Below are 135,119 nucleotides of genomic sequence, written 5' to 3' on the forward strand. Positions count from 1 at the left end.
TGTCTGGGTTTTTTAAATTACAAAATGAATGCATGATGCCTGTAACCATCTCAAATAAAGAGTTATGCACGGAATTAGAATGAGAAAGTCTGTCTCACACCTCCCCTGACACCACCTGCTAGGGCTGGAGGCGGGAAAGGTGCTCCCATTGACTCCGGCAGCCAGGATCACTCAGGGGACTGGGACGCGGAGAGAGCTCGGGGATAGGGCGTAGGAGTCACCAGGTCCCGCCACCCCCCGGGCACCCGTCCAAGCCTCAGCACCCTTGCTGTGCTGGGCCTGAGTCGGCCTTCTGGCGGCCTGGAGCTGGGGAGCATGGCTCCCCCAGGATGGTCAGGGATCTTTGGGAGCAGGAGGACAAAAGCCCAGGATAGCTCACCGGGGCTTCATCCTTGTGGGCCACTACAGACAGAGCCCACAGCTGAGAGGCGCAGAGAGGAGCAAGCCAGTGCCACCCAGACTGCAACCCTGACCCCACTCCACGCACCGTCCTCCCCCAGTGGCCAAACACCCCCAAACTCACAGATGCCACATCATAGGCACCACCATGGAAATGAGGCCTGTTTCCAGGAAACCCCTCTACCCCCACCCCATCCCCCAACCCCAACCCCAACCTCACCCCCACTCCTCTTGTCCCCCCCCCCCCCCACCACCCATCCCTACACTCTCGGTGGCTCTCAGTGGCGGCCACATCAAGAACAAACCCATTGGGTCTCCAGGATACCCCGCAACAGGTGGAATTCTGAGAGGTGGGTAGGGTGGGCATTCAGGGGCTGAACTTGGATGAGTGAAGGCCCAGGGGCAGGGAGATAGAGGCAGCCATGTGTGGGACAAGGATGTCATGGTGATTCAAAGAGGCTTTGGGGCCAACATGCAGTAACAGGGCCAGGGTCACCTCCCACCTGAACAACAACACAGAATATCCAGAGCCACAGCGTTAGAGACCTGGGACGTTGGCAGTATCATTAGAGACCTGGGACGTTGGCAGCAGAGCTCCACAGTCCCCGAGAGGACGAGCCCTCCGGCTGCTGCAGCTTCTTCCTGGTGCAGTTCTGGGTTGACAGGACCGAACTGGGAGTCTGGGGAAGCCAAGGCTCCTGGTAGAGAGGGAGAGGAGGGAGCTGCACTGACATGGAGCCTCTGGGATCTGCTCTGCACACCCTGGGCGGAAGCGGCCCAGGCCAGGGAAAGGCCCAGCTAAAGGAGTCAGAAGGAGCAACCCTGCATTCCCACAGGACCGGGAGAGGACCTGTTTCCCAGCCCGCCTGGAAAACCTCAAAATCCATGGCACTGTCAGGGGAGAACTCAGAAGGGAGACACTGGGCAGTCTCAGTGGAGGAATAATTAGGATGAACAAACCTGAAACACAAAAAACCCCAAAATTAAAGTATTGCGAGTAACACATCACCCCATAACCAATGTCAAAAACCAGGACTAACCAAATTGTGAATTAAAATTCACAACTTACGGCATTAAATCAAAGATTACTAGGCATGAACAGAAATATAAAAATGTGACCCCCAAATCAATTGATTGAAACTGGCCCCAAACTGATGTAGATTTAGAGTTAATAGACAAGGATATTTAAAATGTTATCAGAGGCTGGGCGCAGTGGCTCATGCCTGTAATCCCAGCACTTTGGGAGGCCAAGGTGGGCAGATCACTTGAGGTCACAAGTTCGAGACCAACCTGCCCAACATCGCAAAACCCCATCTCTACTAAAAATACAAAAAACTTAGCCAGGTGTGGTGGCGGGCAGCTGTAGTCCCACCTACTCAGGAGGCTGAGGCAGGAGAATTGCTTGAACCTGGGGGCGGAGGTTGAAGTGAGCCAAGATTGCACCACCACACTCCAGCCTGGGCAACAAAGTGAGACTCCATCTCAAAACAACAACAAAAAAAGTTATCAGAGCTGTGTTTAATTTTTGCAAAAGGTTAAGTAGAGACATGGGAAATGTAGAAAAGAACCAAATATAAAGTATAACTTCCAGAGATGAAAATTGGCCGGGCACGGTGGCTCACGCCTATAATCCCAGCACTTTGGGAGGCCGAGACAGGCGGATCACGAGGTCAGGAGATCGAGACCATCCTGGCTAACCTGGTGAAACCCCGTCTCTACTAAAAAATAAAAAAAACCTAGCCGGGCGAGGTGGCGGGCGCCTGTAGTCCCAGCTACTCGGGAGGCTGAGGCAGGAGAATGGCGTGAACCCGGGAGGCGGAGCTTGCAGTGAGCTGAGATCCGGCCACTGCACTCCAGCCTGGGCGACAGAGCGAGACTCCGTCTCAAAAAAAAAAAAAAGTATAACTTCCAGAGATGAAAATCAAGGTACCTGAGACATGAACATACTGCATAGGATCGATGGCAGACGGACGCTGGGGAAGAAAAGAGGAGGGAAGTTGCAGCAATAGAAACTGTCCACAATGAAATGTGGGGACAAAAGAATTTTTAAGCAATTAAAAGAGTATCAGTGATGAGTGAGACAACATAAAGTGGGCAAATATATATGTAATTGCTGTGGCCAAATGAGGAGAAACAGAAAAAATATTTGAAAAAGTAAAGTATGTTCCAAAACACTGCAAATTTTATGAAAACAACAAGCCCACAAAGCCAAGTTCATCACCCCACACACAAGACACAGATGACGAAAACCACACGGAGTCACATCATCATTAAATTGTTCAAAATCAGCAAAAAGGGAAATCTGGCAGTGTCAGGAAAGGTAATCAATAAAGCAGCCAGAAAAAAAAAAAAAAAAAAAGACACATTAGACAGAGGAGAATAAAGGACAAGAGCAGGTTCACCCTCAGAAACAACGTGAAGAGCGAGGGTTTTGGAGCAACAGCCTTAAAAGTCAATCTAGAATTCTATACCCAGCACAACTATCCTTCGCAAACGAAGACAAGCCTTCCAGCCTGGGCTCAATGCAAAGAGATGAAAAGACCATCACACCCATGCTTACAATGCAGGAAACACAGGAAAGCCTGGAAATGAGCACCTTCTGGAACCTATCAGAAACCTCAGGTCTCGGCCAACCACTCATTCCAAATCTGTGGAGATACAGGGACCAGGCTCTGGATGTGAGACACAGAACCTTTGGAACCTTTGGTTCCAGCCTTTGGTTGCCTGGAACACACTGCTGGATGCCAGATAAGCCAGGAAGAAGATCCAGCTAAATGTCAGCACATTCTAAAGTCTGCGTGAGGCTGGTCTGATCCTGAGAACCTCCACGAAGACACAGGGGTGGAGGGTCCCCCTTTTGCAGAGTCCACCAGGGGCTCACAGGAAAGGTCGTGGAAAATCATGAGCAATCTTTCCTCTGGTGCTAGCGGGCGAGGAGGATGGCAGCCACCGCCAGACAGCACCATCTCCTCACCCTCCTGTGAAACGCACTATTCACTTGCAGAGGGAAGAGTGCAGAAACCGTCGCCCCAGGACACTGCGGGAAGACACTGTGGTTGAGTGAGAGGAAGTGAGAAGGGAGAAGCCCTGGTCCTGGGGAACAGGAAGGAAAATGCTTGGCCCAGCTCCGTGGCTGGGAAGGAACCAGTGCACTCGTGAAAACCACACGCCTGAGACCCGAGGACACAGTGCCTGCCTAAGATGGAGCCAGAAGCATTCTCCACCCTTTCATGCAAGGCTAACAAGGGCTCTATAAAAATAAAACTGGAAGAGCTGAAGGAGAAGCATTCTCCCTGGGTATGAAACCAAGAAAAGACACAAAGCCAAGGAAAAGTCATTGAGAAAATACCTGGCAGGTGGCCTATCCCCTAAACACAGAAGGTAACCGTAGCAACAACCTCAAACCAAGTCCAAGTCCTGACCTGAGTCATAAAACCTCCACACCAAAGACCTAGAGAAGGAAGGGCAGGTCATCACTGAGCATAAAGCCGCTCATGGCAATATCTACTGCCCTCCACAAAATGCCTGCCTTCCAGTAAAAAATTATAAGACATGTGAAAAGCAAGAACAGACTCCAAAGATGCAAAATAATCATCTAAACCAGAATTGTGCATGACACTGATGTCGGGACTATCAGGCAGGGACATAACAACCTTGAGTAGTATGTTAAGGGCTCTAACGGAAAACGTAGACAATGTACAAGATGAGATGAGTAATTTCCGCAGGGAGATGGAAACTATAAGAAAGAACCAGATGGAAAGACGTCAAACCAAAACCCCAGCTACAGAAATGAAAAATACTTTTGATGGGGCAGTAGACGCAATGCAGTGGAGGAAAGGGTCAGTGAACGTGAAGATAGATCAACACCCAATAACCAACACACGCACATGCACACACACACATGTGCATGCCTGCACACATGCACAAGCACACAGAAGCATATGCACGTACACGCCCACACGCACATGCACACAGAAGTGCACACACATGCACGCCCACATACACACACACACAGAAGCGCACACACATGCACGCCCACACACAGAAGCACCTGTACGTGAACGCACATGCATGCACATGCACGTGCACGTACACACACACACCCATGCACACATGCACACAATAGGTGCACACACATGCACACACACAGGTGCACACACATGCACACACACGCACATGCACATGCATGTACTGCTGACACACACACACACATGAACACATATGCTAATCCAAACACACATATGTACAAGCGCATACACCCCCAACACATGTGCATGAACACACATGCCCCCCACACACACATACGTGCATGCATGCACGTATACACACACAAATACACATGCACACACACACGCACATACACACAGAGGTGAGGGAAAGGCAGAGCATCCAAGATCACAAGGAAAAGAGAAAGTGGGGAAGAGCTGTTTGGAGAACAATGGCTGTATCATTTTCAAAATTAATGACAAACACTAGGCCACAGATCTAAGAAACTTAACACTAAGGAGGGCAAATACCAAAAGTAACTGCACCTAGGCATATCAAATTCAAACTTTTGAAAACTAAAGGCAAAGGCAGCCCTGGCGTGGTGGCTCACACCTGTAATCCCAGCCACTTTGGGAGGCCAAGGAGGGTGGATCACTTGAAGTCAGGAGTTCGAGACCAGCCTGCCCAACATGGCAAAACCCCACCTACTAAAAATACAAAAATTAGCCTGATATGGTGGCTCACACCTGTAGTCCCAGCTACTCAGGAGGCTGAGGCACGAGAATTGCTTGAACCTGGGAGGCAGAGGCTGCAGGGAGCCGAGATTGCCCCACTGCACTCCAGCCTGGGCGACAGAGCCAGACTCCATCTCAAAAAAAGAAAAAAGGAAGCTAAAGGCAAAGTAGAACTCCTGGAAGCATCCAGTGGCCTGGGAGTGTGGGGGTGGTGGGAACACAATATCTATAGAGGAACAGGATATAAGAATCACAGCTGACTTCTTGTCATAAATCACTCAAGGAAGAAGCCAATGGAGTATTATCTTTAATTACTGAGAAACAGCACAAACCTGTCAACCCAGAATTCAATCGCCAGCAAAACTATCCACCAAATATGAAGGATGCAGTCTTTCTCTGGCAAACAAAACCCAAGGGAATGCACGGCCCTCAGATCTACTCGACAGGAAATGCCGGAGGAAGTTCTTCAGGAAGAAGGAGCGTGGTGTCCACCGGGAACTTGGGTCTACACAAAGCAATAAAGAAAGTTGGAAATTGAATAAAATAATTTAAAATAAAGTTTACTTTTTCTTATTTTTATTTGCTCTAAAATATAATTAACTGTCCAAAGCAAAATGTACAAAGCAAAAAACAGAAGCAACGTATTTTGTGTCTATAGCACATATAAATGTAAAATATGCAATAATTCCCAATATTGCAAAGGATGTGAAGTAGGACCTGGGACTGCTCAATTACTCCAAGAAAGATTAAAAAAAAAAAAAAGGGAGGAAAGAAACCGAGCCAAATGGAACAAATACAAAGTAGCTAGCAAGATGGTAGATAGATTTTAATCCAACCGTATCAATAATCACTACAAATCTGAGTGATCTAAAAGCACCAGTTAAAAATAAAGAGATTGTCAGATTGGATTTTAGAAAACAATATCTAACTACAGTGTGTGAAAAAAATCACTTTCAGCATAAAGACAAAGATGGTAAAAAGCCGAAAGATGGAAAAAGATGTATTATCTAAACACTAAGCCGCAGAAACCTGGAGGAAACTCTGTTCACATCAGAATAAGTAGCTTCAGAACAAAGGATATTATCAGGGATAAAGAGGAACATTTACCTCATGATAAAAAGGTCAGTTCTCCAAGAAGACATAACCATCCTAAATGTGTAGTCAGCTCATAACAGAGTCTCAAAATGCATGAAGTAAACACTGAGAGAATTAAAAGGAGAAACTGGGAAATCCACAGTTTTAACTGGAGATGTCAGCACTCCCCCAGCAGTAATTGACGGAACAGTCAGGTAGAAAATCAGTAACATCTTGGCCAACATAGTGAAACTCCATCTCTACTAAATACAAAAAATTAACCAGGCGAGGTGGCAGGCGTCTGTAGTCCCAGCTACTCAGGAGGCTGAGGCAGGGGAATCGCTTGAACCCAGGAGGCGGAGGTTGCAGTGAGCTGAGATCGCACCATTGCACTCCAGCCTGGAGACAGAGAGAGACTCAAAAAAAAAAAAAAAAAAGAAAGAAAGAAAAGAAAAGAAAGAAAATCAGTCACAATACAGATGACCTGAACAACCTCAACCAATTGGAACTAACTGACGTGTGTAAAACAAAGTAACACACAGAGACCCAGAGGCACCTTCCTCTCAGGTACACATGAGACTCGCCAAGACAGCCTGTATTCTGGTCATAAAACAAACTCTCAAATTTAAAAGAATAGAAATCACACAAAGTATGGTCTTAGTACGTAAAGAAATTAAACTAGAATTAAATAACAGAATATGTGTGAAGTCTCACAAATATTTGGAAATTGAATGGCACACTCTAAAATAATCTATGAAAGAGGAAGTATCAAGAAAAATTTGAAAATGTTTTGAACTTAAATGAAAATGTAAAGAATAACATCAAAATTTGTGGTAGGTAGGTAAAGCAGTGCTTACAGGAAAATTTATAGTATTAAATTATTAGAAAAAGAAGAAATATTTCATATAAGTAACCCAAACTTCCACCTAAAGAAACTAAAGATGCAGAGAAAATTAAACCTAAAGTAAGTAGAAGGAAGGAAATAATAAAGATTACAGCAAAAATCAATGAAATTGAAAGCAAAGTCAACCAAACCAAAATCTGGTACTTTGAAAAAATAAAATTGATAAACAGACTGAACAATAAAAAAAAGAAAGAAGGAGGCTGAACATGGTGGCTCACATCTGTAATCCCAGCACTGTGGGAGGCGAACATGGGGGATCACTTGAGTCCACGAGTTCAAGACCAGCCTGACCAACATGGTGAAACCTCATCTCTACTAAAAATACAAAAATTAGCTGGGCTTGGTGACGGGTGCCTGTGATCCCAGCTACTCAGGAGGCTGAGGCAGGAGAATCGCCTGAACCAGGGAGGTAAAGGTTGCAGTGAGCCGAGATCGCACCATTGCACTCCAGCCTGGGCAACAGAGCAAGACTGTTGTAAAAAGAAGATGCAAATTATATCAGAAACAAAAGAGGAGGACATCACTCTCAATACCACTCACACATTAAAGGAACAATAAAAAAAAATACTAGGAACAACTCTATACCCAGGTTCAACAACTGAAGTGGACCAGTTCCTTGAATGACACAAACTACCAAAACTCTTTCAAGAAGAAATAGATAACCGAGATAGTCTTATGCCTGTTAAAGAAACTGAATTTGTAGCTAAAAGCCTTTCCAAACAGAAAATTTTAGGCTCCTATGGTTCCACTGGTAAATTCTAACATGTAAGGACCAAGTAACGTCAGTTACACGATCAGTTTCAGGAAAGAGAAGTCACTGTGTATCTGTTGCTGAATAACAAATTGCCCTAAAACATAGTGGCTTAAAAAATAATGAAAACCATTTATCATCTCATAGTTTCTGCAGCTCAGGAGTCAGACGGCACGCAGCCGATCTCCACTCCCAACGTGCAGGGCCTCTGCCATAAACCTCGAAGGCTCGTTCACTCACATGTCGGGGGCTGGTACAGACTGTCGGCAGAGGCCTGAGCTGGAACTGCTGACCAAGACACACACGTGGCCATGTGGCCTCTGGGCTTCCTCACAGTGTGATGTCTGGATTCCAGGGGTTGGCATCCTGAGAAAGAGCCAAGCAGAAGCAGCCCTCGGATCCTTGCCTAGCCCTGGAGTCAGGCGGTGTCACTCCTGTACCTTCTAACCTGGGCCCCCAGGCCCAAGAGGAGGAAATGGAGACCCCACCTCCCAGTGGAGGGAAGGCAAGGTCCCTCCACTGGGGAAGCACATGGGATACACCCGTGCAGCTGCTGCTGGAGAAGTGAGTTTGCCATACCCGGTTCTTCTATGTGAACATCTGCCTGCATCTCACCTTCTAATTCCTGGGTGCCGTTTGTCCATTTTCACTGCAACAGGGGCCCCCACAGTACATGCAGACCAGGTTTCCTCAGAGTCCTGGCAGGGCCTGTCTGAGGGGAAGGCCCAGGTTGGTCCCTGGGTAGACAGGCAGCCCTCCGAGCAGCGCCCACATCCCCACGGAGGCCACAGCACCCAGCCTGCCACTTAGAGAGACCCCTCAGGTTCCCTCTGGCCTGTTCTGCACCATGGAGGGCGGGGGTCTCACAAGCACAGAAGGAAGAACACAGGTGTTGCCCACAGACCCCCATCTCCTGGCTATGTCTTGAGGGCTGAGCAGGGGCTAGGGGGCACTGGGACCTGTGGCCCCTCCCAAACCCCTACATGGGTTCCTCCATGCTCCTGTCACTCTGCCCTCCTCAGATTCAGTGCCCCTCGGGGCAGCCCGGGCAAAGCCCGCAGTCCCTGAGAAGGCATAGGGTTGCGGAAGCATCCCCCTCCAGCCACGCTGGCCTGTGCTGGATCCCGGGACCTCACCCGTTCACCTGTGGCAGGAAGTGACCCCGTCTTGGGTAGTGACTATCTGGGGCTGGTGCTGTGTGGCCATAAAAAGAATTTACCACAACAGTTGTAGGTAAAGAAAGGCAGATTTATTAGAGAAGGTAGGAAAAGTACATAGCACGGAAGCAACGGGCAGGTCAGCAAGAGAGGAGCTGCTGCCAAGAGATGAGGGTTTGCTGGGCGTTTTCTAGGACGGTGCCTGTGCTGTGTGCTGGAGAGGGCGCCGGGCAGTGCTGATGACGCCAAGGCTGCAGTCAGCTGACACCCATTCTCCTATCAGCCAAGGGTCTGACGATCGCCGGGCACAGGAAGACTGGGAGTTTCCTGCTGGAGGGCTGTGTGTTCTGGACAATGGAAAAGGGCAGACTTAAAGCTTCTTTGCCTCTTCTTTTTGCCTTCCCTCAGTCCTGCCAGCCCGACTCCTTTTCCCTCATTAGGATTCCACACCCCTACACCCCGACATGTCAGGGTACAGCTGGGCTGACCAGCTCCACCTGCTCTGCTGGGCCCTCACTGAGCCTCAGACTTCTCACGTGTGACACAGGCAAGGTGAACATGGTAGACACGCATTAGGCAGGCGCCTGGGCCTAGAGGAGGAAGGAGCAGGGCCGGTGCGGGATGCAGGCTGGGCCTGGCTCCTGGGGCAATGCTTGCTGTGGGTGGGGAGTGCCAGGGCTGGGCTGTGGCCCCCCAGGCTCTCTGTGTACGGCCCCCCGGGGCTGTCTGTGCATGGCCCTCCAGTAGGCCTGTGGGACTTGCAGTCTCTCAGCAAATCTCCCGTCAAGAGCCGGTGGCTGCAGGTTTAACACTCCGTCGTCCCGTGGAGTTAGTGAGCACCCATTCTGCACCTGCTGTGTACGTGGCTGGATCCAGGAGGCACTGCTGGCCCTCAGAGATGACGGAAGGGTGGATGGATGCATGGTGGCAGGCCCCCAGCTGCAGGGAGCATGCAGCACAGGCTGATTGGATATCAAGTGAATAGCCTGTCCTGTGCTGTGCTGGGGTGCAAAGGAATGAGCCATGTCAGCCACGACCCAAGCGGAGCTGACCAGGGCTACGTCCATGAAATGATGGAGGGGCCAGGTGTGGTCAGAACTCACCAGGGAAGAGTGACCCTCCAAGAGGGCCACTCAGGGAAGCTTCATAGACGAAGCAGAGCTTGGGCGAGGCCTTGTGGTTGGGGGAGGGCCAGGAAGGGCAGCTGCATCCTTCCAAGACAAGGGTGCTGGAGGTCTCGGTGGGGGCAGAGGTGGGAGCACTGCACGAGCTGTACAGCGGCAAGGCTGCGCCTAGGTGGTCTCGCGTCCCAGAGCCTGCCTGTGGCGAGGCGGGCAATGAGGCAGGTGGCCCATCCGGCCACTGCCTGAGCAACCAGGAGGATTTGGTCTCCGACCAGCGGCAGGGAGGAAGTTAACATAAATCTGTTCCAATGCAAATGTCAAACCAACCCTGCACAGGAAAACTTAGCAACTCTGAATGTCAAGGAGGGAGCCCCAGCTCTAGCTGGCAGCGCGGCATGGCTGAGCTGTTTCCTCCAGCTCCTGGGCTGTGGGAGGAGGCTGCTGGCACGGGGCCGCTGCCTGGCACAGAGGGGCTGCCGGAACCTTTGAGAACTGAGGCACACCAGGGAGACGATCTGGGGACTCATCGCTGGAGGGAAGGAGCCCCAGCAAGCACAGCCCAGTCCAGGGACTCCTGTCCGCACACGGGAGCCAGTGCGCCAAGGGGCCTCCCCTCGAGACCAGGGCTGCTGACAACAGAGCCAGGATGCAGAGCAGAAGGCAAATCCTGCAGCAGCAGGATGGCATCTGAGCCAAGGCTGAGGAAGCAGCACCGGGATTCACTGTCAGGCCGGGAAAAAGCGGAGTCGCTGGTGGGTCTCAGTCCCCCGGACACCACCTGGCTGTGTTATGAGAGATCTCCTGTTTGGATAGGGGAGGGTCTGGGGCCACCACCTGGGTGTGATGCCCGGAGGACCTGAGTCCAGGCGGGGGCTCCACCCTGAGGGGTGCGTGGGTGACGGGCTCCCAAGACATGACCAGGCTGGGTGTGAAGACAAGGCCACATGAGGCCGGAGGACAGTGCAGGGCAAACCGAGGCCAAGTGACTACCCATCGTGAGGCTGCAGGGACCGACCCGGCACGCAGAGAGGCACAAGGTGACATCTGAGGCAGGGAGCACATCCAAGACCACGCAGGACGGCATTTCGGAGAGACCGGGCGCCATGTGCTCCCCACCCTCGGAGCTACCCCCAGACCCTGCTCCTCCCTCAGTCCCCCTTCAGCAGGTACAACCTCACTTCTCTTTCCCTTCCCCCACTTCCAGCAGGTGCGGCCTCACCTCTCTTTCCCTGCCCCCCCAGCAGGTGCAACCTCACCTCTCTTTCCCTGCCCCCCAGCAGGTGCGGCCTCACCTCTCTTTCCCTACCCCCCCAGCAGGTGCAACCTCACCTCTCTTTCCCTACACCCCTAGCAGGTGCGGCCTCACCTCTCTTTCCCTGCCCCCCCCAGCAGGTGCGGCCTCACCTCTCTTTCCCTACCCTCCCCCAGCAGGTGCGGCCTCGCCTCTCTTTCCTGACCCCACAGCAGGCAGCAGGTGCTCCTGCCCATGTGAGAGGTTGGTGCAGCTCCATCTCTCTGCCGGCTGACGGCAGACCCCGGGGTCCCCGCCCAGAGTCCCTCCAGGCAGAAGACGACACCCGGCACAATCCTTGTCTCCTGAGATGAACTTGAGCTGAACTATTTTGCTTTTACATTTAAGAAGAAATGAAGTGTTTTGCATTTTATTAAAGCAGATACGGCTGCAATCGGGCTCCTAAGGACTCAGCCAAGCTCAGATGCTGGGACTTTCCGGTGGTCACCGTCAGCGAATCCCCAAGCCCGCGGACATGGCCCCGGCTGGAGGGAAGTGGGGGGGGCGGATGGAAACGGAACCAACACCCTCAGGACGCAGCTCGAGGCAGGGCATGGTGGTGGTGGTGTAGGGGGCACTGGTTCAGGGCAACTGGGGGGCTCCAAGGAGGAGGCAGGGCTGGAGGTGGACTGGGAGGGACCAGGAAGTTCAGGAAGATTCTAGAAGAGAGTAGAGAGGAGGGAAGTTGGGTGTGGGGATGGCACAGAGGGCCGCCTTCAGAGGGTCCAGTGCTGCTAGAGAGCTGCGGACTTGTGCACCATGCAGACTTCAGGGCAGGGAGCACCACAGTTGGGGGATCCGCAGGCAGCGGCCAGGAGGGAGGAGGTGGCTGGGGCTGCAGGAGGAGGTGCGGGCTTGGCAGGGTGGAGGTGGAGGGGCTGCAGGAGGAGGCACAGGCCTGGCCTGGTGGAGGCGGAGGAGCTGCAGGAGGAGGTGCAGGCCCAGTGGAGGCGGAGGGGCTGCAGGAGGAGGCACGGGACAGGCCAGGTGGAGGGGTTGTAGGAGGTCCTGGACAGACAAGCTCACAGGAGCAAGTGTGAAAGTCCAGCTCTGTACACACAGAAGCAGCTTCCAGTCGGAATCCTTAAGCCAGCAGCTTGTGGGTTGGTCTGAGAAGATCCATGTGCTTATGTCTGGTGTGTGGCTTGGGGGCTCCCTCCCTCCTTCGGGGAGTGACCCAGGTGCTCCGCCTCAGTAAGCCTCTGTTCTGCTCTTGCGAGCTCCTGCGTCTCTCAGTGGCGTGGACGTTTGGGGTTGGCGGTTGGGGCGGGAGGTGCTGGAAGGTGCTGGAAGGTGAGAGGTGCCTGTTATCTGCCCCTCAGGGACACCCAGTGACCTGGTGGTTCTGAGTCCTGCCAGGAGCGGGGACCACAGGCGGCCGACTCCGGGTTCTGCCCACAGAATGGCTATTTCCCTGGGCCCCCTTGTTCTACTCTTTGGGCCTCAGTTTCCAATTCCTCAAACCAGCAGGTGGATGCTGTGGGCCTTTCCTACAGCACCCCAGAGCCAGGGGAGGAGGCGAGGAGGGTGTGGACCAGGCAAGGGGTTGTGTGGGGTCCGTTCCCGGGTGTGGAAGGTGATGGACGGGGCAGGGAGTCAGGAACAGGAACTGATTGGGATGGGGCTGGAGCGGGGCTATACTGGCACGTCCACACTGGACACAGGATGAGGCCATCTGGGAAGTGCCCAGAGGCGATGCCGAGACCTCTAGGCCATGGAGGATGAGGGAGCCCTGGAATCCCCGGCCCAGCCCACATCTGCTCAGATCCACTGCCCTGAGCCCCGCCCCAGCGCACAGACGTCAGTCTGCTCAAAACTGACGAAGTTCTTGTAGCTGCTAAGCCCGGTTTCAGGCCCCAAGGAGATCGCCATGGGCTTGTCGAGGCCCCTCTGCTGGCCGAGACCCAGCCCAGGAGGAAGAGGGCTCTACCCTTGTTTGTTTAAATTGTAAAACACACAGCATAAAAGTTACCATCATCACCATTTAAAGCATGCAGTTCAGCGGTTTAAGTATAGCACATTCCCACTGTTGTGTGACCTTTGCCACCGTCCATCTCCAGGACTTTCATCTTCCCAAACTGAAACTCTGCCCCCATTAAACACTCACTCCCATTTCTCCTTCCCAGCCCCTGGCACTCACTTCCTACCCGTCATCTCTGAATCCGGCTACTCTAATACCTCCTACAGGGAGAACCATCCTACCCTCCACCTCTGAATCTGGCTACTCTAATACCTCCTATGGGTAGAACTGTCCCACCATCCATCTCTGAATCCGGCTACTCTAATACCTCCTACGGGTAGAACCGTCCCACCATCCATCTCTGAATCCGGCTACTCTAATACCTCCTACGGGTAGAACCGTCCCACCATCCATCTCTGAATCTGGCTACTCTAATACCTCCTACAGGGAAGTATTAGAACCGTCCTACCATCCGTCTGAATCCGGCTACTCTAATACCTCTTACGGGTAGAACCATCCTACCATCCGTCTCTCTGAATCTGGTACTCTAATACCTCCTGCAGGTAGAACCATTCTACCCCACCCTCCGCCTCTGAATCTGGGTACTCTAATACCTCCTGCAGGTAGAACCATTCTACCCTCCACCTCTGAATCTGGCTACTCTAATACCTCCTGCAGATATAACTGTCCTACCCTCCGTCTCTAAATCTGGTTACTCTAATGCACCTCCTGGGAATCATCCTACCCTCTGTTTCTGGATCCGGCTGCTCCTGGAAGCCTCCTACAGGAGAACTGTCCCACCCTCTGTTTCTGAGATCCGGCTACTCTAATACCTCCCTCTGGGTAGAACAGATCCCACCATCCATCCCTGAATCAGCTACTCCTGAAACCTCCTGCAGATTAGAGCCATCCCACCATCCAGGTCTCTGGATCCGACTGCTCTGCTTCCTGCAGGTAGAACTGTCACACCATCAGGTCTCTGAATCTGGCTACTCTAATACCTCCTACAGGTAGAATCATCCCACCATCCGTCTCTGAATCCAGCTACTCTAATACTTCCTGCAGGTAGAACCATCCTACCCTCCCTCTCTGAATCCAGCTACTCTAATACCTCCTATGGGTAGAACCATCCACTGATCTGTCTCCTGGATCCATTCTCTAACACTTCCTACCCAGGTAGAACGATCCCACCACTCTGTCTCTGAATCCAGCTACTCATGCCTGCCTCCTGCAGGTAGGAGCAGAGTCCCACCATCTGTCTCTGAATCCATTTCTCTACTTGCAACCTTCTATAGGTAGGAGCAGTCCACCATCCAGATCTCTGAGATCGAGATGCAGCTAATGCCTCCCTCTGGGTAGGAACAGATCCCACCATCCGTCTCTGACTCCATTTCTCTAATACCTCCTACAGGAGAACAGGTCCTACCACTCTGTTTCTGAATCCGGCTGCTCTACTTTTTAGCTTCTATGGGTAGAACCATCCACCATCCGTCTCTGAATCCCGAGATGCGCTAATACCTCCTACGGGTAGAATCGTCCCACCATCCATCTCTGAATCCAGCTACTCTAATACCTCCTACAGGTAGGAGCAGTCCCTGCCCTCCGTCTCTGGATCCAGCTGCTCTAATACCTCCCCTACAGGTAGAGTTTGTCCCACCATCTGTCCCTGAATCTGGCTACTCTAATACCTCCTGCGGGTAGAACTGTCCTACCCTCCATCTCTGAATTCCTGGGGTGCTCTGGAAAACTTCTCCTGACCATCCTGGCTAGCTTCGGGGCCCACTCCTGACGGAGGAGCAGAGGGCGGCTGGTGTGGGCCCCTCAGAACTGGAGCTGTGGGAGGACCCGGAGCTCGCCATGAACACCCACCGTCCCATGGTGACCTGGTTTTGGCTCTGGGTCTGAGTGGGCTTCCCAGGGCATGTTAACCCGGACTGGGAGGGCACACTGGCTTCCGGGAGGTTCCGACGCCTAGGAGGAGACCATGGCTGGAGCTGGGGGCCCGCTGCCGGACAGGGTGGGGGCAGGATGAGTGCTGGAGGGAGGGTGCTCTGGGTGCAGGGCTGAGTCCTAATTAACAAACACACCTGGGCACGGGACGGCTATAGAAAGAAAGGCAGGAACAAGCACGGTGAGCACGTGCAGACGCAGGAGCCCAGCGCTGCTGCCTGTGTGTTCTCTGCCGTGGCTGTGCCATTTCACCTCCCCCCCAGCACGGGCGCCCCTGAGTCTTGGGCAGGCGTTTCCGTTCCCCCGTCCCTCTCCGGAGCAGCAGGCAGCGGCCTGTTGAGTTCTGTGATTCCTGCGCTGGGTCTGGGCTTCAGGCTCCTGCTGGACTCAGTCTGTGGGAGGTCTTGGGGCACGTGCCTGTTTGGTGAATGAAGGAATGAATGAGTGAATGCGTGAATGGGAGAATTCGTGCCGTCACTTGCTGCAATGCCTCTGGGCCTGTTTTCGGGCCTGCCATAATCGGGGGCAGAGCCAATTCGCAGAATTTAGGTCACAATTCTGATTCCGCCTGTCCTTGGGACTCCAGGTGCTGGCTGACCCTGCACAGCAGGGGCTCTGGTGTCCAGGTGGCTGCTGTGGCCCAGCACAGGGCAGGCGAGGAGCAGGCCGGGGGACTGGACAGCCCAAGGCCGCCAGGCCAGGGTGGAGTCCAGGCTGCAGGGACTGAAGCCACAGAGCAGCCTCTCCTGCTCCAGCCCTGCAGGAGCCCCCACCCAGGAGCCAGGAGCCAGGCCTGGGGAGCCTGGGATCTGTGTGCCTGTCCAGCTTTGCCCGCCTTGCCGACGGATGGGCACACACAGAGGGATGGGGACTAACGCACACGCCTCTGCCATGCGTCCAGAGCTGTGGCTGTGGCCTCCCTGTGGGGAAGAGCCAGGTCATCTCAACTTAGCTGTGGGTTTAGCCGAGCAGTTCCCGCCCAGGGTGCAGGTCAGGTGGGCCTTTCAGGGCCTCTGCTGCCAGGTGGAGTGGGTGCCCATGGGGAGGAGTGGGTGCCCATGGGGAGGAGTGGGTGCCCATGGGGTCCTCCTCTGGGTGAGCCCTGCAACCAGGTAGGCATCCTAGGCTTGGTCACCAGCTGGAGGGGGCCGTGGGGTCCGTCCCTGGAGGGGGCCATGGGATCCGTCCCTGGAGGGGGTGTGGGGTCTGTCCCTGCAGGGGGTCGTGGGGTCCATCCCTGGAGGGGCCGTGGGGTCCGTCCCGAGAGGGGAGCGTGAGGTCCGTCCCTAGTGAGGCCCCTGCAGGCCCAGCTCACGGTGGGGCTCCGCACTCACTCTCTGGCTGGCCCTGGACAGGGGACTCCTGAGCTCCCCTGGAGACCCCTTGTTCAGGTGGTCCTCCCACCCTGTTTCCCATCACCATGTTGACCATGGCCCCCTGTAGCCCCTCCCAGACCCTCACACGTGCCCCTGTCCCCGTGTCCTCTTCAGACTGGAGCACTCGGGGGCTCCTGCAAATGTGCCCCCTTTGTGAGAGAACCCGCAGGTGTGGAGAAGCACCCAGCAGCCCCCAAGGAACTCAGTGTCACAGCAGGAAGGCGGCAGCGTGGGCGGGTGGACACCTGCGCCCTGTGTGGGGGCATAAATCACCCTACAAGGCGCTCGTCACCAGGTGGGATGTCGGCCTCGCCACAGAGCTCCCCAGCTGAGGGCTTCAGCGAGCGTGCGGGGGCAGAAGAGCTTGTCCAGAGGCCAGAGATGGGCAGAGGAAGATGTGGGCAGGGAGTAGGGGCAGGGAGACAGACAAGCAGACGGGGGGCCAGGCCAACAACAGGAGGTACCCAAGTGGACACGTGGTGGCCGGCGATCCTGCCTGGGCGAGCTGATGGACCGCAGGTGCTCCAGGAGCAGGCCCAGGCCCCAGCATCTGTCTGGGTGGCTGCAGGCCTCAGATGGGAGGGAGAGCTCGGCACCCCCAGAGAGAGCCCAGGGACCACAGTGGCCCCTCCTCTGGCCAGAGCCCTAGGACCCGGCTGCCCCTGCTCCTCACCCACTGTGGCCCCCAGCCCCACTGTTCCACAACACCCCAGCTCTTTCGTGCCCTGAGGAGAGGGACCATCCGTCCGCACACCCGGTCCACAGCACCGCACCCGACCCAGCCCCAGCATCGACCAGAAGTCCCCGGCCCTCAGACCGGCCACCCAGAGACAGTGGGAGTGAGGAGGCCACACACTGTCCAGGTTGAATCACTGCGTTTTACTGAGTGCACAGGTCCACCTGGCGTCCGAACTCGTCCCCGTGGCAGCAGGGATCCCCAGAACCGTCCACCGCCCTCCTGGCTGCAGGACCCCACACCCGACGTCCCCCACAAACCCGCACTGGCGCATTCTTGTGGCTCTGGCATCAACCTGTCCGTGTAAGTTAATATCTCGGCTAATCTGTTAGAAAACTAGAGTTCATTCCCTGGGCGTCTATCCCTAGAAAACGGACGGTGCACAAAGTTGAGATTGAAGTGTGCGGGGTAACACATCCACCAAAAAAAAGGCCTGGTCACTATGGCACAAGGACACATACAAAATGGTCAGAAGTGTACGTCGGTACTGAAGGCATTATGAAATATTCTTTGGAGCATGAACAAAAGTGCAGACAGCCAGAGGCAACGGCGCAAATGGGGAAGCTGCAGCCACCGGCACGGCCAGAGGATGGCAGACTGCAATGGCGTGGGGCGCGGGCGTGGCAGGCGCACGAGGGCTGAGTGGATCCCAGGCAGAGGGATGGCGTCCAGCGGGACCGCCTGCTCTGGGCGCCCCAGTGCGAGACTCCTCCGTGAGACCCCTCCTGCCCTGCACTTGTCTCTGGAGCCCATCCCTTGGGCCCCTCGCCCACCCCACCTGGAGGCAGGGTCCAGGGCGTCCGTACCTGGCAGAGCCAGGGGGCACGGGGTGACCTCAGGGAGTTCCTGTCCACATGCATTAAGGCAACGACTTTGTAAAACCCAGGCAGAGTTGGCGTGTGGCGTATGGCGATGTGCATGCGCCTGCCTGGCAGCCCTGGGGACCGGCCCCTCCTTGCTGGCGCCTGGCCAAGAGTCAGATGCTGAGGACCTCTCAGGACGGGGCCACTGGCCAGAGCCAGTCTCCTCGGCCAGCCAGGGGCACCACAGCAAGTGTCCAAGCCCAGAGCACACTCAATCCCACCCCACAAATGCCTTTTAAAACTTTGAAGAGGCCCCTCCCTCCCAAGCGGCCCTTTCCGGTCTCTCCTCCACCGTTTCCCACAACCTCCTCAGTGACATCACCTCCTCCCAGATCTGCCATCAGCCCCCACCCTTACAAGACAGCAAAGTTCAGCAAACTGGGACCCCCATTCGCTCATGCTCCCGGGCTCACGGAAAGCTTCTGGGTGTGCAGCTTCTCCAGGTCTCCCGGAGGGACAGGAACCTGGGTATTCCCTCCACCCTGGAGTCCACCATCCCACATCCTTCAGGAAGCTGCCCTGGCTGTCTGTCCTGCTCCTTAGCGCTTTGCTGGGGCCGAGGTGGAGCCTGCCCCACTGGGTGGGAACACAGGACGGCTGGCCCAGCACAGCCACACAGGCTCCCCTGGTGGTCATTCCATCCTGCAGCCCCCAAAGGCCCTGACCAGGCCTCTCTACCCCACCCTCATGCCCTGAACATACATACATGTGGCCTGGGAGTTTTGCATGGGTGTGGGGGTTGGGGGAGGCACTGGACAGGGTCAGAGGATACTGGGGGCACCCGTGCACTGAGCGCCCACCCCTCAGAGCTCAGCCCCCTGCCGGGCACCCTCCACGGCAGGTCCAAGCCTGGTGAGCCATCCCTCTCACACCACGTTTGCTATAAGGGTTTGTGTCACTGGGGCTGTGCAGTGTCCACCTGTGATCTCGCCAGTGCCCCGGCCTCCGCTCCTACGGCACTCACAGCTCGGGGCGGTGGGGACAACAACGGTGTTTCTGCGAAGCTCTCACGGCTCCTTCGGCTTCTAGGAAGCCACTAGAAATAGCTCAGGGCCCAGTTCTTTCTAGAAAGAAGGGGGTGTCCTTTACGGGGGTCCCTGACTGTGGGGGAGCGAGCCCAGCTGGGGTCTTCCTCCCCTTCTCTCTAGCAGCAGGTCTCTCCGGCAGCAGGGTCTGGAATCTAGAAACACTGAGACCTCCAGCCCTGAGGGGGTAAATGTTAAAACGCACGCCCCGGCTGTGCCTCTCCTCCGGGCGGGACTTGGGGTGATCAGACCCACAGCTCAGAAGGTGCCCCTGGAGAAGCCCTCACAGTGCCTGGGGCGATTCCAGCCTCCAAGTGGGGGCTTGAGACAAGGTTCCCCAAAAGTTAGGGGCATCGCTGAGGGGCAGTGTGTCCTCCAGTGGGGGATGTCGGGCACCTGCCCTGCTCAGACATCTGTGTGTGGGAGGCGCGGGAGGCGCGGGAGGCGTGGGAGGCGCGGGAGGCGCCCTCCCCCAGCATGTCCCAGCCGCGGTCACAGCTGGAAGATTCACGGACTGCAATTTTACGCAGAGGAAGAAGGAGAAGCTGGGCCAGGAAACCACAATGGGCAGCAGCGCCTGCCTGGGCCAGGGCCTGGGATTCGAGGCTGGGCCACCCATCCCAGGAGGGCCCAGCACCTCCAGGGCAGACCAAACACAGGACCCAGATGAACACACATACGGACGCCGGGACACCTTGGCGTCTGACAGAGCCCCTCCTCTGGATGGCTGCCAGGCTGTGGGCGGGGGCAGCACAAGACCCTGACTGGGCTCTGCCTGGCACTCTGCCACTGTGGACCAGGAACCCAGACAGTGAGATACCCCACTGCAGGGCTTGACATTCCAGCATCACCACGACCCCTAAAGCCACAATTACTCCCTGTAGCCCCTCCCTAGGCAGCTTAAACCCAGCAGGGTCAAAGAGAAAGACCAGAGACAGACGGGCTCCAATGCTGGAGGTGGGAGAAGTGTGCACGCATGCGTGTGTGTGTGCATGTGTCCATGTGGTCTGTGCACTTGTGTGTGCACGTGGTCTGTGTGTGTGCATGTGGCCATGTGGTCTGTGCACTTGTGTGTGCACGTGGTCTGTGCACTTGTGTGTGCATGTGTCAGTGCTGTGTGTGGTCTGTGTACTTGTGCATATGTGTGTACTGTGTGTGACCTATACATGTGTGTGCATGTAAGAGTGCATGTGTATACCTGTATGCAGGAATGTGTATGCACATATGTGTACAGTGCATGGTCTATACACATGTGGTCTGTGCACATGTGTGCACATGTGTGTGCATGTGTGCAAGCGTGCACGTGTATGCCTGTATGCGGGCGTGTGTGAGCACGTGTGTGTGCCAGTGGGCATGTAGGGATGTGCGCTCTAACAAACATCGTGGGAGCTCTTTGCCATGAGGCGGCACCAGTCCTTGGCCACGCTCATTCACGCAGACACCCGAGGCGGCGCCGCACCACCTCCAGCCTCCTTCCCGCTGCACTTCTCTGAGGTGAGGTCCCGGGGCAGGGGGTGGCTGCACTGCTTAGGCTGGAGTCTGGGGGGGCCCAAGAGAGACCCTCTACCCCCTTGTCTCCCAAAACAGGGCCCCCCAACCATCCCAGGACGTGTACCTTCCCTCTTCCCAGGGACCAGAGACTTCCCAGGTTACACACCACAGGCTCCTTGCTGGACATGAGTCTGGCCTCAGTCCCTCCTGCTGGGCGGCCAGCTTCTGGTAGGGAAGGGATTGGCCTGTCTTCCCCATCCTGCAGAACCCCAACCTGTGCCTCCTGCAGAACCCCAACCTGTGCCCAGGTGCTCATGCCTCAGAGGCCCTGAGGGGAGGAAAGAGCAGGCGGGGCCACACCTGGCAGGGGACACACAGCACAGCCTCCCTCCACTGTCAGGTCTCTCTTCTCCGGGATCTGAAGTCCGGGTGGCTGAGCCGGAACTGGGGACGTGGGGAGCGGTGGCTGGGGCTGGTGCTGCGCTGGGCGGGATGCACTCATACCCCTGCCTGTGGGCCCCGCTAGGGATTCCCTGTCCCATGATGGGAAGGCGAAGGGATGTGGTCCCCGGGCTCGAGCCAGCCCAAGGGAGACAGCAAGGGCACTGCCCGTGAGACGCTGCCCAGGAAACACGCCAGAAGGGATGCTTCTTGCCACCGCAGGGCCCGAGGCCACACACGCTGCCTTTGGGAACAAAGCAGACAGGCAGTGGGAGCCTGGACAGTGGCTTCTGAGGCCTTCCAATGGGCACCTTTTTGGGACAGGCTCCGGCACAGGGAGGGGTAAGGAGACGGCCCAGCGGAGGCACCCCAATGACGATGTGGCCTGGGAGTGCCCTGGCTGGGCTGGGGGTAGGCACAGAGGCCAGGGTAGCAGCTCCCCACAACGTACGCCAGACATGGCTCCCCAAACACCCTGAGCGCCAGGACCCCCACCAGCCAGGGGCGTACGACCCTCACATGCTGCCTTCAAAGTTCTCTCCCTCAGGACGTGTTCTCCTGCTGACCTCAGGGCCTCAGGACCTCCCAGCCAAGCCAAGTGAACTTAAAACGAAGGTGGACGAGAAACGGGCCCAGGGCTCCCGAAGGTGGAGGAGAAACGGGTCCAGGGCTCCCGAAGGTGAAGGAGAAACGGGCCCAGGGCTCCCGAAGGTGGAGGAGAAACGGGCCCAGGGCTCCCAAAGGTGGAGGAGAAACGGGCCCAGGGCTCCCCTGTCCTTGCTCTCTGGGAGTATTTGTGCCCATGACCTCAGCCCTGCTCCTTCCCAGGGAGGCCACTCTCCAGGAGCCCAGGCCCGCCTGCGATGCCATCACCCCAATGCCAGATGCTCCCGGGCTCTGGTGCTTAAGTCTGGAGCTAGGGACTCGCTCCCCCATCACAACCGCCCGCCCCAAGGGCCACGGTGCCCGCAAAAGGACAGGTGTGGGATGGTGCATCCCTGAGGCCCAAGACCCCAAGAGGCCCAGTTAAGGAATCGGTCAGTGGAGAAGGGGCCGTCAGCTCCAGGGGCGCAGGAGAGCAGGGAGGGCGCTCAGCTGGGCTGAGGTGGGGGCGGCTTCCTCCGGAAAGGCGGGGAGGGTGGCCCTGTGCTGGCGTGAAGGCTTTCCTGGCCCACCGCATCACGGCCCAGCCCTGCCCCAAGTCTGTCAGGGCATTGGTGGACAAAGGTGAGGCGGATCCCTGGCTAAGAACTGTGAGGCCTGCTCACCAGGCAGGTGTCCCAGTGCCAGCACCCAACCAGGGCAGTCAGGAGAGAGGGGAAGACTTGGGGTCCTGCCCCCTAGGTCTCCGAGGCTGGGGTGCTGCTGGCTCTCACGCACCCACGGAAAGGCCAGGGCGAGGCAGCTGGAGCCCCCAAGGACCCCCTTTCTGAAGACGCTTCAGAGCTGGATCCCTGGTCCCACCGTGAGCCGGGCCTTCCCCCTAGAGGCCAAGACCAGTGGGTTGGACGTCCACTCTGGGCTCCAATTTGGTTCCAGGCCCCACCTGCTCCTCAGCTGCCAGTGAGGGTCTCCCCCTCAGGGCTGGTTCCCACCAAAAGATCCCTCAGATCCCAGAAGGTACGGGAGAAGATGCCAATCAATAGCTCTGTAATTGGGCACCCCTGAGGTGGGGCACGGGAAAGTCTGCCGGGCAGGCCAGGTGTGAGGGCAGAGGCCACGTGCAGCGGCCGGCCACACCCACCCACAGCTGCCCAGAAATCCCACCAGGCCCCAAGGCCCACAGGTCCTCATGGAACAGGCCTGCCCCTTGTGCCTCCCCTGGGCTTGGCTCCCTGAGACCATCCCCCGCCCGTCGCCATGCCAGCCACACCCCGTCATCACTCCCGCCCCTCCTCACACCAGGCCGATGTCTGCCACAGCCCTGAGCAGAGTGGACAGGCCGGCCTTACTGCTGCACGCTGCTCCTGGAGCCACAGGGCCCTGCCCGGCCCTCCAGCCCCTGTCGGAAAATAACTTTTGTAAAAGGTCACTGCCAGGAGGCCCGTCCTTCAGCCCACATGGGCCCCTCCAGGGCCCACCCTTCCCGCCACACTCAGTTACTGTAACAAAAGGGCCCCAGAGGGTTCCTGCCTCAAAACCTCGGAGGCACCGTGCTGAGGAGGGCCGCGGACGGGTCCACTGGCCCAGCGCCGCCTCACTTCCTGGGCCCGGCCCAGCCCACGTCACCAAAGGGGCCTTCGCCGGTGGCCGAGCGTGGCGGGGGCCCGCAGGGGGTACAGAGGTCGGAGTCAGTGTCTGACTCTCCCTCCGCGATGTAGGGCCTGACTTTGGCACAAGGCGCCACGGCCGCGTAGCAGCTGTTGAGAGCATCCAGGTTCTCCTTGGACTGGGAGATGCTGAAGCCGCTGAAGGAACGCTCCAGCTCCTCGTGGTCCACGGACGGGATGGAGATGGACGTGTCGCTGTCCCGCAGAGTCCCCTCGGGGGGCCTGCAGCCCGGGGCGTCCTCCTGCCGCAGGAACTCTGTGCTGGCGCGGTTGCCCCCGCCGTAGGCGGACAGTGACCGCTCGTGGGCAGGCGGCGGCGGGATGCGCACCAGGGAGCCAGGGTCCCCCACGGGGGAGGTGCCGTGGCCCTGGCGCGGGTGGCTCTGTGGCTGCCAGGAGGTGGAGGGCGGACACTGGACAGGGGGCGCAGCCGGGGGCGCCGAGAAGTTCTTCTGGCCCGTGGAGCTGCTGGAGCGCACAATCTTGACGATGCAGCCGTGCCTGTCGACGTGCTCCCGGCTGTCTTCTGGGCTATGGTACGGAGGTGCCGGCTCCGGCTCTTTGGCCCCAAAGTAGGCCTCAGTCTCTGTCGGGGGGATGCCCATCCGCTGCATGTAGATGTTCACCAGGAAGTCCAGCTTCTTCTCCATGGACAAGACCTGCAAAAGGGGCTGCTGGGCTGGGCTGCGAGGGCCCGTGCCAGGAGACGGGGGGACCTGGGCTGCTTCCAGGAAACGGGGGGACCCAGGCTGGTCCCAGGAAACAGGAGGGACCCAGGCTAGTCCCAGGAAGTGGGGGGGACCCAGGCTGGTCCTAGGAGATGGGGGGACCTGGGCCACTCCCAGGAAGTCAGTCGACTTGGGCTGGTCCCAGGAGGTGGGGGGACCCGGGCTGCTCGCTGGAGAGGTGCAGGGAGGGGGGACCCCTGCTGCCTGGAAGCTGGAGGAGCAGGAAGAGGAGGCCCCTGAGCAGCTCCTCCTCCTTCCCAGACCCCTGGGGGCTCAGCCTCCAGCTCCACGGTTGGGGCATGTGTTCAGAGCCAGGCCCTCCTGCTGCCCACTGTGGAACCCCCTTCAGGGAAAGCCCCACAGGGCAGGACCTGGCAGTTCCTCACTTACTGCTCAGGCCCAGTTCTCAGACGCAGACCCCAAAACAGGGGTCCTCTGCGGTGGTTTCTGAGAATGCACCCCCAGAAGACAGTGGCTGGGGTGTCAGGCAAGGAGGACAGAGAGGAGGAAGGCCAGGCAGGTACAACTTCTGGCACATTCCACAGGGGATGTGGAAGCAGCAGATTCTTGGGCACCCCAGGCCGGGGGCGGGGGGCTCACGGTGAGGTGTGAGGGGTCTGCACAGAGCAGCTGTCAGTGGTGACAGGGGCATGTGCCCCCTAGACTTGAGGAGCCCCCCTCCATGGCACCCAGCCCTTGAAGCCCACACTGCCACAGGCTGACAGCAAGGGCCCCAGGACAGCAGGCACCACAGCCCTCCAGACCCACACCCCTCCCGCCCAGCCTCTCGCACCTGCTTCTCCACCTTCCCAAGCCGTCCCATCATGCTGGGGTCCTCAGGCAGCTCCGCCTCGGTCGGGCCCTTGGTGCGGTCCTTGTCTGTGATCGCTGGGCCCCGCCCCACAATCTGGTCCACTCTACCAGGAACAGAGACCGCAAAGCATGAGTTCGGGTGGGTGCAGCAGGGCCCCTGCCCTCTCCTCCTGGGCCAGGCTGCAGGCCCAGCCCAGAGCCGACCAGGGGGCAGCGGGTGCCAGGACAGATGGACGGGGTACACCCCATTCTCAGCCCGTCTTCTGGCACGCGAGGTTCTGCTCCTGCCCGCTCTGCCCCCGAGGGGCCTGGCACATTAGCGAGGAGTAAAGGAAGCTCCCACCAGGACCAAGTCGCCTGGCTCCTCTCCGTGGGCTCCTGGCTCCCTCTAGCCAGCCCCACCTGCTCACCCTCTTCCCTGCTCAAGGCCTATTGACCCCACAGCCCACGGAGGGTCTCCGACTGCAGGGCCTGGAGCCCACTCCGGAGGATGCCCCTCCCCCTACCCATGCCCACCCTGGAGCTTTACTCCTATGTAATGTGCCACTGAGGCCGTCGGCCCCACCAGGTCTGATGGGGACAGAGTTAAATGTCTGCGGCGGGGATAACAGAAGCAGAAAAGGCGTTGAGAGCTGCAGCTCCATGCACCAGGACAAGGAGGGAGGGCACAGAGCAGCACAGGAACCAACGCACAAACCAGAGGAGGGGAGACAAAGCTGCGAGGGTGTGTGCACGTGTGTGTGCACGTGTGTACCCAGGCGTGTGCATACTGCACGTGTGTGTGCACATGTGTACCAAGGCATGTGCATACTGCACGTATGTACCCAGGCGTGTGCATACTGCACATGTGTGTGCACGTGTGTACCCAGGTGTGTGCATACTGCACGTGTGTGCACGTGTGTACCCAGGCGTGTGCATACTGCACGTGTGTGCACACGTATGTACCCAGGTGTGTGCATACTGCACATGTGTGTGCACGTATGTACCCAGGTGTGTGCCTACTGCACGTGTGTGTGCATGGGTGTACCCAGGCATGTGCATACTGCACGTGTGTGTCCTCAGTTGTGTGTATGTGCCCTCTTGCATTGCACAAGTTTGTGTGTCCACACGTATGCATGTGTTCATGTGTGCAAGACTGTGCACATTTGCGTGTGAGCCTATGTGTCTGCAGGATGCAGAATTCAGCTGAGCTGATCTCCAATGAGGCCATAGGTCACTCATGACAATAAAAAGGGAGGGAGACTCCTTTGCCCTCAGGGACAGGGGCTTCTGACCAGTCTGGTAGCCACAGAGCCATGGCCGCTGCTGGGCTGGCGGGGGCCACCACTGTGGGTGTGCGCTGAGGCCTGCAGCTACATGGGAACTCACTTGGAAACGAAGACCCTGCAGTAAGTCTATAAAAGTCCAGCTGGACAAGGGCAGCTCGAGACAGGGTGTGGCTGAGCAGGACCCACCCAGGCGAGGGCACAAGCTCCCGAGTCTCCTCTGGACTGGGGCCTGGTACATGAAGAGCGCCCCACACCAGCCCGACGGGGCCAAGTCCTCACTTCCTGCCACTGGGCTGCCCTACCTGCCTCTGATGGGGGTGGGGGAGGGTGGGCCGGGGGTGTTTTCTTCTTTCTGTTGCAAGAAACAGAGGGGGTTTCAGGCTCGCGTCGGCCACAGTGCAGCTCCTCATGCTCTGCGGGGCTTCATGCTGGACTCATGCAATAGGGCCAGGAGGGCGGGAGGGGACAGGGGGAGGGGCAGCGGGAGGGGACCCTCTGGCTCCGAGCAGACGCCAGTGGCGATGGAGGAGATGGGGGTCCCTGGTGTTCGGGGCGTCCACACAGTCCAGGCAGATGCTCAGCACCTTCACCCCTGCCACATGACGGGCCGCCCGCCTGCTCAGTCCCAATAGGAGCCCTGGCCACGGGCTCAGCCTGGAGCTGCTGCTGGGGGCTCCTCTGAGGACCCTGTGCCCCTCCTGCCCTGGACCCCAGACTGGGGGAGACTTGATCCTTGAGTGCTCAGTGCCCCGTGAGGTGGGGCAAGTGCTCCAACTGTCCCCCGGCCCCCTCTCTGTGTGAACCTACGTCTCCTGAGGACAGAGGACCTTCCGAGTTCACAGCTATGGACGCCCAACTGCTGTCCCCTGTGGCAAGGCACAGGAGGACGGAGGACCAGCCCCAGGGCACAGCACCCTTGGGCCTGGGGGGCACCGCAGAGCAGGGAACCCTGCAAACACTGTCTGGGGCTGCCTTGGGTTGGGCAGTAACAGACGACGCCCTGCCTGCTCCCAGAAACTCCGTTCTCATGCGAGGAGCACGGGGTTGACGTGTCCAGTGCACAGAACCTCAGCCTCACAGGCAGAAACCCCACCACAGACGGAGGAGGGGTCAGACTCGCCCCGGACGCTGCCCCCAACAGCCTAGGCCTGGGCTTCATTTGCCCAGACACTGGCATCGGCTGTGCCCAGAAACCTTCTGCCCTGAGCTGTCAGGGAGGGCCAGGGGTCTATGCTCAGCCTCCAGGCCTCTGCCCGGGGCGCTCTGCCCTCCCTCAGCCTATCAGACTTGCCAGAAGATGGGGAACCACCGTCATCTGAATGGTCCCTGGGAGGCAGGAAGGCCTTGGAAAGTCTGAATTAATCACTACAGAATCGGCTTCTGCCAGCTCATGTGGGCCGCGCCTCTTCTGCCCATCGGCTGGGGCTCTCGCCAGCTCTTTTATCAAAAACACCAATTAGGATGCTGGCGGCTTGAAAGCCAGCACCGGAGCTGCTCAGGACACGTCTGTGCCAGGCACCTGGCAGGCCTTTGCTCACATTTCTTCCCAGTGGCTTAAGGGGTAGATGCTGTAACCATCTGTATCTTCCACGAGAGGGAAGAGCCACAGACACGCAGCTCCACCTGCTCAGAGCCACACGGGGCCGTGCACACGGCCAAGCCCACCCCCGCAGTGGGCAGGTGCTGAGGGGCAGGTCAGTGCCTGGGGAGGCTGGAGGGCCCTCTGCCAGGAGGGGCCTGTCCAGGGGGCGGGAGCAGGGCAAGGGGGACATCCCTGAAGGTCTGATGGCATCTGATCCTGGAGGTGCTGCCCGGGGGCCCTCCAACTCCAGAGGGAAGTCTCACAGGGCGTCCAGAGCCCCCGGCTTCCCCAGGGCACTTGTCGAGAGGAGCAGTGGGGCCCCTGGCAGTCCTGACATGGGCACAGCCTGCCTGGGGCCCTGGAGGAGGAAGGGCCTTCTCCCTCATGTTGCCTTTTCAGGCACAGAGAAAACCCGAGCATCCCCTCTGGCCCGGGGAAAGGGTGGTACAAGGTGCTGCCGTCATGTGGCCTGGAGCGAAGGGGCCGGCCATTCCACAGACACGTCGGAGAGGTGCTGGCATCCTAACCTAGGTGAGTACTGGGGTGACTCTCTCGGAGGGGCCGTGGGTCCTTTGGTGGGGTACTTCTTGTGCCGGGGAGTTGAAGGGGGTGGGGGGCCCACAATCATATCTATCCTGGCAGAGTAAACAAGAAAAGAGACACCAGCAAAATGCATCGTAAAGCCACATGAAAGAAGGAGCTGGCCAGGAACTGGCGGAAACGGAAGGAACACCCAACAGAAGCAACAGTGAGGCTTCGTCAAAACAGGTGCTTTCCCACAGAGGGTGCGGACGCCACCTCGCTGGACCTTGGATTTGCCAAGTCCTTCCCGTGTTTCAAGCAAAGCGTTTGACTCGGGAGCGGTGGCGGGAGGCCCCACTGCGGAGACCCGGGTGCTGCGCCCCGGAGCGTGCAGTGCAGGGGAGATGCCTGCAGTGGGAGCCGGTACCAGACAGGCCGCTGCGGGGCAACGTGAAACGCATTGTCAGGAGCCGGCCGAGGACTCCTGGGGTCCTTGGGCTGTTTGGTTTGGTTTGTTTGTCTTTCCAGAGAGAAAGGGAAGGGAAGGAAAGGGAAAATTTAGGACGAGATCCTGGTGAACAAAAACAGCTGAAGTGAGAGAGATGTGGAGACAAAGCACAAAAGTCGACAGGAGGGCGTTCCGCACGCGCACGCACACGCACACGAGGCCAGCGCTGGCCGCTGCTCCAGAGACGACTCTGGAAAAGAGGCCTCGCGGCTGGAGCCCAGCGGGGCGCAGGGGATGGCTCAGCAGCCCCTGCACAGCAGCAGTGGGCTAAGGCCTGGAGGTGCCCCTTCCCTGGCCCCCTGAAACAGGACTGGGCAGGAGCCCCAGGGTGGGGTTCTCGACTGCCTCAGAGGAGAGCTTCACTCCGCTGGAAGGCCCGGAGTTGGGCTGTGACCCCGGGCTGTCCCTGACCATCCCAGCCTCCTCCCTGTAACAGGGGCCCAGCCTCGCTTCCAGGGCTGGGAAACTGCTACAGCCTTGGTTGGGGGGCCTGGGAGAGGGAGGGGACCCTGATAGGCAGGAGCATGTCCCCTACTGCAGGAGAGACTCCCAACAGCCGTGTGTCCCCCTTACAGGCAACATAAACACCCACTTGTGTGTATATGCCTGTTTGTATGTGCCTGAGGCTGCACACGTGTGGACTTAGGGGACACCTACACCAAGAAGGGCAGGTAGAAGAAGAAAAGGTGCCAAATAGCATTACTGCTGCCTGGCGGGGCCCACGGGAACCCTGCAGCTTCATGTCTCAACAGAATTACTCCATCCCCAACACACATGCACACACATGCGCACATGTGTACACACATGTATGCACTCCCCACACACGTGCATACATGGCAGAGTAGAGCCACATGTGCACACCACACACATACACCTGTGCAGAAGCACACGTGTACATGCGTGACTTATACACACACACATGCACACGCACGTTTTCAGGGACCCACACACGCAGGTGCACACACTTTTCCACTGCAGTGTGGATGGGGGAAAGACGGGGGAAACAACAGAAATATTAAAACCGACTTTGTGAGGACACAACAGAAGCTGACAGAGGCCGACATGGGTGGGGGAGGAGGCCCCCCCGCACACCCCCTGCACTCCCACCGTGGGCCACAGTGGGCTTTGTCCCAGAAGCCCACCCCGCTCTCGTCCCCTGCTGGACAGGCAGGCGAGGCTCTTGCCTGGACTGCAGGCTCTTAATTCGGGACAGCATGTCCAGGTGGCCGGCTGAGTACTGCTCAATGACGTCCATCACGTCGTAGGGCCGCAGGCTCTCCTTGAACTTCCGCTTGGACACCAGGAACCGCATGACACTGCAGGGGGTGGGTGGGGCCGTGAGCCCTGGGCCAGAGACCCCAGCCACATGCAGCAGGCTGGCCCTGTGTCTGCCTGCCTGTCGCCCTCCCAGCACCTCTGAGACCGCGGCCCCTGAAGATGGCTGGACTTGCCCGTCTTGTCTGCCTCCCACCAGCTCCACACACAGAAGGGCCTGTTCGTGGCCCTGCTATGCCCGTGACAGGTGGGGCTTGCAGGCCTGGCCATGCCCCCCTGGACTCCGTGCCACAGCAGGCACAAAGTGGCTGAGCTGCTTCCTAAGCCAGGTGGCACCAGGCCTCAGGCCTCTTGCTGAACCAGCGTCCCACCCGAAGCCCACCCGAGTCCCAGAGTGGACTCCAGGACATTCAGCCAGGTTGCCGTGTCTTGGCCCTTTCTTTTCCTGGTAGACCCTGTCTCTGGGCGGCTCTGTCCAGCCCCATGAGCACCTGCAGGAGGCAGGACCACTGAGCGGGAGGTCCCTCCTCACTCCCCCAGGCTCCCGGCTGGGCAGGGGCCTCACCACACGGCTCTGATGCTGACTTTGAGGCCCGGGGTCAGGTCCTCAGTCACAAACTCGCAGGGGCAGCTCTTGTCATCCACAATGTCCTCTCCAGGGAGGCTTGCTTCTGGGGGGAAGGAGACAGGCCGTGAGGGGTCGAGGGGGCCGGGAGACCCATTCCCGGGGTCCTGCAGGGCACACCAGCTGGACAGAGCGCCAGGGAGCCCTTTGAGGCTCCCTGGGGTGCTTTTCTGGAAACCCTCCCCTCTGCATCCGGGTGACCTTCCCCGGCAGCCTGTGGCCACAGGGAGTGGTCGACGTGGGGCATCAAAGGACACCCTGGCCAACGGATGAACAGAACATGGTGCATCCACACACAGATGTTAACAGCGGAAGGTGCGGGCCTGACACCTGAGGCTCAGTGAAGGAAGCCAGACCCAACGGCCGCGTGCAGGAGCCGCGGACACGCACGGCCCAAGAGCGGTGGGCGCTGGGGCTGAGGCAGGGAATGGGGTGACCACTGATGGGGCCACCGTTTCCTTCCGTGGTGATGAGAATGTTCTGGAACTAGGCTGAGGTGGTGGCGACCACGCCACCATGAGTGTGCCAAATGCCACTGAATTCCTACACTTTTAAATCGTTAATTTTAGGTTGCATGAGTGTAACTCAATTTTAGAAAGGATGGGGGTTCCCACTCCAAGAGCAAGCACAAGAGGCTGTGATGCCACCGGGTGTCCCAGTGGCTCGGGCACCACCTCCATCCCTGGAGAGGGTGGCGCGGCCAGACCCACCTTCGGAGTTCTGCCGTGACGCGGCGCCCTTGATGCGGAAAGCCTGGCGCGCCCGGCTGCGGTCCCCGAAGCTCCAGCTCTTGGGCACCTTGCTGGGGCTGTCCTCGAGGCTCTGGTCGGCGCTGGGTGACCGCCGCACAGTCTGGGCCTGTGGGGACCCCTTCCCCTTGGCAGCTACGCCTCGGGGGCTGGAGAAGACACGATCTTTCAAACTGACCTTCTGGCTGCTCCCATGGGAACCGATAGACAGACAGACAGATAGACAGAAAAACAGCGAGAGAAGTCACTCTGGAAAGAACACAGACCGTGTCTGCTCACGGCCAACGCCGCCCACGCGCTGCAGGGAGACACAGGTCTGAAGAACAGCCAGCCACACAGGTGGCTTAGAGCAGATGCCACGGGGACCGAGCACCGGGCGGGAGGAGGGAGGGAGGGGAGGCTGGGTGGGCGGCAAGCTCCCCCGGCTGGCCCAGGCATGGCCAGAGCTCGGCTGTGTCGGGGGAGTTGATGTCTGTGGACTCTTAAATCACTTTCCGCTACCACCATGAGGTGCCAGTGCCTTCTTCACGCTGTCCCGCCAGCCCCTCACCCAGTGACACGCAGGGCAATGGGCGTCCCAAACACCAGGGCTGCGGCTCTCCTTTGGGCACCTCTGTCTGCCCTGGCCCCACCCGTGGTTTCCCCGTGGCCTTTTCACACCCGTAACTGCTCCCAGGAAGCAGCCTCCCTCCTGCCCGCCCGCTGCCTGTCCCTCTCCTTCTGCCCCAGAGTCAAGGGGCCGGGGGACAACAGGACGTTGGGGGCCGAGTCTGCGGCGGACCCTTCCGCCACACTCCAGCCTTTCCACCCAACCCGGGGGACTGCCTGGTGGGACGGGCTTCGGGAGGGCTCAGGCCTCCCCTGTCGGGCTTCCCTCCCACCAGGTGCGTCATCAGAGAACTGCTCCTTCAGGCTTCTGGAAGGAAGGAATGGATAACGGGGCTCCTCCGCCAGCCGGGCCTCAAGCAACAAGCCTCACTGTCCAAGTCCTGCCCCAGGGCAGGGGGAGGCAGCCTCGGAAGCTGCAGTGCTGTGGCCCACCCCCTCGGCCTGCGAGTTGTGAAGCAGGATTTGCAGCTGTGTCTGGCTGGATCTCCAGCTCCATATTCTCAGGGGTCCTTGGGCCTGCCTTGCTCCTGAGTTTTTTGGTGACCGTGGCGACAGGTTTGCTTGCACCCAAGTTCTTCAGCTCCAGCGTCCTCTGGGCGACAGTGAGGGGAGGGGAGGGGTCACTGTGATTGGGATGCACCCGGCAGATGCGGCCTCCTGAGGTCTGGAAAGCATCAGAGTCCTCTGACTCCCTTGAGGACAGTGGGGCTCTCGTGAACTGGGGACCCACTCGTGCCCAGCCATGCTTAGCAGCCACGGAACTTCTCAGGGCGGTTCTGGGCAGGGCCCAGAGTACCGTTGCGGGGGCCTGAGACGAGCCCTCGGGTGGGGAGGCCCAGCAGATCCCTGACACACTTCAGAGAGGAAGCCCAGTGCCTCAAGGGCTCACTGATCCCACGGCAGCTCCACAGCCAACAGCGAGGGACTGAGGTCCCGGTCAGCAGCCACCATCAGCCCCAACCCCGGACCCACAGCCAGAAAGACACGCCACCACACGGCACAGAGATAACCAGCCACAGACACGAGACCCACCGCGCCCATCTGCCCGGCCTGGACACGCGGGTGGCTTGGCTGCTCCTCCCCACCCCATCCCCCGGGCAGCAGGTGACCGCCCAGACCATCTGTGCCCACTCGGGTCTCTGAGAGAAAGAAAGAAGCCCCCGGGTGTGGTGCCCGCTTGGGGAAGCAGAGACGGAAGCCCCCGGGTGTGGTGCCCGCTCAGGGAAGCAGAGAAGGAGTGGCTGAGACCCCCCGAGGTGGCGCGTGCTTGGGGGCATCAGGAGCCAATGGTACAGGCTCGCTCAGGACCCCATCCCTGAGTCCACAGCCCTGCACTGCCTGAGGCCAACACGCTGTGCCCATAGGGGCCAGGGGTGCTCAGAGTCCTGGTGCCATGGGGGCCTCTGTCCCGACGGCCTCTGGTCCCTGTCCCAACAACAAAAGCACAGGTGGCCGGGGAGCACCGGACCGGGGCCGGGGAGCACCTGGGCACGGGTTCCGTGGGACTCCGGGGAGCACCTGGGTTCCGTGGGACTCTGGTCTGGAATGTTTTCTCTTCCTCCACTGAATGAGCCATTCCAGAGGTAGGAACAGGCCCTCCTGGCCCCGCTCAGGCCTTAGGACAAGTGGGAGTCACTGGAAGACTCAATTCCTCTCTCCACCTCTCCACCCCAGGCAGGTCCAGTCGCCAAAGAGAGAGAGAAGCAGCCACCTCCTTTCTCATGGCAGCTGGCAAAGCACCGGGTGGAGGGCAGAGCCAGTCGGCCCAACTGCAGCTTCAGGGCTGCCCCTGGCTGGTCTCTGGGCAGAGCCCAGTGCTGAGGGCTTGCAGTGGGAAAGGCACAGCTTGAGGAATTGGCATCAGATTCCTTCCTGCGGCTTCGGAGACGAACGGGTCAAACACCCAGGCCGCCACACAGACGTGCCGGCCAGGAAGGGTCAGGCCCCGTAGTCCGCAGGGAGTTGCAGGAAGGGAGTGGCGTGGATTCCACAGGCCCCAGGAGAGAAGACCCGGCCCCAATGACGTCTGCTTCCCATTTTCCAGTGGGGAACTCCCCCTCCCCGACACCACGAGGAGCCGCAGTCCCACAAGCGGCAGGCATGCCCTGCTGGACCCGATGCCAGCACAGTCCCAAGGGCCACCGGGACGCAGCCCACGTGCACTGCCGCAAGACGAAGCCGGCGGGAAGGAGCCTGCCCTGGCCTCCGCACGGCCCTGCCGTCCCGGGTCTCGGGCTCCGCTCCCACCTCAGATCTGTGAGGGAGGCTCTGCCAGGGAGAGGAGGCTGGTGGGGCCTGGACATGTCTTTCCCTCCCCTGGACCTCCACCATGACCCAAACTCTGCACCCTCCAAGCACAGCCGGTGAGGCTGCATGCTGCAGACACCCGACCCGGCCAGCCTGCTCAGCTGCCAGGAGCGCACATGGCCTCACGGGAACCTCCCTCAGCGCACAAGCCAGGAACAAGCACACGCGAAAAGCTGCCGACGCCCGCCTGGGAGGAGCCCTCGGCCAGAGCTGCCCTCTGCGTGTGAGGGGCGTCCGTGGCACCTACGCTTGGCGCTTACGGGGCTGGGGCAGGCTCAAGAAGCACCTGGGAGAGAGTGCCACCCCCACCCTGCCTGCCACCCCTTCTCCCCGTGGGGAAATTCAGATGTGCGGTGCCTGCAGGAAACAGGGGGCTGAGGAGCATCCAGAGCCCCGCCCAGCTGGTGTCCGGACCAATGATGCCCAGGGAGTGTGAGGATGAAGGGGCTTCCCGTGGGGGCTGCTTGCAGCAGGACAGGACCTGCCACGGGTCGTCTCTGGCCTGGGCTCCCACCCCCACTTCCAAACCCTCTGGTCCCCAAGCAGCCTGACCTCAGCCCCTGCCCTGAGGGACCAGCATGCGGCCAGAAGCACCCTGGATGGAAGCTCTGGACAGGCAGGACATCTGCTAGAACCCCAGCAGGCCGTGCCCCGGGCAGCCCACATGCCCGTCTCCCTCTCTGGGGCTGCCAACAGTCTGCCCGCAAGCACCGACTCCAAAGCACACAAGCAGCAGAGCAAAGTCGCAGGGAGAGGGTGGCCGGGGGAGGTGGGGGCTGCGGGTCCCCCGTGGAGCAGGGTCTGGAGCATGCACGGATACAGGTAGGCAGCATGCAGCCCCACCAACCCTCCGAGGCCAGCACCACGGGCGGCATGCACGCGCCAAGGAGGCCCCACATGAGCACGACACAGCCGCCTCCACCTTGCTGGGCTGTGCCGGCCAGGAGGGAGGGGCCCCCAGTGCAGGCCTGCACACACCCCACAGCAGACAGGGGACGCAGGGACAGGGGAGGTGCGGGTCACAGTGCAGGCCAGGAGCCCACGGTGCAAAGGGGGCGGCTCCTCCCCCGTCCTGTTTCCACCTGCCCTAAACCAGGCCTGTTGTTGGGAGAGGGAGCCGCGGGCCTCTGGCTTTCTGGGGCTTCTGATGCATCAGGACCCTGAGGAGCCCGGCACACGCAGACGGAGCTGCCTCCCGCGGGCGAGGCAGCCAGGAAGGCTCAGTCGTCCTCAGGTGTGCAGCAGAGGTGCTAGAGTGACAGCCCCAGGGGAACGCTCCCTGAAGAGCAGTCGGGGACCCCAGGAGGCACGGACGCCTTGCTGGGTTCAGAGCCCCTGGCTGGCCCCTCCAGCTGCGTGCAGGACATCGCCAGGCGTGGGGAGCAAGAAGAACCACCTTCGCCCAGCTCCGCCCTGCAGGCAGCTGTCGGCTGGAATAGAAGGAGCTGAGCCCGCACCGCGAGGGTGGTGGGTCAGAATTGGGGTTGGGGCGCCAGCCTCCCCCTGGCTCCTCCAGAACCTCTAGTAAGCAGGGAGGGGCAGAGGAGCCGTGCAGCAGCGGTCAGTCCGTGCGGCGCGTTCCGCGGTACCTAGAGCGTCCGGGGCAGCATCCACACAGGGGCCCTCTGCACGGGCTGCCTTTACTGGAAATGAGGAGAGCACAGTTAGTCCTGGGCGCTGGCAACAGCACACGGCCGGGAGCAGGGAAACTGAGGCACCGCCACCACCCAGGGTGTTGTGTGCAGTCCCCAGCAGCAGAGCTTGCGCCCAAGCAAGGTCAGCGAGGAAGGTGCACCATCGTCTCCACCATCTGGAGAAGAAAACACTTCCCTACTTCTGAAGGAAAAAAAAATCCCTGGTTTTTGTGGGTTTTTTTCCTCCAAAAATACCTTTTCCTTCCAAAGCCACAGTTTGGGTTCATGTCTTAAAAGATGTATTATTTTTTGCAGTATTCATGCCAACAAAACAATAATACATGTGGCCTCAGACGCCGCAGAAGCCCCGCTCGGGATAGACGTGATCCCAGGAAAGGGTGTGGGTGGAAGCACATTTTTTTTTTTTTTTTTTCTTTTTTTTGAGACGGAGTCTGGCTCTGTCGCCCAGGCTGGAGTGCAGTGGCCGGATCTCAGCTCACTGCGAGCTCCGCTTCCTGGGTTCACGCCATTCTCCTGCCTCAGCCTCCCGAGTAGCTGGGACTACAGGCGCCCGCCACCTCGCCCGGCTAGTTTTTTGTATTTTTAGTAGAGACGGGGTTTCACCGTGTTAGCCAGGATGGTCTCGATCTCCTGACCTCGTGATCCGCCCATCTCAGCCTCCCAAAGTGCTGGGATTACAGGCTTGAGCCACCGCGCCGGGCCGGAAGCACGTTTTAGGGAGAAAAACGTGCAGCTGTCCTGCTTCGCAAACCAATCAGCGACGTTTGGCCACGCCAGCCAGGCCCCCAGCTGGAGGTGGGTCTCGGGTTACCCAGGAGGTGTGGCTGCCGCTGCAGGCGTGGCTACCCGGGGGTTCGAGGGCTCCCCTGAGGATAGTCACGTCGGGGCTCAGTGGATCCCCTCAGTGCAAAGCCCTTCACCGGGGCAGCCCCCGCTGGGCATTCCTTAGAAAAGGCTCAGAAAACTTGGCACGCTTTCCCAAGAATCTCCCCAAAAGCCCTGGCGATTTATCTCTGCATCACAGTATGCAAATGATTAAGCAGAAAATGAAAGCAAATCACCAAGAACGACAAGAACCTTCCTTTTCCCCGCTCCAGCCACCCCCACCCGCTTCGCCGCTGCTTCCTGAGACAGCACTTCTCAAACTAGGCGCCCCAGGAACCCCAGCGTGACGACGGCTTCCACTCAGAACACACAGGCTCTGGGAAGAAAGTGTCCCGCCTCCTGCCTTCTTGCACACGCGTGTCTAGACACCAACGTCCCTGCATAAACCCGCTGGCAGCTCTCCACGCGGCGTCACGGACACGGCTAGCTCCAGTCATGGCAGCACTCGGCCACCCGGGTAGCTGAGGGCTCTGGACCCTTCCGCGAGCCCCACCGGCCTGCAAGACCCCAAGGACGGGTGACCAACTTCCACCCCAGCCCCCGTGCCGGTCCCGCTCTTTAGGTCACAAGCAGCTTTGGGGTCCCCAGGCACTAAGGGATATAGCAAAAGGCCGACTCTGTTTGCTGGTTAACCACGAACGCGAGGGCGGGACGGGGCCCGAGGTTCTGACTGCTCACAGAGTCTCTCCACCGTGGCCACCGCAGCCACGATGACACCCAAGCCTTCCTGGCAGGCAAAGACCTTAGACTCCCACCAGCACCACCAGGGTGCCCAGGCCCAAGCACAGAGCCCCTGCCTGGAGGGCCCCAGGAGACCTTCGCCACCCCGGGGAAGGAGCATGAAGGAGGCAGAGTCCCGCTTCCCCAAACCTCCCAAGGTCTCCTGTTTTGACCCCATCACGATCGCCTTGACCAAGAGGCCCTTCCCAGGCTGCCCCTGCCGCCCAATTCTGCGATGGAATCGTCCTGTCGCCACACTGAAGCCCTGGCTGTCGCCACCAGGCACCTGAGACTCAAGAGTGAATCTCTAATCGTGCCCATTTTAATGCACGTTATTTTAACAGCCACCCGTGGCTGGCAGCTCCTGTATGGGGCAACGTGGTCTGAGAGCCAGGGAGAGCTGGTGGGGAGGTGCTGCAGCCACAGCCCCCCAAGACCCCCAAATTTTTGTGGGGGGCCCGTGCAGCTGCACCTCACCCTGGGGTCTGCAGCTGGCACTGGGCTTCCTTCCTGCCCCATCAGCCACAGGGAGCTCCACACTGTGTGAGAAGGCGCCGTGACCCGAGGCCGGACAGGCAGGCGAGCCCGAGACCCACAGATGCTGACCAAGACCCGACAGGACAGACAGGCACCAAAAACACGCGGACACTTGTGCTTGAGAAGAGGAGGAGGAGCCCACAGGCACGAGGGAGCCCACACAGGCACGAGGGAGCCCACACAGGCACGAGGGGGCCCACACAGGCATGAGGGAGCCCACACAGGCACAAGGGGGCAGCTGCTGTTGGGGGCTCCTCTAAGCACGGGGGCAGGAGGCAGTGAGATGCAGGATGCGACAAGACAGCACAAGTCAGAGCCGCCGTGGCCACAGAGACCCCCCCAGGACCCCCCGGGGCAGCACAGCCTGAGCCCCCCACCTGGCCACAGAGACCCCCCTGGGACCCCTGCCCCGGGCAGCCCAAGCCCCAGCCTGCCTGGCTCCCCACCCGACCCCAACGCAGATGCCTTCTCTGACTCCAGCACAGCCCCAGTGGTCCCTACGGGAACCGAGCCCCCGCCAGCCGGGTCGCTTGCCACCACGTGCCTGTGTTCCGAGCTAGGATGGGGGTGAGGGTCTCAGCAGTGAGTGAGGGTCCCTGTGTCCACACCATCCACCTGCCAAGACCAGCTGACACCAGCGGGGTCCTGCCATGTGGGGTGCGGGCTCCACCTCCAAAGGGCAGGCAGAGGCACGGGTCCCACTGGACTCACAGAGCCCAGGTCGGGCAGCAGAGGGGCACCAGGAGCCGAGCTCTCCCTCAGGCTTCACAGAGCAGGCCCCTCACCCAGCAGCCCAGGGACGTGGCAGGTAATGATTGCGGAACAACTTCCTAAGCACAGCCCTGCACTGGACAGGCTGCGGCGGCCCCAGGCCAGGGAACAGAGACGCCACCCCATTACCTGGCAGGTGAGCACCCCAGGACAGGCAGGGAGGGCCTTCAAGGGCAGAGACCGCTCCTCCCTCCCACTGCACCCCAGCACCTTCTGGAAGCCCCAGACCCAGCAGCCCCACGTCCCTCACCACAGGCGTCCCAGGAGGAGGGCCAGGGCGGGTGGGCGCTCGCCCATGGGGGAGGGCATGGGAGGCACAGGCAGGCAAGGACCCCCGGACACATGGGGAAGAGACGGGGGAGGGGTGGGGAGCCACAGAGCTTACCGGAGAGCCCGGAGGCTCCCGCGTGTCCTCACCTGGAGTTCGCTTTCAGGGCCAGCACCTCATCCCCAAAGAGGGCAGACGAGAGAGGGACCCAAGAAGGGCAGTAACAGGGATTAAAGCGCTTGGGGGCAGCGGGTGTCCAGATGGGTGGGGTGGAGGGCGGGAGGGAGAGAGAGAAAGAGAGAGGCTGAGACGAGAACGTGGAGCGGCCGGGCGGGGGGTGTCGAGCACGAGGGCCCTGAGGCACGGGGCATTTCCGGCGTCGCTCTCAGCAAGGGCATGGGGCCCGGCTGCGCGGAAGCCTCTTGTCCACCTGGGACAGCACCGAGGTTCCGCCCAAATCACAGGCGAGGGTGCCCATTGTGGGGGGCACAGTGTCCATCCCCACAACCACTCCCAGCCTCAGGGCCAACAGCAGGGGCGGGGGAGGCAGTGACAGGAGAACGACGCGGCCCCGGCAGTGGCAGCAGTGGGGGGGCACCAGCAGAGGCCGTGCTGCCCGTCCAACTCTTTCTGGGCCCTCGTCCGTTTTCTTAGCCTCTGAGAGGACGAATGGGCCCCTAGTTGTTCTCTTGGTTGGTTTGGGCCGGAAGCATTGCCCGGTTTTCCAGCTCAAGGCACTGACCGTGACCCCCCTTCTGTGGGATGTGAGGTGGCTGGAAAAACAGAACTCAGCCCCACTCCATCTCCCCACACCCAAGCCCCCCAGTGTCTCGCCAGCTGTCACCCTGTCCAGGACTCAGCCCCACTCCATCTCCCCACACCCAAGCCCCCCAGTGTCTCACCAGCTGTCACCCTGTCCAGGACTCAGCCCCACTCCATCTCCCCACACCCAAGCCCCCAGTGTCTCGCCAGCTGTCACCCTGTCCAGGAGGGCACGGGCGCGAAGCAGCCAGGCATCCATCTCAGACTCCCGGTCCGAGGGGCCAGATTTACTCTGCAACATGTGGATGGGGCCAAGAGAAACCTGGGACCTCCTCAGGGTGACGCATGGGGGGCTGGGGCTCGGCAGACATAGAATTAACTTGTGAAATGATCTTGATTTTCTCTGTCTCCATCCTTCACCCCTTACACGAGTCCTGTCTCCAATCTGCCTGACCCGCAGAACCTCAGGGGCCCGGGAGAGGGAACCAGGCTGAGCACCTGCACCCTTGGCCCACCTTGACCTTGGCAAACAGGGAGAGGAGGCTGGCCAGAATCTCCACCCAGGGGCGTGAGGCAGAGAGGATGTCCCACCCTCCCCGGAGGACAGGGAGCCCCTGGTCTGTGCCATGTGCTCCAGATACTCCCGATCCAGAACAGCGGGAGGGAAGGCCAGAGGCCCACTCGGAGCTTCCACCCCGGCCGGCCCGACTCAGGCCAGCTGTGAGCTCAGGCTGTGTGCCTGCAGCTGGAGGGAGTGCGCTAACAGAAACCCCTGCCTCCGAGAGCCCTGGGGCCAGACTTGTGGGCGGGGTGGGGGATCCCCCCGAGAAGCCACCCAGCTGCCCGGATCCACAGTGCTGCAAAGTAAAACCGAATCACTGGGGAGGGGTGAGCAGGAAAAGTGATTTAAGGGCCCACATCACCGCCAGGCGGGGGTCTGGACACAGTCACACGGTCACACACGGAAGCACACACAAGGCCCTCATGTCTCCACAACAGGTTGTGCCAACGTGTGGGAGAGAGACCAGACGGTTGTGTACACGGCAGACACCAGGGCAGCGGCGAGGGGCACTGACCTTGGAGACGGCTCCGGTGGGGGCTCCTTCCTTCAAACAGAAGCAATAGAGAGTTAGTGGCCGCCCGCTCAGCACCCTTGAGGGTCCCCTAACCAGCCCAGCCCCCCACAGTCCCATGGGCCAGGGGCTGCAGGGGAGGGGGCTCTCAGAGAAGGATGGGCAGGGGTGGAGCTGGCTCACCCACCCCAGAGAGCCCACGGCCCCAGGAACGGGCACCCCAGGGCCCATGGCAGCAGCTCTGAGAGGAAAGAGGGACTCCGCCGGAGGCTTCTGCTCTTCTGACCTGGGGGTCACTACCCCCCCACATTCACGGACACTCATTTTAACCAGAACCACACCAATATTAATAAAGTTCCAAAAAGGACATGTTTGCTGAAGAAAGCTCCGCAAGGGAGTTCAGTTTACAATCAATTTTCGAGACAGACTGAGCTGCTCCGACTCTTTTTCCCACGCTTATCCCAATGGAATGATTCTCTTCCGCACGACTCTCCAGGGGTGGCTCCATTGCGCCACAGTCAGTGAGCCCAGGGTTTGTGCCACCAACCAACTGTCCCAGCCTCGCCCTGCAGGCAAAGCTGTCTGGGCCTTCCGGCGTCTCACTTGGGGCTGTTTCTGCTGGTAAAGGCATTGCAGATTGAGTAGAGATCGGTGGATTGTGATTCGGCTCATCCATGGGGAGGCCCCAGCAATCTCGTCCGAACACCTGGGCTGGTGCCCCGGCTGGTACGCCGTGTTACAAGCAGGTTCTTTGGTGTACTTCCAAATACTTCATGTGGCAGGGACCGTGTTGCCGTGCTCTCGGGGAGGGTCCCTCATCGCCTCCTGCAGCTCCCGGTGGCCCAGGTGTCCTTGGCTTGTGGCTGCACCACTCCATCTCTGCCTCTGTCTCTCCATGGCACTCTCCATGTCTCTGTGTCTTCCCCTCCTCTACCTCTGTAAGGACAGCTGTCACCGGGATAGGGCCCATTGGGATGATCCAGGGTGATCTCATCTCAAGATCCCAAACTCAGTTATAGCTGCAAGGACCCTCTTCCCAGATAAGGTCACATTTGCACATTCTGGGACATTTTGGAGACCAGCATTCAACCCACTGCATTCCCCCAACCCCCCAAAATTCATGGCCGTCTTATGTCCAGAATACACTCACCCCTCCCAAGATCCCCCAAAGTCTCCACCCTCTGCAGCACGGAATCTGTGTCCAAAACCTCATCGAACTCCCATTTGTTGGCCGGGCGTGGTGGCTCACGCCTGCAATCCCAGCACTTTGGGAGGCCGAGACAGGCAGATCACCTGAGGTCAGGAGTTCGAGACCAGCCTGATCAATATGGTGAAACCCTGTCTCTACTAAAAATACAAAACTTAGCTGGGTGTGGTGGTGGGCGTCTGTAATCCCAGGGACTCGGGAGGTTGAGGGAGGAGAATCACTTGAACCCAGGAGGCAGAAGTTGCAGTGAGCCGTGATCGTGCCATTGCACTCCAGCCTGAGTGACACAGGGAGACTCCGTCTCGGAGAAAAAAAAAACAGAAAAAGAAATCCCATCCATTCAAAAAGTCCCAAATCCCATCATCTAAAGTCATGGCAATCACTTAAATCAGGTGTGTGTGAGACTGTGGGTGTGCACCAACCTGGGGCTAAAGTCCTCCATGCACGCACCTGTGAATCTACAAAACAAGTCATCTGCTTAAAACATCAACGGCAGAGGCCGGGCGCGGTGGCTCACGCCTGTAATCCCAGCACTTTGGGAGGCCGAGATGGGCGGATCACGAGGTGGGGAGATTGAGACCATCCTGGCTAACACGGTGAAACCCCGTCTCTACTAAAAAATACAAAAAACTAGCCGGGCGAGGTGGCGGCGCCTGTAGTCCCAGCTACTTGGGAGGCTGAGGCAGGAGAATGGCGTGAGCCCAGGAGGCAGAGCTTGCAGTGAGCTGAGATCCGGCCACTGCACTCCAGCCTGGGCGATAGAGCGAGACTCTGTCTCAAAAAAAAAAAAAAAACCACATCAACGGCAGGACCGCCCTTCCCACTCAGAAAGGGAGAATGACAGGAGGGGCCGCCGGCCACCACAGTGGGCAAACTGCACGTGGCACAGCTCTGGGGACGCTCCTTGGGGGCTCTCGGCCCCGCCGGCCTCTGCGGGAGCCTTGGCGTCGCTCTCCGTTTCCTGAAGGGCAGCTTGTGTTCACAGCTGAGGACGCCACCGGCCTGTTTCCTGCCTGCAGACTCCTGGAAGTTCGATGCCTTCTTACCTTCGTCTGACGCTGTCTCCGCCCATCTAGTTTATGCTGGTATGAAACTCCCCAAAACCTCCAGGGCCTCCTGAATATGTCACAGGGCGCGATGCCGTTAGACAAGAGGCCGCCCTGCACGTCCTTCCCGGATAGCTCCATCTTCACGCCTCTGTGGAGACGCTGGAGGCTGCGGCCGCACACCTGGCACCTTATGAGGCTGTCTGGCCACACCTGTGGGCTTCTCGCCAAAGCAGGCTTTGCCAACAGTGAATCTCCTAATTTAAGACCCTTTGCGGCCGGGCGCGGTGGCTCAAGCCTGTAATCCCAGCACTTTGGGAGGCCGAAGACGCATGGATCACGGAGGTCAGGAGATCGAGACGGTCCTGGCTAAACACGTAACCCCTTCTAATGGGTAAAAATACAAAAACTAGCCGGGCGGGCGGCGGGCGCCTGTGGTCCCAGCTACCGGGAGGGGCTGAGGCAGGAGAATGGCGGGAACCCGGGAGGCGGAGCTTGCAGTGAGCTGAGACCCGCCACCGCACCAGCCTGGGCTTACAGAGCCAGACTCAGTCTCAAAAAAAAAAAAGACCTTGCAAGCTGGACAGGCTGAGCACCTCCCAAACCCTCCCGCTCTGGTTTCTTACAGCAGTTCTGCCCTGAATGCTTTCTTCTTCTTTTTTTTCTTTTTTATAGTCTTTTGGCGGATCGGCCAGGTGCCATTCCAAATCTCCCTCTTTCCTCTCTCACTTTACTATGAGCAGCAGAAATAAATTAGGCTGCACCTTCCACACTTTGCTTGGAAATCTTCTTGGCTCAATATCCCAGTTCATCACTTAAAAATTCTGCCTCTGCCCGACAGCAGTGCACAGCCTGGCGGATTCTCTGCCACCAACAACACAAGGACAGCCTTCCCTCCAGCTTCCAATAGCTGCATCCCCACTTCCTCCTGAGCCCCACCATCTCTTCAGGACACCTCAGTTTCTTCCAGCCTGCACCTCAAAATATGTCCAAAATCTCATCTAAATCCCATCAGTTCAAAAAGTCCCAAATTTCATCATCTAAAGTCATCAGAGGCCGGGCACGGTGGCTCCCGCCTTTAATCCCAGCACTTTGGGAGGCCGAGACAGGCAGAGCCCTTGAGGTCAGGAACTTGAGACCGGCCTGGCCAACCAACATGGTGAAACCCCATCTCTACCAAAAATAACAAAAATTAGCCGGGCGTGGTAGCAGGTATCTGTAATCCCAGCTACTCAGGAGGCTGAGGCAGGAGAATCGCTTGAACCTGGGAGGCAGAGGTTGCAGTGAGCCGAGATCGCACCACCGCACTCCAGCCTGGGTGACAGAGTGAGACTCCATCTCAAACAAAAATAATAAATAAAATAATAAAGTCATCAGAATCATTTAAATCAGGTGTGTGTGACTCTGGGTGTGAAGCATGCTGGGGCTGAAGTCCTCCACGCGTGGACCTGTGATTCCAGGAAACAAGCCCCCGCATCACACAGTTCTGAAGTCGCGCCCACACTTGTAGGTGTTTAGCACAGCAGCACGCGGCTCCCGGGATTAAAGTCTGGATTCACGTGCTACAGCTCCTGTAACTAAGTGCCGCTGGAGTGTACAACAGACTTTTGTTCTTTCACCGTCCCAGAGGCCAGAGTCCAAAACCAAGCGGTAGGCGGGCAGGTGGGCAGGCGGGCGGGGCGGGCGGACGGGCGGGGCGGGCGGGGCAGGCGGACGGTCGGGGCGGGCGGGGCAGGCGGACGGTCGGGGCGGGCGGGGCCTGCTCCCTCCGGCAGCTCCAGGGAACGCTCCTTTCTGCCTCTTCCAGCTTCTGTGGCTCCAGGCAGCCCTCGGCTGGTGGCCACATCGCTTCAGTCCCTCTCCATGCTAGTTGGCTGTCTCCTCCATGTGTTTCCCCATCTCCCTCTCCTTGTAAGAACACTCATCGCTGGACTCGGCCCGCCCGGAAAATCCAGGATGATCTGAGATCGTCCTGACAGGTTCCAGGACAGAAAGGTGTCTCCAGGAGGCAGAGACCAGCATCCAACCCACCAGAAGCTCCTGCCCCACCAAGGGCTTTCCGACACGGAACTGCTTGGGCACGGCCCTGGGCCTGGGCAGGCCTGGCAGGTGAATGCGTGGTCCACGTCTCCCGCTCAGCAGGCCCTTCTGCAACCTACCTCGGCGCCCGGCACTCTGACAGCCGTGGGCTTTGGGCCGGAAGGAGAGGCAGCAGGTGCCGCCGGTGCCTGAGTCACCACCAGGCACACGGGAGGATGCAGGGCCAGGGGTCCGCAGGGCCGGGACACTTTGTGTCATACGACCCACACACCTGGGTCCCACGTCAACCTTCGCCCCTCCCTCTCTGCCCGTCCCCCAGACCAGCTGCCCGCCTGGGGATGGGAGTCCAGACCAGGTCAGCAGACACGGAAAGAGAAAGCACCACCATCACCAAGTCCAGCATCCCTGTGCATCCCAGCTCCCTGGGGTCCCCGGGGCACTGTCCAGGGCGAGTCTTCTGTGGGCAGCCGGGGCCCCCAGAGGACTGAAACGCCCACCCGCCCCACCGGGAGCTCCCTGGCTGACCTGAAAGCAAGTCCAGATTTACTCTTGAGGTTCCTCAGCAGCTCCAGCTGATTCAACGGGGGGATGAGTCTGGGGGAGAGGAGGAGAGGGGAGTGAGCGTCTCACCCGCCCGAGTCCTGGGACACCTCCCTCAGCTTGCACAGCTCCACCGGCCGACGCCTGCGGTGCCAGACACCCGGCAGCGTGTGATGTGGTCAGGCTTTCAGGCAGCTGCCCACTGGGTCCTGGGCTCAGGCCCACCTCTCCTGGGCAGTCCCAGGAGCCACCTTCGTTCTCTGGCTGTGCCTGGGGCCTTGTCAACCAGCAGGGACAGCAGAGAGGAGGGAGGAGGGAACAGGCCACCCATGCAGCCCCAACCCTGCAGCCTGGAGCAGGTGGAGGAGGGCGCGCAGGTCGGGGGAGGCCCTACTCCCTGCCCCCCTTCTAATCCCTGAACATCCCAGAAGGACAGCACCCGAATATATTTAGGGCCCCGGCCTCTCTCTACACAGTCACTTTCTCTGCCAAAGCTGGAGGAGTTGGGAGGTGGGGACACAGAAAAGGATTTTGCTTGGCAAAGGGAACCTCATTCTGGAGTCTATAGGATGAGCCCAGGCTCATCAGGCCCAGATGCCCAGCTCTGCTCCGAGCCCCCTTCCCAGTCCTGGTCATACCCACCCCCATCTTCCTGCCCTGCCGCCCACAGCCACCAGCAGGACCAGGTCCGGGTCCCCTGAAGCCCCCCAGGTGGGCGTGCAGGCGCCTCCCCATGTCTGGGTGGGACGTCCCCCTCTTCACCCCCCCACCACTCCCCCCCACCTCACTCCGCCTGCTCCTCACCGCCCGTGCCCTCAGAGTATTCCAGCTAGCTTCAGCAAGAGATGCCCTCCTCGGGAGCCTCTGCCCCACCCGGCTCCCTGACCCACCCCTCCGCCTCCTCAGCCTCTGCTCCTAGGCCCCACCATCCCGTCCACGGCCTCTTTGTTCCCTCTGCAGCCCCAGAGGTGCCCCCCAAAATGCTGGCAGGAGTGGGGCTCCTGTGAGCCCCCTCCCTCCAGAGGGCAGTCCGCTGTCCAGGTCAGAGCAGGAACCCAGGCGACTGGTGAGCTGGTGTTGTGGGCACAGCAGAGCCCAGGTTGGCTGGAGTCTGTCCGGGGGCCACAGGTGGCTCCCCACCTCTCCTTGGCGCGACCCACACGCACACAGGCCCAGATGAGAGACACACACGTCAGCCCTCAGAGCCACACAGGAGGCCATGCCTCGAACACACAAAGCAGCAGCGCCAGGGCAGACAGGTGGGCAGCATGGCCAGGGCAGGACAGGGCTGTGGAACGAGGGCGCAACAAGGGGAGGGGGCGGCCCTGGGAGAGAGCAGAGGCTGGGGAGGGGGCAACCGGCTTCAGCGCCAGCCACCTGGCCCCAGGGGCGTCAGGGCCTCTGCAGACATTGGAGATGTCTTATGGCTGAGCATGTTGGGGGCAGAGGTGCCGGGGACCCACCACTGCCCAGCATCGCACCCACTTCCCTTCTGGGAATGGAGGGTCAACATTCTAACAGTTCCCAGGAAGGGTGGCCAGGTCTGTCCTCCAGGATGGGTGACTGGCCCCTGGAGGAGTCATCAAGGGCTTCTGTGCAGGAAGCCCTCCCAGTTTATGTGGGGAGCGGCTGGCCCCAGGCTCTGCAGGGCTGTGCCGTCACAGAGCACAAGCTTGCCCACCCGACAGGGAGAGGCCCTTCGTGCTGTATGGGGGTGAGGCTTCCCATAGCGGCTCACTGCCCTCCAGTCTGAACAAACAGCCCTGTTTCCCGCTCTCAGCAGTGGGGAACGCACAGGGGTGGGACGGCCCAGAGCCTTGGGGTTCCCCTGTGACACCAGGGCAAGACTCAGGAGAAACTTGAGTCCAGGGCAGAAGACCCTGAAGCAGACCCCTGAGGTGAGCTGCCCGCAGAGGCCACCCTGTGAGCCACGGTGGGACAAGGACCATGGCCGGCCTGGGGGTCCTGGCCTGGGAGCACCTTTGGCCCCAGACGGGTGCCCAGTGCCAGGGTGGGGGAAGCCCCCCATCCACCATTCCTGCTCTGCTCACAGATGGGGCCCGTGGGGTGGGGATGGAGGCACGAGGGGAGCCAGGCCGGAAGCAGGACAGGACAAGACCACAGGGGACACAGGCGGGCCGGCAACAGGAAGCAGCGGCTGGGGGCAGGGACATGGTGAGAAGGGTGGATGGGCCTGGGGAGGGCAGGGTTGACACATGGGCTCCAGGGAGGGCAGGGTTGGCATGTGGGCTCCAGGCAGGGGAGGGCCCAGGGTGATCGGGCCGCCCAGCATGGGGCCACGCAGGGCAGGGGTGCAGGGATGCTTGGTGGGCGGGGACAGTGGTCACTCTACAGACTGGGTGGGCTGTGGGGCTCCGGGGGCTTGCCTGGTCACAGTTCCAGACACAGAATGAGTACCACACACACACACAGGGCTTCTGTCCATGCATTTCCTACCTGGAGGCCCCGTAGGTTTGAGTTTGCGAACTTTCAAGTGTTTCCACACACACAAAGGGAAAAGAACGGAAAATTTCAAAAAGAACGGGATAAGAAAAAGAAAATGAAACAAATAGTCGAGGAAAGTAGGGGAAACAATAGAACAAAGAAAATTAGCACAAGGGCTGCTTCTGTCCCCGCCCTGGGCTGAGAGAGGCCGCTTTGCAGAAACAGGGGCATGGCCAACATTCCCAGGAAAGACGGGCAGGGCCAGGCTCCTAAGGTCGGGCTTCCAGGAGGTGCAGGGGGGATGGTGCTGAGGGAGGGGTCGGGGCAGACCCTGGAGGGCAACTGCAAACATCAAAGACTACGGGGGCTCTGGCATCTCCCCAGTGAAGCACCTGAAAGGCAGGTAGCGAGCTGAGGGATGGCCCACTTGGGGTCTACTCACCCCTTGCCAACTCAGGATCCTCAAGAGAAAGTCCTGGAGGCCCCACTTTGACCTAGAGTCCCATCCATCTTCCACCCCTCAGGGGCTCTGCTCTCAGGCTCACCCACAGAAGCACCACCCTCCAGAAGACCCCACCCACAGGAAGCTCCACTCTCAGGAAAGGCTCCACCCACAGAATGCCACCCTTAAAGAGTCCACCCCACAGGCTCCACCCCTCAGGAGTCCCACCCCAGGGAGGCTCCACCCACAGGAGGCATGCACCCTCAGGAGGCCCACCCCACAGGGATGACTCCACCCCTCAGGAGGCCCCACCCACGGGGAGGGCTCAGGCTCAGGAGGCTCCACACACAGGGAGGGCTCCACCCTCCAGGAGGCCCACCCACCAGGAGAGCCCCACCTGGGGATGAAGCTCACCCTCAGGAGGCCCCACCCACAGGGAAGGCCCCACCCACAGGGAAGGAAGGCTCCACCCTCAGGGAAGGCTCTACCCACAGGAGGGAGCACACGGGGAGGCCACCCTCAGGAGGGCTCACACTTGCAGGGAGGCCCACCTCCAGGAGGGCTCACCTCACAGGAGGCCCCACCCACGGGAGGCCCTGCCCTCAGGAAGGCTCCACCCCACAGGGAAGTCTCCACCTCCCAGGGAAGGAGGCTCCGCCTCTGGGAGGCCCACCCCACCAGGAGAGGCCCCACCCTCCAGGAAGGGGCTCACCTCTGGGAGGAATGCCACTCTGGGAGGCCCCACCCCTCAGGGAAGGGAAGCCTCCATCCTCTGCAAGGCCCACCCCAGGGAAGGGAGGTACCTCTAGGGAGGCCCACCCTCAGGGAAGGAAGGCTCCACCCTGTGAAGGCCCCACCCCCAAGGAAGGAAGGCTCCACCCTCAGGGAAGGCCCCACCCTCAGGGAAGGCTCCACCCACAGGGAAGGCCCCACCCTCAGGGAAGGCTCCACCCTCTGGGAAGGCTCCACCCACAGGGAAGCCTCCACCCACAGGGAAGGCCCCAGGGAACAGAAACCCCCTAGGAGCAGGTGAGGAGGGCGCCTGAGCTGGGAAGTCCCCAGGCTCAGTTCCCCACGTCAGAGCAGAGGGCAGGCAGGCGGGCGGGCAGGGTGGTGCCCACATAGACGGACTGGAGGGGTCAGGCCCACATGGACCAGGAGAAAGCCCCTCGGAACCCCTCATCTCAGACCTTAATTTAAGCAAGAGCTAGGCACCGAAAATCCCAACTGGCTGCCACCTGCCCTTTTGTAAAACAAAAACAACACGGGAAAGCTGCCCTCCGACCACACAGGCTCACAGGACCTGCTGGCACTGCCTCAGCTGGCACTTTTTAGGCCCCCTTCTCTGCTGCCCGAGGGGCTCCAAGGTTGTCTGTGTGCTCTGTCCTGTTGGGGGACACCTGGGACCCCCAGGATAATTTGAGTCTCCTGGTCCGAAAGCCTCACTGTGAGCCGGGGTTACTTTCCTGCCCCCCACGCAGGAGCCCTAGGTCCTTGCTGGGGGACGGGGTCACAGTGCTGGTTCCACTCATGAAGCCTGGGCACCTCGAGCTGCTGGTCCAGAGCAGCCCGGGGAGAGCTGTCAAGCTCCCTGGGGAGCGTCCTTGCAACGCACACAACACAGCATGACCCATGGCCAGGACGATAAAGCAACGGGGGAGGAAATGAAAGTGAAAAGAAAGCCGCAGCTCTAACACAAAGGGCAGAATCAACGCCTCGAAATAAACCACACACAGAACTCCTTTGTGAAAAATACATACATTTTAAAGAAAAAAAACAATCAAAATAATGAACAACAAAAAGTGGGGTTTTAAGAACAAATGGAAAACAAAAAACGAAACAGATGCGTGGTGGCAGGTGCCCGGCGGCGGTACCTGTACATGGGCACGGTGACCGTGCGCTCGTAGTACTGCCACGTGGAGTGCAGGTCTGTGCGCGAGAGGTTGGTGGCGTAGAATCTCCAGGCCGACTGCGGAGGGAGAGACGAGGCGGTTGTCAAGGGGCAAGTGGTGAGGGGTGCGCCCAGGAGGGCCAGGCATGGAGGGAATGGGGCAGAGAGGACCTGGGACTCCCATGCTGTCAGCCCGGCACTCAGGACTCTGGGCCAGCAGGCCGGGCCCCAGTGCTGCATCAGCCCCACAGCCTGTTTACCCCCTGCCGGACAGACAGGCAAGACCGCGTGTCAGACGGTGGCACCTGAAGGAGGGGAGCGGTCAGGGCTTGACTCAGGGCCCTCAGATAGTTCACAGGGAGGCTGCGTTCTTTCCTTTCCATGACTCTCGCCTGGCCCCTGGCGGTTATCACCTGTCCTGGGTGTTAACCTTCCTGCCCTCCCTGTTGGGCCCTGGGCAACCTGAGGCGCTGGGGGTATGGGTAGGGCCAGGGACCCCAACCTCCATCCTCCCAGGGCGGGGACTCAGCCTGGCTCGGAGCATGAGCCTGTGGGTTAGACTGAACCTTGCCTGGCTGGATTTCCATTCTCTATGCCTTTGTTTCGTTTTGTGGTGCTGAAATAGATACATCCTAAAGTTCACCATTTTAGCCATTTTAAAGTGTGCGCTTCAGTGGCACCTGCACACGCAGTGCTGCGTGACCACTGCCCCTATCTAACTCCACACTTCTTCGTCGCCCCCAAAGAAACCCCCTACTACCCCCCACGTCCAGCAGGCACTCCTGGTTCCCTGGTCCCCCAGGCCCTGGCCACCGCCAGGGTGTACGGGGCTCCACGGACTTCCCCGCCCTGGGCGTTTCCTGCCAAGGACATCGCAAGCTGCACGGCCTTCCCTGTCCGGCTCCCTCCGCTGAGCGTGACGTCCCCGAGGCCCATCCTCGTCGTAGCAAGGGGCAGCGCCCGCTCCTCCTCATGGGAGGATCATATGGATAAATCATATTCCGTTCATCCATTAATAGACATTTCAGCTGTGTCCACTTTTTGGTTCCTATGAGTGGTGCTGCTGTGACATTTGTGTGCACGTGTTGGTTGAAGGTCTGTAGAACGGCCGGGCTACGGGGTAACCCCACGTTTCCGAACTTTCTGAGAAATGACAAACTGCTTTCCCGGGTGGCCGCATCGTTCCATTCCTACCAGCAGGGGGCCCAGTTTCCACACATCCTACACTTGGTTTCCCATTGGTTAACACGTCAGCCACCCTGGCCAGGCGCCGCGGCTCGCTGCACCTTGGAGGCTGAGGCAGGTGGATCGTCTGAGCCCAGGCGTTCAAGATCAGCCTGGGAAACATGGCAAAACGCTGCCTCTCCTTTAAAAAAAAAAAAAAATTAGCCAGGTATGGCGGCGCACCCCACAAGGAATTCCTTGTCAGGACTGCAGCAATCCAGACGAGATGCTGTAGGAGGAACGCTGGCCCAGCAGCGGCATCTCCACCAGTGAACGGACGCCAACTCTGGTTTTCAGCCTCCAGAGCCAGTGAACTCTGTTTCCAAGCAGCTTATGTGAACTCCTCAGCCCGGGAGAGCTTCCCTGCCCCTCCCCCTCCGGCACACGGGCAGCTCGCCACCCTGGTTCATCTCTGGATGAGAGCGCCCCACCCTCCGGCCATCCTGGTTCATCTCTGGATGAGAGCTCCCCACCCTCCGGCCACCCTGGTTCATCTCTGGATGAGAGCGCCCCACCCTCCGGCCACCCTGGTTCATCTCTGGTTATAATCCTTTCTTCTAATTCCCAAGCACATTGGACACGTTTGGAGGTATTTTTTCTGTTTTTTGTTTTGTTGTTTTTTTGGTCGACAGAATCTACCCCAGGTGAAGATGCTGTGAACAGTGTTGAAATGACAAGAAGGGTTCAGAACGTTAAACAAACTTAGTTGGTAAAGCAGTGGCAGTGTCTGGGAGGACTGACTGCGAGGCTGAAAGCAGTTCCACTGTGGGTAAAATGCTATCCAACAGCATCGCATGCCACAGAGAAATCTTTCGTGAAAGGAAGAGTGAATCGATGCGGCAAACCTCTTTCTTGCCTTATTTTAAGTAATCGCCACAACCACCCCAGCCTTCAGCAGCCCCACCTCATCAGCAGTGGCCACCGGCATCGAGGTGAGACCCTCTGCCGGCACAAAGATTACAACTCGCGGAAGGCTCAGGTGATTGTTAGTATATTTTAGCAACTAAGTATTTGTAAGTGAAGGTACGTGCAGTGTTTTACTGGTTTTTAGACATAATGCTACTGCACACTTAGGCTACAGCATGGTGTAAACATAACTTTTTTTTTGAGACGGAGTCTCACGCTGTTGCCCAGGCTGGAGTGCAATGGCGCGATCTTGGCTCACTGCAACCTCCATCTCCCGGGTTCAAGCGATTCTGCTGCCTCAGCCTCCTCAGTAGCTGGGATTACAGGCATGAGCCACCATGCCTGGCTAATTATTTTGTATTTTTAGTAGAGATGGGGTTTCACCATGTTGGCCAGGCTGGTCTCGAACTCCTGACCTCAAGAGATCTGCCCACCTCGGCCTCCCAAAGTGCTGGGATTACAGGTGGGAGCCACGGTGCCCAGCCTGTAAACATAACTTCCACATGCACTGGGAAACCACGAAATTCGTGTGACTCACTTTATTGCCCTATCTCTATTGCAGTGGTCTGGAACCATGGCTGCAGGACCTCTGAGGTGTGCCTGTGGAGAGGCCCAACGGGGCTCTGGAAACGTGCACCAGCTGCATTAAGAGTGACCTTCGAGGGGAGCAGGGCGCACGGGACCCTGGGTGCTCAGGTGCTGCCTTTTCTGGCACTGTTTTAACCTTTTCACCACATGTATGTGGTCACTTTTTAAACCATCAACAGTGGAGTGAGATTTGCGGGCATTTTTGTTCTTCTTTATAATCTTTTGCATGAAAATAAATGGCTGTTTGTAGTTTTTATAGTGGAAGATAAATACACACCTTAAGGTGGGCTGGGCCCAGAATTTCTCCAAGACCACGAGAGGCACATCCCCTGCTGTTGCCACCGACACTCCATGGCTTGTGGCCATGTCTCCAGTCTCTGCCTCTGGTCACATTGCTTTCCCCTCCTCTGTGTCAAATCTCCTTCTTATAAGGATGCATGTCATTGCATTTAGGGCCCACCGGGTGTAACCCAAGCTTATCTCCATCTCAAGATCTGCTGTCTGAGACAGGAGAGAGCCTATAGCCACATCCAGCTGGCAGGGACCTGGTCAGTTCTGAGGGTCCAGTGGATGGAAGACTTTGGGGAGGAACTGTAAGAATGGCTGGTCCCAAGGGGGTCCTGCTGTCTGTCCATATTTTCTTTTTTTTTTATTTTTTATTTTTTTGAGATGGAGTCTCACTCTGTTGCCAGTTGGAGTACTGTGGCGTGATCTCTGCTCACTGCAACCTCTGCCTCCCTGGTTCAAGCGATTCTCCTGCTTCAGCCTCCTGAGTAGCTGGGACTACAGGTGCACGCCACCACACCCGGCTAATTTTTGTATTTTTAGGAGAGACGGGGTTCACCATGTTGGCCAGGATGGTCTTGATTTCCTGACCTTGTGATCTTACCACCTCAGCCTCCCAAAGTGCTGGGATTACAGGCGTGAGCCACTGTGCCCAGCCATTGTCTGTCCATATTTTCAAGGTGGCTCAGGAATTACTTGTGGATGCCAGAGTGGTCACTGCACCCTACCTACCCCCAAATGGTGGGACGGGGCTGGGTGGGGTACGGGCAGGCACCATCAGGGCCTACAGCCAGCATCAGTGGTCAGATGGGGTCAGGCACTGACTCACTGCAGCATGTGGGCTCTGGGAGCCTCAGCCCTGCAGCTTCCGAATGGGTGCACTCGCCTCCCAGGGTGCGGTGGAGAGGACCTGATGGCTGGGCCCCAGCGCCCACACAACGCAAGGGCCACCCCAGCAGCATCTTCACACAAACCACCCTGTGCAGCCTCAGGGGTCGGAGCCATTTCTCAACACACACACTCGCATCCTGGCTCCTTCCACATATTCCCGCAGAGGGTGAGGGCTGTGGCCCCATCCGCAGATAAGGCGATGCCAAGACCCTGGCGGCTTCTACTCCTGGACAAGGTGGGACCAGGACGAGGGCTGCGCTGGTCCCCAGGGGACTCACCTGGATCAAGCCTGCAGCCGGGTTCCGCCTCTTCTCAAAGTGCTTCTGCCGGTGCTGCTCCTGAACCTTCAGGGCAAAGCCAGACCCCAAGATGCCCTGCAATTTGTCAGGGTCAGGCCACATCCCAGGGACCCCCACACCCCAATTCATCAGGGTCAGACCACGCCCCAGGAACCCATGTCTCCCACCTTCATCAGGGTCAGACCCGTCTCCACTGATCCATACCTCCCCCACCTTCATCAGGGTCAGACTGCATCCAGGGACCCGCGTCCCCACAATCCATCAGCACCAAGAGGAAAGAACCCACTGGCTTGCAGGAGACATGGCGGGGCCCACACTGAACTCAGGGTGGCTTCTCCTTCCCTTCCACCCGGAAGAGTCTGCACACCCATCTTGAAGGGCACACAGTGAAGGAACCACCACGGCCAGCCTCTCGCCATGCACCAGCTGCCCTGCCCTGCCCTGGGGCAACAAAGGTTGGCAGGGCCCCTCCACCTTCCTCTGAACTGGGTGGGCCTCACTGCCTGGAGACCCACGAGGGAGCTGTGTCACCAGCCGCCCTGCCCCTGGTCACAAGGACGTCCTGCTGGGCCCCACTCAGACTAAGAGGGGCCACCAGTGACTAACAGAGCCCCTGAAGCTACAGCCACAGCCCTGGGCATGCTCCTGCTAGGGCTGGGGAACCCCCCACTCCAGTCCTCGGGGAACAAGGCCTCTGACCCTGAGCTGCCAACTCCAGCTCCTGGGGGCTGTGGACCTGCTGGGAGCCGCTCCTGCCCCAGGTCCCACCCAGGGAACTGTGCCCAGGGGCCTGTGGTCACCTGGGGAGCCTACAAGACCTCGTCCCCCTCCAAGGCAGGCAGGGCAGCTGGACTTACTGCAGGAAGCGCGAAGAAGGAGACACCGATGAGGGTGAAGGTTGCCGCCAGGAGCCTGCCGTTCCAGGTCTGCGGGTACTTGTCCCCGTAGCCAATGGTGGTCAGCGTGATCTGTGGGACCGCAGGCTCCGGTCACATGAAGGGCCTGCTCACACCCCTGAGGGCAGGCTAGATGCCTCCAGGCGGCTCAGGGCTTGGGCTGGGACAGATGTGGTACCACTCCCATGTCACCACCCACACAGGGGCCCAGTGAGGCCAGGGTTGGGGTCCGCCGCCCTTCATCCCCAGAGCCCTCTCTCCTCTTCCCCTACAGGCCAGAAGCAGGGTCCAGCCAAAGGCTGTGTCCCCATGTCACGTCGAGAACTAGAGGCCCAGTGACGTGACTCCCACGAGGCTCGGCTAGGACGGCAGCCCCCGCCCATCCCCGCCGGGTGGAGAGCGCAGCTGGGGAGGAGGGAGTGCCGAGAGGGACCCAGAGGAACAGGCGGGGCGTGCAGGGGGCTCGCTGAGCCTGACCTGAGCTGAGGCCAGAGGAGGGGGTGGGCGGGAGGAGGCCATGATGAGAGGCGGGGGAGTGGTCCCCACTGGGCCATGGGGGGGTGGCTGCTCCTGGAACAGGGACCCCAGGGGTTGTGTTTAGAGTTTCTCTAGGGGTGGTGGGCAAGGGGGCGGTCGGGCCAGGTTGGGCCTCCCCAGGGGTCCCAGAGAGCCCAGGAGCCCCCAGCTCGGAGCCTGGGTGAGGGAAAGCAAAGGAGGGACACGTCTCCAAGCAGCTCTGACAAGAGACGCCCGTGCCGGGGCCGAGGAAGGCGGGGCAGGTGCCCTGCACTCAGTGCTGGACATGTGGGGGCCGCAGCCCACCCCCCCTTGCCAGAACCACATGCACCACAAGCCAGGGGGCTCAGGACAACCGCACAGAGGCCGCTCTGGCTTGGACGAGAAGGTGGGCCCGGGACAGGCCCTGGGAGGGCAGGGTCTTAGACAAACAGAGGGAGGGGTGGAGGCCTGAGCACAGACAGCGGGGCCGGGAAGGGGAGACCTCTCCCCAGGACCCGCAGCCCCACCCCGGGGAGTTTACCCCAGGCTCTGAGGACGCCGCTGTGTGGTCTGAGGACAGGGTGGGCCGGCTGGGCCGCGCCCGCTCCACACTGAAGGAAGCCGCGGCCTGGCGCGAAGCAGCACCAGCACTTGGGGGCCTCGGCTGCCGCCACCATGCGGAGTGCACAGAAGGCTCTGGGAAGGAGGCTGCCACATGGAGTGGGCGGGAGGTTGGGCGAGGCCTGGACCCAGAAACCTCTCCTGGGGAGACCAAGCCAGGACCTCAGCCCTCTACACAATTTCTTTACCAAAGGAGGCATTTTTTTTTTTTTTGGTTTGTTTTTTGTTTTTTATTTTGAGACAGAGTCTCGCTCTGTCCCCCAGGCTGGAGTGCAGTGGCGAGATCTCGGCTCACTGCAAGCTCCGCCTCCCGGGTTCATGCCATTCTCCTGCCTCAGCCTCCCAACTAGCTGGGACTACAGGCGCCCACCACCACGCCTGGCTAATTTTTTGTATTTTTAGTAGAGATGGGGTTTCACCGTGTTAGCCAGGATGGTCTTAATCTCCTGACCTCGTGATCCGCCCGCCTTGACCTCCCAAAGTGCTGGGATTACAGGCGTGAGCCACCGCGCCCGGCCAAGAGGCATGTTTTGGAAGACATGAAACAGTGACTATTGACATTCAACCACATGACAGCAAGGGCTGAGGGGGAAGGCAGAAAACCAAGAGGGAGAGGATGGGGACTGAGACGGAGATAGAGACAGAGAGATGGAGACAGAGAGATAGAGAGATAGAGGCAGAGAGACAGAGGCAGACATAGAGACAGACAGAGAGATATGGGCCTGGCACGGTGGCTCACACCTGTAATCCCAGCACTTTGGGAGGCCAAGGCCGGTGGATCGCTTGAGCCCAGGAGTTCAAGACCAGCCTGGCCAACATGGTGAAACCCTGTCTCTACTAAAAATACAAAAATTAGCCAGGTGTGGTGGTGCACACCTGTAATCCCAGCTACTCAGGAGGGTGAGGCAGGAGAATCACTTGAGCCCGGGAGGTTGAGTCTGCAGTGAGCTTTGACTGCACCACTGCACTCCAGCCTGGAAGATAGAGCAAGATCCTGCCTCAAAAAAAAAAAAAAGAGAGAGAGAGAGAGAGATGGCAGAGAGATGGGCGGGGCAGCGAGACATGGACCCTAGCTAGAATGTTGTGGGGGACAGGGGAGTCGAAAGAAGCCAGAGAATCCCAGAGCAGCTTCCAAGCCCGGGTCCCACTGAGGGCCAGGTCTGTGAAAGGGGGCCAGGCCCTCCACCCTCCCCAGGGGGGTCACATGGATGGGACACTGTCACACACAGCTCTCCGAAAATTTCTGCCCCTGAAATGTTCCCAGCTGCCATCCGACCTGCTCCTTCAAAGTAGGCGCCAACTCAAGGGAAAGGAAGCTGGAGGCCTGGCAGATGGGGCCTGGCCTGCCGGGGAGGTGAGGGCGGGATTCCCCCCACACTGGTGAGGACCCCCAAAGGCTGCAAGAAAGGGAAATTGGGGGTAGATCTCATCCTATCCCAGTAGGAAGCACACAGTTAGTGTGTTTGAATCAGAAATACCAGCATCTCTATTTGCTGTTTAAGACTAATCAGGTAAACCCCAAAGAAAAACACAGAAGCAGCCGCAGCCGCGGCAGAGGGACCCAGCGGGGAGGGCACCGTGACCACAGAGCAGGGCTGTATTCTCACCATAAGGCTTAGGAACTGTCTGACATTTAAAAATATACACAAGCATTACTCAGAAAAAACACCCAAATAAAAACCCCAATTCAATCGTAAAGATAAGAAGACTTGCCCACAAAAGACCTGGGGGATGGGCTTGTCCCCGCTGAAAGCCCGAGGGCCAGGCAGTCACAGCTCAGGATGCCCTGGGCCTCACGCTGACCCTACGGTGGGGCCTGAACCACACGATGGCTCAGTGAGTCCAGGTCGTCTGCCTGGTCCACAGCCTGGGCCCCGGGGCACGCTCAGCTCTCAACCCCCACCCAAGCCCTGCCTGGGAAGACAGTGCCTGGGTCTCATGAAATTAATAACTTCAGATCAGCTGCATCCAGCTTAGGCACCAGGTGGAGCTGCCCACACCTTTCCCGCAGGGCTGAGCCCACTCAGCCAGCGTGTGCAGGGCTGGGCCTGGGGTCTGGTCTCAGCCTCCCAGGAGACCACAGACCCCGCCCCTGCGCACCACCAGCCTCAGGGTGTCTGTGGCCCCAGGTGAGGAGGAGCCCGGGGCCCAGATCTGTTCAGACCTGATCAGAGTGGGGCCTGCGGAGCCACCTGGTCTCCAAAAACACAGGGCCTCGGAGATCCCACGTCCACCCCACTCCAGGGGGTCCTTCAGAAGGCTTCCAGGAACCCTCTCGACAGGGGTGACTTGCTCCGAGAGAAGCCTGGCCACAGCACAGGGACAGGTGGCCAAGAAAGTGGGCTGGGGTCCCGGCAGCAGGGAGGCCAGGGAGGGGGTGACCAGTAGAGGGGCCACAGACCCACAGGCTCCAGACCACCCTGGACAGACAGGCTGGAGGCTGAGCTGGGGCCAGAGGATCGGCTGCCCTTCAAATTCTCTCCTCTCTCACCCTGAGGGGCAGGGCCAGGGGTGGGGGCCAGGAACAGGAAGGCCCAGGACAGTGGCAGCCAGCCATGGGCACAGAGGGCAAAGCCTCCAACTTACCCACCCCCACAGCCACCAGGTCACGGGGTTGGTCCCTGGACCAGGGTTGCCCAGGACAGATCTCCTAGAGACGCCTCTTCTCCCCCTTCCCCCAACGATCAGGACACAGAGCAGGTGTAGGATCACTCAGGAGGAAGGATGATGCCCACCGCAGCTGAGCTCAGGCTCCCTGGGGCCCAGCCCTCCCCACCTGCTTCCCCGCCAGCGTGGCAACCGCCACCCCGCCTCAACCACGAGCCATCATGACCACGGGCGGCCAGCAGGTGGCCCCAAAGAGATGTATGGAGCCGGCTCAGCCAGCGACAGTCTGGTCCCAGCACAGTGACAAGGGCACGTCCTCAGTTGGTGGGCAGGTGGGACAGCAGGGAAAGGGAAAGCCACAAGGACCACAACTCACCAGGCCCCACCAGAGTGCATCTGCGTAGGTGTCAAAGTGGTCGTTCTCCCCCTTCTCTGCCAAGTACACCAGGAACGAGGCCAGGATGAGACAAAGGAAGCCGATGTACCAGGCAGTGACCAGCTCCTGAGAGGTAGAAGGTACCACCATCATCAACACCATCACATCACCATCACTACCACCATCACCACCACACCACCACATCACCATCACCACCACCATCACCATCACCCCACCACCACCACCACATCACCACACCACCATCACCACCACCACCTTCAGACCAGACACCACCATCACCACCCCTCACCCAATTGATCACATCACCACCTCACCACTATTTTATTTTACATGATATTTATGACATTCATTTATTTATTTATTATATTAATATTTTACATGACATTTAATGCATTTATTTATTGCTTATTTAGACATTTATTTATTTATGACAGGACATATTTAATATTTTATTACTATTTGATACATTTAGAGACATGCATACATACACACACATTTCTGACATGACATTTATTATTTATTTACTTATTTGGTTTATTTACTTATTGATGATGATGATGGACATGATGATGATGATGAGATACATGACATGACATATTTATTTATTGATGCATGATGACATGACATTATTTATTACATATGCATGACATGCATTTATTATTTATTTATTTATTTACGCATGACATTTAATGCATTTAATACACATTATTACATTTTACGATATTTTATTTATTTACGACATTTACGACATGACAGATGACATTTATTAATACATTTATTTATTATTTACGACATTGCGATGATGATGATTATGAGGATATTATTTTATTTTAAGGATATTTACATGATGACATGATATTTATGATGCATTTATTATTACGATGATATTACGGTTTACGCATTTTATTACGATATTGATGGATGACATTATGGATATTTATATTTTTCATATGGGGATATTTATTATTTATTTATTTATTTTTATTATTACCACATATATGATGAGATGATGGGATGGATATTATTATTTTATTTATTTATTTATATATTTTTATTTTATTTATTTACTTTTTCTATGGATTACGATATTTATTTATTATTTATTACGATGACGACAGCATCCACCACCGCCACCACCATCACCCCACCGTCACCACCACCACCCGCCACCACTACTCCACCACCGCCATCACCACCACCACCATCACCATCACCATCACCACCACCATCACCACCATCACCACCGGCCAACACTCACTACCACCACCGCCATTCACCACTTATCTAATTTAATTTAATTAATATTCCTCCCACTCATAATTTTAATGCACGATTTACTACCTTATCAATGACCTCATCTTTATCACCTTACCTACCCACCATCTACTCACCACCACCATCCCCACCTGCCTCCAGGAGCACTGCAGCCTCGCCAGCCATCCCACTTTGGGCTCTGTCTCCAGGGATATGGGGGCTGGACCCTTCTGAGGCCAGTAGAGGCTCCACGCCAGGGTTGGTGGCAGGGCTGGCACAGGGGAACCTGCAGGGGCCACTGGCTTCACCATCTTAGCTACAGCAGCCCCTTCCCCTGTGCCTCTTGGTCTGGGCAACAGCGGCTCGCATGGCCGGCCCACCACTTCCTCCAGGGTCAGCAGCGTCTATTCTGGCGGCCAGCAGGGCTGGAGAATCTTGGGGCTGTTGAGACCCTCCCCCAGTCTCCCTGAGCCTCCAGGCACAGATGTGAAAAAGGTGACCACTGCAGTCAGCATTCAACCCCCACAGAATCCAGGGAAGGAAGGGGGCCACTGGGGGCTGACGCCTGCCTGTTCTGCAGCCAAAACCACCACCCTGGCAGGGCTCAAGAGGGAAGAAAATGGGGAGGGGCCGTTTGAGCAAATGAGCCCACCCATGAGCAGGGTGGACAGACAGACAGCACGGTCTGGCAGGATGGGGTCTCGGTCACTGGGGGGCCTGGGGTCCCTGGAACTCAGCATGTGTGCCTACAGCCACCCCGTGGGTTCCCCGGCCAGCAGCCGCCACAAGCCGCAGCTTAAACAACCACCAGGCAGGTGACTAGCGCGATGTATTGATCCAGGCACTAAAAACCCAGGAAAGAAGACGCCCAGCCACAGAGCCAAGGGTTCGCGGCAGGAAGGTGGGGGTGGCAGGGGCCGAAACGGCCTGGCCTGGCCTTTCGAAAAAGCAGCTTTCTGGAGACAGACGACAAAGATGGACCAAGCCATGGGAAGAAGCACTGAGAAGAAAGGGGAGGGAGGCTCGTTCACACCTGATGGGCTCCAGCCAGAGCCACCACTGACCTCCATCTCTCCAGCCAGGGCTCCCAGAGCAAACCCCAGGCAGTGGTGGGGCCCAGTCTGGGCCAAGACCCTTGCTGGCTGGGGGCGCCCACCGCCAGCCTCGGCGCCATGACTCACCTTGCTGTGGGCATAGACCACAGAGCCCAGTAGCTTCCAGGTGCCTCCCCGCCGGTCCATGCGGATCATCCGTAGAATCTGCAGGAAGCGCAGGCTCCGCAGCGCAGATGTGGCAAAGACATTGCCCTGGGAGCCGGCGGCCAGCACCGCAATGGAGGCGATGAGCACCATGATATCTACAAAGCGGGCATAGACTGGTGAGCTGGTGGGCCGCCCCCTGCACCCACGTGGAGAAACCCCCACCCCAGGTTCCAGGAGGCTGTGCAGAGGGGCGGGAAGGTGTATGCCCAGTGCCTGGTGTGGGCTCTGTCGGGACCCAGGAAGGACATGACTATCGTCCACCTGCCTGCAGGGCCCGGGACGGGCAGCCCGGCACAACATCCCTCTTCCTGACGTTTAGGCCGCGTTAACCACAGGCTCTGACTCCAAGTCAGCAGGTGAGAAGAAACTTCCAGAAGAAGCCAGTCCTGCCCAGCCTCTCTGGCCCACGTAGACCTAGCCCCAGCTCCCCCCAGTGCTGAGTCTGTCCCTGGGTCCCTGGCCCCGATTCCAGCAATGCCGCCCCCACCAGGCCTCACCAATCACACAGAACGGCTTCCGGGCAAACTTGAGCCGCCCCCTCCAGCCACGGTACCGGCAGCAGCAGCCTGCGGCCCAGATCCGCACGAAGTACTCCACACCAAACACCACGATAGTCACGATTTCCTGCAGGGGAGGAAAGCTGAGGCCACCTCGAGACCCGGGGGAGGCCCTGGGGGCCCAGCCTGGGTCACTCTGTCAGGGCAGCCTTGGCCCAGGGACCAAGCCGCAGGACAGGAGGCCCCCAAAGGAAACTGCAAGCTTGGACTGACCCACACAGGGCCCCCATCCCTCTCTAGCCTCTGGGCAGCAAGGTTTAGGCCCTCTGGAGACCGTGCATCCGGGAACACAGCTGAGCACGAACACCATGGGGCCACCCTCCCCACCTCCCTGTCTGCGCTGGGGGCTCTATCTGGGCTAGGGGACCCTGTCTGAACGGGGGGGCCTGTCTGAGCTGGGGGGCCCTGTCTGAGCTGGGGCACCCTGTCTGAATGGGGGGGCCCTGTCTGAGCTGGGGGCCCTGTCTGAGCTGGGGGGCCCTGTCTGAGCTGGGAGGCCCTGTCTGCACTGGGGGGCCCTGTCTGAGCTGGGGGCCCTGAGCTGGGGGCCCATCTGAGCTGGGGCCCCTGTCTGAGCTGGGGGTCTGTCTGAGCTGTGTGGCCCTGTCTGAGCTGGGGCCCTGTCTGAGCTGGGGCCCTGTCCACGCTAGGGGGCCCTGTCTGAGCTGGGGGGCCTGTCTGAGCTGTGTGGGCCCTGTCTGAGCTGGGGGGCCTGTCTGAGCTGGGGGGCCTGTCTGAACTGGGGGGCCCTGTCTGAGCCAGTGGGGGGCCTGCCCTGTCTGAGCTGAGGGAAGGCCCCAGGTAACTACAAAGGGGGTCACAGCCTCCACCCAGACCTTGGGCAACCCCAGGACAGAGGAGCAGGGCGGGCAGTAGAGGGGGGTGCATTCGGATGGGGATCAGTCTCCTCGAGGGCCCCCTACCCCGTTACCAACAGCGACACAGGAACTGCACTCCCGTTGCCATGGTGCCCACCCTGCCCTGGCACAGGGTTGCTGCAAGCGTCACAGCCCCCACCCGACGCCCACGTCTGCCGTCTGCTGGGGACACCCCACAGCTCTGGTTCCAGAGATAGATAACGTGGGGAGGGAAAGGGAGGGAAGGAGGGAGAGTGGACCTGCCCAGGGTGGGGTGATGGAGGCGGGGCTGTCAGCCACTGTGAGGTCACCACGAGGGGTGAGGTGAGGGCTAAGTTACAGCCAGGGTGGGGCTGGGGCACAGCCGGGGCTGTGGGGCTGGGGGCAGTTGGGAGCTGACAGAGCACAAAGACATGGCCGGAGCTGGGGCTGCGGGGGCTGGGACGGGGCTGGAGGGAGCAGGGCAAGGGAGAGGCATCGCGTGGTGGGGGTGGGGGAGGCCTTCACAGGATGCCAGGGTTGGGGGCATCAGAGGCCCTGTAGTAACAGGAATGAGGGACAGATGCCCAGGCAGCTCTGGCTCCTTCCTGGGCCCCTCCAGCCCCCACCCTCGCGCGGGGCTCACCAGGATGTAGAGGGCCCCCTCTGAGCTCTTCTCATACTCCTTGATGGTGGAGAACACAGACAGCACGAGGCAGGAGAACACCAGGAGGAACCTGGGGGCAGGGAGCGCGTGCTCAGCCAGGCCACAGCAGGGCACCAGCATGGCTGCGTCTCCAGAACACAGGACCCCACTTCCCACCCGCCCCACCAGAGTCCACTCGGGCCAGAGGGCACCCCCACAGCCACCTCCCGGGACCCCAAACTCCACAGTGGCACCGTGCGCAGCTGCCCCCTCCAGGATGCACCCCCTCTCCACTCTGGCCCTGCCCCCTCTGTCGGGTTTCAGCCTGGTAGCCTCATCCTTCGGCAACGTCTCCAAAACTCTCAGAGTCAAATAGGAACAGCAAGGCCCACCGGCTGCAAACACAGGAACAAGCAAAACCCCTGGGGCAGAAGGCACCGGATCAACCTTCCCTGCTCCTCGCTCTCAGCCACCTCCTCCAGACCCCAGCGCAGACGGCTTCTCTGCCAGTTAAATCCGGAGCCAAGCAACAAGAGCTCCTGGGATCACCACCTTTCCAGCCTCGTCCTGGCTGCCAGGAGGCTCAGTGTCTCCTTCCTTCTGGGTTGCAGGCGCCTCCTCCCACCAGTGACTTCCACCGTGATTGCTCTTCCCATCCACGTCCCACGCGATTACCTCACTCACTGATCCTTCTTCAACTTCCCCTCAGATGCTCAAGTTCACGCCCCACCAAAATTCCCCCAAATGCATGTTTTTTGTTTGTTTTGTTTTGTTTTGAGATAGAGTTTCACTTGTCACGCAGGCTGGAGTGAAATGGCGCGATCTCGGCTCACTGCGAGCTCCGCCTCCCAGGTTCAAGCGATTCTCCTGTCTCAGCCTCCAGGGGAGCTGGGATTACAGGCATGTGCCACCAAACCAGGCTAATTTTTGTATTTTTTAGCGGAGATGGGGTTTCATCATATTGGCCGGGCTGGTCTCGAACGCCTGGGCTCAAGTAATCCTCCCGCCTCGGCCCCCCAAAGGGCTGGGATTACAGGCGTGAGCCACCATGCTTGGCCCAAATGCATGAGTGAGCCACCATGCTTGGCCCAAATGCATGACTTCTCCTCAGCCCTGCATCCTCCTCTGATACAAGCGGTTCTGCTACGCTTGTTCCCTTGCCCACCCCAGAAAGCTGCAGACGGGAAGAGCCCGCCACCCCCCAAGACCCTGCCGCGGGAACCCGGCTTGTGGCCACCCACGTAGAAGAGACACAGCAGATCTCCCAGCTCTTCCTGGGAGCAAAGCTGTGCCACCCAGAGCCTCAAGCTGCGCTGTGGCAGGAAAGCCAGCTCCGGCGTGCTGAAGTCACTGGACACACACCAGAGAGAAACCCACTTCGCGGGAAGCAAACGCTTTGTCCCGTTTACATTTTTCGCAGGTGTTCTGGGATGTGAAGGGGACGTGTCCAACATCCAGGTCCTTGGTCACAGCCATAAAGGAGGCCGCGCGTGGGACACGCCCTCATTCCAGACAGTGGGAGAGACGCCTTCACCTCGACCGTGTTGCTGCCTCTCGTTCCAACCGTGCTCAGAATCAGGAGCGGCGGGGACAGAGCCACAGAGCAGCCGCTTCCCCATGTCCGCGCCCTGTGCTGTCTTCACACGCGCCATCACCTTGCACACCCGGCGGCACCGCACGGCTGCCATGGAGCCTGTGGGGCCCTCCTGTGTCTCAAACCCGAGCCCTTCCCCGGCGCCCACATCCAGGTGGGAGAGACCCCACACTCAGGATCTTCTTCCCTCTGTCCTCGAAGCAGTGCTGCAGTCCAGCCTGGGTTCTGGGGCACTGTCCCGGCTCCCCTCTCCCCATTCCCACCGAGGAAATAGTCCTTGGATGCCTGGACCTGCAGGGCTGAGACGCTGGGCCGGGGTGCTGGGCGGGGGCACCGGGCCGAGACGCTGGGCCGAGACGCTGGGCCGGGGTACTGGGCCGGGGTGCTGGGCGGGGGCACTGGGCCGGGGCGCTGGGCACAGGCATGGGCATCCTGGGGATCCCTCCAGCCTGGACATGCCCCCCCCACGTGCTGGGCCGAGACGCTGGGCCGAGATGCTGGGCACAGGCACAGGCATCCTGAGGGGACATCTCTCCAGTCCAGACATGCCCCCTTGTCACTGGAGCTTCAGGGCATCACAGCACCTCTCGAGACCCACCCCTCCTGTCTCAGCCTCACAGTTTCCTTTCCAGTCTGGGGGTGTGGGGGTGCTCATGGGATCGAGGCTGGCCAACCATGGCCAGCAAGTGGTGGCCCCAGAATCTCTGCTGGAACTACCAGGAATGAGGCACCCCCTTCCCACGAAGGTTGTCAACAAGGAGGAGGCAGGCCTGGGGCACTGGCAGGAGGATGGGTGGGCACAGGAAAACCTGCTTGAAGATGAGGTCACAATAAGGAAGGCAGCACTGAGGGATGGGGAAGAGACCTGAAGACACATAGTGTGAGCACCTGGATCCAGCTGTGCCTGAAGCCCCTTGGACTTCCAGGTTTGTAAGCCCATTACTTACAACACTCTAGACTTGTTTTCTGCCCCTTGCAAACAAAAGACCCTGACCTTTCGGGCTGTGATCAGCTGACAGACATGGGTGTGTCCCTGCTCTGAGCCCACACCTGACTCCACCATGCTGTGGTCACAGCTACTCCGACCCACAGCTCCTCCCTGGGCAGACAAGCCTCGTGGCTGTGACACAAGCTGCCACGGATCAAAAAGGAAAAAACAAGTCCTCGGTGTGCGGAGCTATTTAGGGAGCACAGGTCAGCGTTGGTCACAGAGACTGGAGGGTTTGGGGAGCACAGATCAGCGCTGGCCACAGTGCCTGGAGGGTTTGGAGGGTTTGGGGAGCACAGGTCAGTGTTGGCCGCAGTGCCTGGAGGGTTTGGAGGGTTTGGGGAGCACAGGTCAGTGTTGGCCGCAGTGCCTGGAGGGTTTGAAGGGTTTGGGGAGCACAGGTCAGTGCTGGCCACAGTGCCTGGAGGGTTTGGAGGGTTTGGGGAGCACAGGTCAGTGTTGGCCGCAGTGCCTGGAGGGTTTGGAGGGTTTGGGAAGTGGAGGTCAGCATTGGCCGTGGTGCCTGGTGGGAAGAGGACCCCACTCCGCTCACAGCTTCACTGTCCTGTAGGAGAGCCCCGGGGGAGCACCGCGGAGAGGGGAGGGACTCCCCAAAGGCGGAGCTCCACGGCCCAGGAGAAGAGGGAAGAGCCCCAGCGTCTGAGCTCCCGGGAGAAGAGGCAAGAGGGAAGCCCCAGCGTCTGTGGCCCGCAGGGAGACTGCTCAGACTTTTGGCCGCAGAGGCAGAAGGACAGGACCAGGCCATCCAGGCACAAACCCGGGGCCCCCATCACCCCAGGCTCAGGCTCTGAGCCCCCAAACCAGGACCGGCCCATTAGGTGGTGGCAGTAATTGGAGTACATAATTGGGCCCAAATCTGACACATAGCGCTCAGACCAGACCCTCTCCTGCACCATCAGTACCACCACCAGCACCCACACCCAGCTCCCAGCTCCCAGCCCTGCACTGCCTGTGCCCCCGGGACCCGCCTGCCCGTCCCACTGCAGGAGCTCTCTGCCCTCTGCCCCCTACAGGACCCGCACCCCCCTCACCCACCTCACCACCCCCCACCCGCCTTACCACCCTTCCCTCACCCAAAGGGACGAATTGCCCCAAACCCTCCTCCCACTGCTCCGGAGGGACCTAGACAAAACCCTGACTGCCCTTCCAGAGATCACAGGCCCAGCACACACGCCGGACGAGCACAGCCCCTTCCAGAGGTCACAGGCCCAGCACACACGCCGGACGAGCACAGCTGCAGAGGTCACAGGCCCAGCACACATGCCGGATGAGCACGGCCGCAGAGGCCCAGCAGAGGTCACAGGCCCAGCACACACGCCGGACGAGCGCAGCCGCAGAGGTCACAGGCCCAGCACACACACCGGACGAGCGCGGCCCCTTCCAGATGTCACAGGCCCAGCACACACGCCAGACGAGCACGGCCGCAGAGGTCACAGGCCCAGCACACACGCCGGACAAGCGTGGCCACAGAGGCCCAGCAGAGGTCACAGGCCCAACACACACGCCGGACGAGCACGGCCCCTTCCAGAGGTCACAGGCCCAGCACACATGCCGGACGAGCGCGGCCGCAGAGGTCACAGGCCCAGCACACATGCCGGATGAGCACGGCCGCAGAGGCCCAGCAAGACCACCACATATGGGGTCAGGGCTGGATCTCCCTCGCCAGGTGGCTTCAGGCTTCCAGGAATAAGGCAGCACTGATGCCGGCCCCCGCTCCCGGGACCTGGGGCTACCAGAGGTGTGGGAGGCCATGGATGCCCCAGGCAAGGGCCAGGACTCCCTGAGGCAGCACTGGGCGCTGCAGTCACCCCTGGGGGCAGAGACTGAGAAGACGGCTGGGGAGGTGGGGGAAGCCAGGGGATCCCTAGCCCAGAGGTCACACAGGGTCATGGTGGGGTCAGGTGGGGTCAAGGTTGAACAAGAGTGGCAGGTGCCGGCCGGGCGCGGTGGCTCAAGCCTGTAATCCCAGCACTTTGGGAGGCTGAGACGGGCGGATCGCGAGGTCAGGAGATTGAGACCATCCTGGCTAACCCGGTGAAACCCCGTCTCTACTAAAAAATACGAAAAACTAGCTGGGCGAGGTGGCGGGCGCCTGTAGTCCCAGCTACTCGGGAGGCTGAGGCAGGAGAATGGTGTGAACCCGGGAGGCGGAGCTTGCAGTGAGCTGAGATCCGGCCACTGCACTCCAGCCTGGGCGACAGAGCGAGACTCCGTCTCAAAAAAAAAAAGAGTGGCAGGTGCCCAGGTGAGAGCTGGCAGAGCAGCGTCTGTGGAGCCAGGGCTGCGGGGACTCGGAAGCAGGGTAGGGCAGGCCTGTGCACAGAGCCCTTGGCATAACTAACTCCATCTTAGAAAAAGACTCCATTTTGTCTCACAGGGCACTCTACCGAGAAGGAAAAGATATTCTGTTTAAGAACCAAAAAGCAAAAAAACAAGAAAAACTGGCTGGGCATGGCGGCTCACGTCTGTAATCCCAGCACCTTGGGAGGAGGCCGAGGTGGGCAGATCACTTGAGGTCAGGAGTTCAAGACCAGCCTGGCCAATATGGTGAAATTCCATCTCTACTAAAAATACAAAAATTAGCCAGGCGTGGTGGCACGTGCCTGTAATCCCAGCTACTCGGGAGGCAGAAGAATCGCTTGAACCCAGGAGGTGGAGGCTGCAGTGAGCCAAGACCACGCCACTGCACTCCAGCCTAGGTGATAGAGCAAGACTCTGTCTCAAAAAAAAAAAAGAAACAAATAAAAAAACAGAGTCCAAGTCCAACCAGATAAGGACACACACAAGCCCGTCCGCCGTGCTCAGTTCCCCCTGGAGGCCTCTGTCTTCACCGCCATCTCACAGCTGCCTGCAGCAGCCCAGGCCAGGCCTCTGGGCTGGTATTAACCTCTGTCCTGTGTCTTTTTCCTCATGATGTTAAACCTGACTTTGGGTGGAACGTGGAACCTGACCGGACGAGCACACAGCAGTGTACGGCCTGCAGCACTGGCCGGCGTGGAGTGGCCGTGACCGCAGTGTGACCCAGAAGCTCTAGGGAGAACCTGCCTGCTTGGGAACTCCACGTAGCTCGTGGCGTCTGTGATTGAAACAGCATCAGTGAAAGTCTGACCTTGTGGAAAGACACAAACCTGAGTGGACCTCGTGTCAAGCCCGTCCTGTGTGCAAAGTGCCTCCAGGACCCGGGGCCTTGGGCAAGCTCCATTCAGCCAAGAGCAAGAGGGTGACCGAGCCACTCCAGGTTCAATTCACGGCGGACACCCCCATGGCTTCCCTCTGCCCGGACCCAGTCATCTCAGCCATGAACACCCCCTGGATGTGGGGAGGCCGGCATGGCCCCCTGTAGTCCCCCTCCAGCTCGCTGGAGACCCCCACGTCCAGGCAGCCTGAGTCCTCCAGCCTGGGCAGGCACAGTCCCCGTAGCTCTGCCTTCCGACTTGCCAGCAGCGGCCTCTGCTGCACCGCCGGAAACGTTGTCCAGGGCAGGGAAGGCGGGGCACAGGGTGGTGCTCCCGAGACCTGCCCCGGGAAGGACCACGGCCGTGTTTCAGAAGCACCCAGGACCATGCGGTCTGAAGCAGAGGTGGAGGCTTCGGGCACAGGCAGCCTGGCCGAGGTCAGCCCCACCACCTGCCCATCCCAGCACCACAGCCAGCCAAGGCAGGGCACTGCTGAGCCACCGGCAGCACTGGTAGAAACCGTGCCTTTGAAGGCTCTGGCCACCGAGCACCCACACCAGAGATGGAGGCGCAGGGGCCAAAGCCACATTTTAAAGCATCTCATGTGAAAACTGTCAGCATCTCTAGCGTGAGCCCCAGTTCAGATTCCACCCACACCCTCGCCGAGGATGTCCCAGCCCCGTGCCATTGAGAAGCAATAATCCAGTGCCCGCCTCTGAGCCAAGGGCTTCGTAAAGTGCAGCTGCAGCTTCACTGCGACCCTTAAAAAGCCAGTGATGGTCAGTGCCCACAGCCCCCACACGGCCGCCAGCGTCTACAGCACTCGGACCAGGCCAGGCGGGGCCAGCGGCTGCCTGCCCTCTGCCTTCCCCCGATCGCCAGCCTCCCCTCCCCCCCGTCCCCCTTGCGACCATGTATCGAGGGGACACCGGTGGCTGTCCACAGATGTCGAGAGGCGAGTCGCGGTCTGCTCGGGGTCCTCTCGCGGACTTTTGAGGGTGGGCGTGAGGAGCCGACCCTCCGTGTCTCCGGAAAAATGGCATCGGCGTCCTGCAAGGATGACAAGGGGCTGTATCGCCGAAACCGTCCGCTGACGTCCATCTCGCAGAGATCCCACAGGCGGCAAGAGGCTGTATCTCCACGGGCTCAGCGTCCGCTGGCAAATCCCATCGCGGTCCACAGATGGCAAAGGCGCATGTCTCTGGAGCTCACTATCTACTCCACGTCCTGCCGGATCCACAGGCGCGGGGCTATGTCTCGAGTAGCATCCGCTGACTATCCGTCAGGATCCGCCAGATGGAAGGGCTGCCAGGCTCGCGTCCATGACCGTCCATCCTGCGGGATCCCACGGGCAGCAGGCTGTGTCTCAGGCTCAGCGTCCGTGACATCCATCCTCTGGGATCCACAGATGACGGGGGCTTGTGCTCCGGGCTCAGTGTCCGGCTGATGTCAGCCAGTCTCTGGGATCACAGACTGAAGCAGGGGCTGTCTCTGGAGCAAATTAATGGCTGAGTAATGGCCTCTGGGGGATTCACAGACGACAGAGGGCTGTCTCTGGGCTGGGTATCACTGTGTCCATGCATGTGGGGATCAGGTAGTAGCAGAGAGGCTGTCTCCGAGGCTCAGCATCCACCGGCTATCTATCCTGCAGGATCCAGATGGCTTAGCAGGCACTGTCTCTGGGCTCACTGCCTTGGGGATCCACAGGCAGAACATATAGGTAGTCGCTGGCATTGCATCCTCTGAGATCCACAGGCTGACAGGGCTGTGTCTCGGGCTCAGCGTCCGCTGACCGTCCATCCTGCGGGATCCACAGATGACAGGCACTGTGTCTCTGGGCACACTGTCTGCTCACCGTCCTGTGGGATCCACAGACGACAGGGGCTGTGTCTCCAGGCTCAGCATCCGCTGACTGTCCGTCCTGCGGGATCCACAGATGAGAGGGGCTGTGTCTCCGGGCTCAGCGTCCGCTGACCGTCCGTCCTGCGGGATCCACAGACGACAGGGGCTATGAATGCAGTTTGTCCCCAACGCCTTATTCCTCAGGTGAAAACTTTCTAAAGAGAAACGTCTAGAAAGAGAAGACCCATTGGTCATGCTAAGGCTGCTCTAGAAAAGCAGGATACATGCTTCATTCTTTTGATTTTCTCGGTGTAAGTTTTCAAAATCGGATCAGCTCCTTGAGGTCTTCCAGAGGAGGTAGATTGGGTGCGGTATTTGCTTTTTTTCTGAGGACCGTGATGAAGCCATGGCTCCAGCTGCCCGAATCAGCCCGTCCACCTTTGCCCAGCGGGAGCGTGGCCGCCAGAGCAGCTCGTTTCATCTGCGGATGCCCAGGGTCCTTTCCACCCCCGTCGGCTCTGCCCACACCGGCCTCTCTGCGATGTCTCCCCAGGTCCCTCCAGGCAGGAGGAGGGAAGGTCATTCCATCATGGACAGAAAGGCTAGAGGGCCCCACAGGCCATGTACCCACCAAGCTCTCCCAGAAACAGCCGACTGGGCAGAACCCGGTGCATGCGGGGACTGACTTTGAGGAACGGGCTCCTGAGCGTGTAGCGGGGGCTGCTGAGTCAGCGGGGCTGGCCAGAAGCACCAGCAAGAGCTGAAGCCGCCATCTGAGTCCGAATTCCACAGGGCAGCAGGCGGGAAACGGCACGACTTCCACGTTGCCGTCTTGAGAAAAATCTCTTTTCTTCTGAAAACCTCAGTTTCTGCTCTCAAGGCCTCAGCTGCTGGGACGAGGCTCACCCCCATGGCGGAGTCACTAGCTTCACTTGAAGTCCACTGAGCTAAGTGTTCCCACCAGAAAACACCTGCACAGCAGCATCGAGGCAGGTGCGTGGCCACCAGCCGGGCACTGAGTGGATGCATAAAGTGGGCATCACGGGCTGGGAGAGGACACGGGCCTCAGCTAGGGGCCTGCAGCAGGAATGGGCTGACTCAGCAGTGCAGGCCCAGAACGCCCTGACTGGTGTCCAGACAGTGGTGGGCAGAGCCAGGTCTCTCACCGGAAGCTCAGCTCCAGGGCAGGTCCAGGCCACACACCCGCCCAGGACCCCACCAGCCGGCCTGCAGCCACAGAGAGAGGCCCCACTGGGACCCACCTCGTGGGAACTGGGAGCCTCCACACAGGCCAGCGAGAACGCCTCAGCCCAGGACGACAGGCCAGCCGGAGCTCCAGCTGCAGGGGCAGAGGCGGTGGGGGGCAGGGGCTTCCAGGAAGCAGAGTCCCTGCAGGCTGAGGGGAGGGTCCAGGGCCGCATGAGAAGCTCGAAGTGCAGCACCGCGTGTGGAGGCCGGGCGGGTCCAAGAGCCAGCGCCCGTCCCTCGCTGCACCCCTCCCTGCCACTCCCAAGACCACACCCACAGCCTGGTCCTGCCCTGCCCAGGGGCCGCCCCGCAGCGAACATCCGCACAGCAGCACCAGGAAGGCCCTGTGTCAGGCACCCCAGGAGACACCAGCTGCCCCCACAGGCTGGTCCTGCCCTATCCAGCTGCCATCCCACAGTGGACACGGGCACAGCAGCACCAGGAAGGCTCTGTGTCGGGCACCCCAGGAGACACCGACTGCCCCCACAGGCCCACAGCTTCCAGCTCGAAGGCACTGGCCGCGAGGCACCGTCACCAGGGGGCCTCGGCCCCGCCCACGTGTGCGACCCAGAGGCCTCCGCCCGGACCCCGAAGCTCCCAGCTCCAGGCAGGGGACGCGGGCAGCGGTGCCGAGGCCCAGGCAGACAAACCACACGCAAGGGATGTCCCATTTCCAAGCCGCGATTAATTTCCCGTGCTCGTTGGCCAAGTTCTTCAATTAACTGAGCCCTGGGAAAAGTGTGCAGACGTCTCGTGCGTCTCGTGCGCCTTCTGTGGGCGACTGTCTGCCTAACGGGGTTTTCTCTGGACTCTCAGCGGGTGGGAGCAGGGGAGGATGGGGGGTCCCTGGCTTCCCAGTCAGGAGCCCAGAGGCTTGGGAGGCGGGAGGGGCACAGCGGGGACACAGAGGGCATCACACACCACAGGAGGGGCTCAGGGACCCAGTTCAGCCCAGCAGAGCCACGCACATAATCCGGTGGGCTTCCCGAAGGAGGCACGTACGGGGGTTACAGGGCAGAGGCGTTGGCCACAAGGGGAGAAGGGAAGGGCATTCCCAGCAGAGGGCATGGGGAGGGGTGGGGAGGCCTGGAGAGAGAAGGGCAGGCGTATCCACGTCCCACGAGGATGAGGCTGCCCGGACTTGAGAACAGGGTGGGGTAGGGGCAAGGACAGCCCCACAGACTCGAATTCTGAGTCCTTGGTGCCACATCCAGGCAGGCAGCTCCTCGGGCTGCAAGGAACCTTCCCGTAAATTAAAAAAGAAGGAGGTCCAGATCCCGGGTGTTCGGGACCCGCTTCCTAAGGTGGCTCCGACCAGGCACCTCGGAGCATTCCAGAAACGCTGCAGACGAATGCACCCGGATGCGGATGCGGCCGAGATCTGCGGCTCCTCCCAGCAGGCATGAACCGGGAGGAATAAAGCCAGAACTCAGGGAGAAGATGAATCTCGCAGCCAGCCCCTCAGAAGGCTCCGGCTCCTTCCAGCTCAGCTTCCGCCCGTCTGCCCCCGCCTCGCCGGCCCGCAGACCCCGCACGGAGGAAGCCGCTGCCCCTCCCGCCGCAGCCCCACTGAAAAGTGCAGGCAACAGTTCCGAGTTCTGTTTTTTAAGTTTTTGGAACAGATGGCACAGATGGCGCCGCCGGGGGCGGCCAGTGCAAGGGGGGCAGAGAGACGGACACATGAAAAGAGCCGCGGAGGAGGGAGGAGGCGGCATGGGGTGCGTCTGGGCCCGTCTGGGGGACACAAAGATCTCGCTGCCTCGGCCATGGCTCCAGGCTCCGGGACAGACCAGGGAAGAAACCTCCAAACTGATCGCTCCCGAATGTGCTGGCCAGACATCTGGTCGGCTGAACTGTGAGGAAGACACAGGGGCCTCCAGGCCTCCGTCCACACACCGCGGTGTCCCCAAAACATCCACACTCATGCCCATCTTAGAGAACAGGAAACTGAAGCTCACCGAGGCGGGTGAGGGCCTCTGTCTCCGAACCAGGGGAGAGGGCGGCAGGAGACCCCGATGGCATCCCCCAGGCCTCAGGAGAGGTGGCTCCCGGGAACGCTGGGACATACTCCCTGCCCATGTGGCCTCGGGGTCCGGGCACGGCAAGCGTCCAGATGTGGGACACTCCCTGAGGGCCAGCCACCAGGGGCCTCCCAGGGCAGGGCCATCACCCCCTCAGAGCAAGGCCCACAGCGTGGGTACAGCCCCTCCCATGCTCAGCCGGGGAATACAGCCCACCACAGGGCACTCAGCTGGGGTCTCGCTGGCTCGGCAAGGGCTACCCACCCCCTCCTGCCCAGGCAGTGGCCAAATCTGCAGGGAAAGAAAAAAGAGGTTTCTTACGGGAGGACGGGGGAGGATGAGGGGAGGACGGCAGGAGGACGACGGGAGGACAGTGGGAGGACCGAGCAGCTTCTCTGAAGCCCAGAATTACAACACAAAGGGTTTCTAGGCTAATTATGATAATGGGTTCAACTTCAGGAGCTTCCCTGGCAGCCGTTGCCAAGGAGACGAGGCAAGTAGCTGGTCCCCAGCCCCAGATTCGGGGAAAGAGTCAGGGTGGGGGCGGGGAGGACCCACAGAGCCCTGGCACCCACCACTGAGCAGAGGGCGTCAGCTGGGGCTCACCACATGTCCCTGATGCACAGCCCAGCCCCGTGCCCATCAGACAGCCCCAAATCACGAGAGGCCGTGACAGGGATCAGGCACCCCAAATCCAGCCACAGCCTGAGCGTGGAGCAGGGGGGTCCCCTCTTGGGAACGGGGATCCAAGAGCAAACAGGAGAAGCTGGGCAGGGAGGGGCCCGTGGGAGGGGCCAAAGGATCACCAGGCCACAAAGGGTGCCCAGTTAAGGCCAGACCACAGTCCTGGGGCCCCCACCGCTGGTACCCACAGGCCATGAGATGCAAAAGCTCCTCTGCTCACAGGGGCCCCCACCTCCGGAGACTCCTCTGCTTCCGGGTCCCCCCACCTCCGGAGACTCCTCTGCTTCCGGGTCTCCCCCGCCTCCGGAGACTCCTCTGCTCACGGGACCCCCCACCTCCGGAGACTCCTCTGCTTCTGGGTCCCCCCCCCTCCGGGACTCCCCTGCTTTCCGGGCCCCCCCCACCTCCGGAGACTCCTCTGCTTCCGGGTCTCCCCCGCCTTCCTTCCCCAGTCTGGTTGAAGGGGATATTTCTTTTCTGGGAAAGCATGACACAGATGCCACCACCCCGCTCCTCACTCACTTCACACACTCGGGGAAGAGGACTCAGCGCGGGAGGGGTCAGGGCCCCCCGAGGCCAGTCCCACAGCCAGCCCCCTCGCTCTGTGACCCTGGACCCTCCGGTCAGGACCCTGCCCCAGCAGCTGACTCCGCGGTGGCTGGGGCTGTTCATCTCATCTTGCGTATTCAGTTAAATGAAAACAGAACACGTGGACGGGCGGGCAGGAGGGAAGGCGCTGCCGCCTCGCTGCCACCCTCAGCCCCTCCCTCAGACAGAGCTGGGGTTGGGTCAGGAGGGGCCCCTGACATCAAGACCCCACTCCCAGCCCCACAGGCTAAGCTTCTCAGCACACCCACGACCTGCCAGGAGGGAAGCAGCCCTACAGTAAGGAAGACGCTCAGGTGCCCATTTCACAGACGGGAAAACAGAGGCTCTAAGGAGACTCTCAGAGGCCCATGTGCGGACTGGCTGGAGCAGGCTGGCTGCACAGCCCCCACCATGCACCCCTCTCCCACTGCAGGGGGTCCTGGGGCATCCCATGCGGCCTCCTTCAGAAATTCCCTGTCCAGAATAGGGCTGGGAGCCCAGCAGGGCCCCCGGGGCGAGTAGGAAGCCGGCGTGAGGCCGGAGCAGGCACCAGGTCCAGGACTGCTCGAGCCTCCCCGGGGGCCCCGCTCGTCTCGTCCATTAGGCGGCCGCTGCGCTGCAACCTGGAATCTAATTTCACCGCCTAATGAACTGCTCTGTTTCCAGGACGTACAACACCTCCCACCTCGGAAGTGACGGGCGCGGGGCTGCTGACAGAGTCCAGGCGTGAACCAGGCGTGAACCAAGCGTGATGGATGGCCACAGACCGCCAGGGCTGGAGGGGACACAGGCCACACTCCTGCAGAGCTGTACATGGAGACCTCTCGCCTCATGCTGGGCACCGCGTGGCTTGCACCTGCCAGGCCGGGGTCCACCCTCATTCGGAGCTTCTGGCAGCACCCACCTGAGCCAAGGCCATGGGGCAGGGATGGGAGGTGGTCCAGGTGGGACCGAGCCTCCCAAACACTGAGTGCTCAACTGGACCCTGACAGGCCACAGGTCAGGAAGTCTCGGGCCCTCAGAAGGCCCAGCTGCTGGACTGGTGCTCACGGCCTCCAAACGGCCTGGGCCTGCCTGTGCCCACCTGGCACCTACAGCCCTCCTTCCAACACCCCGGGCAGAAGGCACTCTCAGGGGGGCTCTCGATGCCCCCACTCACCATGGCCCCGGGATAGCCACTTCCCTCAGCCAGCTGTGGCTCCCTCGGGAACAGGAGCGGAGGAGCTGGAGGCGGGGTCCTGCCCACGTCCCGCAGCAGACGTCCAAGGCTTACAGGGACCCCCAGCCCCCCAAAGAGCACCACCCCCAGCCCCCAGCACTGCTGCAGCAACCACAGGTCCTTCCAGGGCCTTCGCCCCGGCCCAGAAAGAGGGGGCATCCACCATGCACCCCAGGGGCTCTCGGAGCTGCAGCTGTGGGCGGACTCCCAGGCCCTGGCAGGAAACCCGCTGGCTCAGCACGCAGTGAAATCAGCTCCCCGGGCACTGCCTCGTGACTTAGCAGCACCTGCTCACGGTCCCTGGAGACAGAAGCTCCACAGGGCTCATTTGTTCTCCATTAGTCACCTGTCCCACCCAGACCACAGATGCTGGACAGAGACCCGGTAGGTGCACCAAGAGGCTGGCCAAAGTGCCCAGCCCAGCCCCACGCAGAGGTCCTGGCCCTCCCTCCTGGACCCTGCAACGCCCGTCCCCCGACCTCCCTGGGCTTGCAGCCCCTGGCCTGGGGTCCCCGGACTGTGCTCTGCCTCCCAGCATGCCCCGGCCACCCACTCTGCACTGCCCCATTCCAACCCACGGAGCCCGCAGAGAAGCGTCCCTGTACCAGCCACTTCGATTCCAGAAGCAGGCAGAGAAGCTGGGTGGGAATGGCGGCCAGCATAGGCGAGCCCCAAGCCCTGAGGACAGACCCCGCCCTGGCCTGGCCCTCGAGGCCTCTGCCGTCCCTCATGGTGGACCCCATGCAACCCATCCACCCTGCTCCCGTCCTGCCCTCAGCAAGCGCCCTCCCTGCCTCAGGGCCTTTGCACGTGCGCTTCCTACTGCCTGGAATCCTCTCCTCCCCACAGGTCCCCGGGCCGCCCCTCATCCCCCAGGCTTCAATCTCAGGTCACTTTGTCTGAGGTCCCCGGGCCAAATCTCAGGCCACTTTCTCTGACAGGCTGCCTGACCCTCCCTTCCCTGGGCAGCCCCAACTCTCTCTGGTGTATTCTCTCCAGGGCCCTAAGCCCAACCAAGCACTGTCCCCCCAGGGCGGGGTCTGCTCGCCCTCCCAGAGGCAGCACCCCCACATCCTCTGCTCACAGTGGCCCCAAGTGCCCAGCCCAGAACCTGCACAGAGGGTCACCCCCATCCAGGCAGGCCCCCGAGACAGCCACGCCTAACCCCCTCCGAAGCAGGCCAATGCCCTCAGCTGGTTCACAGCCTACAGCTCCAGCGCCTGGCCTCCCACAAACTTCCTAGTGAGTGCTCTCTCTTGTCCTCCACTTGCACACCTCTGGTGACGGAGGGCTCACCCCACAGAAGGAACCTTGTTCTAACACAAGCCCCTCCTGGGCTAGCCTGGGTCCTCCCTCTCCCCTCACCAGCCTTCCTGGCCAGGGTGGCCTCATCACCTAATCACATTCAGGCAGACCTGGAGCCTGCAGGATGGCCTTGGATGGGACACATGTGGATTCCCCAAGCCTCAAGTGGACACGTCCCCAGGACAGCTGTGGTGTCAACATCCATGCAGGGACACCGCACAACACAGGGACTCTGTTGTTACCCGTGACCACAGGCGGCTGGACAGGCACTGCGGTGGCCCCAGGTCAGAGACAGGCTGACCACCTGGCATGTGAGACTCATCTTGCCCTGAGAAGTGCAGACAGTATGCCGCTAACACTGCAGAGGGACGGGGACGCCTGAATCTTATTCTGTTCAGAAACGCACAGGTGGGCACAAACAACCGGAAAGAAATCAGAAAAAGCAAATGTCCTTCCCTGTTTTCCACACTTTCCCAATCTCCTGCAGTGAATGTGCTTATTTTGTAATCAGAAGAAAATAAGCCACGATCAAATGTTTCTTTAAGAAACGAGGGTGGCCGGGCGCAGTGGCTCACGCCTGTAATCTCAGCACTTTGGGAGGCTGAGGTGGGCGGATCACGAGGTCAGGAGATCGAGACCATCCTGGCTAACATGGTGAAACCCTGTCTCTACTAAAAGTACAAAAAATTAACTGGTCGTGGTGGTGGGCGCCTGTAGTCCCAGCTACTCAAGAGGCTGAGGCAGGAGAATGGCGTCAACCTGGGAGGCAGAGCTTGCAGTGAGCCGAGATCGCACCACTGCACTCCAGCCTGGGGGACAGAGTGAGACTCCGTCTCAAAAAAAAAAAAGAAAAGAAACAAGGGCGGCAGGGGCCGCCAGACCCCCTTGCCCTGACAGACGCAGCCCTGTCCACCCGCCGCTCAGGCCAAGGCCCCCCTACTTTCTTCACGTGATCTTAACTCAGCTCTTGGCTAATTAAACAGCACCCATGGGAAGGGACGGTCTCGGATAAGCTGGCTCAGTGTTAATTGTAAAGCGGAGAAGCTGGCCGTGTACCTTGCCCCAGCAGCCACCCCCGATCATTCCTTGGGCAGGCACCTCCCAAACACCAGCCCCTTTCCCAAAGCTGCTCAGAGGCGAGCCAAGCCCCTGACTCTATGGCCTGGGCAGATGCCAACCAAGAATGAGTCACACAAAGGGACCCTCTGGCCCACGAGGAGACACAACTGCAGCTCCTGGTCAGGACCACGGCCAGCACCCGGGGGCCGGCCTCCTCCACCATCCCCAAGAGTGGCCCCAGCGCCTAGCCAGGTAGGAGGGCAGAGATATCACCTACCCCAGGGAGCAGGGAGGGGGTGGCGCCTACCCCAGGCAGTAGGGAAGAGCCGGCACCTACCCCAGGGAACACAGAGGAGGGGGCACCTACCCCAGGTAGCAGGGAGGAGGCAGCACCTACCCCAGTCAGTAGGGAGGAGGCAGCACCTACCCCAGGGAACAGGGCATCTGCCCCCCCACATCAACCACCTGAGCAGCAGGCAGCCAGGAGTGGGGCCCCAGAGCCTCCTTTCCCTGTGCACACCTTCTGTCTCCAGCCTGGACGGGTTTCCACAAAAATGTAACTTTTCAATGACAGGAAAAGTGAGCGTTAAACTTCTCTGCATATCTGGTCCTTTGGGATGAGAACATTTTTACAGCCACCAGGCAGCTTCTAGGAATTCTTCCTGCAGACCTGCACCTTGTGTGAAGATGTGCACGGAGCCCCACACGGCACCGTTTGCAGTGGCAAAGTCCTTGCACCTGCTTCAAGGTCCATCAGTGCGAACTGGTCAGAGAAGTCGTGAGCACCCGACGGACCTAGAGGGGGACAAGCAGGGAGAGGGGGCCACACGCACAAGGCAGGACATGGAGTGACTCCACACGTGTGAAAAGAAATGAGTGAACACACACAGACACACATGTGCCGTACCGCGGCCCGCATGCAGAGAACAGGTCCAGGAGAGGGGCCATGGCTGACCCAGTGAGGAGACAGGGCAGCACAGAGGGGGCAAATCATTCGGGCTGGACGTCATTTTATATATTCCAGGGTTTCCGTGGGTGTCTCTTCTGAGTGTGTGTGTGTGTCATGTGAATTTGACCTATTCTGGAAGAACGGGTAAGAAGAGGGTCATCTCCCAGCTACTCAGGAGGTCAAGGCAAGAGGGTCGCTCAAGCCAGGAGCTCCGGGCTGCAGTGAGCTACAATCACACCACTGCACTCAGCCTGGGCCACAGAGCGAGACCCCTACTCTTAAAATAAAGAACAGAATACAGACATCAGGCCCTGCCTGGCCCTATCTGGTCTACAAAGGGGACTCCAGTCTGCCTCCTGCTCTGTCCTGGGGTGACGCTACCCAATATCCCTGCTTCCCTGACCGCCCTCCTCCGGGAGAAGGAAGCCCAGTCGGCCAAGAGCCTCCACGACAGACAAACTTTAAAGTCCCACACACGTGCCCTCTGCACCCTGAGTCCCAGTGTAGAGCCCTACACCGCACACAGGGGCAGAGACCCATTAACCAGGCGCCCGCGGCCTCCCGCCCACAGCCCTCGGGGCAGGCATCCCAGCCTCTCACCCCTGCCCGAGGCTTCTCCCCACCTCCTCCCAGGACAGGGAGTCAGGGAGAAACTGGCCTTTTGCTCCCACTCACCCTTCCCACGTGTTTTCCAAGAGTAAACAGAAAAGCAGAAGCTCAAAAGTTCTCAGGTTTCCAGCTTAGGCCAAGGGTAAGTGCTCCGTGGGGAGGACCTGGAGGACGAGACGGGGGCAGGCAGAGGCAGCAGCCGCCTCCACGCCACAGATACGGAGGAAGAATCCAGAAGGAGGCTCCCTGCAGGCCGGGCAGCCTGGAGCCCAGCCCCGCCACACCCCCCGGAGCCGCCCGTCCGCCCCCACTGAGATGATTCAGAGATGGGAGACTCCGAGGTCCAACCGACTCCGGCCGGACTCCCTGCAGCCGCCACTGCTCTCCTGAGCGTCCACAAAGCCACTCCCAGGAATCCAAAAAAATTAAAGACTTAATTGTATTCAAGCTGGGCAGGCAGCAGAGCCTAAGGACAGTTCCCGAGCATGTCTGGAAAACATCCTCATCCTCAAAGCAAGGCGGCCACTGGCTGAAAACTGCCACTTCCTCTTCGAGAGGCCACCCAGCAGCCCCTGTCTGGGGCCAGCACAAGTAGCTGGCACTGGGCTGGGAGCTCTGGGCAGCTGGTGGCCAGGGAGAAGCCTTCTCGGAGGCCGGCCTCTCCACCGAGCTGACATCTCCTGCAAGTGCCCCGAGGCCTCGGGCAGGTACCTTAGCCTCACCCACCCCAGCCCCTCACCTGGCACAGGGTCTGTGGTTTACATGACAGAAGGGACAGGAAGCTCTGTGGAGAGCTCACATCGCCCCATCCTCCACCACACATCATCCTGGGGACCCACGTGCAACACCCCCACGCACGGCAGCCTGCACCCCAGAGCTATGAGCCCCTTTCAAGACTGAAGCCCCCACCGGGGCCGCCGAACCCCACAGGGAGCACAGCACAGGCCCACTGCTAACAGGAAGAAGCACCTGTACTCTGGCTCCCCGATGCTGGAACGGGGCCCTGGCCCTGCACCCCACACACCAGCTCCCCTCTCCACAGGAAAGGGCTCCCAGAATCCAGCCACTCGGTGTGTGGGGGCAGGAGCCCTGCTGACTTAGAAACAAGTGGCACATGGATCAGCATTCACACTTGCCAGCCAATCACCCACAGCCCCGTGCAGACTCTCCCCAGTGGGACTGAGGGGGCTCTCCTGCCCTTCGCAGGGGTGTCTCCCCCACGCGCCCCCAGTCCCATCCTCTCCACGGCTCCAGATGCTCACAACCCAATGGGACACTCAATGGGACAACTCTGAGCGGGCTACAGAGAAAGAAAAGCCACACAAGCTCACCAAGGGCACTCCACTTCAGAAGTGCCTCCCTCTCCTGGAAATGTCGACCCCGAAGCTCTCACTGGGAAACCTCTGGCCTGGCCCCCGGGAAGCAACAGGCATGGGTTTGGGGCTGAGGCCGTCCCAGCAGCTCTGTGGCCTGCCAGACCTCAGAGCACTCCCGTCAGGGGCGACAAGAGCCAGAGAGCCCTTCAGCCCCATGTCCTCCTGGATGAATTAAAAGCACGACCCATCCCAGCTTCAGACAACAAAAAGTCTAACCCTCCATTTCCCAGACTCCAGACCAACCCATTTGCTAAGCAGCGTCCTGAGTCACTCCCTCCTCCAGCTCTGTGGGTACGGCTTTCTCAGGCTGCAGGGAAACAGGCTTCTCAGGGCCCACCCGCCTTGCGCTGGCCGCCTGCAGCACGCCGCCCTCACCCATAGCCATCAAGGACAGAGCCTTGTCCTGCAGGGCCCGCCGCTCTATCACCTGCTGCGGAGGCCAGCGGTCGGCAGGGCCCTGCCACTCAGAGCCCACCAGGGAGGCAGGAACCAGAACCCACTCCGAAATCAACAGAGAAAGCTCGGCAAACAGGCCGGTGAGCGTAGGAGTCGCACGCAGGGGCCAGCAGGAGCCATTTCCAGAGAGTTCCTCAGGGATAAGCTCAGATCTGCAGACCCCTCCTCCTTCGACCTTGGACCTATTAGCCAGGTCGAAGAGGTGCTGCCCACCCTATGCAGGACGCACTTCCTCCTCTGAGCATGTCCATGGCCTCCCCTCAACAAAGGTGCCGTTTTGAGACTCCCAGAGCTGTCAGCCAACGGTTGTCGGAAGGCAGAGCTGAGCTCCAGCCCTGAACAGGGCATCCCCATTCCGGACACAGCTGTTTCGGCTCGCCGCTCCGTGCTAAAGGCGGCGGCATTGCCGGGCCCGTGTCGGCGCTGAGGCATCCCGGCGGGTTCTCTGGTGCGGTCTGCATGGACACTCGACGCTTACACTGCAGCTCTTTCACGGCTTCCGGGGTTCACTGGAAAAACCTACCCACAGTGGTTTTTCAAGCCAAAGATCATTCCTGTCCTCCAAGCCTCAACCCTCAGGATGCTGGGAACATGCCGGAAGCCACAAACAGGAAGACAAACCCCCAAACACCCGGCACACACAGGGCAGGCAGCCTTCGTTCCGGGGAAACAGCCGGCCAGCCCCACACGACAAACAGGCAAGCTTCCGACGCTCGAGCCTGGGCCTCGCGCTCCAACCCACAACCTCGCCCTCAACAGCGGCGCAGGCCTCTCTGTCACGGCCCAGCCGCTGACCAGTGGGGCTGAGAATCGGCTGGAGGGGTGGATGGCAGAGCGACGCCGTCCCCGCTCCCGGCCTCCACGCTTCGACTGGGGTGAGGCCTTCCATTCTGCTGAAGGTGCCTCACGGTCACGGCGATGACGGCTACGAGCTCGGTGAACGTCGCAGGCATCAGGCGTCGTGGGGAGTGACTCACGCGTCGAATCCCGGCGGCAACCACGACAGACGCAGAACGGTTATCCCCACCATGCAGGCAAGGAAACTTGGGTCTAGGATCCCAACGCTGGCCAGTCTCAGCACAGGACCCAGCCAGAGCCCCAGCCCTGCCCTCCCCGAGTCTCACACCCCACAGGTCATGCAGGGCCTTCGGAACCGTCTTCACAGGTCACAGCTGCACAGGAGCACGTCTCACATGGGCGGAGGCCCAGAGGGGAGCGGGGCTGCACAGTGGACAGCACACACACCAGCAGTTTCCCATCTCAGAGCTGCCCGGCATGCACACTGGAAAACAGTTAAGGTGACCCCCGGCGAGGTAACGCACTTGGCTCTGTCTGCGATAATGAGATGTCGGACACAAGGCCAACGTCTCTCCCGAGGGACATCGTGGGCATCACCCCACCATCCTTGCCCCCCCATCCTCCCAAAACGGGCACACTGCTCTCGCCTGAGCCTTTAACAGGACACGGCCTGGCCGCTGGCCCCAGCCTCCCGTCCAACCTCAAGTGGACACTCGGAGGGCCCAGGGCACAGGCTGCCCCTCCCCAGCCTCTAGGCAAGGCAGCTCGGCCATCCCATATCCCTTCTCGCCAGATTCAAGGACCCCACAGGTCCCCCTTGGTCCTCCAGACCTGCCCATTTTCCTAGAAGGGAACTCACTCTGCAAAGCAGATTCATCTCCCCACACTGGAAGCAGCTTCAGGCGGAGGCCAGCCCAGCTCCTCTACCGCTGCGAATGTCACTCCAGCGCTTGGGCCAGCCTGGCTCTTCTGTGACTTCGGAACGTCATTCCTATGGGGCCGAGGCTGGCCCAGCCCCGGTGCGGCTATGGAGGCTACGGAATGTCACTCCTACAGGCAGAGGCTGGCCCCGTGCTCTTGCGAGCAGCTACAGGACGGACTTGCTGAGTGTGCACACGGGGGCACAGACGTGTCAGGAGCACAGGGACTGGCGGAGATCCACAGACTCATTCGTTTATCAGCTAAAACAAACTGGGAAAACCACTATGTTAAGCCACTCTCCACCACTGGACTCAGCCTGTGCCCTGAGAAGTGACCACAGCTCTGAACACTCCAGGATTTAAGCGTTTCCAAAACTGGAGACAGGACTCCCACGTGGTCAGCATCCTGGGGGTCGAGAATCCTTAGCGCCCAGCAGTGCCCACATCCAGGGCACTGGCGCCTCTGGAGCGACCGCGTCTCTGCAGAGATTGGCTGGCAGCGATTTCTAATAAAACGGATTTCCTCTGCTCTAACTGTGGAAGGATCAGGAGGAGCGTTCCTGCTTACCCGTTAGCTCCCATCCTCTCGCAGACACAGAATGTGCACAGAGACTGACTCCACCTCCACTGTGTAACGAGGCAGCGTCGTGTACAACATCTTACCACTCCAGAGTAATCTCACTTTAAATTATTTGGTGAGGGACAGAATCCTGCGAGGAGGCCCAAGACCTCCCGAGGGGCCCAGGAACCAGAGAAGTCCAGGTTTCCCCGGAAACCACAACTCTCCAAGGCTTTTTCACCTTTTGGGAAATTTCCATAAGATTTCCTACCCAGGAGGCTGTTGGAAGAAGCAGAATGTGGCCGTTCAAACACTCAAGTCTCTTTCTTGGCACACAATGCTCCGTCAGCAGAGACCGGACCCTGGTCCTGCCAGGGCCCCGCTCTGTGCTGGGTAAAGCCCAGGCCTGCACTCACCCCTCAAAGCAGCCTGACCAAGAAGAGAGTGCCGGGCGCCTGCTCACCCCAGCCAGCCCTTCGAGGGCTCACACCAGCCTCTGAGCTGAATGCGGGGGTGGGAGAGGGGCCCGGGCAGCCTGTGCTCAGCACCATCCGAGTTATCCAGGACTGTGAGGGGACACGCCTGGGTCCCGGCACAAGGGGACTTGAACATAGGCCCTCCAGCCCCGGGCCCCTCTCTGCAGTGAAATGGGAGACAGCACCTGGTCAAGCAGCCCAGGGCCATAGGCCCCTGCAACCCTGGACCCCATCTGAGGCCTGGCCCAAAAGCCAAGATGGCACAGCGAGCCCCACGGACAGGCCCTCCCTGGTGCCAGAGTTCCCATCTGGCCTATTTTAAACACAGCTTCACCCTGGCCATTCAGCGTGGCTGGGCTGCTGGTAAGCTCAAGCAATCTGCACCCCCAGCTCTCATCTCAGGCTGGGACCCCTCCTTTCAGTGAAGCAGGACGACTCTGGAGCTCACTCAACCGTCCTCTGCCTCAGTTTCCCCATCCACAGGGACGGGGCTGTGTGACCCTCTAGTAGGCTGTAACTGAGGCCCACACCCAGTGAGAACAGAGTGGACACGCCCAGTGACCCACGTGGGGATCCTGGACGAGGAGATTCAAGTCCGTGGTGCAGCAGTGCCTGGCTCCATCCTGTGCACAGATGGGCAGCAGGAGAGAGGCTGAAGCTGGGGATTCAGGCTCCGAAGGGCACCTCTATGGTGCTCTGGCCCACAGTCCCCTACGGCAGCCCCAGGCACATCATCTGCTGAGTTTGGGCCACTTCTGCAGCTCACACTCCCTTTGGGAGGGTCTGGGAGAGGTGGGCCGGCACGCCGCCCCCATCAGGCAGAGAGCAGGTCTGACTCAGGGAGGCCCTGTCTCCGGAACCTCTGGGAACGCACCAGGCAGCGCGAGAGCGGAGGCCGCAGCTCCACACAGAGGAGCAACGGTGGAGAAAGCCCCTCTCTAACCCGGTGCTGACGTCTCCACCTCCCCAGAGCTGGGGCAGCGGGGGCCTGGCCTGATGCCTACGAAGCCCTGGGGCCATAGGGCAGCAGCCCTCTCTACCCCAGACAGCGGCCACCCCGGGTCCAGCAGGGATGCCCAGAGAGGTTCTCACAACTTGACCTCTCTGAAGCCAGACGCTGGGGGCAACAGGCAAAAGGGAGGTGGGCCTGGGGACCTGTGTCCAGCCACAGCTGGGTGCGGCAGCACAGGGAGCCCTGGCCTTCCCCCTACTCCCGGTTGCCCCAGGCCCAACTCAGCTCCATCTCTGTTTAGCTGATGAACAAACAGACCAAATGATGCCTAATGCACAACCCGGCCAGTCCATGCCGGGCCAGGCAGGGGACACGGGGCCATCGGGCCTCCCAAGCCGGGGTGGAGGCTGTACCCCAAGGATGGGCTGGGCCATGGGGACAGCAGAGAACTCCACGCCAGAGGTCTGGGGGCCAGGCGGTGAGTTGCACCCCTTTCACAGAGGGCACTGGGCCGGCCTGGTAGAGTGGGATGCCCCCCAGCAGCGGGGCTCACAAAGCCCCTGAGTGAGAAGCAGCTGTGCCGATGTCACTCACAGAAAACTGAGGTTTGCAGAGGTTCTGAGACCAGTCCCCAGTGTCCAACCCGGGGCAGGATCAGAGACCCTGCTCTCCAGCCCTGACCCTCAGAAAAAATCCCCCTGCCAAAGGGGCTGCCTCCCTGAGGCCAAGCCACCCCTGCCCACAGCAAAGGAGCTGAGGAGAGGCCTAGTGCAGGCTGGAGGGCGGGGCTGTTCCGACGTTGAGGGGTCGCCTGAAGCCCCCACAAGCTGCTGCCCTGTAGAGACTCAGGGTCGTCAGGAGGAGACGGTGCAGACCCCACATGTGCAAGCGCTCCCCATGCTTCACCCCAGTTCTGGACTGCCACTCTCAGGAGGCAGAGACAGGAAGGAGGAACAGAGGGGCTGACCCACACAGGCCCAGGCAGGGGGCGGCCAGCGGAGAGCTGTGGACCCAACGGGAAACCTCAGGAATAGCCAGGCTGGGCCCTTGGATCATGGGCTCAAAGCAGAGCAAACCCCGGGCAGCACCGTGGGTCAAACGCAGAGTGGGGCTCCGGCCACTGAGGCCATTGGGGCAGGAGGGCTGTGGGGTGGGTTCCGTCCTGTCCTCGTCCCAGGAGTCACCTTGGGCTGAGACCTGGCTGACCAGTACCGGCCCTCCAAGAGCCCCCTTGGTTCCCAGCCAGGTGGGGGCCATAAGGAGAGGCCGTTCCTGAGGACATAGAGGCTCATCCGAGGATTCGGGCATGGACCCTGGACTGGAAAGGCCAGACTCACCTCCTGGGGGCGGCAGGACCTCCAGGACCCAGGAGGTCGGAGAAGCCTCTGCTTGGGGGGTCCCAGGCTGCGTGCCCAGGGGCCCTCCACGGAGACACCCTCCCTGCCACCGGCCTGGCATTTCCCTCTGGGATCTTCTCCCTACCCCAGAACCCTCCCACATCACAGCCCACGGAGGGTCTGCTGAGGGCACACTCAAGGCCACACACACGCTGGGGCACACACCCCTCTCGGCCCAGGTGGGCGCCCGGCCAGCTTGTGGCGAGTCTGCCCCTCAGTCCCATCCCAAAATGCCTCTCACACAAAATGGCCGGTCCCGGAGCTCGGCGGGTCCCTTGTTCGGCTGGGATGGGAGAGCTGTGCACACCCGCCGCACAGGCCGCAGGCGCAGCGGGCCGCGCACATTCCACCCGCGAACACCCAGGTGCACCCGGACCCAGGCTTCGGCCGCCCCCGCCAGCCCTGCCCCAGGACGCAGCCGTGCCCTGAGCCTCGCCCGGGGAGAGGGGACAGCCCCTTCCAGGCCCAGGGCTGGGGGTCCCGGGTCCGCCGCAGCCCCTTCCCCGGGCCTCGCTCTGCCAAGGAGGGGTCCTGAGCCCGGGATGTGCACGGGGGCGGCCGGCGGCGGCAGAGACGGGTCAGCGCCGCGCTGAGCGCCGGAACCGAGGGGGGTTCGCGGGTCCAGGGAGGGGCGTCGGCGCCGAGGCGGCAGGACAGACAGCTGCGCTCCGCCCGGCTGGGGTGGGGGTCATGGGAGGGCCCCTCCCGCATCTCAGGAACCCAAAAGCTCGCCCCAGGCAGAGGGAGAGCGGCTCGGGAGGATGGCGAAGGACGGGCCAAACCCTCCCCCGCCGCCCCCGCTTGGTCGGGCGGCCCCAGCCCCGCGGGTCCCCGAGAGTCCCGGAGAGTCCAGACCCAGCGCTGCCGCCCTCCCTCCCCGGCCGGCCCTTTGTTCGGCGCAGCGGCCGCGGGGAGGGGCCCGCCGGGCTGAGGAGGGGGCTGGGGCGGCCGCACGTCTCCGTCCTGCGGGCCCGGAGCCCCCACCCGGCCCCGGCCCCGATCCCGGAATCCTTCCTGCCCGCGCGCTGCACAGTCGCTCTCCGGTCTCGGCCCCGGACCCAGACCCAGGCGCGGGGAGCCAAACCCGCCGCAGCCAGCCCGGCCGGGGTCGCCACGGGGGTCGCCACGGGGGTCGCCACGGGGGCGCCGCCGGCCACTCACACGTAGGCGTGGTAGATGAACGCCCAGCCGCGCGGCCGCTCCAGCACGTTGTAGAGGAAATTCTGCAGCTTGCGGTAGAAGGCGTTGCGCTTGGGGGGCTTCCCGGCGCCCGCGCCGCCCGCGCGAGGTTTGCTGAGGATGCTGCCGCGCTTGGGGGCCTCGGAGCCGGCGATCAGCAGCGCCCCGTCCCGGGTGGAGTCGGGCGCGCCGGGGTCCAGCCCCACGAAGCCCACCTTCAGCTTCTTCTCCCCGCTCGGGCCGGGGTACACGCCGCCGTTGCGCGACTTCTGCACCATGGTGCCGGGCGGAGGCGCCCCGGGTCGGGCGCAGGCTCAGCGGGGGCGGTGCGCGGGGGGCGGCGCGGGCCCCAGCCCAGGCCCCCGGGCCGGGAGCCGCATGGCCGAGGCGGCGGTTCCGCGCTCCTGACGGGCTTGGGCCGCGCGCGGAGACGCTGCGGCCACCTCGCTCCGCGCGCACCTCGGCGCCTGGCCCGCGGCCGCGCCGGCTCCGCCCGCCGCCTCGCCCCGCCCGGCGTTAACCCCCGCGACGCCAGTCGGAGGAAGGGAGGGTAGGAGAGGAGAGGGGAGGAGGGAGAGGGGAAGGAAGGGGAGGAGAGGGGAGGGAGAGGGGAGGAGAGGGAGGGAGAGGGAGGAGAGGGAAGGGAGGAGAGGGAGGGGAGGGGAGGGAGACAGGAGGAGACAGGAGGGGAGGAGAGGGAGAGGGAGGGGGAGCTGAAGGAGAGGGGAAGGGGGGGAGGGAGGGGAGGGGAGACAGGACGGGAGTGGAGGGAGACAGGAGGGGGGAGGGAAGAGGTGGGGGAGTGGAGGGGAGGGGGGAGGGAGGGTGGGGGGAGACAGGGAGTGGAGGCGGGAGGAGGGGCCAAGGTCTGTGGACTCTGGCTGAGCCAAGCCTGAAGAATGAATGGTGGTGGAATGGAGGGGTTCTGTCAAAAGAGTGGAATGGAGTGGAATTGGAATGAAGGTGGACACTGGAATGGAAGACTTGAAGGGACTTGCTCTTTGGTGTCAGGGTTGCCAGGCAGTAGGACCCCCTAGATCCCAGGGTGTGTGCAGGGAAGGTCTGTGGAGGCTGGAGGTGCCCTGCAAGGAAAACAGCCCAGGGGAAAGGGGGTGGCCACAGTGGCCCGCAGGCAAGAAGAGGAGAAAGGGCCATCTGAGTTGGGACAGGAGAGTCACTCCTAGAGGGCCTTGAACCCCCCACGGGGCCTAGACTTCGCTCTGCAGACTCCAGAAGGGGCCTGTGGCAGGGGCAGGGATTGGAGGGTGGCCCCAGGGCAGCAGAGAGGCCAGCGGGAAGCCCAGTGCCACCCCTCAGGACAAAGGAGGCAGATCTGTGCCTCCTGGACACAAATGGTACAGTGTTTCCTTGGGGGCAGGTGGGCAGAGGTGGTCTCCCCACTGCTGGGGGCCATGCGTCCTGGGAGGGGTCCCTCTGGAGCTGCTACTGGGAGACCAAGGGACCCCTGAGGCTCAGTGCTGCCCACCCCCCGAGGTGCCCCGCCACCGGGCCCTCCTCTGCACACCCAGGAGGGGTGTGATCTTTGAGTGCGTCTCTGACTACATCCAGCCTATTCGCGCGTTTGCCTGGCACCATGGATTCTACCTAGAGAAGGCCTCTGCTGAATCGCTGGTGCTGTCCTCACAGGGGACCTGCTCATAAAACAGCCCTAACCCTGGCGCAGGGTCAGCCCGTGGGTTGTGTTTGCCCTTTGGTTTCCAGAGCTAGTGGCCACGGGGCCTTTTTGTTGTTTTGTGTTTCGGCTGTAAACAGAAGGGTCGGTGCAGGCAGAATGCTAACCTGTACATTATCCAGGATGTTGGGGATAGACGGCAACTTACACAAGCCAGTGCACATTCGGGGGCACGCTCCGGACCCCCGCCTCCCTGCCTCTGTGCCCACACATTGGCTGTGATAACCAGCATGAAGTGGGCTTGCCCCAGGCGGCTGCGGTTTCTCTCCGTTGTTAAGGGAGGAGGCACCAGCCTGATGTGTTCAGGGGAGAGAGAGGACTTCAGTGCGCAGAAGGAAGAGGGCACCACGGCATCTCCCCTCACACGCTGGCTGGCGCCGCTGGTCTTTCCCACTCACCAGAAGACCCGAGGGAGCAGCCGTAGCTCAAAATGTAAACCCGGCAGGGCTGGGGCCCCCCATCCTGTTGGGGGAAGCCTCAGACTATCCGGTGTCCCTCGGCAGTGCCCGGGCTGTGCACAGCCCCTCCTGGGGAAGCAGTCATCTCAGGTTTTATGTCAGAGCCACGTGGGACCCAAGGTTAGGGCTGATCCATAGAGGATGAAGGAAAAGTGATCCCCAGTTCCCGTTGTAGCAGATGCACCAGAGCTGAGATGGGAGCAAGGATTAAGGTGCTCTGGTGTTCCAGGACATTGGGAGAGACAAACCTGTTCATCTTATTTTTCAGGAAAAAAAGGGGAACACCCTGCTGAAGTCTTGGGGAGCCATCAGTTGGCTTCACAGCCTCCTGGGGGTGGCTGAGAGTGTGGCCCCTGTGGGGATGCCAGGCTGGAGGGGCCAGCTCTGGATGCAGGTGGAGCTTTGCACCCTGCAGCTCGTGGTTCTCCTGTCTACAAATGGCGTTGGCTCCAGCAGCTTTGCCACACCTTGGAAGGTTCTGGAAAGCGAATCCTGCATCAAGGCTTGAAAATCTTTGCTTCCTCCTTTGTTTAGGATGTCCTTTCAAAGAGCTAGCTCATTAATCATTTATGTTTTTAATTTTGTGTCTTGCACACCCACGGGCTACATTGTCAGCAATCTGGTTACCCGCATGCCTACCCCCTGTCCCCTCCTCTGCGCCCAGGCAAAGCGGGTCGTGAAAATGCCCAGTTGGGGTAAATTTCATCCAAGCATGAGGAATTCCATTTATTTAAAAATAGATGGGAAAAGCATTCAGGCTCAAGCAATCTTTGCCAAGACTGCATCGACAGGACTCCAGAGAGGATGAGCAGAATTCAGACGTACGTGGCGCCCAGCTCCAGCGGGGGAGACAGTCGGTCCTCACCCAGGCGGCCAGGGTGGCAGCGGATTCCACACGGGCGCTGTCCCTTCAGCACCTCCAGCACCGTCCTCTCGCCGGAACCTGCAAGCCCAGCCCGTTCTCTGATCTCCTCCAGGGAGGTAACCTCGAGGCCTCCCCCAGCCTCCCACGTCACTGGGCTGCACCAAACGACCAGAGAACATGAAGGCTGCACTGCCAGGACTGGCTGCTCCTGCCGATCGAGGCCAGTTCATCTGTCCCCAGAGTCCTCTTTTGGTCTCCCCCACCGGCAGAAAGCGAACCACAGGGACTGTGGCCGCCTGCTGCCCGGGTCCCCTGGGGCTTCTCCCACTGTCCTCCCTGAAGCCTGGCGCAGAGAGGGGCCCAGAGTCGATGGTTGTTAGAGGACAAACTGAAGCACGTCTGGGTCACTGCCAGGGAGAACCCATAGGGTAACCTTGCCTATACAGTACAGGTCACAGAGCAGCCCTCCAGAGCCCACCTCTGCTCCCCCTCAGGTGCAGGTGCAGTCCTGCTGGGTCATGACTCCAGTCTCACAGGCTCGGCACTGGAATGGTGGGACCAAAAGTGAAAAACCGAGGCCAGGCCAGGCGGCTTATGCCTGTAAGTCCAGAGCTTTGGGAGGCTGAGGTGGGCAGACTGCTTGAGTCCAAGAGTTCGAGACCAGCCTGGGCAACACAGAAACCCTGTCTCTACAAAACTGCGAAAATCATCTGGGCTGGGTGGCCTGCCTGTGATCCTAGCTGCCCAGGAGGCTGAGGTGGGAGGACCGCTTTAATCCAGGAGGTCCCGGCTGCAGTGATGGCATGATGGCACCACTGCACTCCAGCTTCGGTAAGAGAGACCCTGTCTCAAAAAATAAATAAATAAATGAAACTTAGCTGGGCTTGCTGATGTTGTCTCAGCTACTCAGGAGGCTGAGGCAGGAGGCTCACTCGAGCCCAGGAGTTGGAGGCTACACTGAGCTCTCACGACACCACTGCACTCCAGCCTGGGCAACAGAGCAAGACCCTGAAAAAAAAAAAAAAAAAAAAGGAAAGAAAGGAGGGGAGGGGATGGATGGGAAGGGAGGGGTTAATTAATTAAAAACAAAAATGAGGGCTGGGCGTGGTGGCTCACGCCTGTAATCCCAGCACTTTGGGAGTCTGAGGTGGGTCGATCACCGGAGGTCAGGAGTTCGAGACCAGCCTGGCCTACATGGTGAAACCCTGTCTCTACTAAAAACACAAAAATCAGTCAGGTATGGTGGCAGACACTTGTAATCCCAGCTACTCGAAGGGTGAGGCAGAGGAATCACTCAAACCTGGGAGGCAGAGGCTGAAGTGAGTTGAAATCATGTCACTGCACTCCAGCCTGGGAAACAAGAGCAAGACTCCGTCTCAAAAAAAAAAAAAAAACCAAAACAGGCCAGGTACAGTGGCTCACGCCTGTAATCCCAGAACTTTGGGAGGCCGAGGTGGGTGGATCACCTGAGGTTGAGAGTTAGGGACCAGCCTGACCAACATGGAGAAACCCCGTCTCTACTAAAAATTCAAAATTAGCCAGGTGTGGTGGCGCATGCCTGTAATCCCAGCTACCTGGGAGGCTGAGGTAGGAGAATCACTCGAACCCGGGAGGTGGAGGTTGCAGCGAGTCAAGATTGCGTCACTGCACTCCATCCTGGGCAACAGTGCGAGACTGTCTTAAAAACAAAAAAACAAACGAAAACCCCCGGAAACCAAGCACAGTGAGTTGAGAGGCATATGGGCTTCCTCTGGCTGCCTCCTGTGCGGGGCCGTCAGAAGCGGGGTCCGGGAGGCGGGGGCTGCCTCAGTGAGTTTGTGCAGGACGGCTACATGGTGCTGGTGGCCCTGGCAGGTTGTGGCCCCTGCTAGAACAGCCCAGATTTTATGCCCTTTTGACGCTGTGCTGTCCTGGGTGGGATCTATGCCAGGGTGCTCAGCTTCACCTGCATTCCGAGGGCCTCGGCACCAGTGACAACGGCCCCCTGGCTTAAAGCAGGGCCTCCCAGGCCACCACCCTGTGCCTCCCGGTGGAAACGGAGGGAGCTGCTTCCCCGTCTCTGCGCCTTCAGAAAAACAGACGACCCCACAGAGGCCTGGAGGAAAGCTCTGCCGGCCAAGAAACAAGATTTAATTTGGGAAAATGAGGAAATGAGGAGACAGGTTCTCAGTCATCTCACCTGGGCCAGACCCGCTGCGGCTTTAATCCTGTAATTTGGGCGACAGGAAGTGCCTCCCCAGACAGAGGCCCAGCCCCTCCAAAGGAATTTTCCATTATGAGGAGGAAGGGCTGTATTTATCCAGCTTGCAGGGGAGCAGGGGAGTGGGGAAAAGATTTAGATATGAAAGTATTGACTTTTTTTAACATCTTACACTAAAGTCGATAAAAATTTAATTTATACTTTTTTCTAAAGGACCAGGGCTCTCAACAAGCTTCCCTAGCCCCTGGCAAGCCAGCTAATTGCATGAGGGAGTTGCTTGTACTTCCCGGCCACCAATAATACCGTCAATTGAGGAGCCCGTGGTCACCTGTGACGGCAGGAACAGGCTGGGGAGTGACGGTGGCTCTGGAGGCATCCAGAAAGGGCAGAAATCAACCTGTAGCTCCGGGACCTCAGGGAGCTCGACATCCCCAAACCCCGTATATTGTCATCTCCGGTCCACAGGTGTCACAAGTGGCCTCCCACGCGCCCCCTCCTACACCTTCAGCCACATGGAGAAGCTGTGACAGTCGTCCCCGTGCTGTGGCAGATCCATCGTGAGGAACGCAGGCCCCGCGCTCACTCGTGGGAGAGACCCAGGCCCCACCGTGGATCTACACACCCAGACTCCCTGGCACCTCGACAGTACCCACACACTTTCCTCCTCGAGGCCTCCTCGCTGAGACCTGGCCCTGCCACATGCTCCAGGACCACCGGCCCCTCTGCCCCCGTCCTCCCTGCCTGGGCACACGGCCACCCCCACTTCCCTGAGCACTTGCGTGTGCTGTCCCCTCTACCCACCAGGATGGCAGACACTGCGTCTTCTCAGGGAGGCCCTGACACGGGGACCCCTTCTCACCTTCTCTGGAGCTGGTCCTCATCCCGACAGGAAACTGCTTTGCCTGGGACCGCTGCCCTACTGCACACTGAGTGCGGGGCAGGGGGGCGGGCACAGACACTCGGCCCAAGGAAGGTGCGTGTCAACCTGTCAGATGACAGATGGCCACTTTGACCTGGGGCTGGACGTCGCTGGAGCCTCCAGCCAGATGTGGCCTCAGTCACTGGCCTGGGGCTTGTGTGGTTCAGGGCTGCCGGAGAGACCCCAAGAGGACATGGGTAGCTGGAGCTCAGGGCCGGCGGAGCGGCCAGACGTCCTGCCCATGCAGGCTGCTGGCATCTGTGCCCTGACTGCCCGCCCACCGACGGCCCAGGCTCACCAGGGCCTTGCTTGGCCAGTTGTCCAGTAGGCTTTGGGCAGGGCCGCCCAGCCTTGGCAAGGCCCATGGGCTGTCACAGCCCTCCCCACCCCGCATCCGGAACAAAGTCACTTAACGCCACACCAGGTGGATGGTTCAGAAAGGCTGGGTTCTCCAAGCAGCACACCAGGGGCTGCACAAAGCTGGAGTCTGGCCAGTCCTGAGGCTCTGCAGGCGGCCTGCTGCCCCACCTCACCAGCAAACACGAGGGCACCGCCCGCGGCACCCAGCAGGCTCTGCCTCAGCCCCTGTAGAGGGTGGCGCTGGTGTGGGCTGCAGGGCATGGCCTGCAGGCAGCCACCGTGGGCCTGCCCGAGCTGAGTGGCTTTCAGCAGGCCAGGCAACCACTCAGGGCTGCGTGGACTGGATGTGCCCCCAGAATCCACATGCTGAAACCCTCCCTCCAGTGCGATGGTGTTAGGAGAGGTGGCCTTTGGGGGCGGCTGGGTCAGGTGGGTGGAGCCCTCGGAACAGGACCAGCACCCTCAGGGGTAGAGACACGAGCGCTGGGTCCTCTTCTCTGCTTCGTGCCACGTGGGGACATGGGAAGGCGTCGTCAGCAAGCCAGGAAGCTGGCGCTCACAGGAACCAAGTCTGCCCGCACCTGGATCTTGACCTCTGGCTTCCAGAACTGTGAGAAATAAATTTCTGTTGTTTAAGCCCCCGAGCCGTAGGTACTTTGTTGTAGTTGCCCAAGTGAGATAGAACCTCATGCTCCTCAGACAAGTGGAGAGGATCGGCCCCCACCTCACGGGAGGGTAGGGATGGGGACAGGGAGAGCCTCATTCTGAGGGCGTCAGGAGGAGGGCAGGAAGGTGCCCAGGTGAGTCCAGTTCCTGGCTCGGACACGCCCCTCTTCCCTGGTCTCGCGCAGGAAGGTGCCCAGGTGAGTCCAATTCTGGCTCGGACACGGCCCTCTTCCCTGGTCTCACGCAGGAAGGTGCCCAGGTGAGTCCAATTCTGGCTCGGACACGCCCCTCTTCCCTGGTCTCACGCAGGAAGGTGCCCAGGTGAGTCCAATTCTGGCTCGGACACGCCCCTCTTCCCTGTTTTCTCAGATCCTCCCACTGGTTGAGTTGAAGAGAGCATGATGTGTCCATCCCTGCGGCTCGGACGAGCTGGCCCCATCCTGGAGACCAGGCTTTTGCTTAATCACACTTCCTGGCATCCCACCTACAGAGATGAAATCCATTCAGGTCAATTGTTCTCACCCAGGGCTTTTGTTCCCAAGGGAGCCTCTAGTGCGTCTGGAGACAGTTCTGGTCGTCACAGTGGAGGGGCAGATGCTACTGGTATCCAGTGGGTGGAGGCTGGGGGGGGGGCACCAAGCACCCTGCAGGGCACAGGGCAGCCCCCACAAAGCACAGCATCATCCAGCCCAAATGCCAGTTGTGCTGACATTAAGAAAACATGGTGTAAGGCCAGTCGCGGTGGCTCACACCTATAATCCCAGCACTTTGGGAGGCTGAGGTGGGTGAATCACAAGGTCAGGAGTTTGAGACCAGCCTGGCCAACATGATGAAACCCCATCTCTACTAAAAATACAAAAAATTAGCTGGGCATGGTGGTGGGTGCCTGTAACCCCAGGTACTCAGGAGGCTGAGGCAGAAGAATCACTTGAACCCAGGAGGCAGAGGTTGCAGTGAGCAAAGATCGCGCCACTGCACTGCAGCCCACGCAACAGTGCGAGACTCCGTCTCAAAAAAGAAAAAAGAAAAAGAAAACATGGTGTAAGTTAACAATGTCCTTTCTTAAAATGCAAATAGGCCGGGTGCGGCAGCTCTCGCCTGTAATCCCAGCACTTTGGGAGGTCGGGGTGGGTGGATCATCTGAGGTCCGGAGTTGGAGACCAGCCTGGCCAAAATGGTGAAACCCCATCTCTACTAAAAATACAAAAATTAGCCAGGCATGATAGTGGGCACCTATTATCCCAGCTACTCGGGTGGCCAAGGCAGGAGGATGGCTTGAACCCTGGGAGTGGAGGTTGCAGTGAACTGAGATTGCACCATTGCACTCCAGCCTGGTGACAAGAGCGAGACTCCATCTCAAAAAAAAAAAAAAAGAGCAAATAGTTCTGGTATGTTAGTCATTCACACTTCAGCATGAAACAGCATAAATAAATGGACTTGCTCCCAAGAGTTCCTGAATACACAAGCCAAGGGCTGAGAATCTTCATGAGAAAGGAGCCAGGAGTCCGGGCACCGGGTGGGGGAGCACCCAAGGAGTGAGGTCGGGTTGGGGCAGCCGTGGAGTTCAGCAAAGGAGCCCTGGGCGTTCTGCATTGGTGGTTCCCAGCCTGATGGGAAAATGCTGCTTTTACATCATCGCAGGACACTGGAGCCACTGCTGTGTCTCACTCACTGTGAGCTTAGTTTGTGTGGCTCCCGGCAGCTGCCAGATCTCCCCGCACCTCCACCTCTTCACCTGTGAAGTGGGGGTACTGACCGTCGATAAGGATTGCGCTGATGGAGGAATGGCGCAAGATTTGTAAAGTGTCTCGAGCGGTGGCAGGAGGAGGCATCACGTGAGTGGGAAGGTAAAGATGCTGAGTCAGCTCCCGGCTGCCCCGTGGGCACCGTGCCCCGCTGTGTGCCACCCGCCTCACACCCAAGGTGAAGGCCTGGGTGTCGGGCAATGCAGTGTAAAGAAAGGGCAGTGGGAGGCGGTCAATTGAGGCCCCTAAAGTGCCAGAAACCCCCACACTGGAGGCAGCCACAGCCTCGGGGAGGCAGGGCCCAGGGACCCCTTTACAGTTGAAGGTTGCTCCCCACACCCTGGAGGGTAAAAGGTTTATAGAGACTAAGACATGGAGAGGGAGATCTTACAGCCTCCCACTCTGGGACTCGGGGGATTTCTCCTTCCCCTGCCCCTCACCGTTCCCTCCAACTCCCCAGTTCAGCACCGCCCCTCCCCGCAGGCAGCTGAGCCCTGGAACCTCACAGCTGGCAGCTGGCTTGGCCTGACCTGGCTTCAGACAGTGGCTGGCAGGGTCCTCATTGCCAGAGCCTGGGGCAGAGCTGTCAGCCCCTCCCCATGACAGGCTGTGTGGCAGAGCCTGGGGCTCCTTCCCCCGACATGTTCAGGGAGATGGGCAGGGCAGGGGGCGCTGGTTCCTGTCCCTCCAACCCCTCCAGGCTGGTCCTGCCTGGGAGCTCTGCCTCCTGCCACACCCACAGCTCCAGTCCTGTCCCTGCAGGAGGCCCACAGGCTCTTAGGAACTGCTGTTCTGCAGCAGGAGGCCTGCAAACCAGGACCCACGTTTGGGCAGGGGGTCCAGGGGCAAGGGCTTCCTTCCTGCTCCCACCCCACACCATCCAGGGCCCCCACCCTCTCCCCCCTCCTCTGGGTGTTGGTGCCTCCCGCCCCTGCCTCGGGGTCCCCACAGACCCAGCCAGGGCCCTGGTTTGGGGCCGCTGACCCCGCCCGCATCTGCTCTCCATCCTGGAGCTGTTCTCAGCCTCACACATCCTCCTCAGCATCGTCCGCACCTCCCCCAGCCGACCCCCAAAGCAAAATGCCAGAGCAGCATGAAGCCAGGAAATAAGCCAGACCCCACAGCTCCTCCAAAGACCCCTGACATTCCTGGTTGACCCTCTCACGGGGACGGGGCTTCCCTCCCTCCCCTCAACAGAGTCAGGAGCTGCCTCAAGGCCCATGCACCTGCCAGTCCAGCCCGTCCCCCAGCCGGCTTCTCCCTCCCTGGCTTCGGGACAGGGACCGTTGCCCAGTGCTTTCTGGGTCCAGCCACCCGGTGGGCACCCCCCAGAGACTCAGCCCTGACTCCAGGCAGCCAGCCAGCAGCACAGGCACAGCCAGACGCCCGACACACAGACACGCAGGCACAAATGAACAGACACACGAGCACATACGCCCTGTTTCCAGGGGCTCCAGGACCCCCTGCCAGGTTCTCCCCTGCACCCCACACAGTCACCCACAGGTATGCACAGTTCACTCAGGTCACATACATGCACCAGGGTATGGATGTAACCCCATGCCTGCAGTCCCACTCCGGGACACAATAAGTCACCCACAAGGACAGTCACAACACGTGGGAAATCCCCAGCGTCCCATCGTGGAGGCCCGACCGGCTGCCACAAAGCCCAGCCCCTTGGCAGGGAGCCCAGAAGCCGCTGCTCAAACCCAGGACTGCCAGGGGCACCCAGGCCCTTCCAGCCACCCTGGGAACCTGGAGTGGGGTGGGAAGGTCCTTACTGCCTGGGTTACAAGAGGGCACCGGGAGCCCGGCAGAGACAAGGGCAGGGGACAGATGGCATTTGGCCACTCAGCGGGGCCCCGCAGCCTTCCTGAGGCCTCAGGAACTTTTCAGTGATGTCCGAAGTGCAGACCGAAGCCGCCAGTAGGGTGTCTTGGTGGATCCTGTTTTAAAATATACACCAACCCGGCCAGGCGCGGTGGCTCACGCCTGTAATCCCAGCACTTTGAGAGGCCGAGGCGGGCGGATCACGAGGTCAGGCGATCAAGACCATCCTGGCTAACACGGTGAAACCCCGTCTCTGAACCCGGGAGGCGGAGCTTGCAGTGAGCTGGAGATCCGCCACTGCACTCCAGCCTGGGTACTGTGGGCTTAGACTCCTACCAAAAAAAGAACCCCTGGCTCTCTACTAAAAATGCAAAAAATGGCCGGGCTGTGGCTCAAGCCTGTAATCCCAGCACTTGGGAGGCCGAGGCGGTGGATCACGAGGTCAGGAGATTGAGACTATCCTGGCTAACATGGTGAAACCCCGCCTCTACTCAAAAATACAAAATCCAGTCAAGGCAGGAGCGGGCACCTGTAGTCTCAGCTACTTGGGAGGCTGAGGCGGAGAATGGCGGAACCCGGGAGATGGAGCTTGCAGTGAGCTGGAGATCACGCCACTGCACTCCAGCCTGGGAGAGCACAGATCTGCCCCAAAAAAAAAAAAAAAAAAAAAAAAAAAATGCAAAATTAGGCCAGGCTGCGGCTATGGCACCTGTAGTCCCAGCACTTTGGGAGGCCAAGGCGGGTGGGATCACAGGTCAGGAGATCGAGACCATCCCAAGCAACACGGTGTCCCCTGTCTCTACTCAAAAATACAAAAAACTAGCCGAGTGAGGTATGGCACCTGTAGTCCCAGCTACTCAGGAGGCTGAGGTGAGGAAACAAGGAAACCCGGGAGGCGGAGCTTGCAGTGAGCGGAGATCACACCACTGCACTCCAGCGCCTGGGGTGACCGCGAGACTCCATCTCAAAAAAAAGGCCGGGCGGTGGCTCCCACCTGTAATCCCAGCACTTGGGAGGCCGAGGCGGGTGTGTGGATCACAGGTCAGGAGATCAAGACCCTGGCTAACACGGTGAAACCCTGTCTCTACTAAAAAATACAAAAAACTAGGGGCCGAAAGTGAGGTGGCAGGCACCTGTAGTCCCAGCTACTCGGGAGGTTTGCGTGAGAAATGCATGAACTCCCGGGAGGTGGAGCTCGTAGTGAGCCGCGATCACACCACCACACTCCAGCCTGGGTGACAGAGCGAGACTCAAAAAAAAAAAAAAGTATTCACCAACCCAAGTAGGGTGGAGCTCCTTCCCCCACCCATGCCCTCCCTGACTTCAAGACCTGCTCTGGGGCCTCAGCAGCCCCGGGACTGACCCTGAGTCCCAGTGGCTGCCAGTCGGAGCCACTCTCTAGGCCTTGGGGCCCTCTTCAGCCAGACAGCAGCCCAGGTGTCCAGCCAGCTGCAAGCATCCATCAACACCCCACTGAGGCCCTGGGGCTGCACAGTCCCACCTTGCAGAGCTCCAGGGCACTGTCTGGCTGTGGTCCGCTGCCCTCACCCTGCCACCGCCCTCCAGCTGTCCTCAGGCTCCCCAAGCCGACACCCACAGAGCGATCTGCCCTGACTCCAACCCCGGTGAGCTCTGCCCCTCCCCACGCCCCTGCACCCACCTGCTATGGGGAAAATCCCACCCTCCGCTGGGCCCAAGGGAGCAGCCAGAGCTTACACCTCCAGTGCAGCCCCTGTTCAGGGGGCTGGAGAGGCAGCCGCAGAGGCCCTGTGAGGCCGTGGCTTCTTTTAATCCTGGCCCGACCCTCAGGGCAGGTGCAATATGGCCCCCTTTCACCGATGGAGAAGGGGCACTGCGGCATCTCTGGCTCCATTACCAGAGCTGGGACCCCAACCCTCGCCTTCCCCACTGCTCTGCTGCCTAAAGTCTCAGTTCACAAAACACGGTCCAGGCCCCCTGGGGCTCCCAAGAACCTTCCAGAAAGCCCCAAGGTCAAAACCTGTTTTCACAGTAATGCCAAGGCTTCTCACTCCCGTCTTCGCTTGGACAGTGGAGTTTTCAGAGGCCATAAGAGGTGTGACACTCCCCTGCTTTCTCATGTCTTAAATATTCTCACGTTTAGTTTCCAGCACACTAAACAGCAGCAGATGTAACCTCCCTGACTTTTAACACCACGCAAGGGTCCTAAGACGAAAGCTTTGAGCATTACTGGCCTGGAGGCAGAGCTCTGCCTGACGTGCCCCCAACCCCCCTTCCTGATGAGCGAGCACAGCTTGCTTCCGTGGGTCTCTCGAAGCTCCTCCTACCCTTGTTGTAGGTGGCACCAGAACTCCCCGGAGACCGAGGGCTGGGGCCCCCAGGGCGGACTTTGGCCAAGCCCCTGCTCCACCCCCCAGAGCTGACAGTGGGTTGGACACAGGGTATCCCCTGCCCAGCATCCAGCAGGGCAAATCCTGGCACCGTGTGTGCTGCCTCCGCCCACGATGGACACCAGGAGCCCAGTCCCAGATTCCGGCCTCCTCCAGCCACTGCCAGTCCCCACCCCACAGCCCCCTACCCGAGCACGCGGGGCGCAGCAAGGCCCGGAGCCCTGCCAGGCATCAGACCCAAGGACTTGGGCCTGCCTTCATTACCCCAGAAGGGGAGCTGAGGTCAGAGACCCTCCCTGGAGACCCACCCTCCAGGCTACCACGGCCAGGACTCTCATCTGCTGAGGACCCCCGTGGGAACAGGGAGTGCTCCCATCTCTCTGTCCTCCCTGTGCTCCTCTCCACCCCAGAAACACACACACCTGGAGGGGGGCACTGTGGCCCCAGCACAGACCGCGCGGCAGGCAGGCTGGGCTTGCCCCCCACCAGCAGTGCCTGGGTGACCAAGGCTGCCAGAGTCATCCAGAGTTTGCAACTGCAACTGGGACATGGGGGTGAGGGGACCCCTGAGCACCTCAGGGACCACCCAAGGGGGCTTTCTGCAACTGCAGCTGGGGGCTGTTTTCCACTTTTGTCCCATCTCAGGCTGGCAAATTTCTCCCATTTGGTCCCAATTCTAGCCAGGTCACGTGTGAAAGGACAACTTCCTTCCAGACAGGCCCTGCAGGGTCCCCCTCGGCCCCTCCCATCAGTGGTGGCCCCACAGAGGCCCAGGATGGGCTGGGGTCCATCAGGAACACCTGTGTCCTTGGGCAGGGCCACCAGGTAAAACACAGGACACCCAGTCAGATCAGAATTTCAGATAAATAAGGAGTACCATTTCTGTGTAAATATGCCCTAAATATTTTACACTAAATTATTGGTATATATCCAAAGTCCCGACGTGACTGGGTCCTGTATCTCCTCCTTAGAGGCCTCGTGGCTCTGATGTTCGTGGGTTCAAATCCTCCCCACCTGGGGGCCCAGGCGCCCAACCACATCCCTGCCTGATTGCTCCACTCTTCCTCCCATTCCACCTCCCTTTCGCGTGGGTTTGAGGCCACCCCACTTTGGGACTGGAGAGAGACATGAGCAGGCCCTCCAAGGGCACCCCCAGACAGTGCCCCTGTCACCACTGCCTGTCAGCTGGGCTGGCCTCGTTTCAGTCCTCACCCAGCCCAGTGGGTCTAACATGCCCCAAGGATATCAGGCCCTCAACCCTGGAATCTGTGGCTGACTGCATGTGGCAGGAAAGGATTTTGCAGATTTCGTTAAGGATGTTGAGATGGGGGTAATCCCGGATTATCCCAGGTGGTCCCTAAATGCAATCACTCGCATGCTCGTGAGAAGGGGATTTGACACAGAGGAGGAGAAAGTAGTGTGATGGCAGAGGCAGAGCCTGGAGTGATGCAGCCACAAGCCACAGACTGTCGGCCACCACGGCAAGAGGTGAAGCAGGGAACTAATTCTCCTGGGGCCTCCAGAGGAGCAGAGCCCTGTTGACACCTTGATTTCAGTAGTGAGGCTGGTTTTGGCCCCAGGAGGCCTCGCCATTTGCAGTCATTGGTCACGGCATCCCTAAGAGACTAATGCACTACGGGGCCTTGTGGTCAGCCTGCCTGCTCTGCAGGAGAACCCTCCCAGTCAGGTACCCAGCTGCAGGCGGGGAGCTGGGGGTGGGTGACAGGCCCACCTCAGTGCTGTGTACATGGTCAGGGAGCCTGCCCACCCTCCACCCTGACCTCACCTGCATCCTCAGGGAGGCTGCCCTCCCTCCACTCCAACCCTCCTCCTCTGCATCCTCAGGGAACCTGCCCACCCTCCACCCCACCCTCACCTGCTGCAGCATGACTGGCTGTGGGCCGGGGCCACTTTCCCGGAGCAGGGAGGGGTGGAAAGGAGCTGCCCTCCCCTCTCCCCACCCCTCCACCCCGGCCAGCCGAGGTCGGGGCAGGTTCTAGCCCAGAGAGACCAGGGACCCCAGGGAAGACACAAAGCCCCCAGCCCACGACTGAAGTCACCAGTCTTTCGGTTTCAGGGGCTGGAGTTCCTACAACCATGTACAGAAGGCTTGGACCCAGGAGCAGGATGGGCAGGTGCGGACTCCGGCCGCAGGTGACCAGCTTAGGAGAGCGAGACCAGAAGTGCGGGACCACGGGAAGAACGAGTGTGTGTGACAGTCACTCTGGGCCGAGAAGCCCTCAACTCTCATGCGGCCCCCAGAGATCCCGAAACCCGCAGCCCCGTTCTGTGGATCTGAAGGGACCATTCTCTGCGCTGGGTAGCCATGGCGAAGCCCCTCACAGCCACCCAGGCCAGCTTGGTGCTGGGCCACGGCCTGGGGGGCACCAGGCACTCCTCACCCAGCGCTCAGCGCTCACCCTGGGGTCCCCAGGCAGGGAGTAAAAGATGCTGGGCTGGCCACCGGGCGGGGAGGGGCTCCGGGGAGCGCGGGCGGGGCCCACCCCCCCAGCAGGACCCCCCAGCAGGAGGCGCACACGGCTCCGGGGTCGCTCAGTTTATTGGTAAAACTGGCACTGAGCGTGGCGAGCGCTGGGCGCGGAAGCCTGGGGCGGGGCGCCTTTCCTCTTGAAGAACTTCCACTGGACCTTGATGGCGAGCAACCAGTCGCTGACCGAGGGGCCCTGGCGGAGGTGCAGACATGCCTGGCGGGTGCGGGCGCCGGGGCGGCGCGCGGGGCGGGGCGGGCGCCGGGCTGCTCCGGGGCGCGGCGCCGCCGGGGAGGGTCGAGCCGCGGGCGCCCGCGCTTCACTTGCCCGCCTTCTGCGCCTTCTGCGCCGACTTGGTGACCTTGCCGGCGCCGCCGCTCTTCTTCTCCACGTTCTTGATGACGCCCACGGCCACCGTCTGCCTCATGTCGCGCACGGCGAAACGGCCTGGGGGCCGGGGCGGCGCGTGAGCGGGGCCGGAGGACTCGTCCCACCGTCCCCCCAAGGGCTCTCGCCGGGCGGGGGCGCAGCCACAGAACGAAGCCGGGTCCGGAACGTCCTCGGAACACCCGTAGCGCAGAGCGCGCCCTTGTGAGGACGGCCGGCCTCGCCAGAGCCCTGCCTGGGTGGCTGCTCCGTGGCCTGCTGGGCGGCCACGGGGCAGGGGCAGCCCGAACGCTGCCACTGGATGACTGTGGGCCTTCCTCACTCGCGGGGCCTTCCTCACTTCTGGGGCCTCGTGTGCACACAGGACCCACCCCAGGTCCTCCAGGTAGGGTCACCTGCACTCAGTGACACGGAGGCCGTGGGTCTCCTGCCATGCTCTGGGCCAAACTCCGCAGGACAGGGGCCCACTGCTGTCACCCAGCGCCCCATCCCCGCAGTCCTCGGCCCTCAGCCTGGGTCAGCCACCGCCTGGGGGCTGCACCTCCCCGGACCACCCCGGCTCACCGAGAGGCGGGTACTGGGAGAAGCTCTCCACACACATGGGCTTTCCCGGCACCATCTCCACAATGGCCGCGTCTCCAGACTTCAGGGACTTGGGGTTGTCCTCCAGCTTCTTGCCAGAGCGCCGGTCAATCTTCTCCTTAAGCTCCGCAAACTTGCAGGCGATGTGGGCCGTGTGGCAGTCGATGACCGGGGAGTAGCCGGCGCTGATCTGCCCCGGGTGGTTCAGGATGATGACCTGGGAGCAGAGCCACAGGCGGCCATAAGGCACATCCACGGTGGGCACCAGGAGGGAGCCAGAGCAGGGCTGGGAGGCCCAGTCATGGGGCCCCCCTCTATGGGTTCCGAGTGCTGACTGGAGGACCCAGCCCCCAGACCTGAACCTCAACATCCTCATTAAGCAGAAGATAAACAACTGAGATCCATTGTTTCGAAGGGGCAGAGGCAGCACCTACACGGCCAACCCCAGCTGGAACTAAGGCAGGGGGGTGACAAAACTGGACCTCAATTCCTGTATTTCAGTTGTATCTCAATAAAGCCACTTCTAAAAATCATATGAAGAGGCCGGGCACAGGGGTTCACGCCTACTGTAATCCCAGCACTTTGGGAGGCCGAGGTGGGCAGATCACTTGAGGTCAGGAGTTCAAGACCAGCCTGGCCAACATGGCGAAACTCTGTCTCTACTAATAATACAAAAATTAGCCGGGTGTGGTGGCGCATTCCTGTAATCCTACCTACTGGGGAGGCTGAGGCAGGAGAATCACTTGAACCCGGGAGGCGGAGCTTGCAGTGAGCCAAGATCATGCCACTGCACTCCAGCCTGGGCAACAGAGCGAGACTCCATCTCAAAAAAATAATGATAATAATATGAAGAGGGCAGCAAAGAGGGGGCAATGAAAACTGTAGAGAATAAAAGTATGACAGAGATGTCTCAGGCAGTAAGTTAACAAAAGTGTTTTTCCAGGACGAATGTAGGACCTTAAAGGCTGGGCAGCCCAGCGGTGTGGCATGGACAGCAGACCCGGGATTGCACAGAGGCTGGGGAGCCATAGGGCCTGCACCCCTCCCAGAACGGATTTATCCCCCCAGTAAATGCTCGGTGGGCCCCTCGATGGAATGGAGGTCTTTTCTCTTTCCTTTTCTTTTTTTCTTTTGAGACGGAGTCTCGCTCTGTCGCCCAGTCTGGAGTACAGTGGTATGATCTCAGCTCACTGTAACCTCCACCTCCTGGGTTCAAGCAATTCTCCTGCCTCAGCTTCCTGAGAGCTGGGACTACAGGCGCGTGCCACCACACCCGGCTCATTTTTGTATTTTTAGTAGTGATGGTGTTTCACCATGTTGACCAGGATGGTCTTGATCTCTTGACCTCATGATCCACCCACCTCGGCCTCCCAAAGTGCTGGGATTACAGGCATCAGCCACCGCACCCGGCCTGAGAGTCTGTTTTCTCCCCACACCAGGTGACCTGCCAACAGCAGCCTCACCCAGGACAGTCCTGCTGCTGCCCAGCAGGCGCCAGCCCCCTGGACCCAGCGCGGCCCCCAACCTGGGAGGTGAACTGAGCGGCCTCCTGCGGCGGGTCAGACTTGCTGTCCCCACACACGTTGCCCCGCCGGATGTCCTTCACTGACACGTTCTTCACGTTGAAGCCAACGTTGTCGCCAGGCAGAGCTTCGCTCAGAGCCTCGTGGTGCATCTCCACCGACTTCACCTCAGTGGTGATGTTCACCGGTGCAAAGGTCACCACCATACCCGGCCGCAGGATGCCTGTCTCCACCCGGCCCACGGGCACCGTGCCAATGCCTGCAGAGGAGACGGGGTGTGAGGGGAAGGCAGGGCCCGAGAGGATGCTGGGGCAGGATATTCGGAGACAGAGCCTGGAAACCAACAAAGCCTGGGACTGGATCCCCCCGACAGGCCTGGGGGTTGGGGCCACATGGGCAGAGTGCAGGGGGAGGCCAGGGACAAGGCAGACCCAGAGATTCCAAGGCAAGTGAGGGCCGCCCCACTCAGCTGGGGAGATAAGAGGCTGAACAGCAGAGCTCCCAGGAACCCAAGGAAAAGCCACAGGGGCAGAGAAGGGGGAGGATGGGCAGAGAGGGGCTGTCTGAACCTGGCATCCCATCCATGCCCCCGGGGAGCACTTTCCCTCGAAGAGGGTACTATGGGACCCCTCCTTTGTCTGAGGACTCCTCCCTGTGAGTGTGGGCCAGACCACTGGACTGCTCCTGCCTGGGGCCTGGTAGCCCTGCTCCCTGCGGGCTCTCTGGGCCCCACTTGGAGGCTGCGGGTCTCTATCATTAAAGGGGCCTCTCAGCCGGATGCAGCACAGGCACAGTGGCACCTGAGCGTCCCTGGCATTTCTTGTGGATCTGCTTACACCAATTGTGCAGCTGCCACAAGGGGGTCTTGTCTCCCCCAGGCTACTAGGTCTCCACCCTCACCTCCCAGGGCTGTGATGGAGGCCCACTGTAGCCTCCAGCAGACTTCACTGAGCCTGCGGGCTGTGCTCTGTGCTAGGGTGAGCATGACGCCCCCACTGTGCACATAGAGATGCCTGCAACATCTTTGGCTGCAGCCCCCTGGCTGGGGGTCTCCTATCAGTGCCCCTTCTCTGGGGTCTCAGATTTACGGTTTCTTGTCTTGGGGAGATGGATGGATGGATGGATGGATGGATGGATGGATGGATGGGGAGGTGGATGGGTGGATGGAAAGAAGGATGGATGGGTAGGAAAGTGGGTGGGTGTGTGGATAGATGGATGGATGGATGGATGGGGGGATGGAAGGATGGATGGATGGGGAGGTGGATGGACAGAAGGATGGGTGGGGAGATGGATGAGGGGGGAGATGGATGGATGGATGGATGGATGGGTGGATGGGTGGATGGATGGGGAGGTGGAAGGATGGTGGTGGATGGATGGATGGATGGTGGGGTGGATGGATGGATGGGGAATGGATGGATGGATGGATGGAGAGATGGATGGATGGATGGATGAGATGAATGGATGAATGCATGGATGATGGAGAGAAGGACCGGGGAGATGGATGGACTGGATGGATGGACAGTGGATGGTGGATGGATGGATGGAATAGATGGATGGATGGATGGATGGACAGAAGGATGGAAGGGAGGATGGATGGATGGATGGATGGATGGATGGAGGGAGGGATGGATGGATGGGTGGATGGGTGGATGGACAGAAGGATGGATGGGTGGAGAGGTGGGGAGGTGGATAGATGGAAGGAGAGGTGGATGGATGGATGGAGAGATGGATGGATGAGATGGATGGATGAATGCATGGATGATGGAGAGAAGGATGACTGCGGAGATGGATGGATGGAAAGTGGATGGGTAGATGGGGAGATGGATGGATGGATAGATGGATGGATGGGGAGGTGGATGGATGGATAGGTGGATGGATGGATGGATGGATGGGGAGGTGGATGGATGGATAGGTGGATGGATGGAAGGATGGATGGATGGATGGAGGAATGGATGGATGGATGGATGGACAGAAGGATGGATGGGGGAGGTGGTGGATGGATGGATGGATGGATGGATGGAGTGGATGGATGGTGGATGGATGGATGGATGGATGGAGGATGGATGGAGGATGGACAGATGGATGGAAGAATGGATGGATGGATGGATGAGAAGGATGGATGGATGGATGGATGGATGGATGGATGGATGGATGGGGTGGATGGTCAGAATAGGGACGAACGGCAGGAAACGGACGGACGGACGGACGGATTTACGACGGATGGATGGATGGATGGGTGGACGGGATCGAAAAGTGGATGGGTGGTGGATGGATGGATGGAGGATGGAAGAATGGATGGACAGGATGGATGGAGGAAGGGATGGATGGAGGATGGTGGATGGATGGATGGATGGATGGAGGGTGGATGGTGGATGGACGGAAGGATGGAATGGATGGATGGGTGGAAGGATGGATGGATGGATGGATGGATGGATGGAGGTGGTGGATGGATGGATGGACAGATGGATGGAGGAATGGATGGATGGTAGGTGGTGGATGGGTGGATGGAAGGATGGATGGAGATGGATGGATGGACGGATGGATGTGATGGACGGACGGACAGATGGAGACGGATAGATTTGGACGGACGGACAATGACGGATGGACGGACGGGGTGGAGAAGTGGGTTGGTGGATGGATGGATGGATGTGGATGGATGGATGGATGGATGGATGGAGGAATGAATGGATGGTGGATGGATGGATGGATGGAGGTGGTGGATGGAATGGATGGATGGAAGGTGGATGGAATGGATGGATGGATGGATGGACGGACGGATGGATGGATGGATGGATGGATGGATGGATGGGGAGGATGGATGGATGGATGGATGGATGGATAGAAGGATGGATGGAGGTGGATGGATGGATGGATGGATGGATGGATGGATGGATGGATGGATGGATGGATGGATGGATGGATGGAATGGATGGATGGGTGGATAGATGGATGGATGGAGGTGGTGGATGGTGGATGAGAAGCCGACGGATGCAGGCGAGCGGACGGACGGATGGATGGATAGATAGAAGGATGGATGTGTGGGACAATGGATGGATGGATGGATGGATGGATGGATGGATGGAAGATGGATGGAGAGAAGGATGGATGGGTTGGATAATGGATGGATGGATGGAGGGGTGGATGGATGGATGGATAGATGGATGGATGGATGGATGGATGAACAGAAGGATGGATGGTGGGGAGGTGGATGATGGATAGATGGATGGATGGATGGATGGATGGAAGGATGGATGGATGGAGGTGGATGGATCAGTGGATGAACAGAAGGATGGATGAGTGGGGAAGTGAGGAGTGGATGGATGGATGGATGGGTGGATGGATGGATGGATGGATGGATGGACGGGGACATAGGTGGATGGATTGATAGAGAGAAGGATGGATAGGTGGGAAGATGGATGGATGGATAGATAGAAGGATGGATGGAATGGATGGATGGATGGATGGATGGATGGATGAAGAGGTGGATGGATGGATGGAGAGAAGGATGGATGAGTGGGACAATGGATGGATGGATGGATGGATGGGGTGGATGGATGGATAGATGGATGGATGGAGAGATGGTGGAATGAAGGATGGATGGTGGAAGATGGTGGATAGGGGATGGATAGAAGGATAGACGGGTTGGATAATGGATGGATGGATGGAAGATGGATGGATGGATGGATGGATGGATGGAAGAGGTGGATGGATGGATGGATGGATGGATGGATGGATGGATGGATGGATGAATGGAGTGAAAGATGGATGGTGGATGGATGGATGGATGGATAGAGGAGGATGGATGGGTGAGGAGGTGGGTGGATGGATGGATGGATGTGGGATGGACTCTTCCCCAGAAAGTGTGTGGTAAAGGGAGAGATTGGAGACAGCCCAGTCTTGAGATGCCTCATAGGGACCCCTGGTCTAGGGCAGGCGGAACTGGCTGGGCAGGAGCTCCAGCACGGCGCCCTTGCTCACCGCCGATCTTGTACACGTCCTGCAGTGGCAGGCGCAGGGGCTTGTCCGTGGGGCGCGTGGGGGGCAGAATGGTGTCCAGGGCCTCCAGCAGGGACACGCCGCTTGCGTTGCCCTCCTTACGCTCCACCTTCCAGCCCTTGAACCACGGCATCTGGACCGAAGGGAGAAAATCAGTCCATTACAGAGACATTGGTGGCCTCCCCACCCTCAGGCCTCCCCAGGGTGCCTCCACGAATCCTGCTGTTCAGGCTAAACTTGTCTCACGCCCTTTAAGATGAGGAATTTCCCCAACCTGCTCCTCCCCAGCCCATAGCCCCAGCATCACAGGGACCCTGGGAAGGAGATCCCTCTTAAAAGGAGGAGGACAAAGAGGTAAAGCACCCTTCCCAGCCCAGGCTGCTCAGGAGTTGCTGACACTGTGAACAAACCCCCAGTCCAGCCCCAAGTCCCCGAAGGCCCCAGGCCCCTGACCATCAGCTCTAGGCAGGGCAGGTGACTTGACTAGGAGGATGCCGAGTCTAGACAAGGGCCAGGCCAGGGACAGAGCTGGAGGGGGAGCCTCGCCCCACCCTAGCTCCTGGACACCGTGCTGCCTCCAAGCTTGGCACAGCCCTGTCTGGAGCTTCTCCTGGTGCGGCCCCTACTCCCACCCCACGAAGCCTCCCTCTGGGCCACCTGCCACAAACAGGGAGCAGGGGAGGGAGCCGGCAGCACTGTGCCCCAGCCCCCCAGGGCCTGTATAAGCATGGGCCACCTAGCAGCTCAGGCCAGAGGGGAGTGTGGGGTCCCTGATGGCTGGAGGCCTCCCTGGAGAGGCGGAGAATGGTGTTCGCCACATGACACCCTGTGAGGAAAATGCCATCACAGGTAAACAACACCCAGCCTCATGAGATGGAGGCGGGGCTAGGGAAGCCCCTCTCAGCTCTGTCCCCAGACCTCAGCGCTGGGCTCAGTGCTGCTGGTCTGTCTCCCCGCTGTCTCTAGACTCCACACCTGTACCCTCACTGTTGGCAGCTACACTGCTGGCAGAGCCCAGTGGCAGCCATTCTGGTGGCTCCTCTGGCTTGGAGAACCCTTGGAACACAGTCTCAGGTTCTGCAAGTGTCTCTACGTGTCACCTCCAGCCAAGGCAGAGTCCCTGGGCCACAGACTGTTCGCACGCTGAGCTCCCAATTGACCAGCCAAGAGCCAATCCTTAGCCCTCCCAGCCAGCCCAGAAGCATGCACTTCCCAAAGCCAAACCCTGCTCCAAGACCCCAGGGGAGGCAGCCGGGGAGGCCCCCACGGCCCAGCCCGCAGCCCCTGCATGTTTTCCAGAGCCAGGACAATGGCCTGGCAGAGAGGAAACCGACCACCCCCATGGCAGGGCTCTGGAGACCAGGCACATGGGCCATGCTGGAGGCCACTGCCCCTGCTGTGTTGACATCAGGGATGGACCCGGGCCCTGGCCAGCCGTGTGGGAGGCTGAGTGTAGGAGCAAAGCCTGGTGCTGAGGGGGGATGGGGCTCCCCGCTGGGCCTTGAGCCAGTTAGGGAAACCCAGCAGGTTTCATGGGGAACCTGCATTTCCCTAGGACAGGCCCTCCACCTCCCCCTGCCACCTGCCGGTGCCTCACTCTGGGGCAGGGGGTCCAGCCAGCCCGTGTGGGTCTCACCGCCTTGGTAGCCACTCAATGCTGGGGAGGGCTCCAGCATGTTGTCGCCATGCCAGCCGGAGATGGGCACGAAGGGCACGGTGGCCGGCTGTGGCCGCATCTTTCCTTTGGATGTAGGCTTTTGGACTTCCTGGACACTCCCATCATAGCTGTGCCTCGCTGTAGGTCAGTCTGCGGAGTCCATTTTGTTCACGCCACGAGCAAGTTGCCAAGCCACACCCAGTGTGTAGGCCAGCAGGGCATGCTCCCGCGTCTGCCCATTCTTGGAGATGCCCGCCTCGAACTCACCCACGCCCGCCGCCACGATCAGCACTGCGCAGTCCGCCTGCCCAGCGGGGGACACAGTGAGCCCCGCCCCACCTGCCCAGCAGGGGACACAGGCCTCTCCAGGCAGTGGGCTGGGGCCTGAGCAGCCCACTGGGGCCTTGGGGAGGGAGACATGGGGGTCCCCACTTCAAGGGCAGTGTGGGGGGCTCATCGCCAGGCCATGGGTCAGGGGACCGAGGTTCAACCCTGGCTCCACCACCAGTGGGCTGTGTGTCCCTGGACAAGTCACTCAGCCTCTCTGGTCCTGTTCCTCACTTGAGGACAGATTGAGGTCACAGTTATCAAAGCAGTTTGGAGGTGGTGGCATGTGTCCTGCTGTCTGCAGGATGCTGTGTCTGGGGTGCCCGTGCATCTCTGTGAGTGCCCCGAAATGTCATACAGTCCAGGCCTGGCTGGTGGCACCTCTGCCCACTGCTCACTGTCCCCATCCTGGCCTCTAGCCCCTCTGTGCATGAAGGTGTGTCCATGTCCACATCTGCCCCCGTCTGTCTGGGGACTCTGACACTGGCTGGGTGTCCTCACAGGCACTGGGTCAGATGCCAGAGCCCTGGATTCCTTCTTGGGGGGGCTCTAACCCAGACCGGGTGAGGGGTGGCCCAGGTGAGGGGTCCCCTGCCCTCACAGGAAGCACAGGAGACCCCACCACCCCAGTGATCCCAGGGGCCCCCAGTGTCCCTTGAAGGGGTGCAGCGGCCTCTCCCCCAGCCCCACCTGCTGTGCCCTGCTCACCTGGGATGTGCCTGTGATCATGTTCTTGATGAAGTCACGGTGGCCGGGGGCATCGATGATGGTGATGTAGTACTTGGTGGTCTCGAACTTCCAGAGGGAGATGTCGATGGTGATGCCGCGCTCACGCTCCGCCTTCAGCTTGTCCAGCACCCAGGCATACTTGAAGGATCCCTTCCCCATCTGGAGCAGGTGCGGGTCACGGGTGAGGGTCACAGGTGAGGGCGAGACCTGGGACCCGGGGAGTCCCTGGCGGTGCGAGCTGCTTGTCACAGCAGAGTGGCCGCGGGAGGCGGGAGATGGGCTCCAGCACCCGCTTGCTCCCCGCCGGGGTCCTGGAACGCCGGCCCCTCCGTCTGGACCCCACACCCAGACCCTGCCCCCCATGACCGGCCTCTGCACCGGCTCCGGAATGGGTGCGGCTACGCACGTCCACCAGCAGGTGGCGCGAGGGCCTGGGAGTCGCCCGCTCTCCCAGCGAAGCCGCCAGATGGGATAAACCCCTCCCCCGCCAGGGCTCCCCTTTATCTGAAGCTGCGGACGCCCCCAGATCCCTTCCTCAGCCAGAGGCCAATAATACCACCGTGTTTGGGGCTGTCAGATAAATAACCCTCGGTGTTATTTTATTTTAAGGTGAGGAGAAGGGAAAACGGAATGAGGTCAGGAGGAGGCCCTGGCTGCACCGCTCCTTCCCGCTGCTCCAGCCTCCCCACCCCCCTGAGGCTTCTCCTCCCCTTCCTCGCTCTGCCGGTCACGGGAAGCTGGGGGGCCTCAGCCAGTGAGACCCCCACAGGAGGGGACGGGCTGCAGTCAGGGCAACAGCGATGGTCACTACCCAGCTGGGCATAGCTCCCCACCAGGGCCTTGCACAGACTGGACTCTTGCCCTCCAAGAGGCTGCCCAGCCTGGAGGGGACCAAGACGGGACCCAGCTGGGGCCTGAACCAGCCGCCCTCTGAAACCCCCGCCTTCTCCCGACGAGGCTAGGTAAAGGGTGATGCAGCCCAAACTCAGGGGTGCAGCTCAGAGCACCCACCTCACCAGGGCAGAGACTCAGCCCAGGACAGCGAGTGCCCCCTCCCCAGGCCCTGGCCTCCACCTTCATCATCCAGGTGAGAGCTCCCACAGGCCCTCCCAGAAGTGGGCTTCTCCCTAGAGCCCTGGGCAAGGGAGGGGGACCAGAGAGCAGACCCTGACTCATGGCCACTCCCCACCACTGTCTCAACCACCAAAGAGGAACCGCTTCAAAAGGTCAGCCAGAGGGCCACCTCATCCAGGACCCCCACCCCAGGGGTGCACTGGACAGCAGCCCTCCACAGCGCAGCACAAGAAAATGGAGCAGACGGGCCGGCTGCCCATCAATCAGCTATTAATAGCAGCGTGCGTCCTGGCAGGGCCCTGGGACAAGTGAGGGCAGCACCACCTCCAGCCCCAGCCTTGGCCCTGGGGGGAAGGGGGCAAGGCTGTAGGGCCCTCCAGCCCCAGCTCAATGTGGCAGAGTTCCAGAGCCTTCTGTGGACCCTCCCAGGTCACCTCCCTCACCACAGGGCAAGTCCGGCAGCTCGATGGCCACCCCTCCCCCACCAAGCTCTCCGAAAGAGAGGCTGCCCCACTGGACCCTCTGAGGCCTGAGTGTCCCACAGCGTGGGTCCCTCCTGCCCTGGAGGTCTCCTGAGCCACATGTCCTGGGGCTGGGAGATGCCAAGCCTGGCCACCACAGGAGTTGGGAGTTCCTTCTCAGGGGGCCAAGACCAGAGCCCCCGGAGCTCACCTCAGCTGCCTCCTTCTCGAACTTCTCGATGGTCCTTTTGTCGATGCCCCCGCACTTGTAGATGAGGTGGCCCGTGGTGGTGGACTTGCCAGAGTCCACATGGCCAATGACCACGATGTTGATGTGGGTCTTCTCCTTGCCCATTCTGCTGGGAGTGTGAGGGGCTGGCGGGACCCGGGGTGCTCTGGCTCAGGGCGAGGGGGGGGCTGCAGTGATTCTGTGGTGCCAGCAGTGGGGGGGAGACAGGTGATGGGGAGCCCGGGGGGGAGAGACCAGCAGAGACTGTCCTGGCACAGGCTGGGCACACATCCCTGCCCACAAACCAAGCCCCCATGTTTGGTGGGGAGGGAAGGGCCCCCACCCACAGCTGGGCCTGGCCAGGGCAAGTAGAGGCTGTACACTGCCGCCACCCCACACTTGAGCCCAAGCAGCCCCATCTGCTGTAAATAACTGGGCGTTGGGAGCCTGCGGGCCCCTCCTTGGGAAGGGGTTAGCCACCATTTGGAAGGACCACGCAGTGCCAGGCTGGGTACGTCCGTGACCAGCAAAGCGGGGTGATGAGTCACCTGCCCAGTGCTCCAGGGCCCTGTCCTCCACGCTCGCTCCCCTCCCCGGCGGCAGGGCCAGGGACACGGCGCCCCACCCCCACCCGCTGCCACCGGGGAGAGATGGCCACTGCTCCCCACTCCCCTCCTCAGGCAGGGACGGCGCCATCTTCCCCTCATCCCTGCCCGGCAGGCTGGGCCAGAGCCCCGACGGAGATGCGCTGCCCAGATTAGGGACCCAGAATAGCTCTACGTGCCACCCCCCCAGACTCTCACAGGGGCAGACAGCGGCCAGGAGGTGGGGGTCCCTGTTCCAGCCTGAGGAAGGAGGACCCTGTCCAGCCAAGCCCAGCAAGTGCCAGGTGGAGATGCCCTCGGCCCGGTGGGGATATAGGGGGCACCCTCCCTCCACCCTCCCCTCCGGTCAGGGCCGTGGGTCACAGCCCCGTCCCATCACAGAGGTCAGTGGAGAAACCCACACTGCTCCTCGGGGACAGGCGGCTGCGGGAGGCAAAGAGGACAGAAGCCACCCTGGGGTGGGAACACGGGTGGGGGTGGGGAGGCCAGGGCCCCCAGATCTCACCACCTCCCTCAGCGTCCTCTGGCCCAGCGCCCCGAAGCCCGACCCCCATCAGCCCCTGGCACTGAAGACGCTGCCCCCAGCCCGCAGGGTCCCCGCGGCCCCAAGGTCATGGCTACGGGGAGATCGCCGCCCAGGACCCGGCCCCGCCGCCCCGCGCCGCCCCGCGCCGCCCCCCACCCCCGGCCCAGCCCGGCCGACGCGGGGACCCCCGGGAGCCGGAATCCGGGCGCGCGCGGGGGCGGGTGTGGGTGCCGGGCCCGGCCGCCCTCTGCCCCGCGGGACCGGCCCCGGGGGTCCCTCTTCGGAAGACGGGGACGGGGGCGGAGGCCCGGGGGCCGAGCGTCCTTACCCGGAGCCGAGGTCTCAGCCAGAGGGACTGGCGGCGCCGGCGCCGGCGGTTTTATCTCCGGGAGGGGGTCCACCTATTGACGGTGGCGGCGCAGTGCACCGCGCCCTGCAGCACGCCAATGCGGAACCGCGCGGGAGGGGGCGGGGCGCGGACGCGCGCGGGCGGGCGCCACGGGGACGCGAGGGGATGCGGGAGGCGCGGGCTGCAAAGACGGACGCGGGAGGCGGGAGAGAAACGCGCAGCGGGCGGGGGCGGGGCGGGGGGCAGGGCGGGGAGGCGGCGGGAGGGAGGGACAGGCATGGAGACCGCGCTGGGAGAGCGCGGCGGGCCCGGGAGACGGGGCGAGAGCCGGCTCGGGGCAGGAACACGCTTCAGCCGCGAAAAGCGGTCCCCGGGGACGGGGCAGACGCCGAGGAGCGGAGCCGGCAGGCGGGGGAGGGGAACAGCTGCGCTGCAGCCTGGGAGACGAGCCTGGGTCTACCGGCCCCTCCCCGGCTGCTCATGAGGGACGCCCGAGAACCCCCGAAGCCCGGCTCTGAGGGGCTCTCCCTAGTGAGGCCCGGGGGTGCAGGTCTCAGGGTGGAACCCCGGAATCTGCTGGTTTCCAGCCCCTGTCCTCACGTGCCTGCCCTCCTGGGCGCACCATGACAGGCCCCCAGGATCCGGCGCAGAACCACCCTCCCCGGAGAGGCTGGTCCCACGGTGCAGGGCACGCCGGAAGCCCGCTCCCAGACCCACTGACATCTTCCAGGGACCCTGCCCTCCGGGTGCGCCTACCGCCGGCTGCTGCTGGGAAACAGCGCCAGCCAAGGGCGAGTCAGATCCAGACAGACCCAGGCCCCCGCCCAGCGCCCACCCCGCTGCACCTCAGCGCCTTGCGGCTGTCCTCACATGGGGTCAGGATGCCAAGCCAAAGACCGGGCCACGCTCTGTAGGAAGTGGGGAGTCCCTGAGGTCCTGGGCACCCGCGGGTAATGACCAACGTGGGATGTGAGGAAGGGGATGTGGCGGCCATGTGTTGTGTGAAGACCAAGGTCAGGGGCTTCCTCCCAGACCCCAAGATCCTGTCGTCTCACCCAGGTATTCACATCTTCCCTCCCACGCTGCCCCCGCTACTCGGATCTTCCTGCCAGCAGGGTCTCGGGGGGTGTGTGCTGAGTGGGGGCAGAGCCCTGGCACCTGTCCTGTCAGCCCTGAGTGCCCACTGAGTGTTGACATGGAGGGCCTGGGTCGGGCCCGGCACCTGCCACTGGGTAAAGCCATGGGGATCCCCAGAGACTGGACCCCTACCAGGCCCCCTGGCAGGTGTGAGGAGGAAGGAAAGGTGGGGGCCCAGGGTCGGGGCCAAACAGTTCTCCCCAGCCCATGGAGAGGGTCTCTCAGGAGGACACTGGTCTGTGGCTGCGTCTGCCCCATAGGAGTCCAGGGACTTGAGCTCCTGAGCCACAGGCAGGAGAGGAGGCAGGGAGGGCCTGCCAGGTGCCCCGGCACTTCCGAGTGCTGCTGATGCCATCAAACAGGAGCCAGGAATAAAAATATCCGCCTGGCGAGAAAGCAAGTCCCGCCCCACCCCACCCAGCTGGTCTCTATATTTAACGCCTCCCCTGCAGCCCGAAGGTTAGGCAGGGATTTGGGAAGTGGGCTTGCTGCAGGGGCTCCGGTGGCCCAGGCTGGGGTCCCTGGCATGCCCACCCCACTCCCTCAGGGGACCACCAGGACTCTGGGCTATCCAGACACCCCTTCCCCCTCAGCTCCCAGCTCGCCCACAGCGGTGCCAGGGGCTCACATATGCCGGGGGCCCTTGCCACCCACAGGAGTGGCCCCTGAGAGTCAGTGGAATGTGGCATCCTCCCCAAAGCACCTGTGTGCTGACCCTGGGCAAGGGTGTCGGTGACTCCTCCAAAGAGTCTCCTGGGCTCTTTGGGTCCACGGTGCGGCCCTTTGGGGCCCTGGGAGCTGCTGACTCAGTATCCGGAGACACTGGGAACACACAGCTAACGGGGCTGCGGTCACAAGGCTAAACACTAAGACACCGATGGTTCCGAGCCCTGCGAGACTGAATAGTACTGAATGACTACTAACTACGGAATGTTAACTGCTGAATAACAGCAGTGGCCTGACCACGTCCCCAAAGTGCACGAGCTGTAACTTAATCCCTAATGCAACAGTGCTGGGGGCTGGGGCTTTCAGGAGGGTGTCTGGGTCATAAGGGGTTTGCCCTTCTGAATGGACTCGTGCCCTATAAACAGGACTCATGGCAGTGGGTTCTCTCTTGCTCCTCCACCTTCTCCCACATGAAGACGCAGCAAGAAGGTCCTGCCAGATGCCAGCACCTTGATCCTCGACTTCCCGGCCTCCCGACTGTGAGAAACAAACTTCTGTTTACTTGTAATAAACATAACTTATAAATATATAAAGCAAACTTTATAAAGTAAATTTTTAAATTTAAGTAATGTATAATTACCCAGTCTCAGGTATTCTGACATAGCACAACAAGCAGGTTGTGCTACTTGTCAAGCAAGCTACTTGTCAACGGACAGGTAGCGCCAGATGACTTTGAGTACCAAGCAAATTAGCCACAGCCAAGTCGCCCAGCTGTGTGAGTTCACAGTGTGGGGGACGGGGGACAGGGGGCCATCCATGCACGTGCACAGTGTGCGGGGATGGGGGCTGCGGGGACAGATGCTACGAGGTAGGCCCCCCAAGGCTGGCCGGAGGACCTTGAGAACCCGTGAGGCAACTGGGCACAGAAAGGCCAAGATTCCTGTCCAAGGACACACAGCAAGTAGGGGGCCTGTGGCCTGTGCTTTCCCTGCCCTCCCCCAGGTCAGGACTTGGGCCCCTCTTCCTGCATCTGAGTCCCTGGTCACAGTGCCCCCCTTACCAACAACCTGGGGGGGGTAGGAGGGGGGATGGTGAGTCAAGAGGGCACCAGCCAATCAGGGCTCCCCTGAGGGCAGGCCCCGCCCCTCTTCGACCCCTCCCAGAGCCCCCAGGCCCCGCCCCTCCTTGCCCCCTCCCAGAGCCCCCAGGACCCATCCCTGAGCTGTTTGGGGAGACACAGGCAACCCCTTCTTTGGCTGGCTAGGGTTTCACGAGCCTCGGGGAAGAAGATGCAGCTAAAATTAACCGCTATCAAGCTGTCAGCCCCGGAAATAAACCTGCCTCCCATTGGCTGCTGGTGACGTCACTGCCGGGTTAATAATAGCCTCCGAGTGCCTAACGAACCACCTGTGCATGGGGCACAGCCAGGCCATCACCCCGGGGCCACCGCCGCAGGCAGGTGGAGGCTGGCAGCCCAGAGGCAGACAGGGGCTTGGAGGCAGAGTGGGGAGCAGGGCCAAGACGGCTCTCTGGCCCCCAATGTCTCAGGATGACCTCAGCCCTGGCCTGGCCCCAGAGCAGGTGCGGATTCGGTTCCCAGTGAAGGAGCATCTCATCTGCTGGCCCACCTGGGCCCCCTGGACGGCCACCAGGACAAGGTCCTCCCCCGCGGCCATGCCTTGGGGCTGGCTCCCTGGGGACTGAACATGCCCTTGAGGCAGTGAATTAAACAGTCTCCATGGCAGCAGAGAGCTCCTGCCTCTGGAGCCTCCCTTAGAGGAGCAGCTCATGTCCCCCCCAGATCAGAGAAGCTGGGGCTGGGCTGGCAGCGGACAAACATGCCTGAGGGTCACGCCACAGACCTGGGCCAGCCACGGCCCCAACAGCCCACCCTCCAACCCGGTGTCTGGGTGTGGCTGAGGCAGACCTAGTCTACCAGGCAGGCCCAGGAGGGATGTAGCCCCTCGGAGAGGGGGAAGGGCGGCCTGGCCTGCCACCCCCACCTGCAGGCCCCAGCAGGAGCGTTGCCATGGTGAGAGGCAGCAGCAGCAGGAGGCCCCTCCCTCCAGGCCCTGCTTCCCGGGAGCCCAGCACCCACCCTGGTGGGGAGCAGACAGCACGTGCTCCTGCCACAAGCAGCACTTTCTGGGCCTCTGGGCTTCTGGGCTTCCAGCTGCAGTCCCCCCCAGCCCCTCCCGGCTCCTGGCCGTTACAGCCCATTGCAGGCTGGGAGGCTAAACAGGAGGCCGGGGTCACCGACCTGGGTGGGGTCACCTCTTGGACACAAGAAGGGCAGCCCCTGGTGCCAGCCCAGGGGCACTGTGCCCTCCAGTGCCCGGAGGTGGAGGGGGAGCCTGGGTAGGGTCTGCAGACCATTAACCCCACAGCTGCCTCCTCTGGGCCCTGGAGGAAAAGGGACCCATCAGTTGTGTCTCACTCTGTAGCTGGTCCAGAGAGAATGGGGGGTCCGACGTCTGTGGTCAGGTCTGGAGAGAATGGGGGGTCTGGCGTCTGTGGTCAGGTCTGGAGAGAATGGGGGGTCCGGCGTCTGTGGTCAGGTCCGGAGAGAATGGGGGGTCCAGTGTCTATGGTCAGATCTGAAGAGAATGGGGGGTCCGGCGTCTGCGGTCAGGTCCGGAGAGAACGGGGGGTCCAGTGTCTGTGGTCAGGGCCCCCTCAAGGGCCCACTGAAAGCAGAGCTCCCTTCCTGTGGCCCCACCCAAGGTCCCAACTCCCGTCCTATGTACCCGGCACCAGGTTCAAGGGGGATCTCTCGAGGTGGGGAAATTGCCCTGGGGAACCTGAAGTCCATTAGCAGCTCTGGAGGCCCTGTTTTCACCCCTTTGAATAGCTCTTCCCTCAATTAGGCAGCTGGGGGTCTTATGAAGAGAATAACAGGACCCTGCCCGCACCTTGGGGACGAGCCTCCCAGGGGCCACCGCCCATCATCGCCTCCCACAGAGACTCAGAGCCTCCCCACCCTGGAGGGACCTCCCCACACTGCCAGGAACCGAGCAGCCGGGCCAGGGCAGGAGGAAGGGCAGGGAGAACACAGAGGGACGTCTGCCTTTTTAAAGACATGACTGTGAGCATACACAGAGAAAAGTGGTACACTGCAAATGTGCCTGATGAGTTACCACCAGGAGAACACACCCAGACCAAGAAACAGCATTCCCTCCCGCCCCTCGGTAAAGGTGACTTCTGACGCCACCAATCACGTCTGCCTGTTTTTAAACTTTATGTAAAGGGAACGCAATGCACGGTGTGTATCGTTTTGTCTGGTTTCTTTCACCCACGACTGCGTCTTTGAGATGCGTCCATGCCGTCCCATGCAGTAGGCATGTGTTCATTTTCATTACTGTACCGCATTCCACTTCCAGTTCTGAACGACTACAAATAAAGCTGCTATGAACACTTGTGTGCGTGTCTCTTGTGTGGGTGTGCCTGCTTAGTACACATCCCAGGATGTTCCAGCCACACGATAGGTGCGTTATGCCAACCACTAGTTTATTGTCTCTTGGCTTGAAATTTAACCTTCAACACCTGCTGCCCAGCAATGGACAGAATTACTTTAAGCATTTCTCCTTTATACTGGGCAGATTCATTTTTTTCTTTTCTTTTCTTTTTTTCTGAAACAGGGTCTCACTCTGTCCCCCAGGCTGTAGTGCAGTGGCACAATCATGGTTCACTGCAGCTTCGGCCTCCCAGGCTCAAGCAAGTGGCCCCATCCAAGGTCCCAACTCAATGTACAATAATGTACAATAATGCCTACTCAAGGTCCTACCTCAGCCTCACAAGTATTTGGGACTGCAGGTACACACCACCACACCCAGCTAATTTTTGTATTTTTTATAGAGATGGGGTCTCACCACGTTGCCCAGGCTGGTCTCCAACTCATGGACTCAAGTGATCCACCCGCCTTGGTCTCCCAAAGCCCTGGGATTACAGACACGAACCACCACACCCAGCTGAGATTCACTTTTTTGAGGAAGGCAATAAAGGGTGAATTTGCAGCTGAGAAAAAATCAGTTGATAATTGGCCTTTTCCCTTGACCATGGGTTGCATTGTCCTGTTTCTTCATGTGTCTAGTGATTTTTGACTGAATACTGGATATTGTGTGGAGAGTCTGTTCTGCTTCCTCCTCTGAAGCTGTCAGTGTTTGCTTTGCAGGTCGTTTCATTGCTGGGCCCTTGTGGGCTTGTTCTCATGCTTTGTTGGTGTCAATCTGTGGAAAGCCCAAAGTGTGCTTCCCAAGTCCTGCTACCTGGGTAAGATTCAACCCTCAATCTCAGTCTCCCCTGCAGATCTCTCTGGGGCTTGGTCTGAGCTTTCATTAGATGAGTGTGGAGTAGGCATTACTGTACATTGTAGTCCTTTCTCCTTAAAAAAAAAAAAACAAAAAACAAAAAACAAAAAAAACAGTAAGGTCTCTCCACTCTGGCCAGGTCCAAATGCCAAAATGCCAAAATGCGACCCAACACAGCTTGTCCTCTAATATCTTTGTCCCGCTCTAACTAGGGGTGGACTCAACCTCAGGTGATCCCTGGTGAGTTGCAGCCTTGAATACTTTCCTCTGAGAAACACTATGGTTTGTGTCCAGCCCGTAGGCCACAGAAAGGTGATAAGTCACTCTGTGATTGGCTGCATCATTCAAGGCTCTGTCCTGGGGGACGCCCCTGCTGTCTGTGAAGATACAGCTGCTGGAAGGCCTGGAGGGGGCCTGTATCAGGGAACCAGTGAGTGACCCCAGGCTGCCAGCCAACAAGCAAGCGGGGACCTCAGTCCTACTGCCACAGGGAACTGAGTTCTGCCAACAACCACGTGGCCTTCAAAGAGGACCTCAAGCTTCAGAAAGAAACAGCAACACCTTGGTGGCACTCTTGAAACCCCAAACCACCCAGTGGAATTGTGTGTGAGCTCCTGACCTCCCAAAACCGAGAATAAATGCATGGTTTTTTGTTGTTGTTGTTTTTTTGGTTTTTTGTTTTTTTTTGAGACGGAGTCTTGCTCTGTCGCCCAGGCTGGAGTGCAGTGGCCGGATCTCAGCTCACTGCAAGCTCCGCCTCCCAGGTTTACGCCATTCTCCTGCCTCAGCCTCCTGAGTAGCTGGGACTACAGGCGCCCGCCACCTCGCCCGGCTAGTTTTTTTGTATTTTTTAGTAGAGACGGGGTTTCACCGTGTTAGCCAGGATGGTCTCGATCTCCTGACCTCGTGATCCACCCGTCTCGGCCTCCCAAAGTGCTGGGATTACAGGCTTGAGCCACCGTGCCCGGCCTCAAATGCATGTTTTTTAAAGCTACTAAATTGGTGTTGATTGGTTATGCAGTGACAGATAACAGCACGGGGCCTATAATCACTGCTCTCTGGTGAACCTCCAGTGCCTCCTCACCATCAGCCACAGGCTTGCAGAGGTCCCAAGCACTCCCTACCAGCAACATGCACGCTTAAGCCCCTCGCTCCAGTCTCTGCCTCTCATCCCAGGGGGACCACCATGCTCTGCCTGGAGCTCTGCTTGCGGGGTGGCCGAGGAGAACCGGGCACGTGGGCACCTCCAAGCACCCTCTCGGTCTTGTGCCGTCCGTACCCTGCTGCCTGGAGAGAGCTGTGCACAAATTTTGTCTGGTCTCAGAGTTGTTTCTGGAGGGAGACGTACCTGGCAGCAGCTACTCCTCCACAACTGGAAGCAGTGGTTGACTCCACACCAATATAAAGATAATTTTTTATTTTGCAATGATTTCAAACTTACAGAAAAGTTGCAAAACTGGTACCAAGAACTCCCCGACATGCTTTGCCCAGGGTCTCTAATTGTTCACATTTTGCCCATTTGCTTTCTCATTCTTTCTCTGTCTTTCACACGTGGACTCTTTTTTTCTGAAGCACATGAGAAAAGGTTGCATAAATCACTGCCTTTAGTCCTCCATGCTTCTGTGTGTACTTGTGGCAGATACAATAAGTACTCCTACAGTCCACATTCCGATTGCCTACAGTCCACATTCCGATTGCCTACAGTCCACGTTCCGATTGCCTACAGTCCACGTTCCAATTGCTGCGGTTAACCCAGCAGAGCTGTCTGTTGGGATCGCTGATCAAGGCTCGTAGCCTCCCTCAATCTCAGATAGCTTATCAGTTCCTCAGTCTTTTTATTTATTTATTTATTTATTTATTTATTTTTTGAGACAGTCTAGCTCTGTCGCCCAGGCTGGAGTGCAGTGGCACGATCTTAGTTCACTGCAACCTCCACCTCCCAGGCTCAAACCATTCTCTTGCCTCAGCCTCCCGATTAGCTGAAATTACAGGTGCCCGCCACCACACCCAGCTAATTTTTATGTTTTTAGTAGAGACAGGGTTTCACCATATTGGCCAAGCTGGTTTCAAACTCCTGACCTCAAGTGATCCTCCCACCTCAGTCTCACAAAGTGCTGGGATTGCAGGTGTGAGCCACCACACCCAGCTCAGTCTTTTTATTTTTATATTATTTTATTGTTTTAGTATTTTCATGCTATAGACATTGGGCCTGTCTTTTTAAAAAATCTCTTATGAGCCGGGCGAGGTGGCGGGCGCCTGTAGTCCCAGCTATTCGGGAGGCTGAGGCAGGAGAATGGCGTAAACCCGGGAGGTGGAGCTTGCAGTGAGCTGAGATCCGGCCACTGCACTCCAGCCTGGGCAACAGAGCGAGAGTCCGTCTCAAAAAAAAAAAAAAAAAAAAAAAAAAGTCTCTTATGACACTGAAACTTTTGAGGAATGCAAACCGGGTGTTTTGTAGATGGTCCCTGCGTTGAGTGTTCCCGACATTTCTGCATGAACAGATTGGCACAAGAGCCAGGCATCCTTCCCAGCGCATGGGACGCTGACTGCCCACAAGCAGCAATGGTACCTTTGATCCTCTGGTTAAACTGGCATCCACAAGTTTCTCACAGCAGAGTTACCACTTTCCCTTTGTAACTGATAAGTAAGCCGGGCACGGTGGCTCACACCTGTAATCCCAGCACTCTGGGAGGCTGAGGCGGGGGGATCACTTGAGCCCAGGAGTTCGAGACCAGCCCAGCTAAAATGGGGAAACCCCATCTCTACTAAAAAATTAGCCAGGTGTGGTATGTGGTAGCACATGCCTGTAGTCCCAGCTGCTCAGGAGGCCGAGTCACGAGAATCACTGGATCCCAGGAGGCAGAGGTTGCGGTAGCTAAGATCACGCTGCTGCACTCCAGCATGGGTGACAGAGTGAGAGAGAATCCGTCTCAAAAATCCCAAAAATTGGCCGGGCGCGGTGGCTCAAGCCTGTAATCCCAGCACTTTGGGAGGCCGAGACGGGCGGATCACGAGGTCAGGAGATCGAGACCATCCTGGCTAACATGGTGAAACCCCGTCTCTATTAAGAAATACAAAAAACTAGCCGGGCGAGGTGGCGGGCGTCTGTAGTCCCAGCTACTCAGGAGGCTGAGGCCGGAGAATGGCGTGAACCCGGGAGGCGGAGCTTGCAGTGAGCTGAGATCCGGCCACTGCACTCCAGCCTGGGCGACAGAGCGAGACTCCGTCTCAAAAAAAAAAAAAAAAAATCCCAAAAATTAACAGGGAAGTACTTTTGATACCGGTGGCCAGGGGAGGTCCCCAAATGCCAATGAGACCTTGACCCAGGCCAGTGTCCGCCTCTTAACACCATCATAAAAGGAATTCAAGGACGAGTTAAAAAATAATGAAAGTAGAGATTTATTGCAAAGCAAAAAGTACACCCTCAAGAAAGCAGAGTGTGGCCGGGTGTGAAGGCTCACTCCTATAATCCTAACACATTGGGAGGCCGAGGCAGGGATGCACTTAACCCCAGGAGTTCGAGACCAGCCTGGGCAGTGAACCCCGCCTCCACAAAATAAATAAGTAAATAGAAAAAAAAAAAACGTAAAAAAGAAAGGGGAGTGCGGGTGTTCTCAAGAGAGCGAGTCGTGAGGCAGGGTTTGGGGCCCCTCCAGCAAATGGAACTGCTTTAACAAGGAGTGGAATATTCATGAAGATTTCTGGAAGAAGATAAGATTTCTTTTTTTTTTTTTTTTTTTTGAGGCGAGTCTTACTCATGCCCCAGGCGGAGTGCTGTGGCCAGATCTCCAGCTCACTGCTGGCTCCGCCTCCCGGGTTCCCGCCGACCTCCTGCCTCAGCCTCGGAGTAGCTGGGACTACAGAAGCCCGCCACCTCGCCCGGCTATTTTTGTATTTCTTAGTAGAGGCGGGGGTTTCCGTGTTAGCCAGGATGGTCTCGATCTCCTGGCCTGTGATCCGCTGTCACCGGCCTCCCAAAGTGCTGGGATTACAGGCTGACACAGCGCCCGGCCCTCGCCGGCTGGTGCAGCAGTATTTTTTTTTAGTAGGCGGGGTTTCACCGTGTTGCCAGGATAGTGCAATATACGGCACCAGGTAAATTTCAGGAACTGTGGTGCCACCCATTTTTATACCAAATATGTGTGTTCCTGGAACTGTCGTGGTGCTGCTGAGTGTGATTGTGTTTGGTGACATAGTGGGTCGTGGTGGCAGTCCAGAATCACCCATGTAGGATCAGTGTGCAGTCGTCTCAGCCGGCTTGGCCCAGTGGGTCTGGCTGTCCCGGCCAGCTAGGCCCATGTCCTGGTTTTCAGGGTGTGATCACCCCCTGGCCTCTACAGCTTTTTCAACAGCTCCCTTTTGATAGTCATGAAACGGCTGCCTGGAATCTTCTGTTCTCCTGTGGCCACCCTGTCATAGTCCTGTCTCACTTTGGATTAGGTAAATGTTCTGTCCCTCGTCAGAATCCATCTCTGGACTTAGCATTCGTGGATGATTCGAACCTGGATCGCGTTTACTACGACGGCTGTGGGTTTTAAATCACCGTTTTATCTGTCGTTATTTTTTTTTTGGAAGTTGACTTTTTTGGAACATATATGACTCTATGGATATTCACACACACACATATCGCCACCGCCGTGGTCAGGAAGCAGGACATCCCACGACTCGGAAATCTCCCCAGACACGCCATTTGCGGTCACCCCTCCTCTTCCCCATGGAAACCCCATTTGCTCTAAGAAGGTTGGACGCGGCCCAGGACACAGACGCACCGGGTTGCGCTGGGGTCTGGCTTTTCTCAGTTAGCACAGCGCTGTGGAGACCCACCCGGGGGTTTCACAGATCGAGGGCTCATTCCTCCTATCACTGAGCAGTATCTCGTGCACGACACACCAGTCTATCCCCTCACCCACAGGAGGACACCTGCAATGGTTCCAGGTTGGGCAGCTATGAATAGAGCTCCCACACGTCTGTGTACCGTCTGTTAATGTAAACCTGTTTGAGTTTGTCTTGGATAAATGCTCAGAAGCGGAATCGCTGGGTCACGTGCCAGGCGCAGGTTTCCCTTGGCCACAAGCCGCCGACCTGGCCTCGGGAGGGAAACCCGGCCGTCTGCACCCCCAGGGGAGTTCCCGGAGCCTCACGGCCTCCACCCGCAGCAGCACTTGGCGTCCTTGGTGTTTGGAATTTTTTTTTTTTTTTTTTAGCTGCTCTCATAGGTAGTCTCTCACGGTGCTTTTAATTTGCATTTCCCTAATGTTGAAGAACATGTCATGGGCTGGTTAGTACATGGTCTTTGGTGAAGCTCCCATTAAATCTTTTATCCTTTTATTTATTTATTTTGAGACGGAGTTTTGCTCTTGTCGCCCAGGCTGGAGGGCAGTGGCGCGATCTCGGCTCACTGTAACCTCCACCTCCCGGGTTCAAGCGATTCTCCTGTCTCAGCCTCCTGAGTAGTTGGGACTACAGGCGCCGCCATCACGCCCCGCTAACTTTTTTTTTTTTCCAGTAGAGACGAGGTTTCTCCATGTTGGTCAGGCTGGTCTCAAACTCCCGATCTCAGGTGATCCGCCTGCCTCGGCCTCCCAAAGTGCTGGGATTACAGGTGTGAGCCACCGCACCCAGCCTGTTATCTTTTTTAAAAACAGCTTTATTGAGATATCATTTACACGCCATAATATCCACCCATTTAAAGTGCATGATGCAATGGCTCTTCGCATCTTTACAGAGCTGTGCAACCTCACCATAGTCTAATTTCAGAACATTTCATCACCCCGCAAAGAAACCTTGTACCATTTAGTCATCAGTCCGCGCTCCCCTCCCACCTCCAACCAAGCCCTGGGCAACCACTCATCTGCTTTCTGACTCCACGCATTTGCCTGTTCTGGGCGTTTGGTGCGAACGGAGCCGCGCCCACTGTGTGGTCTTTGCTGACTGGCTGCTTCCGGGTTTGGTTTCTGGGCCTCGCAGCCTGCGTCAGTGCCTTATTCTTTCTTGTTGCCAAACAATCCTCCGCTGTAGGGATGGGCCACGTTTTGTCCATCATTCATCTGTTGATGGACATTTGGGTTATTTCCCTTTTTTTTTTTTTTTTTTTTTTGAGACAGAGTCTTGCTCTGTGGCCCAGGCTGGAGTGCAATGGTGTGATCTTGGCTCAGTGCAACCTCCACCTCCCAGGTTCAAGTGATTCTTCTGCCTCAGCCTCCCAAGTAGCTGGGATTACAGGCGTCCGCCACCACACCTGGCTAATTTTTGTATTTTTAGTAGAGACAGGGTTTTGCCATGTTGGCCAGGCTGGTCTCGATCTCCTGACCTCAGGTGATCCGCCTACCTCGGCCTCCCAAAGTGCTGGGATTACAGGCGTGAGCCACCTCGCCCAGCCTGTTTCCACTTTTTAGCTAACATAAATAATGCTTTATGGGTGTACAAGTTTTTTTGTGTGGACACATGTTTTCATTTATCCCAGGTAGATATTGAAGAGCAAAATCCTGTGACTATATTTAACCTTTTGAGGAACTGCCAAAATGTTTTCCAAAGTGGTTACACCATTTCACATTCCCAGCAGCTGTGTAGCCGGGTTTCCGTTCCTCTGCTTTTATTATTGTGTGTCTTTTTATCAGAGCTCTGCTGGGTGTGAAGTGCTGTCTCATTGGGGTTTGGATTTGCATTTCCCTAATGACTAACCCTATGGATCTTTTTGTGTACCTTTTAGCCATTTGCATGTCTTCTTTGCAGAAATGTCTATTCAAATCCTTGACCCTGGCCGGGCGTGGTGGCTCAAGCCTGTAATCCCAGCACTTTGGGAGGCCGAGACGGGCGGATCACGAGGTCAGGAGATCGAGACCATCCTGGCTAACATGATGAAACCCCGTCTCTACTAAAAAATACAAAAAAACTAGCCGGGCGAGGTGGCGGGCGCCTGTGGTCCCAGCTACTCGGGAGGCTGAGGCAGGAGAATGGCGTGAACCCGGGAGGTGGAGCTTGCAGTGAGCCGAGATTGCGCCACTGCACTCAGCCTGGGCGACAGAGCGAGACTCTGTCTCAAAAAACAAAAAAAAACAAACAAACAAAAAAACAAACCTTTTCTTTTCTTTTTTTTTTTTTTTTTTTGAGATGGAGTCTCACTCTGTCACCAGGCTGAAATGCAGTGGTGCGATCTTGGCTCACTGCAACCTCTATGTCCCAGATTCAAGTGATTCTCCTGCCTCACCCTCCTGAGTAGCTGAGATTACAGGCGCACATCACCACACCCGGCTAAATTTTGTATTTTTTGTAGAGACGGGGTTTCTCCATGTTAGTCAGGCTGGTTTCGAATTTCTGACCTTGTGATCCGCCCACCTCAGCCTCCCAAAGTGCTGGGATTACAGGCATGAGCCACGGTGCCCAGCCCCTTGGCCAGGTTTTAAGTTGAATTGTTTATTTTTATGTTTTGGTGTTGAGTCTTGAGAGTTTTTTATGTATGGTGGATACAAGTCCTTTGTCAGTTATGTGATTTGCAAATATTTTCTCCAAGTCTGTGGCTTATCTTTTTAATCTCTTAACAGGATCATTCACAATACAAGTTTTTTATTTCAGTGAAGCCCAGTTTATCCATATTTTTCTTAAATGGATCATGCTTTTAGTATTGGCTACTCAGGTCACAAAGATGATCTCTTGTACTTTCTTCTAGATGTTTTATAGTTTACATTTTATATTTAGATACATTATCCATTTGTATAGTTAATCTTTGTATAATATGTGAGATTTGGGTCAAAGTTTTTGTTTGTTTGTTTGTTTGTTTTGCATGTGAATGTCAAATGCTTCCAGCACCATTTATTGAAAAGATTATACTTTTTTTTTTTTTGAAATAAGGACTCACCCTGTTGCCCAAGCTGGAGTGAGGTGGCATGATCTCAGCTCACTGCAACCTCTGCCTCCTGGGCTCAAGCGATCCTCCCACCTCAGCCTCCTGAGTAACAGGGACTATAGGCACATGCCATGAAGCCCAGCTACTTTTTGTAGAAACAAGGTCTCGCCATGTTGCCCCAGCTGGTCTCTAACCCCTGGGCTCAAGTGATCCGCCTGCCTCAGCTTCCCAAAGTACTGGGATTGCAGGCGTGAGCCACTGTGCCTGGCAGAAAAGATTATACTTGCTCTGTCAAATCACTGAGGTGCCTTTTCTCAGAGAACATTTGGTCGCATCTGTGTCAGGCTGTCTCTGCACTCTATCCTGTTACCCTGATGTCTGTGTCTGGCTCCTCACCAAGACCTCACTGTCTTGTTTTGTTTTCTTCTGTTATTTTTGTTTTTCTAAGACATCTTGTTATAGCACACTGTCTTGATTATTGTGATTTTACAGCAATTTCTAAAATGAGGCCGTGGCTGGGTGCAGTGGTTTATGCCTGTAATCCCAGCATTTTGGGAGCCTGAGGTGGGCAGATTCCTGAGCCCAGGAGTTCAAGACCAGCCTGGCCAACATGGTGAAAGCCCATCTCTACTAAAACTACAAAAATTAGCCAGGCATGGTGGTGCACACCTGTAATCCCAGCTACTCGGGAGGCTGAGGCACAAGAATCACTTGTACCCAGGAGGTTACAGTGAGCCGAGATCGTGCCACCACACTCCAGCCTGGGCAATAGAGTGAGACTCCATCTCAAAAAAATAAAATAAAGGCCGGGCGCAGTGGCTCAAGCCTGTAATCCCAGCACTTTGGGAGGCCGAGGCGGGTGGATCACGAGGTCAGGAGATCGCGACCATCCTGGCTAACATGGTGAAACCCCGTCTCTACTAAAAATACAAAAAAAACTAGCCGGGCGTGGTGGCGGGCGCCTGTAGTCCCAGCTACTCGGAGGCTGAGGCGGGAGAATGGCGTGAACCCGGGAGGTGGAGCTTGCAGTGAGCCGAGATCGCGCCACTGCACTGCAGCCTGGGCGACAGAGCGAGACTCCGTCTCAAAAAAAATAAAATAAAATAAAATAAAATAAAAAGTAAAATAAAATAAAATGAGGTCGTATATGGAAAGAATAGTCTTTTCAACAAACGATGTTGGGAAATCTTCATATCCACCTGCAATATAATGAAACCAGCTCTTCCCTCACCTGTCAATCATGAGCCGGGCTCTTCCTCACCTATCGAGTCAATGCAGTGAGCCGGCTCTTCCTCACCCTGTCCAGTATGATGAGCTGGGCTCTTCCCTCACCTGTCAATCAATGTGATGTGGGCTCTTCCTCACCTGTCAATCAATACAATGAAGGAAGCCATCTCTTCCCTCACCTGTCAATCCAATGCGATGAGCCGGCTCCTCACCTGTCAATCCAATGCAATGAAGGAATAGAAGCCTCACCTGTCCAATCCAATGCGATGAAGCCAGTTCTTCCCTCACCTGTCAATCAATACAATGAAGCTGGCTCTTCCCTCACCTGTCAATCAATACAATGAAGCTGAAATAACCCTCACCTGTCAATCAATATGATGAAGCCGACTCTTCTCTCACCTGTCAATCAATATAAGGAAGTCAGCTCTTCCCTCACTTGTCAATCAATACAGTAGGCGAAACAATTTCTCAATCAATACGATCAATGGCTCTTCCCTCACCTGTCAATCAATACGATGAAGCCAGGTCTTCTCTCACCTGTCAATCAATATGATGACACTGGGCTCTTCCCTCACCTGTGTATCAATATGATGAAGCCGGCTCTTCCCTAACCTGTACATCAACATGCAACCTAATAAAAGTATAAAACTATTTGAAGAAACCATAGGTATAGGCTGGACGTAGTGGCTCATGCCTATAATCCCTCAGCAGTTTGGGAGGCTAAGGTGGGAGGATCATTTGAGCCCAGGAGTTCAAGACCAGCTTGGGCAACATAGAAAGACCACATCTCTACAAAAAAGTAAGAAATTAGCCAAGAGTGGTTGTGTGCACCTGTAGTCCCAGCTACCAGGGAGGATGAGATGGAAGTATCCCTTGAGCATAGGAGGTCAAGGCTGCAGTGAGCTGAGAATGTGTCACTGCCCTCCAGTCTGGGCAACAGAGGAAGACTCTGTCTCAAAAAAAAAAAAAAAAAAGGTAAACGTTCATGATCTTCTTAGATAAGACACTGAAACCACAAGCAAAGTAAGAAAAAGTAGGTAACTGGACTTTGCCAAAATTAAAAACTTTTGTGCATCAAAGGACACTGTAAGAGGATGAAAAGACAATCTACAGAATGGGGGAAAATATTTGCGAATCACAGCAGATAAGGGTCCAGCGTTCTGAATATACAAAGGACTCTAACAACTCAACAACACAAAGACAAAAACCCAATGTAAAATGGTTCCGAATAAACCTTTATCCAAAGAAGATGCCCAAATGGTCAATACCATTTAGTACTCAATACCATTAGTCACGAGGAACATGCAAATCAAAACCACAGTAAGACACCACTTCACACTCTCTAAGGTGGCTATAATCAGAAATAAGAAAAATATCAAGTGTTGGCAACAATGTGGAGAAATGGGAAGCCTCCTCCATTGCTGGTAGCAACGTAAAATGTTCCAGCCACTGCGGAAAACAGTCTGGCGATTCCTCAGTAAGTTAAACATAGACAGCAGTGTCTGAGCCAGCAATTCCACTCCTAAGTACACACCAAAAGAGTTGAAAATAGGTATTCAAACAAAAACTTATACATGGAATGTTTGCAATGGCACTATCTATAATATCCAAAGGGTGGAAACAACTCACGTGTCCATCAATGGATGAATGGAGAGACAAATGTGATCTATCCATACAAAGGAATGCTATTCAGCCATAAAAAATGAATCTAGAAAACTGGGTGAAAGAAACCAGAAACAAAAAGGCACCATTTGTATGATTCCATTTGTATGATGTGTTCCGAATAGGTAAATTCAGAGACACAGAAAGCATATTAGTGGTTGCTAGGGGCTGGGGATGGGGACAGGGAAAGGGACTGTTTAATGGGTATGGTTTCCTTTTGGGGAGATGAAATGTTTTGGAACTAGTCAGAGGTGGTG

The 135,119-nt window shown here is 59.3% G+C and overlaps 3 protein-coding genes across 14 annotated transcripts; all 3 read right to left on the bottom strand.

The window, feature by feature from the left end:
- Positions 1-22,884: 22,884 nt before the first annotated feature.
- On the bottom strand, positions 22,885-90,475 carry KCNQ2 (potassium voltage-gated channel subfamily Q member 2). 12 transcript variants are annotated; one of them, XM_021921784.2, is made up of 18 exons: positions 89,967-90,475; positions 64,569-64,659; positions 63,027-63,153; positions 62,449-62,624; positions 59,993-60,118; positions 55,852-55,962; positions 54,974-55,069; positions 50,785-50,879; positions 48,481-48,510; positions 46,009-46,077; positions 41,194-41,223; positions 36,109-36,162; positions 31,565-31,788; positions 30,795-30,897; positions 30,139-30,270; positions 28,452-28,559; positions 25,055-25,178; positions 22,885-24,192 (listed from the first exon to the last, which is right to left on the bottom strand). In XM_021921784.2, exons 1-18 carry the CDS (start codon positions 90,260-90,262, stop codon positions 23,461-23,463), a joined length of 2,724 nt encoding a protein of 907 aa, XP_021777476.2. In that variant the 5' UTR covers positions 90,263-90,475; the 3' UTR covers positions 22,885-23,460. The 12 variants fall into 12 exon arrangements, with proteins under 12 accessions (XP_021777476.2, XP_009214047.3, XP_021777486.1 ...); XM_009215783.3 differs by having other exon boundaries at positions 30,795-30,900; XM_021921794.2 differs by lacking the exon at positions 89,967-90,475 and adding an exon at positions 85,361-88,827 and having other exon boundaries at positions 30,795-30,900.
- Positions 72,103-76,492, bottom strand: LOC116270839. Its single transcript, XM_031656909.1, has 2 exons — positions 75,396-76,492; positions 72,103-75,290 (listed from the first exon to the last, which is right to left on the bottom strand). Exon 2 carries the CDS (start codon positions 74,106-74,108, stop codon positions 73,137-73,139), a length of 972 nt encoding a protein of 323 aa, XP_031512769.1. The 5' UTR covers positions 74,109-75,290; positions 75,396-76,492; the 3' UTR covers positions 72,103-73,136.
- A 15,153-nt stretch (positions 90,476-105,628) lies between the features above and the next one.
- EEF1A2 (eukaryotic translation elongation factor 1 alpha 2) lies at positions 105,629-118,224 on the bottom strand. Its single transcript, XM_031656910.1, is given in 8 exon segments — positions 105,629-106,022; positions 106,527-106,761; positions 108,070-108,326; positions 112,046-112,196; positions 113,722-114,024; positions 114,756-114,935; positions 116,523-116,739; positions 118,000-118,224. Coding segments are annotated over 7 exon segments (1,398 nt in total). The 5' UTR covers positions 116,667-116,739; positions 118,000-118,224; the 3' UTR covers positions 105,629-105,894.
- Positions 118,225-135,119: the final 16,895 nt, after the last annotated feature.

Source organism: Papio anubis, chromosome 16 (assembly GCF_008728515.1).
Source record: "Papio anubis isolate 15944 chromosome 16, Panubis1.0, whole genome shotgun sequence".
Classification (NCBI taxonomy): domain Eukaryota; kingdom Metazoa; phylum Chordata; class Mammalia; order Primates; family Cercopithecidae; genus Papio; species Papio anubis.

Coding starts and splice junctions, on each gene's coding strand:
- LOC116270839 (XM_031656909.1), bottom strand. CDS start 74,108: ATGGGACATCCCTTGCGTGTGGTTTGTCTGCCTGGGCCTCGGCACCGC.
- KCNQ2 (XM_009215783.3), bottom strand. CDS start 90,262: ATGGTGCAGAAGTCGCGCAACGGCGGCGTGTACCCCGGCCCGAGCGGG. Junction 62,625..63,026: donor GAAGCCGTTCTGTGTGATTG/GTGAGGCCTGGT, acceptor CCCGCTTTGTAG/ATATCATGGTGCTCATCGCC. Junction 60,119..62,448: donor TGGTCTATGCCCACAGCAAG/GTGAGTCATGGC, acceptor TCTACCTCTCAG/GAGCTGGTCACTGCCTGGTA.